This window comes from Rousettus aegyptiacus, unplaced genomic scaffold, assembly GCF_014176215.1.
Source record: "Rousettus aegyptiacus isolate mRouAeg1 unplaced genomic scaffold, mRouAeg1.p scaffold_m13_p_14, whole genome shotgun sequence".
Lineage (NCBI taxonomy): Eukaryota > Metazoa > Chordata > Mammalia > Chiroptera > Pteropodidae > Rousettus > Rousettus aegyptiacus.
The window spans coordinates 7,873,431-8,011,569 of record NW_023416289.1 but is presented as its reverse complement, the minus strand read 5'-3'; the positions used below and the strand labels follow the sequence as shown (position 1 = coordinate 8,011,569).

Genomic DNA, 138,139 nt, shown 5'->3' with positions numbered 1-138,139 from the left:
CAGGTGGTCGGGGAGGTGGGTGGGTGGGTGGATGAGTATAGGGCCGTACGGAAAGATGGGCGACTGAGCAGACAGTGGAAACGTGGGTAGACAACAACTGCATCAGTGGATGGAAGGACAAATGGGCAGGGAAAGAAGGGCAGAAGGATGGGTAGATGGGAAGGTGGGTGTGTCCGGGAGAGAGGAAGGACATGTGGACAGACAGGGTGAGTAGGTGGCTAAACAGGTTAATGAATGGCGAGCGGGGAAGTGGGCATCTCATGGGCAGACGGACAGATCGATAGGGATAAATGCGGATGTGGGTTGATGGATGGATCAGTAGCTTGGGGCATTGGAGGATAGGTAGACTCAGACAGAGGGGCAACAGGGATGGGGAGGAGCTAAGGGATACCTCCCTGGAGGAGCTGGGCCTTGCTCCGGGCCGCAAAGGAGACAGACCGTCCTCTGGGGAGGCCATTCCCACCGAGGAGTGGTGCAAGTGGCTGGCCCTAGGTAGATGGCAGGCCTGGCTGGCCCAGCCCAGCGTGACCCCCATGCTGTTGGCCCTGCTCACCCCGCAGCTGGACGAGGCCCACAACCAAGCACGTAAGCTGCAGCGGTCGCTGGACGAGCAGACGGAGCAGAGTGAGAACCTGCAAGTGCAGCTGGAGCATCTGCAGTCCAGGTGGGCCCCAGTGCGCACCCCAGGTGGGGGGACTGGGGTTCCAGCGGGGAGAGAATTCCTGACCAGGGCACAGAGACAGGGCAGAGAGACTTCCAGCTGATGGCCCAGGCAGGGTCGGAGCCCAGGCTAGAGGGGAAGACAGAAAAGGAAGAGGGCCGGCCACCCTGTGGCCAGAATCCTGTCCCTCTAAGCAGGAAGGGCCAGGTCCAGGAAGCCAGGGAAGGGGAGTACAGGAAACGAGACCAGCTGGGAACCTGGAATTGTCGCCTGTGGCCAGAGGACAGGAAGAGTGGCCAGAGAGGTCAGGGACAAGGTGGGGGCAATGGGAAGGGCCCCCCGGGCCTGGGGAGCCATTGATAAGAAGAATAAGCAGCCTCCAGGGTCCCTGAGCTGGGATGATCCAAGGCCAGCTGGGATCGCAGGAATTGGAGGATTCCTGGCCCCAGTGGCAGGCCAAACCCCTCAGCTGCACTCAGGACCCATCAGCCTCGGTAAGGGAGGACCTCAGGGACCCCGGGGGACCCACCAACACACTCTGCATCTCTCCCCTGCCTCCCCCATCCCAACACCCTGTGAATCGCATGTTCTCCCTGACTCCCCTTAGGGCCATGAGATGTCAGAGAACATCAAATCCAGCCCCCTCCCCATTTCACAAGCCCCCCACCCAAGGGGGGGTCAGCACCGGCTCACTCTTCCTGGGCCAGGCCCTTACTTGCACCCTCCTATTTCATGGAACAGAGGGAGCCTGGGCTCTGCAGCCAGACGGCCTGCGTGGTGGGAATCCTGGCTCTGTGCTTTGCAGCTGTGTGGTCTTGGGGCACTTGCTTAACCTCTCTGTGTCAGAGTTTCCTCATCTGTGAAATAGGGATGATAACAGTTCTTACCTCTTGGTTGTTGTGAGAATTAATTGAGCTGATACATGTTTACAAAAGTACCTGGCACATTATAAACGGTGAATAACCGTTAGCTGCTGCTGCCGCTGTTGGTACAACTACCCCTGGGTGTGTGGGGGGCACTTATATTTGGGGCAGATATTGTGCTTTAAGACCAGTGAGCGCTCCCATGAGAGGAGGGAAGGGAAAGATTTTTTTTTTTTTCTGGGGGACTGGCAGATAAGGAAACTAAGGCACAAAAGGGTAAGTCCTTCCATGGCCGCACAGCTGGTGGGTGGTCAGGCCAGATCGCTCCCCCTCCCAGCCATCTGCCATCCGAGCCCTTATTTACTAAGCACGTACTATGTGCTGCTGTGTGCTGAGTTTCTGTGAGGTGTACAGGCTATGAAGCCAGACCTAAAGCTCTGTGGCATGGCCAGCCGAGCCTCAGTTTCCCCATCTCCCTGGAAGTGTGCGAAGGCCCAGGCATGAGTCTAAGTCAGGCTGTGTCTGGTGGACTCTACCCACTCTGCCCCTCCCCGCAAGCAAGCACACACCCCATAAAAGGCCACCTAGCCCCAGGGCTTTCTTGCCATCGTGGCCACATTCTTTGGTAGCCATAAACTTCCAAAACAGACAGACGGTCTCTGCCCAGCCTCCATCAGAGGGAGCACGGCCAGCCCAGGACGGCTGCCTCGTTTTCTTCTCCAACTTTTTGTGCTTTAATGTTCCGGGGACAGCGCACTAAATCACAGCACAGTAATGGAGGCTCCCGCCCGCGCCCCTCCCCGCCGTGTTAATAATTCATGCTTTCCAGTAAGATGCCGCCAAGCGGCCTCTCTGCTGGGGGATGGGCAGGCGTCGCCTCGGCTCTTCTCGGTGCAAGTTCGCCCTGTATGTGTAGGAACTTTAATGGGGGCAAGGAGGAGCACATAGCATTTTCTCACTGATCCTGTGGATGTAGGGGGCTCGGGCCCACCCACCCCCAAACTCTCTCCCCGTGGTCTTTGGAGCCTGGCTTGGGTTCGAATCCCAGCAGCCGCCCACCTTTCCAAGCCCGCGGCCCACTCTCACGCATCCAGAGCCCCCCTCTACTTCAGTCCAGGCCCAGCCGCACCCACTGCTTTCCATGGGACCTCGAGCAAAGTACTCGGCTGCTTTGTGCTTCGGCTTCCTTGTCGGTTACCCGGGGGGGGGGGTGTGACAGCAGCACCTCCGTCATTTCAGAGGTTTCTGGGAGGAGGAGGTGATGTATGTAAAAGGCCCCACCCAGTGCCGGGCAGTGGGGACGTCCCTGGAAGGCGTCGCCGCTGTTTGTCAGCACCAGGCGATGAGACTCCGGCCCTGACCCTGGCGTCGCCCCACCCCACAGGCTCCGCAGGCAGCAGCAGAACGCCCCCCTCTTCGGGAAGATCCGCGGCGCTCGCTTTGGCACGGAGGAGGCTGGGGATGGAGCCAGCGACCTGGATGAGGACGAGGACCTGCAGATACAGGTGGCCTAGAGGACCTGCAGATACAGGTGGCCTAGAGCCCCCAGGGCTGGCAGGACTGGCCCTCGGCCACAGGCCCCCTGCAGGCCCAGGCCCACCAGCCAGGTGAACTGATGCAGGTGCCTGTGCTTGCTCTGGGAGTAACCCGGCTCCCTGCCGTGGACTATTTCTTTCTTTCGCAGGGTGGGTATCGATGGTCCCCGCCCCCACCAGCACCCTGTGGAAGGGAAGCCATGGCCTATGTTTTATATATATATATATATATATTTTTATATATGCCCATGAACTTTGCACCCGTTTGGTTTTATAAACATAAGACGGCTCCAAGGCCTGGTCCAGGGGTCCCCACCCCCCTCCCCAGGACCTTCGTGCAGAAGGAAGAAGACATCACAAGGAGGCTGTAGGAGCCCCGGCCCAGGCCGCCTCTGAGACTTGGAGGCTGGGAAGGAGCTGTTCACAGGACAGTGTAATAAACCCCATCTTTTGTAATCCACGGAGTCGAAGTCCTCAGCGTGCAGTCCTGAGAGTGGCAGATCTGGGCAGGTGGTGTGGGGGCCGGCATCAGCCTGTACCTGGCACCAAACCCGAGTCAAAAATATCAAGTGACTTAATAAATTAACGAATGGTGAGAAAGAATGAACACGTGAGCACCTGGGCCGCCGAAGGGTCTGGAATCCAGCCCCTGTGAGGGGAGGAGGAAGTGAGCCGCATGTCTGATCTGGAGAAGAGGAGACTTCGGATCCGGCAGCGGGCGGATTCAAATCTCAGCTCTGTCCCTTACTGGCCGTGCAACTCTGGGGAGGTTACTGGCCCTCCCCGAACCTCAGTTTCTCCATCTGTAAACTAGATGTCTCACAGAGCCATCTTGAGAATTAGATGAGTCCGTCTGGACTCAGCTAAGGTTAGTTATTATCGAAATACTTGAAGGTATGCCCAAGAGAGGAGGGACTTGCCGGCCGGGTCCTGCCACAGGGGTGAAGTTCAGGCGACTAGTACATTACCCAGAGGTCGGTGTAAACACAGTAAACAAATCCTTTTATCTTTCCTCTAGCCTTGCTCTTGGTAGTGAAGTAACAGGTAATTTTAATTTTATTTTTGATACTTAATCTCTAAGTTTTCTATAACCAGCAGGTTTATATTAAATCTGATAGAAATGGTTATTAAAAACACAGTAGCATACATTTCTGAATCTTTGCAAGTCGAGTTAGCATTCAAAACTCCTGCCCTAGACGAGACCCTTTAGATGAACTAACTCCTAGCACCAGGGCTTGCCTTCTGCAGGAGGGGGCACTGAATTGTGCTAGTGTGTGTAAGGTGGTGAGTTCCCTGTGTTTGGAGGTGTGCAAGCAGGGGCTGGCACCAAAGAAGAGTTCAATTCAGTTAACAAAGAGGTTCCCTGCCAGGGGTGGGTTGCAGCACTCAAGGACTTTCTTATCGTGGCGCTGTCTGAGGGACCCCTGAAGCCACAGTGCTGGGAAGCCAGAGGTGCCATGAGCCCTGGGGGCAGAGGGGAGGGGAGACAGGCCCAGGAGCCCAGCTGGGAGTAATTAATGTGGGCACCAAACATTTGCCCTTTTGCCACACCTAAACTAACGATGCTGGTGAAGTGGGGTTTGCTGTCACAGCAAGGAGACCCATGTCCCCTCCTGGGCTCCATGGGGTTGGGAGGGGAGGAGGATAAAGTAGGGGAGACCCAGCTATATGGGAGTCCCCCACCCCATGGGTCTTTCCCCACAAACGAGGGGCTGCAGGAAGAAGACCATTTCCCGCCAGGGGTCTTTCTGTTTTCTCTCCCAAACAGGAAGTTGGCTTAGAAGAAGTTGAAAGTGCTGTCCTTTGACCCCTGGGGAGCCAGGAGCCAAGCCCTCACTGACAGCCTGAGAGCCACCTCTCCAGGCCCTTGGGCGGACCTGCCATTCCCAGACACAGAGCAGACCCGTCGGCGGGCTCCCCTAGACTCCCTGGCACCTCCAGCGAGATAGCGTTGAGCAGGGGCCCCATTACAGCCCCTGCCTCTGGGCGGGGCTGCTCCTGAGAATGTCGGTGGAGAGAGAGGGCCCAGCCTCCCACCTCCATTACACAAGGGAAAACCGAAGTCTCAGGAGGGCAGGCCCAGGGCTGGGAGGCTGTCTGGGCCTGGGATGCAGCTGCCTCCCTGCTCACAGCCCTTCATCCCAGTGGTCGCGGTGGTGACATCTGCCAACAGAAGCATCAGCTTTGGCTCACGTGATGCTTTAAAAACTATATTTAATGCATTGCTAATATTAGTAATGGGGTTTTCTCATTAAAAAAAAAAAAGTTTCCTTCTCTTGAGAAATCAGTGCCTTGGACCACCCCGAGCTCGCGGTCCCGCCTGGCCACAGCTGCTGGGTTGAGAGAGAGGCGGTGCTCCCTGGATGGGGCACAGAGGCCCCCCCGTAAGCCGCAGTCCCCACCGCTCCCCGCAGCCTTGCCCTGTACCCCCGCCATTGACATTGCCCGGCCGCTGGAGGCTGCGAGTGTTTTTCCTCTGGCCTAGTCCAGTCCCTGCTTCACCCGGCTATGAGGCGGGCGCTGCTACCACCACCCCACTTCCCACCGAGGATCCGGAGGCTCAGAGGGAGCACGTGACTATCCCAAGGCCACACAGCTGGTTACGGCTCCGGCCAGCGTTCCGGGTCAGGTGGGCTGAGGCCAGACCCACACTCCTGATAGTGATGCCCCTGCACGCCCCATGTGATGTGACCCCTGCCCCCTGCAGCCCCACCCAGATCTACTTCACGGACCCTGTGGCTCCAGCCACTGCAAACGCCCTTACTGCCACCCAGAACTGCTCCTCCCCTGTCAGAGTCCCGACCCGTCCTTCAGAGCTCAGCCTACTCGGTTCGTTCTTAGAATGTTAGTGGGTTGTGTACTTGTCTCCTCCTGCTGCCATACCAGATGCTCCCGGAGGGCAGAAAATCCTCCCAGCAGCCAGCACAGTGCTCTGGGCCTAGTGGGCATCCTTAGAGGAGGGGCAGGATTACGGACAGACGGATGGACAGATGAATGGATGGATGAGTAGATGGATGGAAGGGACGGAGGGAAAAATGGAAGGAGGGGAGGGAAGGGTGGTAGGAGGCTAAAGCCAGAACCACCCCCGCCTCGCCACCCTCACTCCAGCCTGACTGCAAACCTCTAAGACTGGTCCTAGCTGAGTCTTCCTGCTGGTCAGCTAAAAAATCTTCCCCAAAAGCCACAGCAGCCCAGGGGCAGCAGTGCCTGGGCCTCCTGACAGTGCCCAGACAGGCTGGAAAACCGGCTGGGCCAGACACTGCCCCACCCAGCCCCTCCTCCCCCTGCAGCCTGGAGCTGGGGAACCCTGCAGTCTGTCCTCTGAAGGCCGGGCCTCCCCTCGCTCTCCAGCCAAAGTCGTTTTTTGCCCAGCCGGACTCTCCAGGCAGCCCCTGGGGTCCTCTGCCTTGAAGTCCATGCCCAGGAGTGAGCCCCTTCCAGACAAGCCTGGCTTCCAGACCCGGCGGCTTTCTGATTGGCTGTGTGTCTTCTGGCAAGCTCCTGCCCTCTCTCGGCTTTTGTTTCCTGATCTGTAAAACAGAGACCATAGCAACTGGGTTGTCCAGTCCCCCACATGCAATAGCATGATTTTACCATTGGTATTATCTTTCCGGCATTCCTTATTCTCTGCATCCCTTCCAAGACCCCAGTGCCCTGTCTGCCTGGGGGCTCACCGGCCACCCTGGGCACCCCTCTGGGGCAGCGGGTGGGGGGTTAAAGGCAGAGGCAGCACCAGCTGAAGCTCTCAGCCCACACCCCCACCCCCACTCCCCAGCCTCCTCTGCCTGGTAATTGCAGGGTTGCAAGATGCCAGCTGCCTCCCAGGCCCCAGGCGGGCACCTCCCCATGGAGCGGGGCCTCCCTGGAAAGCCTCCCGCTCCTGCCGCCCCACAGACCGAGCTGTGAGCTGCGCTGGGGGTGCTCTCCATGGTGCTCAGACTCCCCCGCCCCTCTCTCCCCAGGGAGGGAGCCTGAAAAGTGTAAACATGAAGCCTCTCCTGGATCTCCCAGGCTTCCCCCACGTCAGAGAAGCATCCTGGCCTCCCCTCCCCCAGTCAGGAACCAGCCACGCTCCCACTGCTGAACAAATAAACCCTCGCTCCACATCCTGGCATCTGGAGTGCTCCAGACTCCCCTCAAGCGCATTCCCCAAGTGGCCTTGGTTTCAGGTCCCTGTTGTTCTAGAATAAAGTCAGACAAGCCCCTTGCAATGGCCTCTCTCCCTCTCTGACTGGCTGGGACGGGCTTTGGGCACTGTGTGTACGTGCCCTCTGCCAGAGCACCAGTGGCCTGCTCAGACGACAGCTTCGCCGTGACTGGGGTGTGCCTCATCGGTGCCCACCTGGACCTCGAGCTCCGATGGCAGGGGTCCTGCCTCTGGGACCCCCGATCTCCCCAGGAAGGGAGAAAGTCCTTTCGAGCACACGCTGCTCCTCCGTGGTGCCCTTTCATTGTAATCTTCACAACACCCCAGGGGTGGACAATAGCAAGAAGAGGAAACAAAGGCCCAGAGAGAGAAGGGACCGGCTGATAAATGACAAGGCCAGCATTCGATTCTGGGCAACTCCAGAGGCCACGGGTTCTCAGCTACAGCCCTCAGCCCAGGTCTGAGCCTGGCTCAGAGCAGGCATGTTCTAAATGTCCATGAGAGAGAAGGAAGAATGAACTAAGGATGGAGAAAACCACCCTCATCACGATCTCTTCCCTTCAGATCAGTCAGCAAGGCCCTTTCACCAGGCCCCCGGCTAATGCTCTAACTCGGGCAGGTCAGAGTTAGTGGCCTCACTACCTAGAGGATGAGTACACTGAGGTCCAGAGAGAAAAAGGACTCACCCAAAGACACCCAGCAACCATGTCCTGGGAACCCCCAGGTCCTATAACGTGAGTCTTAATCCTTCACTCCTTTGACCACCATTATAATAACTCCAGAGAAAGCAGCCAAACAGATGTGGATTGCGCTGAACCCCTAAGCAAGCAGGAAGCTCCACCTCCCTGAGCCCCAGTTTCCTCCTGTGTAACACAAAGTGCCATGGGGATTAGAAAGGACGTTTGTCAAACCCCAGCATGGGGTTTGGCACCCAGCGGTATTGTTATCTGTCCACCTTTGTCCTAAGTCACCTGCCATGTCCGTGTGACAAGCAGGAAAAGTGCACCGTCTATACCAGGGCGGGGATCTAAGTCCAGGATGTAACTCTACCTGCGTGGACCACTCCACGCAGCCACACTCATCTCCCCCTGCCCTCAGTCCAATCTCAGAAACCCCAACTTGATCACTCACCCAGTCACCCTGGTGTCTTTGTGCCAGAATGGAGTGGGGTTTCGAGGTAGCACCGGGAGAGCAAAGGCGTCTTTGTCTGCTCCTGGACCACCACCCCCTCCCCACCAGCCCACCTCACTGGCTGATAAACTGGAGTTAGGTATGTAACAAAATCCCTGGGGAATTTGGCAGAGGAGACTCCTTTATCAGATAAAGTTCATCTAATTGCCCAGTTCCCAGGCGGTAAACTGAGGAAGCTGCCAAGCTGAGGGAGGGTAGGGTCAGAGAGGAGAAAAAAGGCGCCACTTCGGGCAGTCTGCCTCTATCATTTCTTCTGAGGATCGTGACAGCCAGTGAGCTGATCATAATTCTGATCCCACCTACAGGTGAGGAAACCGAGACCCTCGGCAGCGTCCTGAGGTCTCAGGGCAACTGCGAAGCGGGGTGTGGACTGGGGCCACCGCTCTCCACAGCAGACGCTGGGAACCACTGCACAGCAGCTCCTGTACGCAGAATGTCACACACGCCCGTTAACGTCCATCTCGGTCCCTCGACATAGATTTTTCCAAGCGGCTTCTCCTTTTGTAATTCCCGATTTATTCACCTGGCTGGTGCTGGCTTTCCACTCCCTCGCTATAGCCCGTAAATTCCCCGCAGGCTAGAATTTGGTCCTTTTTCATCACCTTGGTGCCCCAAGCGCCTATGCCTGCCATGTAGCAGGAGCTCACTAAGCACTCTGAATAAACGAATGAATGAATGAATGAATGAATGAACGAACGAACAAATGAATCAATGACCTCCTACGCTTCCTCTCAGGTCCCTGTTCTGGGGACTCCAAGGCCAAACCCAGAGACTCGGGTCAGTCAAAGGCAACAAGAGATGAAGTTATAAACCAGGGCAGGCAAATGGACTGTGCAAAGTTTTTTGAGAGGAAACTCAAAGACGCGATGCTATTAAAAATTGATATTTCAGTGAGATAATTCCCTCTCCTAGGCTTTTAATTGATTGTCTAAAAAGCCTTCCTTTGTTGTTATGCCTCTTTATTCGCAGGGACCATTAATTTTTTTATGGACGATCAAACCCAGATAGAGTAGAAGGGCTGCCTCACGGCTGCCTCGAAAACAGTAACCAGGGTGCCGGGGACAAACATCTGGGGGGCAGCCAGGAGAGGTGACAAGGCCATGGAGCTAGTCTTGGCTCTGAGACTGGGAAGAGGGGAAGACCTTGCATGTCCCAGACACACACACGCACACACACACACACACACCTGCCCCCGCCCCCAGCCCCAATGGGCAGGCTTCGTGAAGTTTGGAGCGCCCCGGGACAGCATGGGGCAACTGCTTCTAGGGGGAGCCCCGCTCCGAGAGTCGGGACCCCTGGGTTTCCCCCTGGCCGACAGAATCCAGTTTCCCGCTGCTCGAGGCCTCTGTTTCCCCCATCTCTCCCTTGTGGGGTGGGACAAAAGGTAGACAAGGAAAAGCAGGTGAGTCAGGACCTCTGGGACACCTCTCCTCTCTGGGCCTCTGTCCAGTGAGGGTGACACCGGCGTCCGTCTCAAAGGGCGGCTTTGAGGGCCGTGTGCACAGCAGGAAGGGCCACTGTTGCTCACGCTATTATTAACCTCGCCATCCCTCTCCTGGCTCTTTGGGTGGCCCTCAAATCTACACCCCTGCCCAGGCGACCTTGGCCACCTCTTTTCTCATTCCTCCGGGATGGCTCTGAATCGGCATCCACCCTCCGCTGCGAGGCTTGTGGCCGTGGAGGCGTTCTGTGTACACCTGCCTGCCAGGTCTCCGGCCTTGTCTGCTGCTCCCCCACCCCATCCATCCACTTCGCCAGCCTGACAGGCAGCCTCGGCGAGGCCTCATAGTGTCCCTGGCTGCAGCGGCAGTGGACCGGGGCTGGGCTGGCTGGCTCCTGGCCCTTTCATAACCACCCTGCCCGTGAGCTGGCCTCCCTCACTTCCTCTCTGCCACCCCATGCTTGCTCCTGACACCTCTTTTCTGGAAAGGAGAAACTGGCCAAGAAGAGCTGGGTCCTTGAGCATAGGGCCTGTGCAGTCACACGGGGCCTGTATTTCAAAGGGCTCTGCACTTGGTATAACACACTGTTATTGCTGTCTTGAAATTATCAATTTTTAAAGAGGATCCCACTTTTTCATCTTGTACCAGGCCCCATAAATTACGTAGCCAGTTTTGCTGTCAAGGGACAGACCTGCTTCAGGAAATAGCCACAGGGTGGGTCCCCAGGATAGCACCCTTTCCTTTATCCATTGTCATTCCCCCTAGAAGACTGGCCTCACCCCCACATCTTCCTCTCCCCATCTTACCCAGGTCCCACCAGCTCAGAAGCCCTCTTGGCTCCTATCTCCCCAATTGAGGGGTCCTCCAGGGGATGAGCAGATAGGTGGGGGATGAATTCTCCAGGCATCTCTACATCTCAGACCCTGGGGAGGGGACTCAGTGGAAGGGGGTCCCCAGATCCATAAGTTTCCCCTGGATAGGCATGACTCAGGCTGCAGAGCAGATGAGGTATGACTTCATTTAAACAATCTACGGCATTCATAATAGCTTTCGGTCAACACAGTGTCTTCTTGGGCAATGGATATTCAAGGTACAACTGCTTTGACCTTAGGGGCCTTGGGAAGATTTCATCCATCAAAACACATCCTTGTAGGGCAGAGGGGTAGAAATCCTCCACAGGGTCCCCTGGCAAAATGCAGCAAACACTAACACAGGTCACTCTTTGAAAGCTATCCTAAGGAAGTCTGTAAGCACACGTAATATGTAAGTGTGGATGCAAATATTTAGCCACACAAGTGCTCATTGTGGCATTGCTTACAAAAGCAAAAATAGAGACGGCTAAGTGGCCAGCGGTCAGGGCTGGTTAAATAAATGACAGTGCCTTTCTCCAGGGGGATGCTGGACAGTCAGCAAAATCGACCTTCTTACCGAAGACGGGGAGTGAAAATTCAAGTTTGAATACAGCGTACATCTTGGGTGTGGTTTTCTCAGTTTTCTCTCTATACGTGTGCGAGAGTCAACGCCACAGGGTTAGTCTCAGGGTCATTGCTTTTCTCCTTTCTGATCCCCGACTCTCCTGGCTCCTAGCGGCCAATCATCAAGGAGTCCAGAGCCCCTGACCTTGTGAGGTGCTCTCAGATCTGTCCCCTTGTCACCATCCCTCTCACCATCCAAGCCACATCGCCTCTCTCCTGCAAGGGTTGCCTTCCCTTCCTGTCTTGCTGCCCACGATTCCGTCGAGGCCCTCCATCTATTCTTTAAGGGCAGCCAGAAAGAATTTTGAAAATGTTCATTGGATCTTATCCCCTTTCCTGTTTGAAACCCTTGACTAGCTGCCCATTACTCTTAAGATGGAGACCAAACCCTCCAAAGGGCCTTCGAGACTCTGAGTGGGCAGACTCACAGAGCACCTTGCTTCCCCTCGACCCTCTTCATTCCAGCCACTTTGGCCTCCTCCCACGCTCCTACACCAAGCAAGCTCTCTGCTGCCACAGGGCCTTTGCACATGTCATTCCCCCCAATCAGAACACTCTCCCTCCCCTCTTCACTTGGGTAATTCACCCTTTTGCTTTCACCTTACGAGGCACTTTCTCAGTAAACCCTCCCAGACAGGCCTAGGTCTCCCCGTATCTCTTCCGGAGCCTTATAACCCCTTTCTGTCCTTCTCTGCCCTTCTCACAGTTGCACCTTTGACTGCGAAGTTCTTAGATCAATGCTTGTCACTTTCACTGGACTATGAACTCCTCAAGGGCACAGGCTGCTTTTGTTAACTGCTGTGTCCCCAGTGCCCAGTGCCTGGCATGGAGTGGTGCTCAGATATTTGTTGAATGGATCAATGAATCAGCGAGGGAAGGAAGGCTGGCCCAAGCGCTGGGCCTACCTTCACTGCCGGCTGGCATCCCCATTCTCCAGGGACCATTTGGCAGGCCTGCTTTTAGCATTTCAACTTGTCCCCAGGACAGTAACCCAGAGAGAAGTGCCCGGGGTGAGCCAGGTGCTGGGAAGCGGGGCTGGAATGTGGCCTCCTTCCAGAGAGCCGCTCTCTGCATCCATTGGAAATCTCCCCTCTCCCATCTCCTCTGGAGGAAGCAGAGGGAGCAAGAGGGCCCCATCTCCTTCCTCTCCACCCCCCGGCTCAGGATCAGTCCCTTTGATGTGAAGGTTCCTGGGGAAACTGGTTTGTGTCACTGTTGAGCTAGGGGAGGAAGACAGTTCAGGGCCTCATCTTAACTGGCAGACTGGCCCAGATTGCAGTGTCCCTGTGCAGTGAAGGGACCTGGGCTCTTACAAATGCCAGCCTCTCACCAACAATTGAAAAGAATTCACCAATCCGAAGGCCGTGGTATGGGGGATCCTCTGGCTCTGGCTCAGTCAAGCCTGCCCTTTTCCGACGAGCAGACGGGGCATGTAGGGGTGGGGTGAGGACCTTGTAGGAGGGCCCCTGGGGGACCGATGTGGACTAGAATCCCTGTCCTTCTAGGTCATGTCAAGGACCCAAGAAACAGAGACTGCACCGTTTCCTCTTCGAGTCTGGCATGGCTGTGTCATCTTGGACAGATCCTTCTCCTTACTGGCCTCGGTCTTCCTACCTGTGAAAGGGGGATCGTAATATCTACTCTGGATAGCTACTGTGTGGTGGTTCAGATGGCCAGATGGTGTTTCCCCAAGTATGGACTCATACCACCATGGTTAATAAGATGGATGTGGTCACACTCAAGACAGCCCTAACCGACACGGGGCACACTACAATAAAGTAATTCCCTGCTCAGTTTTCTTTTTGCCTTCTGCCCATTGTCAAGGAGAGAGTCTCAGGTGGCAGTATGGCCTTAGCACCTGTCTAATACTTGCTGAACTTTTTAACAAAACTCTTAGAGCTGTTTAGGCAGGCAATGTTAGCCAGCACAATGTAATGCATTGTTTTATTTTCAAGGTATTTTATGTATGTAGTTTGTTCTTGAGGCAAACAGAAAAATGTGAGGGGATTTAAAGAAAGATAGCAAGCCAATAATAGTACAGGGGATGCTTGGATCTGGCAAAAATCATCACGAAGTGGCTGGAGTGGCCGAGGTTTGGGAAATACTGTTTCAATAGCATGGGTGTCAGAGAAGGTCTAGTGGAGACTCAGAACTTCCACCACCACCCAGCGGCGGTGAGGCCATCCCCATGGTGGAGTCGGCAGAGAACACCCCTGCCCAACAGGACTGAGGAGAACGGCCCTTGCCATGTGTCAACAGAGGACAAGTAGAGAACCTGGATTTCTACCTCCACCTGGCTACAACCAGGTGATGCTTCCCTTCCCCTTCTGGAGCAGTATCAGAGAATGCCCGCTAAAACAGAAGGCTCAGATGAGATCTGAAGTCTCATCACATGCAAATGTCTAGGTTCTAAAAAGGAACTCATATCAAGAATAAGAAAGATCTCAAACAGAACGAGGGGATAAAAAATGACAATCAATAGATTCCAACACTGAAATAACAAAGATGTTAGAATTCTCTGACAAACATTTTAAAGCAGCTGTGATAAAATGCTTCGATGAGCAATTACAAATATGCTGGAAACAAAGAAAAAATAGAAGTTCTTGGCACACAAACAAAAGGTGTAAAGAGAACAAAATAGAAATTTTAGAGCTGAAAAATAGAATAAGTGAAATAAAAAGCTCAGCGGGTGGGCTCAACAGCAAACTAAAGGAGACGAGGATAGAATCAGTGAACTGAAAGAGGAAACAGTAGAAATTGCCCAATTTGAACAATGGAAGGAAAATAAACTGGAAAAAATAACAAGGAACAGAGCCCCAGGGATTCGTGAGACTATAAACTAAAGGTCTAATACTTATGCCATCAGAGGCCCATAAGGAGAGGAAAAAGAGGGCGGAGCTGAAAAAGTACTTGAAAAAAATAGCCGAAAACTTCCCAAATTTGGTCAAGGATGCAAACCTACAGATTTGAGAAACTGAATAAATTCTAAAGAAGACAACCCAAAGAAACCCACTCCAAGACACATCCTAATTAAACTTCTGAGAACTGAAGATAAAGAAAATTATCTTGAAAGCAGCCAGAGAAAAATGACACCTTATGTATAGGAGGAAAATAATTTGAATGATGGTAGACTTCTTATCAGAAACCATGGAGGCCAAAAGGAAGTGAAACAATATTTCTATAATGCTAAAAGAAAAGAACGGTCAACCTGGAATCCTATACCCAGTGAAAATGTTCCTCAGGGACGAAGGGCAGATCTAACATTTGCGGATAAAGGAAAACTAAGAAAATGTCTACCCTAAAATTCCTAAGAGAAATTCTCCAAATGAAACAATAAAAGAAGGAACCCTGGAACATTAGGAGGGAGGAAAGAACACTCTGCCTGAGAAATTGAATTCTTTTTGCCTACGATCAAGCCCAAGGTAAGTATGTTAGTTCTCACAACTCTAATTCGACATAGTGCCAAAGGTTCTAGCTAGTGCAATAAGCCAAGAAAAGGAAATCAAAGACCTACAGATAGGAAATGAAGACAGAAAACTGTCTCTATGTGGTCTTTCTCAGTCTCTCTCATTCTCCCCCTCTGAGAAGAAACCACACTCTGTCCATGGAGCATTATTCCTTCTCTAATAAACTTACCTTCTGACTCTATTTAAAAAAAAAAAAATGTCATAATCATCTACTTAGAAAATCTCAAGTAATCTAACACCCAAACCCCGAACTCTTAGAACAAACGAGTTCAGCAAAGTTACAAAGTACAAGATAAACAAAAGAAAATTATGTCTATATACTAGTAATAAACACATGCATAGCAAAGTTAGAAATATAACAGCATTTTAAATCACCAAAAATAATTACATAAAATACTTAAGTGTAAATTAACGAAACATGTATGGGACTTGCATCAAACTACGTAATGCTGGTCAAAGAAATCAAAGATCTAAGTAAATGGAGAGACACACTGTGTTCTTGGATTGAAAGGCTCACCACAGTAAAAACATCGATTCTCCCCAAACGGAGAAATAGGCTTAATGCAATTTCTAACAGACTCCTAGCAAGATTTTCCATAAGATCATTTGAACATTTATATGGAGAGACAAAGGAACTAAAATAGCTAAAACGACTTTGGGAAAGAATAAGGTAGATAAGATCAGTCTACCTGATTTTCACGACTTGTTATGTAACTACAGTAATCAAGACTGTGTGCTGTTAGCACAGAGATAGACACACAGATCAGTGGAACAGAGCAGAGAACCCAAGATAGCTCCAACTGATTTTTGACAAATTTGCATAAGTGATTCAATGGAAGAAAGAGGGCCTTTTCAATAAATGATGCTGGATCGACTGGATATCCATAGGCAAAAACAAAAACAAAAACAAAAAACCCACAAAACCAAACCAAAACAAAACCGCAGCATCAACTCAAGCCTCACACCTCACACTTGCTACAAAATTTAACTCAAAATGGGTCACAAACATAAAATGTAAAGAGTAAAACTATAGGATTTTTAGAATAATAAAACGAAAGTCTTTAGGGCAGAGGGCAAAGCAGAGAGTTCTCCCAGTTGGCACTGAAAGCACAATCCATCAAAGGAAACACTGATAATTTGGACTTTATTCAAATGAGATGCTTTTGCTTTGTGAAAGACCTTGTGAGGTGGATGAAAAGACAAACTACAGCCCGGGAGGAAATATTTGTAAACTAGTATCTAGAAAATATAAGGAACTCTCAAAACTCAACAATAAAAAAAAAAAAATGGGCAGAGACAAGAAGAAACACTTACCTGAAGAAGATATGCAGATGAAAAATTAGCATATGAAAAGACGCTCAACAAGGTTAGCCATCAGGGAAATGCAAATTAAAGCCGCTATGTGATATCACTACATACTTATCAGAAGGGCGGGGGAAAAAAAAAAAAGTCGTGACAATAACAAATGCTGGAGAGTCTGTGAAGAAACTGGATCACTCATACATTGTTGGTAGGAATGTAAAAAGTACAGTCACTCTGGGAACACAGTTTGGCAGGTTTCTTTTTTGACTAAACATGCAATTATCATGTGACCCAGTAATCATAGTCCTAGGCATTTATCTCAGAGTGGTAAAGACTTGTGTTCACATAAATACCTGTTCACAAATGTTTATAGCAGCTTTACTCATAGTAGCCCCAAACTGGAAACAACCCAGATGCTTTTTCACTGGGCGTATGAATAAACTGGTGCACCCATACTGTGGATACTACTCGGCAAGGAAAGGAATGAACTACTGATACAAGTGACAACTCAGATAAATCTCCAAAGAATTATGCCGAATGGAAAAAAAACAGTCCCCAAAGATCACATACTTATGATTCCAATTTCATAACATTCTGGAGAATTTTATCAGTGACCAAATGAATGTTATAACTAACCAAAGTATAGAAATGGAGAACAGATTAGTGGTTACCAGGAGTTAGGGAGGGGGGAAGGTGGGAGGGAGGTGAGTATGGATGTAAAAGGGCGACAGGAGGGAGCTTTGTGGTAATGGAAATGTTCAGTATCTTGACTGTTTCAATGTCAATATCTGGGCTGTGATATTGTACTTTAGTTTTGCAAGATGTTGCCATTGAAGCAACTAGAAAAGGGTACCTGGACTCGCTCTGTATTATATCTTATAACTGCTTGGGAATCTACAGATATCTCAAAATAAATAGTTTAATTAAAAAAAAAATACTTAGGTGACTATAGCGGAGAGAGGGAGTGGATTGGGCAGTAATACGAGGATGAGAGAATGAAGTTTGGGAAACCCCACTCTAGAGAAGATTCGTTTTTATTGAGAACACGTCTTTTTTGGTTGGTCAAAACTCCTCCAGAGGTTGCTGGTGGTGAAAACAGTTTGCTGTGATGGATCGAGTGCTGGGGGCTTTATGGGCTGTGGTTTGAAGCAAAGCAGGTGGAGTCAAGTTTGGAAGATGCATGGGGAGGTCAGGAGGTCAAGGCCCAGGCCAGCTTAGCCAGCAGGGACCCTGCAGCCACCTCCTCCCCTGGCAGTCTGGGGCTGGTTAGCTCAGGCCTAGGACGGGAGGGCCCCTGGGAGTCCCTGGGCTCCTCTGGAGGTCTCAGGCACCACAGTGACCATCCAGGGAAATATTCAGGGGAAGAGAAGCAGCCCCCTAAGGAGAAGCTCCCTGGGCAAGGGAGGCCATGTCTTGGAGGCAGGGGCCTGGACTCCATGGGTGAATGCTGAGGCCCTTGGACCCTTGGTGCATCAGGCCTCTTCCTCTGAGAAACCTGGATAATATTTGGTCTAAAGCAGTGGTTAGTGGGAATCTTAATCACCCGGTGCTACTTTCTGAGTCTGATTTCATAGGAGGAGGGCAGAGAGTCTGCATTTCTAACAAGTTTCAAGGTGGTGCCCATGCCTCTGCCCCGGGACCACACGTGGAGAGCCACTGTACATGCGGGTGCAGGTGGGAAAACCAGAGGCGGGAGGCAGACTCGCCCCGCAGGCCCCAGGCCTCTTGCCCACCCCTGCCTGGCTCAGCCCAGGAGCCTGTGGTGAGCCATTTCAGCCGGGCCTTGCCCCAGCACGGGCATGAGCCTGAGGATGTGCACTGGGGGCGGCCAAGGGGAATGGGGTTTGGACTTGAGGGCAAAGTCTCAGGCAGACATAGAATGAGAGTTCTGGGTGTTTGGGGGGTGGGGAGGCCAGGGGAGGGAAGGAGAGCCTGGCTGACTGCTAGGGTAGCTGATCTCCGGTATAGAGGCGCTGAGGCGCTGTCACGGTGTGTGGGAGGGGTAGGGGACACTGGGGGTCCCAAAGGCTGGGCCCTGGAGCCCAGGGTGTCAGGGATAGGGCAGCAATGGGTGTGTGTTATTCCTGAATAAGTTGAGGGGGTTGAGAGATGGGGGATCGGGAGCTCATGTGGGGTTCAGCTTTCAGGAGCTGAAGGCGATGTGAGATTGAGATCTGGGGCCCAGGGAGGGACTGTGGGGCTGAGCCGGGGTACCGAGGGCTACCCGAGGGGGCCAGTGAAGCTGTGCAGGGGGGAGGAGGCGGGGCCGGCGGCCGCGTGTGCCCCGCTGCTCGGAGGAATACGGCGGGGGCCGGCCGGCCGCCGGCGGCGCGGGCGGGGCGGAGCCGGGCGGCGCGGGGAGCGCACCCCAGTCCCTGCCGGAGCCCGAGCCCGGCCGCCGCGCCTCCCTCGCGGTCCCCGCCCGGAGCCCGGCGCCGCCGCCGCCCCGCCGCCGTCGCCGGCCGCGCCGTGACGCGGGCATGAGCCTGACCAGCCACCTGCCCACGAGGCGCCCTCGGCCCGGGCCGCGGCGCCCAGGTAACAGGGGGACGCGAGACTGGGAGGGGGCCCTAGGCCGAGCCCGCGAGACCCTTGGCTACCATCACCTGAGAACTCTCCAAGCCTAGAGGCCCTTCCTATTCCAGGGATGGGGAGGCACAGGGACCCGCCCCCACAAAGCCAGCCCGGGGCCCTGAAACCACCCTCGAGTAGGGGAGCCCCGGTTGGGGCCTGACCTCACTCCCGTCCCACATACCCATGGAAGAAGCCCAGGCCCCTGTGCTCCCTGCCCCTGGGCCTGCCATCCCGAAGGGACATAACCCAGTCCATCCCAGCCCCCCACTTTCCTGCACCCCCAAATTCCAAGAGACCATTTTCCCTACTCCAGGTGCCCCCACTGCCCACCCCCAGCTGCAAATGGTTCCCACCCTGCAACTTAAACTCAGGCCAGCTGCTTCCTGCCCTTGAACCTTTCCCTCCCCACCTTGGGTTCCTGTCCACCGTCTCCCCCAGAGTCCCCAAGGCCCTGCTTAAAGTTAAATGCTTTCTGTCACGGCAGAGGGGCAGGAGCGGGGCCTGGGCATCCGACTGAGGCGGGCAGAAGAGGGCCTCTCTGGAGCCTGCCTGTCCCAAACCGTGGGTGCCCGGCGGTTGTCAGGACACTTGGATGGCGGGTTTGGGGTGCAGGGGTCTGAAAGCCAGGGGCAGTGAGGGGCCTGGAAGGATCGCAGCAGCTGTCCGAGGCTGGGCTTGTTTAGCGAAGATTCTTTTCTTGGTCCTTTCAGAGGGACGAGGCTCCAGGGCAGGCCATCGCTCTTCCCGATCCCAGTGGGTCGCGGGAGCTCTGCCCGCTCTGACCCAGTCGCTTGCCTCTGTGTGCCTGGAAGCTGCCTACTTCCAGCCTTTCCCGCCTGGGCAGGGCAGCAGGGCTGGTCATGACCTCACCCAACAACCCCGGCCGAGGTGTGGCCACCCAGTCAGGCCTGGACACAGTGTCAGCAATGCTTGCTCCCCCGAGGTGGCTTTGAACCACACTGCTGGTCTGGTGCTCGGCTGGCTCTCCGGGAACAGCAGTTTGCTGGTTGTGACAGTCAGCGCTGGGAAGGCCCTGGGACCCGGCGAGGTGGGGGTCTGCCACTGCTCACACACCTCTGGAAGGTGAGCTGGGTCGAGCCAGGCGGATGTTGGTGGTGGTGGGAGAAAGGATGAGGAGGACAAATCCTGGAGAGATGTATGATTTCCGCTCCCAAATAGCGAGCATCCACTCTGCTGCACTAGGCACCATTCTAGGTGCTGGGATGGAGCTGTTAGCTAGACAGATGAGGCCTAGCATCAGGGGGCCGACATTCTAGAACATTCTAGGAGACAGCCACCCACCAGACCAGCGCATGAACCGACGAAAGAACAAGAAATTCCATAGCGATGCTCGCGAAGACAGTGAAACTGGACGTCGTGATAGAGGCTGTCTGGTGGGGCTCCTTTGGCCAGGGTGGTCAGGGAAGGCCTCTTTGAGGAGGTGGCCTTTGTGCTGAGACTTGGGCGAAGCTTCAGGATGAACCCTGGCACCATCCGAGGGAGCAGTGTTGTAGGCGTGGCACAGCAGCAGTGGTCCTGCGTGGGAAAGGGTCAGGCACGTTTCGAAAGAATACAGGCCAGCGTGGCAGAGCATACTGAGCAGGGGCAGACGGGCCAGAGGGGCGGGCGGGGACCAGGAGATGGCAGAGTGGCAGTGGTGTGGAGGCACAGTGCCACTTTCCTGACTTAAGGGCTGTGGAGATGTCCCCTCCTCCCGCATGCCCACTTGGGTATTTGATCTCTTTGCCACCCACCTTGGATGAGACCTGCAGGGTTTCAGGTGGTGGCTCCTTGTGGGAATTTGCATGGGAGGAACTGGGGGGGGCAGAGGACCCCCACCTGCTGGCCCCGATGGCAGTCACGCTGGGCCAGAGAGGGGTAGCTGACAGGTGTAGGGAGATGGTCCTGGTGTTGGATCTTTGCTACAGGGTGGAGACAGACAGCAGGGAGCCAGCGTCCAGGTAGGGCTGTCCCTGAAGCCCTGATAAGATCCGATCTGTCATGGGGTGGGGAGGCCCAGCCAGGCAGGCAGGCGCTCCTGCTCAGTCACTGGTTGCCAACAGCAGCAAGCAGTGTGTGTTCTGGAGCCTCCAGGCAGAATCCAGGTGCAGAGAGAGCAGAGCTTAGGGCTGCTGCCCCATGCGGCAGGTGGGCAGGGGGACCCCGCCCCTCCCCTCTGCTGGGCACCAGGGAGTCCCCCTGCTCCATCCCCACAGGACACCTGCCCTTCCTGGGCAGAGGGACGGCTCAGTCCTGTTCCCTCTGTGAAGGTGCCCGTGATGGCCTGGCCCAGGGCTGGTACTGTCTAGTTGAGGAGCCGTGTGGATGTCAGGCTGAGGGGGGAAATGCGGGGGGAGGGGGAGGACCTGGCTCACTGCTGGGCGCCCTGCTTAGCTCCTCTGTGTGCTCAGAGCTGAGCTCACAGGCGTGAGACCTCAGGTCCTTTGAGTTAGTAGGGCCTTCTCCCCTCCTGCAGGCATGTGAGAGGCAGAGTTGGCTTTCCCATGGGGAAAGTGGCCCCAGATAGCAAGGCTGGGCCGGCCTGCTGGGCCCCCATGCTCCATTGGGACTGCACAGGCTCAGCCTGGGGCCATCCCTCAGTGCAGTCCCTCTGGAAGCTGGGTTGGTTCTGGGTCACCCCCCACCCCCACCTAATCCCATTGCCCATCAGATCTGTGGTCCATCTCTTGGCCCTCCCTCCCTCCCCAACTCCTCTTTGCTGTACCTTTGGGTCCCAGGCTTGGCCTTGCTCTCGCAGACCTCTCTGGGACGGTAACTGGTGGAGTTAGGAAGGAGAGGCCTGCACTGGGCAGGGGGGCTGTGGCTGGGCTATGGTGGTTGCACAGCCCTTGTCTGGGCAGCAGCTCCTAAAGTAAAAACAGCCCTTGCTTTTAAGGCAGAAGCTCCAGTTCCGAAGCGGGCAGGCATGGATTTATTTCCTCACTTAAAATAGGTGAATTTATCCTCATGTTTGTACCGATGGGGAAACCGAGGCGTAGAGGCGTTAAGTGGCTTGCCCGAACCATTCGGGCAGCTGGATTCCCATTCCTGGCTGTGCCGCATCCCGGGCTGCCTCGACTGAACCCAGGGCCCTTGCGTTTTCTCACACATGTGGACCCACAGCCAGTGGCCAGCCTGCTGCCCTCTGAGAAAGGAATTTTATGGAGCCGATCCTTGCTGTGGGGACAAGGCAGTCCCAGAGGCTTGCGGTGGAGACAAAGCTAGTAAAATTTACCCATCTCTGACTGCCTGGGTGTTGGGAGTCAGTGCCAGGGAGGGGACCCCAGACCATACTTTACAGGAGGAAAGCAGACCACTTGTATGTCCCACTTGGGAGGGTCTTGGATCCCGGAGCCCTGGGATAGAGGGAGTGCATGGGCAGGGAGGCAGCTGAGGCTTTCGGGGTGCAGGCAGGATAGGGGAGCACTGCCGTCTCTGTCCGTCCCCCCTCCTCGTTTGCATGTGCCACTGGGGCAGGCCCATCTGCTCCTTGTTAGGGACTCCACAGACAGGCCTCCAGGAGACTGATTATGCCAACTGCCGGCAGATCCAGCAGCGTGCTTGCCCTGGGGCTCTGTCCTGGCAGCGCAGACGCCCAGCTGACCCTGGAAATGCTGCTCTGTTCCCACCCAGCGATCCTGGAGACTCGAGGGGGCCGAGTCGCCGGTACAGCCCTGCCCCTGAGCCTGGGTGGCAGAAAGGGCTTAGGAGGTGGCAGCCCGCCAGAGATGGCCACAGGACATTTCACCCCCAGGCCTGCGGCCATTGCCCACTCTGGGACTTCTCATTAGTCCCTGCCTTTGCCCTGGGCTGGCTATCCGACCTCAGCCATGCCTCTCGCGGCAACTTTCTTTTCCCATCTGTATAGAATGGGTGTTGGACTGGATCATCACTGAGACCCCCGCCCTGAGTGTGAGTCTTCATGGTTATCTGTTGATTCATTATCTGATTCTGAGTGGCCCCTGCTGGCAGCCCCATTTACTGGCCCATATTGACTTTCCCTTGGCACAACTCAGTCATCTTAGTCTGTCCTCTGCCCCAGGCCCAGGTAATTGCTAGTTCTCCCAGTAATTAACTCCTGTGGGGGCTTAGGACAAGGGGGCACTGCTTGGCCTGGCCACCTCCTGCCGGCAGGCACATTCCTCAGGCTTATCTGGGGGCCCGCCCCGCTGGACTCTGCCCTCCCACCCAGGAAGCAGCACCCAGAGGAGCTGGTGAAGAGTTCCAGGGGCTGGGAGCAGGGCCCCAGTGGGCTGGAGGTGATGATTCTCAGCTCCCTGCCTGGGGCTGGAGAGAGCCAGGTATAGGATGGGGTGGCGAGAGGGATTTGGGGGTCCGCTGAGACCGACAAGGCACATCAGCCTTTCACCTGGACGAGCATGTGTTTATTCAGACGCCAGGCTCCCGGGGAGCCAGCCCCTCCATCTCTAGGAAGGCGCACCCGTGGGCCTCCTGGGCGTGGAGGGAACAAGTCGCCCTAAGTCTGCCCCAAAGTTGTACCAGGAGGTAGGGCGGGACCGCAGCTCTGGGACCACCTCTTCCTCTGTTTCCACCTCCGCCACGGAGCGGCCGCCAGCCCTCCCAGGAAGGGGTTAACTGCCAGCCCCAGCCTTGAGGGAGGGGACTGGGCTGGACCATTTTCCTTGCCGCTGCCTCCACCTCGGCTTTTCCTGAATGGTTCTGTCGTCCTGGGGTGGGGAGGGAAGGGAAGGAGGAAGGGCGGGCGGAGGGAGGGAGGGAGGGAGGCGTGGGGAAGAGGAAGGAAAAAAGAGCGAGACAGCCAAGGGAAGAGAAAGATGTCACTGTCTAATCCCCTTGTCATTTTTATTTCCAGCAGTTGCCGGGCGAAGGAGCCGCTAGAACAATGCTGAGGCAGGCGAGGTGAGGAGCAGCCGGGCTGTGCGTGGAAACCCAGGAGTGTCTCGAACAGGTGATCGGAGGAGCTGGAAACTGAGGCCAGCCGGGCATCCCTCCCCTCGCCTCAGCCAGGCCCAGTGCCCAAGAGAAGGTGGGGAAACCATGGCGACCAGTTTCAACGACATTGTCAAGCAAGGCTACGTGAAGATGAAGAGCAGGAAGCTTGGGGTGAGCCACCCTCCCGGGGTCCTGCCGAGGGACAGGCTCGGAGGACTTGGTTTGGTACCTGGCGGGCCGAGTATGCGGCTGCCCACCTGGGCCTGGCATCGTGCATTGTGGTCTCGAGGCTTCTGGCCAGCCAGCTGCCCGGTCTGTGCCTGGGCCCCTGCCCCAGTAGGACTGGCCGGCATCCCAGCGGCTGGGCCAACGGTGGCAGCCGATGGACAGGCAGCTCTCGGCTATTGTTGAAGTTGTCACCAGGGCAGCGACAGGAGCCAGGAGCTCTGGAAATGCCCTGCTGAGTCCGAGCTGAGACCAGCGTCTCACGTCCCCTTACCGCCTCCCTGTTTCTCCCCTCCCCTCCCCTGGCCTCTGTTAAGAACCACCTCTCCTCTTTGCTTTCCGTATACAGGTATTTATGTATTTATCTTTGGTTGTTGCTTTTACCGTTAAAGAAGTGTTTGAGAAGGAGAGGAGCGGGCCGTGGGGGCGGGCGGTGGTGTGAGGGGCGCAGACGCTGATGTTTCTGTGGTTCATGAATGAGAACTTGAGGCCCTTGGCTCTGGGATGGGCCACTTCCCTCCAAGTTGCTCCCTCTGTGTTTGGCGCAGAGCTGGTGCTTGGAGGCTCCATGGAGATAAAGCCTCAGACGCCCCTGGCTGTGTGCCCTCCCCCACTGGCGAAGACACCGCTGGAGGCATGGGCAGTGGCCCCGGGGACCAACTTAATGATTCTCGATGGGGTTGTCCAGGAGCTGTCCCTGTTGCTCTGCTGTCCCTCCTCGCCTCCAGTGAGCTGTCTGGTAGCTGGACCCCTCCCCAGTAGGAAGGGAACCCTGGTGACCGAGGTGGCCCAAGTCTAGTGTTTTCCCTAGGTCTCCAGTCCCTCCCGTCCTCACTCCCCCATGGCCTTGACGGAGGTGGGATCAGACTGCTCAAGGCTTCCTGGCTCTCTGCCTGAGTGGCGTGGGGGAGGAGCAGGGCTTCATACCAGCCCCCCTGCCTGGTACCAGACAGAGCAGTGCCGGCCTTGGAGAGGGGTTCCCCGTCCTGCCTCAGGGCCCCATGAAGGCGTCTGTCTAGCCCAGGTCAGCAGCTGAGCTGGTGGGCATGTTTGTAGTCTCATCTGAATTTGGATTTGTGTCCCAGCCCAGGAGACTGAGCCCTGGTGGCCACCAGCCACTCTGCTCTTACCTGAGAGAGGGCTGGGGCCCACTTGGAGTACAGAGCAAGCAGAGAGGCTGAGGCCGAGGTGGGGAGGCCGAGCGGGTAGGGCCCCAGCTTTTCTCGTGGCTCCTCATTCCTATGGGGCCCGACCTAGCAGGTCCTCAGGGGCCAGCTGGGCTAAGGCTGTGTCCGAGACAAATCTTACCTGGAAAGCAAGCCACCTGAGGCGGCCACTGGGCTCAGTATCAGACCTGTTCCAGGAGACTGGGAACCCAAGGTGGGCACAGCCAGGTGGGGGGGTTTGGGAGCTGGCACATGGCCAAGCCCAGTGTGGGGTCCCTTCCCCCCTACTCAGGGAATTCAGCTTCCCTATGCAGACCTGATGTGAGGGGCTGTGCTCACCCCCAGGATAGCCATGCTAGTCTTAGCTCACAGAGCTAAGCGGGGAGGGGCCGAAAGCCATCGGGAGCCCACCGTCCCACCTGCCAGGGCCTTCCTCCCAGGCAGAGCTGTGGCGGAGTGTTTCTGAAGCCTGATCAAAGACCTGTGAGAAGTGGGGAAGGAGGGATTTTGAGCACAGTGGCTCCCTGGAGCCCTGTGTGTGTGTGTGTGTGTGTGTGTGTGTGTCTGTAACCAGGCAACCAGGATGCTCAGGCCCCCAGGCCCTTTGCCCTAGACACTGCAGGCTCCATGGAGCCCAACTTAGTAGAGCATATATGGGTCATCTGTCCATCTATCCGTTCATTCACGGTCCCTTCGTACAGTCATTCAGAGCTCTGTTAATGTGGCTGCCAGGATATGAGTGAGGATTCTGAGAATGAGTACAGTCTTTGGCCGAGAGCGAAGGCCTGCCATGGTTTAGGGGGAAGGCCAGGCCTGAGCTAGCGTCATGCATGCGGGGGCAGCAAGCCTCCTAGGGTTCTCAACAGACAGGAGCTGCAAATGGCACAGCTCTGGGTGGCTTCTTGGGATGGAGGCTGCCTAGGCTCCCTGTACTCTGGGAGTCTGCCTGCCAAGGACCTGGTGTCTGCATGCCAGAACAGGGCCAGGGAGAAGGCAGGGCCTTGGGGCTGTGGCCTAGAGGACCCCTTAACTCCTCTGCTCTGGGCCACCCCTCAGTCTTCCTGTTTGTCTGTGAAAGGAGCATTGGATTCCTGGCGAATGGGGTCTGTGGGCTTCTGGAGTGCCCGCTGAAAGAGTAGGTCCATCTCAGCCAGACTCCGGGCTGGAAGAGAGCCTGAGGCAGGAGGCAGGGGGCTGTGGAAGGAAGAGTCAGCAGCCCAGGCAGGTGGCTGGGGCCACCCCTCAAGGTGTCTGACTTGCCAGTTTACCCCTGTAGCCCCAGAGGATGGTCTGCTCCCTTCGTCCTGGCTCCTTGACCCTTGGGAGGAGTCCAAGAAGCTGTAGAGAATTTGAGTGGTTTTAGGCACAAAGTCATTGGCAGTAGTTGGCAAGGAGAGAACTTTGCCAAGGAAGGCACCGTGCTCTGGGGTAACCCCAAGTTCTTGGCTCTGCCCCTTTACCTCTGAGCGCCTCTGATTTCCCTACTGGAACAGAAAACTAACTCTGCCCCCCAGAGCCGCGGGGTTGGTTAGAGAATGAAATGAGTGGGTCAATGCAAGCCCCTGGAGACAAGGAGGGGCGTTGCCTACATCAAGCCCTCGCCCAACTCTGAGAACAAGGGCCGTGGTGATGTGCAGGCTTGGGGTGGGCAAGGGTCTGACCCCTGTCCCTAGGACACTGCCTCTGTTGTGGCCGGAGATACTAGAGCCCTGGGCAGAACGGCGTGGGCCACGGGCTCGGAGCAGGCAGCTTGTAGTGAATACCAGCTTTGCCATTTAGTAGCTGTTGCTTTTTGGTGCCTCCGTTTCCTTATCTCTAAAGGGGTGGCCTTGAGTGCTAATAACAAAAAGTACAAATTAGCCACACTCACTCAATGTTGGCTGCTTCTATCACAGTTGACCCCTGAACGAGGTGGCGGTTAGGGGCGCCAACCCCCGTCCCCTGCATAGAAAATCTGTATATAATTTTTGACTCCCCAGTTGTCCCTTGGTATCCAGGGGAGATTGGATCCGGCATCTCCGTGGACACCCAGATCCACGATGCTCAAGTCCTTTATTAAAGGTGGCATAGAGCAATGCATGCAGTCGGCCATACACATCCACCAACTCCCAACCACAGATCAAAAACCCTGCAAAACTCAGGGATACAGAAGGTGGACTGTATATTTCTTGGAAAAAATCCGTGTGTAAGTGGACCCACATGCTTCAAACGAGTTTGTTCAAGGGCCAGCTGTGCACTCAGAACTGAGGGTGACTCAGAAGTGTGCCCTTTGTGGAACACCTTTTCAGGAGCCAGCCAAGAAAAGACTGCCTTTTCAGTTTGGGGAGGGGACCTCTACGCCATGGGGGTGTCATGCTGGTATCAGCTGTCCCCAGGTTTCCTTCTGAGCTGGGATCCCAGGCTGTGTGGCACTGCCCCCTGTGGTAGGCAGGGGTAACTACATGGCCATGTTGGGTGGGAATGGTCCAGGGAAGCCTGAAACCCTTGTCATCTTGCCCCACAGATCTACCGCAGGTGCTGGCTGGTGTTCCGGAAATCCTCCAGCAAGGGGCCCCAGCGGCTGGAGAAGTATCCGGATGAGAAGTCAGTGTGCCTCCGAGGCTGCCCCAAGGTTAGGGGGCCTGGGTCCCAGCTCCCCTAACCCATACACAATGATGATGAGTCCTGAGGTTCAGGAGAACCCTCCCAGGGGCGGCAGAACTGTAGGGGATAGAGGGGGGGTGTTCCAACCTGACTCCCTTGTGGATGCTGCCCCAGGTGACCGAGATCAGCAATGTCAAGTGTGTCACGAGGCTCCCCAAGGAGACCAAGAGGCAGGCGGTAGCCATCATATTCACTGATGACTCAGCCCGTACCTTCACCTGTGACTCAGGTGAGGCGCTGGGGCTGCAGACCTCTGGCCAGCTTCCGCTGGGCCAGTTGTGGTGCAGCCGTCCGGTCAGGAGGAGGCAGAGCAGGGCTAGGCCTGGCTGGCTTGATGGTTGGGGATGAGGGTTGGGGGGCGGGGGGTGGGCGGGCAGTGTGCCTTGATGGGAGCAGGTCCCCAGGATGAGGTCGGGCAGGCAGGCGGAATCCGCTGGCCTTGCCCTCCCTGCCTTGCCTGGCGGGATAACTCAGGCTGAAGTGAACGGGGTGGGCTGTTGGCAGACCCCGAGTTGGCAGCATGACGAAGTACCGTTTCCTCCAGAGCTGGAGGCGGAGGAGTGGTACAAGACTCTGTCTGTGGAGTGTCTGGGGTCACGGCTCAACGACATCAGCCTGGGAGAGCCGGACCTCCTGGCCCCAGGCGTGCAGTGTGAGCAGACAGGTGAGGCTTGGGCTGGCAACGGGGGCGGTGGGGGGGGGGGAGGCCCCCCCCCGTGGGAAGCTCCGGGCCCACTCCTCCTCTCCCACTCAGATCGTTTCAATGTCTTCCTGCTGCCCTGCCCCAACCTGGATGTGTATGGCGAGTGCAAGCTGCAGATCACCCATGAGAACATCTACCTCTGGGACATACACAACCCCCGCGTGAAGCTCGTCTCGTGGCCCCTCTGCTCACTGCGCCGTTACGGCCGGGACGCCACACGCTTTACCTTCGAGGCTGGCCGGTAGGACCCTCTCGCCCCCCAACTCGGTCCCACCATGGTTGTCGGGCATCGTACTTGGAGCTTATCAGCATAGCAATCAGAAAGGGAACGTGATGTTCCCATTGTACAGGTGAAGAAATTGAGGCTCACAGAAGGCAGGTCAAGTGAAGCTGTTAACAAAAGTCAAACTGCTTGGGTTCAAATCAGGTGCTGGCACTGGCACTTACTGGCTCTGGACTGTGGGGCCTGAGTCTGTTTCCTCATCCGTTACACAGGGCGTAGGAAAGGCACCTAACCCCATGGAACTATGGTGAAGGTCGAATCAACCATAGCGTGAACACTGGAGCCAGCTCGCCTGGACTCGAGTTCTGTGTAATCCTCTGTGTAACCTCGGTGCAGTTACGTACCTTCTGTATGTCTCAGTTTCCTCATCTGTAAAGTGGTTCGCAAAAGCAAACTAATGATGAGGAAAAGGTACTAGTGCATGGACCAGAGAGAGGAGGGTGGTGGAGAAAATGGAATGGGCCGATTTTTGCAGAGCATTTAGCTCACCACCTGGCATACAGAAAATGCTCAGCGCCTTCGAGCTGTGTGGCCAGACCCCGGGCGACAGTCCGCCTGTTCCCCAGAGGCCCTGCAAGCACATGCATGGATGTGGTGGGGTCCCCAGCCCCTTGCCCTCCACGCCACTTGTGTTCCTAGGATGTGTGACGCCGGGGAAGGGCTCTACACCTTCCAGACGCAGGAAGGGGAACAGATTTACCAGCGGGTCCACAGTGCCACCCTGGCCATCGCCGAGCAGCACAGGCGGGTCCTGCTAGAAATGGAGAAGAATGTGAGGGTGAGGCAGGGGCGGCTCAGCCCCGGGGGCAGGGGCGGCTGTGGGTGGGCAGGCCGAGTGCCTGGACTGTGCCAGGTCTCTCCACTTGGCGTGCACGCAGCAGAGGCAGGCAAGGCCTTGGGCGTCTGCCACTGCCCCCAGGGCTAACGGGAGGGACGTCCTTCTCTGCCTCGCAGCTGCTGAACAAGGGCACGGAGCATTACTCGTACCCCTGCACGCCCACCACCATGCTGCCCCGCAGCGCCTACTGGCACCACATCACGGGCTCCCAGAACATCGCCGAGGCCTCCAGCTACGCCGGTGAGTCCCTGCTGGGCCCCACACTCACCTGCTGACGAGGCCTTCTAGGCAGGGGTCTTAGCTGCGACTCGAGTCCTGAACCTGCCTCTGTGCCCACAGGTGAGGGGTACGGGGCACCCCAGGCCAGCTCAGAAACGGACCTCCTCGACAGATTCATCCTGCTGAAGCCGAAGCCCAGCCAGGGGGACAGCAGCGAGGCCAGGACCCCACCCCAGTGAAGCGCAGGCCTAGTGCGCACCGGTGACAGCAGGGGCTGCCTGCTGCAGAGCTGCCGCGGCGTCTTGTGGCCAGCCTCAAGGGGCTGCCGGCCGAGAGCCCGGAGAAAGGGAGCAGCCATCCCTTCCTGGCCCTCAAGGGTGAGGCTGCACCGAGGCAAAGGGCTGGCCACACCACCTGAGCATGTGTGAGGGGCTAGAGCTACCACGGGACTATATACTGTTAATGATTTTAATATATACAGCTTATGACATATTCTGTATTAATGAATTCCCCCCCGCCCCGTTCTCCCTGCCACCACACGTTTTTTAATCCTGAGACCAGGCCACAGTCAAGGCCAGTTTCGAATGTGAGGGCAGCTGTTTCCTGCCCTCCACGGTACAGCCCTCCTGCTGCCAGGACTGGCTTGAGCTGCCGGGGCCAGACGAGGAAGACAATCAGAACTCAGGGCTGGTGCTCTGACTGCTGGCTTTTCCCAGGCAGCCCAAGGGCTAACGTGGCACGTAGCTTCTCAGTTCCTCTGACCCTAGAGTGGCACAGGATCTGAACTTACTGTACCACTTGGTAGCCTTGCACTTGGGAGTTTTAAGCTGAGGTGACATCTGATTGACACCTCCAGTGAAAATCGAGTTTGAGAAGGCTCCTTCCTGCTTAGTGGGCTGAGACAATACCCTGGGCGTGGGGGTGCTGGTAACCTCGGCCAGGCAGAGGATGGCAGGAGGATCCCAAGCAGTTTCCTGACCCAGGGCCAGGCCAGGAGGGAGGCGGCGGCAGGGCTGCTGTGGGGAGCACCCCTGCCGTGCCCCCTCCCTGGTCTGGGGTACGCAGCGCCCCAGCAGGGGGGGCCCCCCTCTCCTGTTTGGCCGCCCTCTGGCCAGTGGAAAGCACTCAGCAGCACTCAGAAACCGAGCCTTTCCTCCTCCCCACATGGTGCTGAGGCTCCCTGCTGAAATGCAATTAAAGCAATTGATTTTCTAGTGCTGGTATTTATTGACTACCGGGCAGAAGGGCTATCTTTCTATTCACATCAAACCTCTGGTTGCGTTTTTTTCTTAATACTTTAGGGTTCTGATTTGTGGGAACAGACCTCGTTACCTTGTTGTAAATAACCACTATTCCAGTTGTGGCAGGAGGATAAAGCAAGAGGCCCCTCCAGCAGAGCCCTGGAGCCAGGGAGGTGGCCACGGCCAGCTCAGCTCTGAACCTGACCCAGGGAAATGCCCACCCGGGGAGTAAGCAGGCCTCCAGAGAGCCTGGCCTGAGGCCTGGGAGAGGGAGGCAGAGCTGGCTGGCTCAGCTAGTGGCACGATGACGCATGAGAGAGATTATGTTGTGCTCTTTATTGCCAAAAATAAAAACTTTTAAAAAGACGACTACTGTCGATCAATAAATCGCTCTTCCTTTCTGCACTAGGGCCCTGGTTTTCTCCAGGCTCCTCCCGCCAGGCTGCCTGATTCACTGCTTTGGGTATGTTCTTACCTACAGGTCTTAGGCGTCAAGGCCAGACCTTCATTAAAGCCCTTGCCCACCTGCTTCCCTCCCCCAAACTAAATCATCGGGCATTGGCCGTGAAGTTGCAACTGATGGGTAGAGGACGAAATACAAGGTTATGGAGCGGGGGGGTGCCAGGATCGAACACTTCTCAAAGGGTTCTCAAATTAGGGACACGGGAATTTGAAGTGCCAGTAGGCTGGCCCTGGGAGGGACTGGGTTTGTAGGCAGCCTGAATGAGGGGGTCTAGCACTCAATCCTAACACAGGAAACCTAACGCGTAACTGAGAATTCCAACTTTTGGATAAAGTAAAGAGCTGAAATAACCGAAAGTGGAGAGTCCAGCTCAGCAGTTCTCAGCAGAGGAGTTCGGCCCCACAGGCAGACCGGGAAACAGGGCGGGAGGGATGTTCTGGGTTCTGCGAGTGCTACTGGCCATGAGCAGGCAGGGCCAGGGATGCTGAATGTCTGGGAAGAGACGGCCTGCCTCCAACGCTAGCGGCACCCCTGATAGCCTGTGACCGAGCAAGGTAGGGATGACCCACCCTTCCCCACTGCTGCCTTTCTAGCTGGTACTGACGGCTTGCCAAGAAGCCTGAGCAACAGCCGTCTAGACCGCAGAAGCTAGAAGAGTCTCGGGAGAGACCTGGAACCAGCCACTGGCTCGGAGCCCCCTTTTTGCTGAAACCGACGAGCCGCAGCTAGTTTATGGTGAGGACGTCACTCTGGATCTCGTGGCTTAACTGGGTCTGCAAATCGCTCAGCTTCTTCTTCAGGCCAGAGAGGGCAGAGAGGACGATGGTTTCAGGGCGCAGAGAGCCACAGGACTCCACGTTGTAGTAGAACCTGAGAAGTGAAAAGTCTGGTGGGTGCCCCCCCTGGGGCACTGGCAGGCCTGAGCTTCGGCCACAGGCACCTCACTCTCCCTCCCGAGCCGTCATTCCTTTCCCACCATGAACTCGACCTTGCTTCAGGGTCAGCCTCCAGCCTCTTACAGGTCCCAATGCACTTCACAGGACCTCAAAGGGGCGCTAGCTCTCAAAAAGACTGAAAACCTCAAACACTCCCGCCGGGCGCTGCGCACTGAGGAGAAAGCGGTGAAGCCAGCAGGCCGGGGCACGCGCTCCGGCGTCTTCGTGCTCGTCACTAGAAGACTGTGGTCAGCTTCAACCCCCTTCTTCGGAGGTTGAAAACTGAAGTAGGAACCGCTTGGATAACGGTAGGCCCCTCCTTCTCACAGTGACTAAAAGGGGGTAATGACCCGCCCTGGGATGTACATGTACGATGGGTCTGGCAACATTCAGCCGCTCCTCAGTTTACAGGAAGTAGGCTGTGAAGGAAGGGGGCCCCCAGACTCAGGGCCGGCGCTGAGACTGCACGTTCTTACACACTTCACCTTTATGGCCGGACAAGGGTCTTACCTCTCTGGCTTGCCATTGGGGTCGTAGGGAGCCTGTGACTCGTCCTCATCCAACTCTGAGTACTCACTCTTCGGCCTAGTGACAAACACAGGTCAGCGCAGGGTTGCTACTGCTGCTGTCAGGGCACCTGCCACATGTCACTAGAAGCCAAGTCTACCCACACCCACCCTGCCTGCCTTCGCCCCCAGCTGGAACCTACCATTCTTCTGGCTTGGGGTACACCGTGTGCCTCAGGGCATTGTCGGGATCATACTCAAAAGCCACCCCTGCAGTTGGGTTCCACTTGGCATGCTCCTTGCCAAAGCCCTTTTTGGCATAGGCTCGAAGTCTCAGCTCCTGGCCCTTTCTCAGCTTGACGATCAGGATGTCTGTGGAGAGGGAGGGGACTTGGTTAAGGCCAGGAGAGGCATGCCCCTCCAAATTTTAGCTTGAAGTGCCACTGGAAGACCATACACATCTAGCAAAACAGGTTAAAAGCCAGCTGACGAGGAGACCGGGCAGCACAAGCGGCGGCATCCGGCATCCGCCTCCCTGCTGGCAGCAAAGCAGTGGGCTGGGTAGACATCCGCACGGTCCTCCGGCCCCGTACCATCCTGCTCCACGTAGTCATTGGGGTCGTTATCTCGGTTCCGGGACGTCACCTGCAGGAGGCCCAAATGAGAGACAGTTCTTAGCTGTTCACCTCCGCAGTCTCTCCTTCTGGCAACCACCTTCCAGCACCTCTGGATCACCACCTGCCAAACCAGGTCCAGGTGAAGGCAGAGGGCGACACAGGGAAGGTCAGTGTCTTCTGAGAGCCCACCCCAGTCCAGCCCACTTGGAGCCAGAAGAAGAGCAGAGGCCCTGGGCAGGGAGGGAGGGAAGGAGGGTTTGCTCAGGCACTGACCGGGATGACCCGGGGGCTGTTGGAGATGAGGTCTCGAGACGTGACGTGCCGGGTCTGGTCTTCGTTGCACCGCACGTCCAGGGTGAACTCCACCGAGCACTCAGGGCAGAACTCCTCACACGTGCAGTCCTGAGACAGGAGGAGAAACTGGAATGAGGCAGCAAAGCCTGTGCTCCCGCGTCTAGTACCCAGGCCCTCTTCATATGAGAAAGGGCTGGCTGGTCTCCAGGCTCTCGTGAGCTGTGTCGGGCTGGCACACCTTCCCATGGGCTGCTCGAATGCAGGCACTTCCCAGTTTAGCGACAACCTACACACACTGACAGCCACCAGCCGCCAGGCCACCACTGCTAACACCTGACCTGGCCCTCCGAGTGCTCTTTGTCAGAGAACTGTAATAGATTACAAATCGGTGCTAATTTTTTACGGCATAATGATGCGCTTACGTAGGAAAACGTCCTCATTCTTAGGACATGCAGCACTGTAGTCAGGGGAGAGGTGTCATGACACTTGAAACTTTCTTTCAAATGGTTCAGCAAAAACAACATAGATATCAAAAATAAGGCAAATGTAGCAAAATAGTAACAACTGGCAATGAAAGATAAAAAGTAAACGGGTATTTATTATTCTATTGCTTCTACTTTTCTGTAGATTTTTAGAAAAAAATAAAAAGGACCACTGGACCACACCACCTTTCGATAAATATTAATACCAGGAAAAAACTTTAACGGAAGGAACTGCTAGGTAATGCCATGCATGGTGTTACATAAGATATTGCCAAACTCCTCTTCAACTGGTTATACACCTGTCCCCACCAATATCTGTGTTTTACTTCTTAAAAACAAAAATCTTGAGATATGACGCAAACATGGAAAAAGGTTAAAATGTAGCAAGCGGTTCTGTAGGAGCATGAATAACTGTTATGTTAACTCCATATTTTGTTGTGCACTTAAGTATTTTAAAAAAATACATATATATTTACAAGACATATCGAATTAGCAACCCCAAGTGACATGCCCTTGGGAATTAGAAGATGGGTTAATTCAGGATCACCCAAAGCCAGCCAGAGGAACAGTCTCAGCTGTTATCTAGCGTAGTCCTGGTGAAGAGATGCGCTAAACCTGCGTCACTCTCTCCCTAGTCCTAGGCCTCTTAACGTTATCAGCAGAGAGCAAACACGGCCCCAGAAGAGGGAGCCATGTCTTACTAGACCATCTACGGCATGAGTCACAAATCTGGCAGCCGGCAGCACTCCAGTCTCTCAGGCGCTGCTCAGTGGAACACTTCCTGCTTCCTCTCCTTGTCCTTGCCCCGGGCCCCAATCTCCTGTTGACTCCCTTTAGCCTCCCAGGCCTGTGGCTGGTGAGAGATGCTCTGGAAAGCGGAGTCTGAACAGATCAGATTCTGAAAAGGACCGCACGTATCCCCCCACCCACTGCCTGTTTGGTATAAATAGGCATTTGGGTATACACCCCCTCTTGAGTGACCTCTAAGGAGACTCCTTGATACCCTGAGTCTAATCCATTGGCGGCCCATCAAAACCAAGGACCAAGGCCTGCCTTGGGCTCCAGACAACATCTGCATATTGTCTTTCTAAAGGCTAGAAGCAAGATGTCAGGCAAGTCCTTCTGAGAACTGGAGGCCCCACCTCCCCCACCCGCATTCCACCCGATCACACAGCATACCCGGGAGTACTGCAGCTTGTCCACGATGTCATCGCTAGTGAGCGGGATTAATCCTGGAAGACACAGAAAAGCACTCTGAAGAAGGCCGAGTGGCCGAGTCAAAAGCAGAACCTAGAAGCCCCCCGGGGAGTGAGGAGGCTTCCTCTCTGGGTCCAGGCACAGCCCCCTCCCTTTCTCCTTTCAAAACCCAGTACTCACCAAGCCTGTGAGCGATGAACTCGTCGTGAAGGACTGAGGAATTGGCATCAATTTGAACCCAGTCAATAGCTAAAAAAGGAAAGTAGCAGGCACGCAGCTTAGCCACCAAATCCACCTAAAGACAGAGCAGTGGCTCTCAAGAGTTAGGGATCACCTGATGCTTACTGAATTGCAGAGGCCTGGGCCAGGCTGCCAGAGATTCTGATTCACAGGGCTCTAGAGTGGGGTCCAGGAATCTGCGTATTTGCAAGAACCACACACACCAGACACCTCACTACTCAGGCAGGTTTAATGCAGAGGGTTCCCTGTACCACATAGAACAACACTACTCAGAGAATATCACGGGAACAGGAACATGTTTCTTTGAGCTGAATATTTCCGAGAGAAGCACTTAAATCTGTTATTCATGCCAATACCAAATTCCAGAACACCAACTATTTGGGCACTTAAAAGTTAAAGAAAACCTCACAGAGGTATCACAGACTTCTGGTCCATATCTCGTGTTATGATATGATGACCAGATAACTCAATTTAATACTTTATTATCACTCAATCAACCAGTGTCTGCAGAATTCCTTCAGTGGGCAAAGCGTATTAAGTATGAAACCCAATCTTTATCAGCAATGAGCCAACAGGAGGACTCTATGCTCACATACTCTACTTAAACACATTCATTCATTCACAAACAAACATCTGCATGTAAACAAATTCATAAAGCAAATGGCTTTGAAGTCCAACTGCCAAACGACACTAGAAACAGAGGTCAGAGGAGGACCAGACACGGCCAGGCCCCAACCTGCTTTGTTCTATGCTTCCTATTGCTTTCCTGACCCAGGTCAAATAGAACAAGAGCGGAGCTCTTCTGTCTCTGGCCCTTTACTCCCCAAGCTCCTGCCCCTGGCATGCCCTTACCTTCTCCTGTGCAGGTTAGAACCCTCTGAGCCTCCTATAATCTGAGGCTTGCTTGCCCTCCATGGCACAGGTATGATCACTCCCTCCCTGTAAGCTCCTTCCTCACAAAATTCTGTCCCGACTTCTCTTTATACATTTATCATATTTTGCCTGGTGCTACCTTTGTGTATGTCTTGTCTCTATCTCAAGCTTCGAAAATTCCTTGGAACAATCTTTAGATGTCTTAACTTTTGTTTTCCCAGCTGTGACCTGGAATGTAGCAGGTTCTCAATTATTATTTGCAGAACTGGATTTGTAGGAAAAGTGGCATTTGGACTCAGAATGTCAGGGCTGCAACATAAAATATAACTCCCTTATTTCTGATTAGCCGACCAGCATGCCAAGCTCTGAGCTGAAGCGCCTGGGGGTGGTATTGGTGGATAAACTACAATGCCCTCTTGTTGACCAATCATTTGGCCTGCTTATTTCCTTAGGAGTCTACGTACTTGATGCAGCAGCTCTGATGTCCATTTCTTTTTCCTAACCCTAACTCTCTGGGTTGACTTTCAAAAAGTATTTGTAATATATTTGTAATGTACCTGGAGCAGCGTGGCAGAACCAAAGCAGAAACATCCTTCCTCCTGTAAGCGCCACCAGCACTGAAGCTCTGCTTCTCCTGAACTACTGACCCAAAGCTATCGCAGTGCTGTCTGTGGAGTCATCTTTCCCTGCAACTTCACCATGGGCTCCACGAGAGCAAGGACCCTGTACTATACAGCCTTGCCTTCCCAGCGCCCGGCACCAATGCCTGGCATTTATGTTCCGCAAACGCAGTTGAAGGAATACATTCATAAAAAGGCATCCACCAGCTCTGAACACGCACTAAACACAAGGCACTAAAAAGATTATACTTAATCCTTGATATCACGTGATACACACTATTAGTGTCTGAGTGTTGGAGGAAACTGCAGCCCACAGTTTTATAACTGGCCCAAGTTGCAGAGAGAGTGAAAATAGGATTTGAACCCAAATCGGCGGACTCCTGAACCCACGCTCTTCACCAATGCAAATGTAAGAATGGCCCTAAGTGGCTGGTGGGAGCCGGGGACACAGGGTTCGATTAAGTCCCCAGCATCTTCCTCAGCGCCCCAAACCAAGGACTGGAGGCAGGAGCCCCAAGGTCGGGGTGGACGGGAATGGTGGCCCTGGGAACCAGCAGGCGGGGTCGCTTACCTATTATGGGCACCTCAGCGATGAAGACCCTCCGAATAGAATTGGCCACCCTGAGGGATGAAAACCAAGCGGCGTGAGGGCCCCGCAGCCTCGAAAAGCCAGTCCCGCGCCCCACGCTTCCCGAAGTCGAGGCCCTGGTACAGGGGGCCAGCAGACCCCACCCCTCGCCCGCCCGGGCTTGGGCCCCGGCGTGCCAGAGCCGCCAGCCCCCCTCAGCCGACTTACGCCAGGTCCGTATTCTCGATGATAAACTTGACATTCTCGTCGGTGAGCTCCGTGATCCGCACGGTGGGCTGATTGGCGTACGGCATCACGGCCCGCCGTCCGGCTGGCCTCTGGCGTCAGCCCGGGTGCCCGCCGCCGCGCCGGAAGTCGCTCGGCATGGCCCCCGCCGCTTCCGGGAAGACGCGCCCACAGCGCCGCCTGCTGCTCGGAGGCTGGGGCTGCTCCTGGCCCGCCGTTTTCTACCCACTACCTGGTTTAAACGCATCAGTTTCAACCATCTTGGAAGGCTGTTCCGCAAAACACGCATACACCCTTGACCCAAGGATAACACTTCCAGGAATTCATAGTGCAGAAATACTTGGCAGTGGTAAGCAAAGACGCAAGTACAGGGACAATCACTGCAGCGCAGTTTGTAGCAGTGTGTCCATTGACAGAGACCTGGTGAAATACACATTGTTTGTGCATTTATGGAAAAACAGAAGTTTAGTAAAGTGTACTTGAATGATAGGTATGTCTACTCTCTCCTTTCCACCCTCAAGCCTGGATCATGCACTTCTGAACCTGCAGGAAGATACAATGCTCTTTTTTAATGCATCATCTAGCATTGGCGGGGGTGGGGGTGTGGGGGGTGGTAGCTCTTTATCTCTGCATCCCCAGTGCCTGCCAGTGTGTCTGGTTGAGTGAATGAATGCGCAATAAAGAATAACCAAAGTCTTCTAAACAGCCAGCGGAGGTTTGAACAGACCTCCAAAGGTGGCAGCTGCCCGTACACAGAGGCCCTAAAAAAGAAGTTGGGGGGAGGGCTACACTTAGCGGGCAGAAGAAGAGTAATCAGATAGAGTTCGCCTTAGCAAGGAGCGACACCTCTTCCTGAGAGTTAAGGGTTTTGAGAGGGCCCTTGCCTACAGCCTGTGTCATCTCTGTAAATTAAGAATTAAAGTTGTCTGCTGAGTGAGAAAGGGATGTTATGAAAGCTAAAGGAGAGAATGGAATGAAATTTGGAACAGCTACCACAGGGAATCTGACAGGGTGTTGAAACCAAAAGAATTAAAGGTGCAGAAAAGGGGCCGGTGGAAGGCCCACAAGAGACTGGAAATTCCTATTAGCTTGTGACTTCTCCCATCAATATTCAGTCTACTTAGGCGACAACAAAGCAGAAGGCAGATGCCACGGACAACTGTCCGTCCCCAAAATGTGGAAGCCTTAACTCCTAATGTGATGGTATTTGGAGATGGGGACCTTTGAGACCCTCATATTAGTGCCCTTATAAGAACAGGAAGAGATACTAGCGCTTTCTCTGTGTGAGAACATTAAGGAGAAAGCAGCCATCTACAAGCCAGGAAGAAAGCCCTTACCAGGAACCAAATTTGCCAGCATCTTGATCTTGGACTTCCCAGGCTCCAGAACTGTGAGAAATGTCTGCTGTTTAAGCCTCTTGGTCTGTGATATTTTGTTATAGGAGCTTAAGCAGACTAATAAAAGGGTTAACCAGACTTGCAAAGGGAGCCCAGCCAGTGTAGAGGCCAAGAAAATTAAAGCTAAAGAATATATAACTGAAATGGTTAGAAATAGACAAGAGCAGCCAAAGGAGCTAATAGTGGGAGGAAGCCCTGTCACCCACATTTTACCTATAAGAAACCTGGGCCCAGAAAGGCAGAGGTGTCATATTGCCCGGTAATACGAGGCGGCACTAAGACCGGAACCCAGGTCTCCTGGCTGCTCAAGCCTCTTCCACAACACTGCCGTCTGTCTCCCTCCGGCGGCTGGGATACCTGCTGCGGTCCGTATGAAAGCTAACGACACGACAGGAAACTGATTCAAATGTATTTATTATAATTTTACAGACTCTAAGTTCACTAATAATTCTGCATTATACGCTGGTGTAACGCAACACCAGGCCTGGGGTCATCCCTCTGACCAGGCTGTGTACCGCCACCAGCAGGCACCTCTCTCAAGTGAGGCAGCTTTCTGAGTGTTTCCAGGTGCAGTATCTCGGGCTGCTGGAGAAGGCAAGGGTGCAAAGAATGCCTCTGGGTGCCTGTGCTGTGCTGTGCTGTGGATGAGCTGCCACGTTGGGTGGCTTCAGACCCTGACTCTGACTTAGGAGCCCCGGAGAGCATTTCTAAGAAGGTCCCGATGTGATCAAGGTGCCTGTGGGATGATGACAGGGAGGTGCTGGGTTTCTGTGGACTGAATGCCTGGATGACAGTCTCATTTTTCAATCACACAGCTGCAACGCAGAAAGGCATCAGGAGGCCAGGCCTGGTATTCAGAACGGAAGAAGTGGCCCAATCCTGGGCTACAACTGTATCAAGAGCCCTATGGTTTCCAGGTGGTTGTGGTAGTGACACAGGAATCCTTGAGTGTTTTTCCATTAAGACCCTGTTCCATGGATGGCACTTCGTACTTTTCATTGCCCTTGAATATATCCGCAGGTTTTCTTCTGGGCACTCTAGCTTACACCCCTTCTTGCTCACCGGCGCTGGTTTAGACCTGTCAAGTTCTTGAGCTGATAAAGGGATGGAAAGAGTGATGAGGCCTTGCTCTACCTCTAGGACTCCAAGGGGAAAGATCAGGATTTTCAAGGCGGCACGTGCAGCTATAAAACATAGATCTGGCATACCAAGGTCCCGGAGTCAGCCATGTTTCTTGATGCCAATAAAAAATAAAGACGTGGAGTATTTGGAATTAAGAGACTCAGGCTGAACCACTGTCAGTCTCATTAATAGCTTTCCAGTGTAAGGCTATAAAACCACTTGGGGTCAGTGATACACTAAATGAGAAGCACAGGGCCAGAGTGGGATGGGGGAGAGCAGGGACGAGCCGGGCAGTACTCACCGTCACTGCTGCACCCATGAGTCCTTGCACCAGCGCCTCTCCAGTGGACTTTACCTAGGAGTCAGAGTCAGGTTTCCTTAAGCCCCTGCCACAAGCTCAAAGGTGAAAAAGGACAAACCAGCAGGCCTATTAGCCCCAACGGGTAGTCAAGAGGGCCTTGGGTACTAGAGGAAGAGCCTGTGGACAACACAACCATAAATGGGCCAAATGGATGAAGGGCAGAGCTTCAGGAAGGGCTGGTATGAGGGAGAGCCAGCCAGGCTCTCTGGGAAGGCCCTTGGGACTGTCAGCAGAGGCCGAAGGGGAGTAAGAGAAGATATGGGTGTCTAGCTGTGGCTCAAGGAGACAGTGTGCCCAGTGAGGAGGTTTCCCAAATGGCTGGCCCCCTTCTACCTGCTTGGCAGTGTGGCCCATGTTCATCGCGTCATTAATCCGGTTTTCCAAGAAGCGCCAAGTGTCCTCAAAGTCTGGGGAAGAGTCCTGCATCATCACCAGCTCTGTCGTGTTGTAGATGCCAGCCAGCACAGCTCGGCGAGTATACCAGTTGAACTGCGAAGAAACCCACCCAGGAAGGTGGGTCACCACCACCGCTGTGGGCTGGGAGCAGTCGGGGTAGTTTCTACCCAAAGATGCAGGAACTCACAGGCTCCCGCCCGATTTCTTCTTTCCCTCCCAGATACCATGTTCCTCTGGACAACGCTACGATTCCCAAATGTGGCTGGGCATGAGCATTACCTGGGACGTTAAAACGCAAGCTCTTAGCATTTAGGGTCAGTGGGTCTGAAGTAAGCGCCAGGAATCTGGATGTCTACTAAGTATCCCAAGTGACTTTGCTACATCCAGTCCTTTTTGGAACTGCTGGTGAAAAGACTAAGTCTTAAGCCGTGTAAGTTCCAGGGAGGCTCTGTGGTCAGTGTGTTCATCAGGAAAGTGCAAGCTAGGACAGGGTCATGGACAGATTAGAACACCGAGGAGGAGCTGAGAGTTCATGTCCTTCAGCCACTTCTGACTGTCCTGGCAAACTTCTCTTCAGAGCACTAGCTCAGCTGCCTTGTGTTTTATTTCCTTAATTTCTTTGCTTTCTAATTTCATTTTCCTACCACCTCTGTTGGTGGTATATTACCACGGGGGTGGGGGGGGCAGGGAGTTTATTAAAGCTCTCTGTTAGAACTGTGGTGGGAGTATCCCTTTGCTTCTCCATTCTGGATTCCATAAAGTACCGGCACATATTAATTTCTTTTTATGAGGGTATACTTTTGTTTTTTAATTTCCTAACAGAAATATGATAGCATTAGGAAGTTGAGTTCTTTCCTGGTGTCTGTTTAAAGGCTTATTTATCTTTGAGTAAAGCAGGCCAAGAGGAGCTAGGGGTAGTTTAAAAAAAAAAAAACACACACACACACACACACACAAAAAACAATGGCATTAAAAAAAACCAGTCTCATGAAAAACACATACTGAAAAATTCTGCTGCAAAATCTAAATCTCAGAAGAAACGAGGAGAAAAATGATTATAAAATGGCAACCCAATCACATGGCTCCCTGATGTCCTGTGTCACTACTACAGGGCGGAAGGAATAATCACTGGTTGGTGGCTGGAGTCCTAGCCCCTGAATGAAGTGACCTAGATCCCACTGTGGCCTTAGTCTCTCCTTACCAAGATGGCAATGACACTGCAGGCCCCCTGAAGGAATCTGTGATCAAAGAAAGTTCACGCACTTCCTGACGAAATGCTAGACCCAAGCCTTTCCTGGAATCCTGTGGGTTTGCAGAAAGCACTCACGTCAGTGGACTGGTCCCCAGCATAATGCCACATGTCGTCCACCATGCTGGTAAGCAGGTTGAGGCTGGGCGGGATGTTGTGAGGGAGCATGAGGATGCTGAGGGCCTGAAGAGAGAATGACAGCAGAACAGGTACTGCACACGGGTGACAACAGTGATAGGTGGCTGGTGCCTCACCTCCCCACTGAGGTATGTGACGGTTTCTAGGTCCAAATTCCAGGCCGCTGCCGGGACACAGATAAATTCCTCCATTTTGCTTGTTTGTTTAACTCGACTTGATTTCTGTTACCTGAAATCAACTCCTTCAAGTAATACAAGTGATGGCACAACCCGGAGACACCTCCGTTAGCAGACGCCAGCTCCTGAGGTATCCTCACTTTACCAACTCTACAATCCACTGGCTGTGGCCCTGAGGAGCTGGACAGAGAGGTCCTGGATTGGCTAGAAAGTTCTCTCTTAGTGAAGGAGCCCAGAAGGAAATGTGCTGAATGAGGAGGCAGCCAGGGCCTAAGGCACTCACTTCCATCGTTTTAACTGTGAGGTGGAAGGAGCCAGGGCCACGGGTCTGAAAATCAAGTGCGGAGAACATAAGCAGGGGAGAGGACTTGCCTTTCAGCTACACGCCCTTCCCTGCAGGCGTTCAAACGTCTGACGACGGACTGAAATCACACGCTCAACAGTGTCCTGGCTGGGCAGAGGACACTAGGTGATCTCTACGTGCCTATATTTCTGATGTGACTTGACTCTACTTTTTTAACTGAGAGAATAGTCCACACTTTGACATGCTTTGAAACAGAAAAAAAGAAAGCTTCAGAAAAGGGGAGAAAAGCCCTTGGAGAAAATACTCCAATTGTGAGGCATCACACTGATAGTGTGAAAAGAAGTCTTGTCCCCTGAGATCTAGAACACAACAGACCTGTTAATGATGGCCGATAAAATGTGCCAACTTTTCTATTCTCCTTCATGGACTCCTCCTGACTGAAGACCTGCTGGCACACTCGGGCCACTAAGACCCCACCCAGGATGCGATCTAGAACCCAAGCCACTCACACCTCCAGGAACTGAGATACAGACGACCCCGAGTTATGCTCTTGGCACCCTTAAATTTGAAACCTAGTTCTGCCAAGTGCATGGAGTATCCCTGAGTTTGTGGAGACAGTGAGCTGACTTCTGGAGTGTGCAAGTCCCTCTGGGTGAAAGGTGCTGACAATCATAAATGTGAACACATTGTTGGCCTGGGGCCTGGATATGGACTCTGTACCCGGGGCCAGTGCTCAATGTACGGGATCAGCATTCTCAGTCTGGTTTCCACTGCATCCCTCAGGAACTGGTCTGTCTTCCTCTTCCTAGAAGAGGGAAAAGAAAACAGTGTCTCTGGGTCAAAGGCATGGGCTCAGCACTACACTGTTTACTCAGCCTAGAGAGGAGGGTCCCGCCAGCTCCGGATGCTAGCCTGACTATGGCTGTCAGCGCCAGCGTCTGCCTGTTAGTCCCATGAGAGCAGCAGGGCTGCTCAATGTTCTCTTTTGGCTCTGCTTGGATTGGCCTCCCGGGGACAGCTGGTGGGCCCAGAGTTCCTCAATCCTTAGCTGCCACCCTGAGTGATAATGACACGGGACTTACTCTGCCTGGCCCAGCTGTACCAGCTTCTGCTCCTCTTCCAGCACGCGGGTGAGCTGAGCATTGCACTGAGTCACAAAATGCAGGATCAGCTCACTGCCGTCATTCCCAAACATGCTGGCCGCCGCCTTGGAGAGACCCAGAGACTACAAAAGGGACAAGGGGAAACAGAAAAGTGGCCGCAAGTGTCATGGACATATGTTGCCTGTTCATCCCTAGTGCCTCTTCCAGTAACAGCAGCTTAATTTTCAGAAGGCCACCCCACTCTTCATTCTCGGTCCATGCGACTTGGGTGAAGCTGACCACCGGTCCCTCCACACTCCATCGAGCCCCTTGGTGTGTTGCAGAGCATGGGACGCAGGCTTGGGTGATGGGCGTTCAAGCGACTAGGCCAGGGATGTGCACAGACCAAACCCAGGCCCTGCGAGGCCACTCAGGACTCTTGCCAGTGCTGCCTGGAAAGAGGCTCTGGCTGCCCATGGCATGCTGCTGAGCTGTGTCCAGTTCCACGTGGGAGGCCCCATGGAGGACGGAGCTCAGAGAGGAAAGCAAAGCGGATGCTGGAGAGACAGTTCCCAGCAGCACGACCTAAGAATGCTGTGCCAGAGCGACTTCACACCTTGCTGTTACTAAATGAGCCAAAACATTCCCTTCCTTGCTTAAGCCAGTTAGAGCTGAGCTCTGACATTTGTAACCTGGGCGTCCTAATTAAAAAGGGGCTCAGGAAGAGCACTCAGAATTCTCTCCCTCACCCATCCATGTAACCTACATCTCTTGGAAATTAGGCCTTTCCGTTGCTTGAAAAACGAACAAACAAAAAAACATAACATGAGCTGTCAAGGAGTAAACAAGCCACAAAAATCCTTAGCTATCCTAATATACAACAATTACTAAGCATCTTACTGGAGGCAGAACGCTGACAGCTACAGGGGCAGAAGGCAGAAAAAAGAGAAAACAAATTTAACTCCAAATCCCCACCACTGGGAGTGTGGAAAACACCTCCATTTTGGTGGAAGTACCAGCCTGTTCAGAGAGCAATGTGTTAATATTCACATCAACATCAGAGTTGAGCGGCGTCGATAATGAAGGTGACTGCATCCTTGCCATGTGCCAGGCACCCTGCTAAGCACGTTTCATACACAAGCTCACCGTAGCCTCACAGCACCTCTAGCAGGTGGGTACATCATCACCCACATTTTACAGATGAGTAAACTGAGGCTTAAAGCTCTTAACCACCAGGCTATACTGCCTCTAATATGAACGTAACAGAACTTCAAGAATACACAAACTCTGAGATAGTTACTAAATTACTGTCTCTCAGCTCCAAAGCTGCCCTTCCATCTTCAGCTCTGTGATGCAGAGGCTGGGGCTCTGCAGACCACAGTCTGGCCGCACATCGGGGTCTCCAGAGGGTGGGCAGAGGGAGACTGCAAGGCTGGAGGAAGGTGGGACTTGCCCCTTCCTGGTGACTTCTGTCTGCTAGCGGTTTGTGTGTGTACCATCCAGGGGATGGGGGACACCTCTCCATCCCCTGCCTCCTCTCCCTGCCCTCCCAACCGCTCCACCACTCCCTCTCTGTGCCAGCCCCCAGGGACCCTTCCTCCAGACATAGAGACTCCAGTGCCAGCTAAGTAGCGCCTGCTCCTCAGGGGTCTGAGTGTCACCCCCACAGGGACTCTCCTGCAAGTTCCTAATTTTAATAATTCCAACTCCTCCCTTTGTTCCCTAGCCCTGGGGATAGGAGCTTTCTCCCACATCTGCTATCTCCATAATATCTCACTGTTCTTTTTACCGTTGCAGTTACCTGCTCACCTGCTTTACACTGAGTTTATAATTCTTTGTATTAAATTCTCTATTTGAATAACTGGTGTGGTTTGTCACCTGACTGATACACTCTCTCAAAGAGTGACTTCTCTGAATGTGTCCTAAAGAAACCAACCAGAAATGTACTTAAATTTATATTGCACAAATAGGTTTATAATATTGAAAAATTGGAAATAACCCAAATGTTTACCAAGTGAGTTCAAATGAATACAACAGGTATCATGCAGTCGCTAAGAATGGAAACATGCAGAGTGAAAATAGCCAGTCAGAATAATCAGACTTTTCCAAACAATCCTGTTACATTTCTGTCTGCTGGTTCCATAACTTTCTGTAATGATTCTTTCAAACCTCCGCTTCCTTCAAACCTTGGCCTCCTCCCACCCCTTCCTAACTCAGGCTCGTGAGACAAACACGACTACTGCACGGAGAACGTGGAAACCATCCCGAGAACTCCCTTACGTCCCTCCAGAAACCAAACCTGCAGCAGTCTCCAGTCCTGCCCCTGACCATCTAGGGCCGGCCCTTCCCATCTTCTGGATTTCGCAATTCCTGCCTTCAAGGAACTTGTGCTTTTGCCGCTTTCTCTCGTTTCTTCACCTCACCAGTTTCTACATCTCCCATCAGTGTTCAGACTCGCTCGAACGTCCATGCCATTTCCCCCGCTTGGTACACACTAGCTTCCTTCTACCCTGTGCAACCAAATGCCTCTCCGCTTCCTAACCTTCTGTTCGCTCAGTTCCCTCCAGGTACTTCTGACCCAGTACTCACCCCAGGTGGCTGCTGCTGCAGTAACCCATGTCTAGCTGCTTAACCCACTATATACTCCGCTTCGCCTCCATCAGGCTGCTCTACCGCAGGCCTCCTGGCCAGTTCACCCTGTTCCACCCTACCTGGAAGTGTCAGAGTTCCTTGAGGGCCTAGACTCCGCTCTTCTCACCTGACACTCTGGGCACACCGTTACCCTAGGCAACCTCATTCACTTGCATGGGGGGAGTGGGGGCTGGGTGTGGGTGTGTATGTTTTGATAATCCCCAAACACATACTCGAGTCCAGATAGCCCCTCATTTCAGACCTGTATGCTTGAGGTTTCTTACTGGTTTACTGGAAGATGCCTCATACTCAACAAAGCTCAAGACTGTACCCATGCTCCCGCTCCAAACCCGGAACTCTTCCAGTGGCCCTAATCTCAGACAACGGCACCAACATGTACCCACACACGCAAAGTGGCAACTCCGGTGCCATCTCCTATGTCATTCTTTCCTCGAATCTACTCACCTGTCTCTGAGTTTACTGCCATTTCTCTAGACCAGAAAACTCTCATTTCCCCCAATGACTCTCTGTCTCCAATCCATTCTTTTGCTCAGCAGCCAAAATGACAGTTTTGAAATGTCAAACTCAACCTTATATGTTCAATTGTTCTTAGAATAAAAGCCCAACTCCTTAACATGACCTTTAGGACTTGGCCTGGTTTGGCCTCAACTGACCTTTCCCCAGTCTCACTCAGCTCGTCTCTATTCTCACTTTCTGCGGGACAGTTCTCTTTGGTTCTTCCCATGTGGCCAGTCTCTTCCACTTTGCACGTGCTGTTTCTCTGTCTAGACTTGTCCGTCACCCACCCCACCGAACCAGGTAAAGCCTAACTTATTCCACAGCTCTCAGTTCAAAAGCCTTTCCTGACGACATCCTCACCCCATCCCACATTAGATCAGGTCCCACCACTGTATGTCTCAACAGCACCTTTTCCAGATAGCCCTTGTCACATCTTATAAGCATGTATTTGTACATGTATGTTTAATGTCACTAGACTGGAAGCTCAACAATGGAAGAGCTGTGTCCATCTTGGCCATTCTGATGTCTCTAGGAGCTGGCACAGTGACCACTGTACGCTATCTGCTCAATAATTATTTAAAGAATAAATGATTAACAAGTTTTTTAATTTGAAAGAATAGGCATTAAAATGTTGATAATAGGATCACTGGTGTATCATAGTTGATTTTTTTTTTCATTCTTTTGTATACCTATATTGTTCAAAGTTTTCACAATGAACATACACATTTCATTTTTATGACTTCTGTTACCATATGTGCTCTTGGGAGACAGAGAAAGACGACAAGAGGAATAACTTAAATTTAAGTCAAGCAGCGAAGTTGCTCATTGTCCCATTTCGTGAGCAGATGTCCTGCAGCAAGCCTGGGCTGGGAGATCCGGTCTGTAATTCCACCAGTCTCCGTTCTCACATAGCTCTCACAGGACGATGCTGTATAACATGGTCTAAACAGAAGCCTGTTGCTTAACAACGCAGAAGGAAACACTGACTGGTAAGACTTATTGAGAAAAACAAGGTGTGCTGGTCTCCAAAGTGGTGCCTTCTTGAGTTTTCAAACACCACTGTTCATCAATTCTAAAATGCACATTTTTTTTTTCATTTTGAACAATCAGTGCAAATTGTACAATTGATGATACATCATAGTTTAATGGGCAGCGTTTTCCTTTTTTTGATGATGCATAATATAACAGTGTTTCTTACAACTAATGGCATCTTAGAGTCAGTGAAATATAATAGTTTTGATCTATTAGAACCTAACCTTTAGAACCTAACTCCCAAGAACCAATTCTACCTCATATTTCTTTTACATTAAAAAGTAGTTTAAAAATGAAGCTAATTCCACCTCGCTGGGAACCTCCCCCCACTCCACTCCACCCTCCAACAAAAAAGAAAAAGGAAATCCTATAGCGACGATGGGTTTCATGCTGGGCTGGAAGATGCATGAGGTTGGTGTGACTCCCTCCTGGCTGCTCTTGGTCTGGCTGCCCCGCCCTCACCTACACGCACCTGGGCTCCTTCCGCAATTGCCTCTGCTGTCCACCCATGAGCCGGCACGAACTCCAGGGCTGCCGTCAGGATGCGGTGCTGCAGCTGCTCCTCACTCTCGTGGTCCTCCTCCTCCTCGCCACCCTGGTCTGTGTACCTGAGACCCAAATCCAGGAGAGCCATGGGGACAGAACCCAGCACACCTCATCTCGCTGCCTCCTGCTGGCATGCAAAATGAGCCTGACCGGAAACCAGAGGCTCTGTGCCTTCTCTAGGCACGTGCAGAGAGGACACTTACTTTGTGTCAGTGTGTGTTACAATGCCAACGGTTAAGTTATACCGTCCTCTCCCTCCCATAGTCACTGAGAGAAGGGACGCAGCGAGCGAGGAGGTCGTGCGATAGGAAGGCACACACTCCTGCAGCGCCCCAGATTTCCGTTTAGTGCCCTTAGCACAGTTTCTTTATCTGTATCTGCACCAGACTGTAACTTGGTGAGGACGTAAACAAGGGTTATATTATTCACAGGGCCTGGCACAAAGTAGATCCTTAAAAAACACTTAAACTAAAAAGCACTTTAATCAGGAGACCAAAAAAATGAAGTTCGGAGCTAGAGGAACTTCTCCATGGTAGACTTAAGAAGAAAAAAATATCTAATAGAAATGTAAATTATTATTATTACTTCTCTGGAAGGCAATTCGGACCTGCATATGTAACAAAATGTTAGATGCGCATATCCTTTGACTCAGTGCTTCCACTGGTGAGAGAATGGCACATTTTATCATATTGTTTTTCGTACCAATGAAGGAAATCTAAACATTCATCAATAAAAGATGGGTTAAAAAAATTTTGGACTGCCAAATGCTAGAATATTATGCAATCATCAAATCATAAAATAATGACTATGAAAAGACATTAGAAATGTACTGTTGAGTGAAAAAACAGGTTCTGGGAATAGCATGTACTGTCTCCGATTCCAGGGCCGTGGACCAGTACTGGTCTGTAGCCTGTTAGGAACGGGGCCACACAGCAGGAGGTGAGAGGTGGCTAAGCGAGCAGAGCTTCATCTGTATTTGCGGCCACTACCCCAGTGCTAGCATCTCCGCCTCAGCTCCACCTCAGATCATTGGGCATTAGATTCTCATAAAAGCACTGGTCACTGGTGCCAAAAAGGTTAAGAATCGCTCGTAGTGTAATTAATCACTATTATATACATAGATTTATAAATGAAATATGCTTAGAGAAAGAGCTCAAAGGATATTCACAAAAAATGTTAGCAGTTATTTCTAGGTTTGTGAATCCTGGTAAATTTTGCTTTATTTTTTTAAACTTATTTATATTGTTTAGATGTTTTAGAATGTACAGACACCATATTCATGAGAGAAAAGAAAAAAAGGTTCCTAAACTTTCAAAGATAGTCTTGAAAATATTGAAAGGTGAGAAGGGGAATAGAGGAGAGGAAGGAAAAGAATGGCGACACCAAGCACACGAAGTGGCCAGGAACGGGTGGACTGGGTTCTCCTGCTTACCTAGGGGCTGAACGAGGAGCCTCTGGACTGGGTTCTTCTGACCCCTGTGCCTCAGAATGTTGCTGAGAAAAAGAGGGGGGAGGCTGCTGCTTCTGCTCATCTGAAGACCTTAGTCGCAGGGCTGAAGCATGGAAGGCACGCGGCAACGGCGCTGGTCGGCAGCGGGACACTGAAACAGATGCCGAGCTGGTCAGCCGGGGACACTTACCAGAGAAGACCCTTTAAGACCCGTTGAGGGATGGGGAAGAGGAAAAGGAGGGCCACCTACTCCAGAACCACTTATCCAAGTACTGAGTCTCAAGACAAAAATCTTGGGTAAATTGGCAACCTTGAGACACGACATGGAGGTAAAAGTATGAGCTGGGAAACAGAAGCCCTGGTTTCTAGGCCTGTTTCCATCATCTGTTAGCTGAGTGGTAATGGGCAAATCGCTTCATCCCAACAAGCATGACTTCAAAATATGCAAATTAAGAGCAATAATCTCGACTTGCTCTATGGGAGTGAGGCTGAAACAAAAAGTGAAAGTGACTTGAAAATGTTACATATTCATATATCATGGCAAGAGTACTGGACCAGAAATTACAAGGTCAGAATACCAACTATCTGGTGTTTATGAGGTGTCTCTCTGCTTTCTCATCTGCAATACTACAACACCCCATTGACTTCAGAAAAGGGCTTTTAGAAAGTAGTTATTTCCTAAGCACAGGCTCATACTACTCTTTTCTTTCCCAAAATTGTATTATAAAAAAAATTCAAGTTTAGCCATCATATTCTTTATTCATCAATCCAGCTTATTTTCTGATGCATTTGTTGCAGACCTCAGTATTTATCTGTGAACATTTCAGCATGCATATCATTGACTAGAGTTCAATATTTATTTACTGTTTTATTGGGCTGATATTTATATACAATGAAATGCACAAGTCTTCACCGTGTCAATTCTGAGTTTTGACAAATGTATATATACTTCTATGACTCTATCTAGAGATTATCAACACCCCTGAAAGTTTCCTCATGTTCCCTCCCTGTGATTCCCCAAACTTTTGAATTTTTCACTCTAGTTTTGCCTGTCCTAGAATTTCATCCACATAGACTCATGCAGTATGTCCTTTTTGTGTACGACTTTTGTTTAGTATACTTTTTAGATTCATACTTTTGTGTAAATTAGTAGAGTGTTACTTTTTATTGCTTAGTATTCCATTAAGAAATGTTGTTTTGTTGACGGACACCTGGGCTGTGTCAGTTTTGGCTATTATAAGTTGCTATGAATATACTTGTACGAACCTTTTTGTGGACATATGCTTTCATTTTTCCTGGGTAAATACCTAGGAGTGGATTTGCTGGGTCACAGGCATACTTTTACTGAACATATTTACTCTGGAATTTTGTATAAAAACAACAAAAGGGCATGCATTTTTTAAAAAGCCATGGGCTTACTCGGAGAATAATGATTTTAAAAGAAACACACAGATCAAGATTTTAGTATACGTACAGAAAAAATGGAGCAAATAGTCATAAAACTTTGAAAGGGCCAGGAGAAGAAAGACTGAAAAGCCAGAGGTTCACAAGCTTTCAGGTGAAATACAGGAGAATGTTCATTTCATTAGTTATATATATTTATGTTAATGTGTCAATGCATATCGTATTTATGGAAATCGACACTGGTTTTCCATTTATGGTAGTGACATAAACTTTCCTCTTTTAAGTACATGTCTATATTTTTAATAACTCAAATGCATAAACAAAAATACCGACTATCTAGTGGCAAAGATGGTACACGGATATATTGTAGTGGTGGGGAAATGACTGACAGGAAACAGCGGACTAGGCGCTCTGTGTGGCTGTCTCCAACTCATGACCAGGGCCACGCACTTGGCAATGGAGTTAAGAGACTGGGTCCGAGGCTGCCGGTTTTGCAAACGAGTTGTGTGACCTTGGGCATCCACGGCCCTCTCTGGGGCTCTGTTAACTCCATTAAATGAGGGACAGGCCTTGCTCCCCTGCTCTGGCCCCTGACAGCTGGAGACTAGGGGCAGAAGCCAGTCAGGGCCCGTTCCGTCCGAGAGCAGCACGCCGGCGGCTCCGCGCAGGTGCCCTTCACCTCACCTTGCTCGCGGGCCGCCACGACGGCCTTGCCCGCCCCGCCGCCAGCCCAGTAGTCCTCGCGCCCCCTCCCTACACCTCCCCGCTCCCCGGCTGGGCCGCCCCCTCACCGGGTAGACACCGCAGCCGCAGGAACCTCCAGCCCGCTCGGCCGAGGGCTCCAGACACGGCCACCGCTGCCGCCATCTTGGAAGCGGGCACGCCGCCCACGGCGACGCGAGGAGCAGCACTGGGAGCGCGTCGCGGACACTTCCGCCCTCCCAGCGCCGCCGGAGCCGCCTCCTCCTCCTCTCGCGAGAGGCGCGTGGCGCGGAGCCGGCTACAGAAGAGAATCCGGGAGCGAGTTGCGGTTAGCAGGTGAGCGCTGTGTGGGTGGCCCTAGATCCAGATCTCCCCCAACGGTCTCCTCTCAGCCCACCGTCGTCCCGAGATCCTCTCATTTTCTACTCTCAGTCCTGTCCCTCGGTGACAACGTGCCATGGCCACCTCCCTGGCTACCACAGCGGGCTTTTGCCCACGGAAGTCGGTGTGAGGATCCGGGCAGGGCTCTGCTCCGGGCTCCTGGCGCTGTGGCCTCTTTGCCCTTCCTGGGCCGCCTCATCTTTTGTGCTGCGAGCCCGGGTCAGAGGTCCTCGGAACAGCGTGCCGAGGAGGAAGAGCCCCGACCTGGGGTCCGGGATATGTGGATCTGAGACCCGCGGCTGCCAATAGCCAGCTGTTGTGACCCTTGGGCCTCAGTCCCTCAGATACTGGGGGAGCTGGTTTCGGTCTTTGAGAGAGCCCCCGGATTGTAATTTTGAGCCAGTGACTTTCCTGAACCTTCAGGGTGTTGAGTTGCTATAATTAAATATTTCCCAAACTGATCAGATCGGAAGGACCACCTAAAATGCTTGTTAATAAATCAGATACCCAAGTCTTTCTTTTAGAGTTGATTCAGTACGTTTGGGTGTAGTCCAGGGTTTTTTTTTTAACAAATGCCCCTAGGTGATTTGTAGGATCTGCAGGTTTGGGAAGGGCTGGTAGTATGTATTCAGATATTGAGTGCCAGGCTCCCTGGGTGACTCAGGGAAGTCATGGACTAGTCTCTAAATCAAAAATGTAAATGCAGAGCACCTCACTACAAATGTATCTTAAGGCTTCATATTAGTAAAGTAAATGGTTTGGGGAATTAGGAATTAGTGACAACAGGAACTAAACTTGTCATTCTGTAAATTCTGTGTTTGTAGTTAGACCTTGGTCTTTGTTTTGCACACCCCTTACCAACCATAGTCCTTTCAAAATATCTTGCTCTCTGCATAAGTGTGAGGGAAGCCCCCCTAAGCCAAAATGACTCCCCAAATGTTAAAATTTCCTAGCCATATTTCTGGATTTCGGTAAATCTTTCTAGGAAGTTTTTTGTTTTGTTTTTGTTTTGTTTCTGAGTTCCGTCCACTTATCTTCAAATGAGCCTTTCCTGTGGACATTCTAGCACTTGGATATCTGTCTGAAACCCTTAACTCTTTACACACAATTACCTGGAGAGTCTTCCATTTCCTTTCCTTTGATTTTCCTGTTTCCTTGCTGATAATTTTTTATTTTTTTGCATGCACGAGTTTCAGTCAGTTCATTTTAATTAAAATTTTCTGATAGCTCTCAGTATTCTCAGAATTTTTTATTCCCCTGACTTAAAAGGATTCGATTTTTGTTTTAAACTGATACCCAAACTTCAATCTTAGATTTTTTTTTTGCCCCCTTCATCCTTAAGAGAAACCAAATGCCTCAAGATTTGATGTTTACAGGGTACCTTAAAAATAAATAAGTACATCTCCAGAAGTTATTCTCAGACATCTACTGTCACTGCCTGCCAGTGACATTTTAAAAGAGCCATGGACCAGTATGTGTAGCAGTCACAGTTGGAGAGGTGCTTAAGAAGTCCAGTGACGTGACAGTGACTTCTCCTCCACCTCTTTTTAATTGTGAAACTGAGCTCTGAGTCATACGTCTAAGTATGTTGACTTAAATGCCGGACATTTTTTTCCTTATTTTTTTTTTTTTAAAGACAGATTGACAGCAGCACAAAACTCTGGTGATGAAAAGCTCACGCTTTGGCTTTTAGATATTTAAAAGAACATTCTCTCCCATTTTATTTGGAAAATGCCGACCAAAAGTGGTGACTCTGTCTTTTTTGTGGGTTAATGTTTAATAAATGTATTGTATGAGCTCCCTCTTGCCATAGAAGATTAGTTTGGGAGGATGTGGAACACAAAGCATTTTACATTCTTCTAGTTTGCTGACACAGTCCCACTAGAGTACTGTAGAAGATGTCGTAAGTGTAGCTCTTATACTGTGCAAGTCTGACAGTGGCATAGGAGCGTCACATCTCTCCCCGGAGAGTCCTCCCAGTGTGCATGGCTGAGGAGGAAGGCCAAAGTTTTATATAGAACTATTTGAAGCAAAGGCAAGTAAACTGACCACCAAGAAGTGGAGGCTCCCGAGCTCTTTTAGAACATTATTTTATGGAGCTCTATGTACCAAGTTCTACTGAGTGCTTTGCATATTTTTATATTCTCATTTACTTCTTACATCAGCCTTGCAAAATATAAAGTTATTATCCCTCCTGTATTGATGAAAAAAGAGGGGCTAATAATAACTTACCCATGTCTTGTAGCTAAGAACTAGAAGATCTAGTGGTATATAAAACCCACTTCATCTGTATTCAAAACCTGTGTTCTATTAAACTGTCTTCATAAAGGGTGCTGGAAGAGTCTAGACATCTGACTTTTTGTTTTTCTCTAGGTAGTAAGTAACCTTTGTCCCATCGGTTTTTAATGAGAATTTCTCTGTGAATACACTGCAAGGTTATAGTAGTCACTATTGAGCAGGGAGCTTGTCATCTCTCTCTAGTGTCCCAAGGGAGAACCTGTTCCAACATCATTCTAGAAACTTAATGCCCAGCAGTCCACATTCCTGTCTTCCCTGGCTAGCTCTTAAATGTGAGATTCATCCCAAGTCACTCACCTTAAAAGATTTGCGAGGCTTCTTCCTCAACATCCATCATGTGTCAATTAAAAGCTTGAAAGTTTTAGTTTGTGATTGTTTTTAGTGATTCAAAGCCCATAATTCATTGACTGAGGAATCCTGCTTGTCTGATAACATTTGGCATTCTTTTACTGTGACTTGTAGTCAGGTCAGGTCAGGATACTAAAGAGTGCATTCCACATGGAAGGAACTACACAGAAGACAAAGGTCTTCCAATGGAACGAGGAGGGATTCACTTTGGAGAGGTGGGAGATACAGGTGGAGACAGATTATGGAGGACCTGAATCCAGAACACTACTGAGTTTTGACTTTGCGCTAGAAAAGAAACCCTTTAGTAACTGCTTTAGGAAATTAGCAAAAAAATCAAAGTACTGTAGTATTGAAGGATGACTGGCTAACCTGGGCATATTTTGTAGGCAGAAGAGCAAGTCATTTGACGTGAACAATTTTAAAATAGCAACAGTTTAGGGGACATAGCTTAAAATCAGTCTCAGAGTGTCTGTGGTGGCATAGTTGTCACTGAGTTAGCCACCTCTGCAGAAGATAGTGTTCAGCGTAAGACTGATCCATGCTTGAGGTCCCCACCACAGCTCTGACTTTGTCACTTACTAGAGCTGTTTTAAATTGGAAACCCTGTGGCATTAATGTTTAAGACAGAAAGGAGCAACTGAGTCGAGTGCTATCTCCTGGCCGATTCATTGTGAGCACGCTGTGTACTCATCTGGGTATCAAGTGGCAGAGAAAGTTGACCCACTGGTGGGAGTTTCCATATGTTAAAAGCATGAGCTTTAGAGTCGTATGGACCTGGATTCGAACCCCGCTTTTACATGATCCACACAACGCTTACTGGTTGTATGACCTGGGCAAAGTCAATGGCTTCAGATTCTTGGCTGTAAAATGGGAATAATATCTAGTTTAAGGTTGTTCTGAGGTTCAGTTGCGATAATGTATAAAAAGTGCTTTGAATGGTCTAGTTAAATGTTAAAGACATAGTAGATACTGTTGATCACATATACTGATCATATTTTGATGAAAGGGAAAATATTTAATTTGCTAAATTTAATAACGTGTCTCTTTATTTAAAAACATTAAGTTTGTAGTTGGGTTTATGTCTGCCAATTTATTTGCCTTCCTTGCTGAGTCATATTTCTGCCTAATCAATGTCCTGTGTTTTACATTCTGGTCAAGCTGAGTTGTCTCATATCAAAGAGGAAATAATCTTTCTGAGTTCCACCTCCTTACTTGACTGCCAAGTCAGGATTCTCACCAAGAAAGCCGCCTGCCTCGTTTGGGTCTGTTGGGGTTGTGAAACCTTGGGATAATAAGTTTATTTGTTCAGACTCTTATATCGATAGTAAGAAATGCGATCAGCATTTCCTGGTGGGAGGTCAGAATTAGGTTGTGATTCTAATCATACTCGATGGTGCCTTGTGGATTAAATTGCACTTTTGTCTCTGCTCATTTTCGACTTTCCTTTGGCCCATTGTTTTTAGGTCCATCACGCTGCAGGCATGGCAGACTTTGGGATCTCAGCTGGCCAGTTCGTGGCTGTGGTTTGGGATAAGTCCTCCCTGGTGGAGGCTCTGAAACAGCTGGTGGATGAGCTTCAGACATTGACCGGCAGCGAGGGCCAAGTGTCCGTGGAAAACATCAACCAGCTGTTGCAGTGTAGGTATCCACCCAGGTCGCCTTCACAAGGCGGGGGCTCGGGGTGGGGGAGATGGGTCAGTCTCGATGGGTGTGCTGCATTTCCGTTGTTCCTTCATAACTGAATTTTTTGTTTTGAGTGGCACGTGATAGTAGTGGCTGGTCACCCTGTTTTTCAGTTGAGATATAGTGGACTTAGGAATATAGTCAACGATTCCTCTAAGCATGCCCTTGTTTCTTATTAGATATCCCACATTTTTTTTAAAAGTCTGCTCTTCATCCAGCTTCCCCTTGTACTTCTTCCCCTGAGCATATGAAAGGATGTGAAAGTAGACAGGGAGAGCAGGCAGCAGCGTCAGTGGCCCTCTTAGTAATAACATTACGTGCTGTACCAGCGTTTGCTGCACAGGTGGGTGTACGTTCTACAGGGCCAGGCACAGGCCTTTGTGGGACTTGAGAGGGCTGGACATTGCTTCTGGGGTCCAGAGGGTTGCTGATTAGAGTATTCCTTCTTTTCAGCTGCCCACAAAGAATCTAGCTTCGACGTTATTTTGTCGGGTGTAATTCCCGGAAGCACCACTGTGCACAGTGCTGAGATTTTGGCTGAGATGGCCCGGATCCTTCGGCCTGGTGGATGTCTTTTTCTGAAGGAGCCAGTAGAGACAGCTGTAGGTAAGAAAATCTTCATTTGAAAGACTAGAATTTAATGGAATTGAATCAGGTATGTTTGCTGCATCTCTCTGAGCAGTAGGTATCATTTAGAGATCAATATTCCTACAGCCAGACCTTCTCCTAAGGGATAAATTATTGTAAAAATCTGAAACAACATGTCTGAACAGATTGTGATCTTTAACCCATTAGTAGTAAAATATTAGGAAGGTGCCTGTATGAAAATGACTGTGTCCTTTAACAGGCGAATGGTTAAACTGTGGTACATCTATGCCACAGAAAACTATGCAGCAGTAAAAAGGAACAAACTATTGATGTGTGCAACAACTTGGATGGATCTCAAGGGAGTCATGCTGAGCGAAAAAGCCAGTCTCGGATGGTTACATCCTAGTCAATTCTGTTCATTTTTTAAAAAATTTTGTTCCTTTAACACTCTGGAAATAAAGTTATAGTGATGGAGAGCAGACAGGTGGTTGCCAGGAGTCAGGAGTTGGAGGGAGGGAGTGTGTAAGGCTGGAAAGGGGTAGTAGGGGGTTCCCAGTGGTGATGGAACATTCCGTATCTTGATCGTGGTAGTGGTTACACAAATCTACATGTGTGCCATGATTGCATAGAACTACACACAAGTGCATGGAAAACTGGCGAAATATGGATTAGTTCAGTGGAAGGTCTATCAGCTTCCTGGTCTTCATATTGTACTGTAACTGTGTAACACATTACCATGGGAGAAGTGAGGGGAAGAGTCCTCGAGACCTCCCTCGACCTCCTTCTTTTAAACTCCCTGTGCATCCATAGTTATACTTAAGAAATCGTGACTGGAAATCTGGGAGTGATGAGATAATTATTGATTCATGTGAAACTAAGAACAGAATCTAAGAAATAAAAACATTTTTGAAATAAATTAAGAAATAAAAACTTTTTTGATTGAGTGGTAAAGTGTCCAAGAGTTATTCAATTCTGAATTTTTAGCATTTTTTGCTAGACTTTCTATCAAAATGGGATGACTTAGTTCATCAAATAAGGTAATAGACATGAAAGAATTTTGAAATCTATAAAGGTGCTTATATGGAAAAATAAACTTGTGATGTTTATAGCAGATATCAGCATTCTTTGCTGGGAATATAAACCTTGGATAATTAAACAGTATCTTTTGTCAGAACTATAAAGAGAGAAATAACACTTAAAACACTTAAGAACATTGATTGAAAATTTAAATTAAAATATTATCACTAAAGTGTATATACGTTAAACAGAATAGATTATTATTGTTTTAATGCCTGCTGACTCAAATAGGTTAGAACCTTTACTATTTTTCCTGCTTTGACCTATAAAGCTATTGATGTGGGTTTTTCTCTTGGCAGTGAACAACAGCAAAGTGAAGACGGCATCCAAACTCTGTTCAGCCCTGACTCTTTCTGGTCTTGTGGAAGTGAAAGAGGTGCGTTGGTAGATGACCTTCTTTGCTGGGAATTTAAACCTTGGGTCACTAAAGCCAGTATCTCTTTGTCAAACAATACAAAGAGAATCAGGAGGAAATAACAGTCCCGAAGGTGAGGTGATCAGTGTCACCTACACTAAGAAATAAGTTGAGATGTGCTTTGCTTGTGAGATACATAGTACCTTAAAGGACAAAACCTCTGAAATTAATCTCATTTGAAGAGATTAAGCTGGGGGGGCCCATGTGAGTTGGGCATATTCTGGTCTCAGTGCTGGTTTGGTGTCGGTGACAGAGCAGGACACAGATCTCTGGATGGACACGAACCCTAGGCCCATGGGAAAGGCAGGCCCCTAGATCTTCCTCCAATATTTGGTGGGAGGCTGGGGTAGGTTGGAGGGGAAAATCCCATTTCTGACAATTAAGTAGACATATTTAAATCAAATAGAGGTGTTTCTATTCATGCATTCTTCTCTGATGCCTAAATTGTCTTGTGTGAGAGGTAAGAGTTGTGCTGTGAGCGCTGTCACACCGCTCATTTGCTGCGTGGCCAAGGGCCTTATTTTCCTTTTTAGTTTAAGATTTTTCATTTTTTATTCTAAAATAAGGGATGCTCCCCAAAATTGAATTAATACTGAAAAATATTGACTATAAAGTGACATCCCAGTCCTTGCTCACACTTACTTTCCCGAAGGAAGCCACCAATACATTTTGCTGTATGGCTGTTCAGACCTTTTGAAATGTATTTACAAGTACACACACACACACACACACACACACACACATATTTTTAATCTAACCAAGGTTATATGTATATATTGTTCAGTCACTAGCTCTCTGAACATTTGTCCATCTCAGTGTTTGCCCTCATTCTTATTAATGATTTGACAATATTCGGTGCTATAGATGGGCTACGATCCATTTAACCATTCTGTAATTGTTAGGCACAGAAGTCGTGTCCCCGTCTTTTTTTCTACTTTTACTGTCTACTGCTACTTCCCCAGCAACATAGCATTCCCCTCCCCCTGTGGTTCTCTTCCTCTTAGGGTATGAATTGGTGGTGGGCCTGCTTCCCTTATATAGGCTTGGATCCTGTTCAGCAAGCCTATATCTGATTCGTCGTTATGATCATTGGAACCCGCGCAGTGCCTCGCCTCATACCTGCTAGATGGAAACTTAAACACTTTAAAACTTTCCAAAGGGTAGGCTCAAAGTAAACATGTAGACAAAAGTTACATTTTAGGGTTACAGTCAGTGAACAACTGATGTGAGGCGTGAGGTGACATCTGTTAACTCCCACCGCTGAAGTGTGTGTGATAACAGCCCACCATTCAGTGCTTAACACACAGAAATGAGTTTTCGAAGCCTATATAGGTGAGGGTAGTAGAACGTCATTTCGAAGGAGCGTGGCCTAATCCTTTTGACATCTTGAATTCCAGCTTCAGCAGGAGTCCTTGAGCCCCGAGGAGATACAGTCTGTCCAAGAGCACCTGGGTTACCATAGTGACAGCTTGCTCTCTGTGCAGATCACAGGCAAAAAACCCAACTTTGAAGTGGGCTCATCTAGTCAACTTAAGCTTTCCATTGTCAAGAAGACTCCTTTGGGTAAGACCGCACATTCTTCTGTCTGAATGGGCCGGAAGGACATTGGAAATTGAGCCAAACCTGAATGAGGTGGTGATAGTTTTAGAGACTTTGTCCTTCCTTAATATCTGTTGTTTCCAGATGTACTACTGTCCTGGGCGTTTTCAGATCCCAAACTGAAATAACGTGTAGATGTCATTTAATTCAGCCCCTTCTGTACCAGAGGACACTGAGGCTTCCGGGTTCTAGAGGCCTGAGTGACATAGTTTAGTTAATGAAGTCCTTCCAGGCCCCAGAATTTTGACATGTATCCTCCGGAGACTCCATGGTGGTGGTAATGGTAGCTAAGAGTGCCCTGCTCCTCTTCCAATGTGTCCTTTACTTCTGTGCCAGTAAAGTCAGCTTTTCTTACGTTGGGGATCCTAAGTAAGAATATTGTAAAAGTATTTCTTCTGTTCAGAAAATACAGTCTGCCCTCTGCCACCAGTCTCACCTTTCCTATCACTGTTTTTTAATGCCCGAATTGAGAAAATTGTCCCAGCTGTGAGGTGTGCAAAATTTTATGGGTACATTCACACTGCTCTGTTTGACTATCCAGCCTGTCTTCAATAAATCCTTTGGAACCCTACCTGACCTTTAGATTCATAATTCCAGGTTGGGTAAGAACAGCTTAGGTGAGCAGTTTGTCCAAGGATCTGAATATGCAGTTGTGGCAGTGATCACTAGGGGGTGCACTTACCCCCAAGGACGGTCTGAGAACAGGCCACACTGAATCGGGGTCTCAGTCTTTCCTGTGTTCTCCTGGCCTTGACAGAGACTCAGGAGGTGGGAGGTTCCTCAGGAGGTGGGAGGTTCGTGTCTGCCAGCAATTTGTGTTACACGGCCACCATCAGCTCTAGAGCCTTCTTGTATGTTACAGGTTTACGTGAGGCTAAAGCTTTGCTATTCATAATACTTTTTGACACACTTTCTCATTTAATCTCCAGCTCACCTGCAAGAGGTGTAACCAGTACCATTAGCCACATGCTATTGGGATATAAACCAAGATAAGAAGGAGAAATCAATATGAAATGGAAGTTAAAAGCTTTAGACAGACTTGTATTTGTGGTTCTGTGTAACTGACCTAAGTATCTAAACTTGTTGCCTCATCTGTAAAATTAAAATGACAGATAACCTCAACTAAACTAGATGATGTGTGTAAAATGCTTCATATGGTGTCTGGGACAAAAACAAGGTCTTAACATATGGTGGCTTCTGCTACCGTCATAAAGGGATTGGCCCCAGCGCATGCCCTTTATAAGTGGAAGCGCTAGGCCTCAAACCCAGTCTTTTGACTCCCAGTCCAGTGTGTTCTCACAGTGTCTCCATAAAAAGTACCTGTGTTTGCTTGTGGTTTATTTCCGGCTGCCTTATAGAGCTCTTTTCCTTTTGTTGATTGGACGCAGTGAAGCCTGCTGTGGACCCTGCAGCTGCCAAGCTCTGGACCCTCTCAGCCACTGACATGGAGGATGAGAGCATGGTGAGTCGGCACTGTGGTCACTTGGTTGGTTTCTTTTAGGCCCCCTTGGGTATGAATGGTCGTAGTTTGGAGTGGCCTCTCTGGACTCGTACGTTTGGAAGGCTCAGCGTTGTGGCTGTGCCTGTCACTAGCCATTTTTCAGTTAGAAGGAAACTCCACATTTACTTTTAAATTTCTTTTCTCTCATTTCATGCGATAGATTTAAGATTCCTGTGGCGTGTGTAAACCCGAAGAGTTTGTCAGCCAGCGTATATTTATTGGCTTATTTGGGCAAGTCAGCGAGCACTCACTGTCTTTGATCAGCGCTGTCTCTCATATAAAGTTCATTTCTATAGCCATCGAAGTTAAAGCAACAAGCAAAATAGATTCTGCTTTGCTTACAGATTAACTGTCCACACATTTATCACAGAATGGCACAAATATGTGTATCATTATTGTCCTTTTTCTCTGGAATGATCTAGAAATGGTCTCTTTTTTACATGACAGTCTTTTATATGTTCCAATAAATATAGCATTTCTCTCTTTGTTCCTCCTGTCCGCACCCGCCACGTGCACACACACATGTATTCTCTACACACTAGAAGCCAAGCCCCAGTCCCCTCATGACCTAATGCATATTCTGTGCAGACAGCCTCCTTCGCTCTGGTGTCAGCTTGGGCATGACCATCCACCCGGAGTTGGGCGGTGGGTGTCTCCTTTCGCAGATGGCGTAAACCTGCTACCACTGCCTGTAACCGCCTCAGCTTTTCATTGCCGGAAACCATGACCACGTCACTAACGGCTTTGAGCATTCTCTAGGATCTCATTGACTCAGATGAGCTGCTGGATCCAGAAGATTTGAAGAAGCCTGATCCAGCTTCCCTGCGGGCTCCTTCATGTGGAGAAGGGAAAAAGAGGAAGGCCTGCAGGAACTGGTAAGTGCCAGCCCAAGCAGAGTCTGCCATGCTGCTTCCGGTGGCTTCCGATTCCCAAGGAATCACAATACTCTACTGTAATTAAAACATACATTTTATTGTGAAATGCATCATACATACAGAGGAATGTATTAAACAGGTACATTTTAAACAATAATAAAATGAGTACCATATACGGGTCGCCCAGGTTAAGAGTTAGAAACATTACCAGCACCATAGAAGTCACCGCTACACGCCACCTCGGTCGCATCTTGCTCCCTCTTCCCAGCAAGAGGATGCCATTCTCCTAAGTTCTTGTTAACCATTCCTGGCTTTTTTCATAGTTTGCCACTTATGTGTGAATCTCCAAACAGTATGTTATTTAGTCGTGCAGAACTGAGTAGTAAACCCACACCCAACTATGCAAGGAAAGGCCAGTGTTTTGTATCTAGAAGGCTCTCGGGGAAAGATCAGGTCACCAGGGCCTCTGGTGTGGCTTCTCTGAGAAGCTGCAAGACCCCCTCTGGGGAAGCTAATGGGAAGAGTCGCAAGTGAGTGGCGCAGTTAGAACACCCGCAGGCTGCAGGGCGGTACAGGGACTGCACGGCCAGCGGAGGGAGGTCAGAGGGAGCGGGCTGCTCTGTGATCTGCACTCAGCTCACCGCAGCCTAAGCTGTCCTTTCAGCCTGTCAAAGCAGGGCACTTCGCGGGTGAATTGAGTGTCCTCGGCTGATGGTTAGGGTGCGGCGGGGAGAATTAGGTGCCGAGTAGTGGCTGCCCTCTGTAAACAGGGCATTTCCCCGCTGGGTCCCCCATTCCCACCATTCATACTATCTCCCTAAACAGCCTCACGCCTTTATTTCATCTGCTGGCCCTGTAGGCATTTGGGGTAAGACAAATAGGTATAAAGAGAAAAGTCTTATTGCATGTTTTGCCACTGCCAAGGGTTTGGAGTTTCTGGGAGGTGGCAAACCTCACTCATCAGCTCTTGGTTTTCCCCCAGCACTTGTGGCCTTGCCGAAGAACTGGAGAGAGAGAAGTCAAAGGAGCAGATGAGCTCTCAACCCAAGTCGGCTTGTGGAAACGTAAGTATTAGGACCATTACACAATATTCACAAAACTTCTGGGGTATCGGGCATCATCCCAAACTACACAGAGACTGGCTTCAGCTGCAGGAAATATACTGCCTCAATATTTTAATCATAGACAGAAACGTGAGGATAGGTATGTAGGTCGTAATGGGGAATTCAGGCTGTCTCCAGAGAGCGGGTTAGCGTGCTCATGCCCAGAGCAGGGACTCTTGTTTCTTATTTGTGCCCCATTATTCCTCCTTCACAGTGGGCCTGAGGTTCTTCAGACATTTGGCTGAGCTTGGCTATGATTTGAACTGTTAAGAACATAGAAATATGGCCTCCCAAGGAACTTCTCTAGACTGTTATATTAGATCTTAAAAACTTTTGGTGTTAGGGTCCCAGTTGGACCTGCAGATGCTCCTAGCCATTCCCTTTTGGTCGCTGTGGCCATATTATGGAATGGGGGATCCTGTCCTTCTGGTCTGTATCTCTGGGATAAGCCGACACTCGGCTTCTGGGTATGATTGTCTCTTCTCTTAACAGTGCTACCTGGGCGATGCTTTCCGCTGCGCCAGCTGCCCCTACCTTGGGATGCCAGCCTTCAAACCTGGGGAGCAGGTGCTCCTGAGCAATAGCAATCTCAGCGACGCCTAGAAGGGACCCAGCGTGGGACACATCTGCTCCTCTGGCCGAATCCTGTCACTCAAGTCCCACTGCTGAGGTTCCTCCCATCTCCGGATTTGCTCACACCTGTTGGAAATCCATTTGTGGGGAGGGTGCTTAGACAGTGAATCTGGCTGTGGGGTGCAGTGGCGAGTCGCGCTGCTGTGGATCAAAAGACCAGGCATCACAGGGCCCGGTTACCATGAGTGGGGTGTTTCTTCGCCTAGTGTTAGGGTACAAGGGCATGTCCTAAAGAGACCCCTCGTGGTGTCAGCATGCTGACCATAACCCTCTGGGAGCCTAGACATCCTCAAGGTGAACACTGACAACAGGGGCCTCGGCCCCTATTCGAAGCTCCGCAGTTGTGCTGCTGCGAGTCTTCCACAGTTGGTGGGTTTTGTCCACATGAAGTTCCTGGTGACATGGTCAAGTGTCTATGACCTCAGGGCATCAGAGGAATCACTCACTGGTTGCTGTGATCATAGCCAGAATCCCTCTCCCTCCTTCCTTCCCCACCCACCCCTGTTTTAGTGTATTGCATCTGTGTTCTGTTGTCGTTTCTGTTAATCTAGTTATTAAACTTTCCACACATCAGTTATGAAGAGAGGACGTACGTATGTGTCTGACGCAGCCATCTAAGCTCAACTTGGACTGTAGAACTCCTTTTTGAGGAGACTTAGTGGCATATGCAGATGGGGCGGTCCTGCACTTAGGGACCAGGGCCTCTCCGTCTGCTTTGAAGCTTCCAGGTTGATGAGAATTTAGCGGGACAGAAATCTGAAGTGACAGTAAACCTCTCCGAGCAGGACACCCTTAGTTCTTGCCCACCCATGTAGGCTTGGCGTGGATCTGGCCAGATAGCTGGAGAGATTGTGTGAATTTAAGAGACCTGGATTTTTATATGTTACCAATAAACAAGTGTTCATTGGTATTTGCCCTTGAAACTTGACTCTCTAAGTTTGCTTTTGCTTATTCTGGTCTCTGCTGGTGAGTTTTAGTTATGGGTGTGGCAAAATTCTAGTTTGGCAGCCAGGCCCCTGTGGTCGGCGGAGTTCTACGACGACCCTCAGTGTCCTTGCAGAATCCTCTGCCCTTGAGTTTGTGCGGGACCTGTGAACACGATGGGACTTCACTTACTGTGGTTAGGTCACATTATGTGGCACAAGTGAAGCTGGCGTCCCTAGTGGACCTTCCGTGACAGGAGAGATTGTCCTGAGTGGGCCTGACCTAAGAGTCGGTCCTTTGAAAGAACCGGAGAACCAGTTTTTCTTGTTGGCTTTGTCTGGTCGCCCTGTGGTGAGGGGTCCATGGGCCAGGAACTGCAGGCAGCCTCTCGGAGGTGAGAGACCCCGCCAACCATCAAGGAGAGAAGGGGCCTTCAGCCCTACACCCCTGAGAACTGAAATCTGAACTGAAGAACCACATGAGCTCAGGAGCGGCCCGAAGCTCCAGGAGACAGTGTAGCCCCCCGAGACCTTCACTGTGCGCGGACTCCCGGCCCTCAGGATCTGACAGGGTGGATGTCTGGTTTCAAGTTGTTCGTGGCAACTTGGGCAGCAATGGGGAAAGTGTTACAGCCCGAGTAGGTTTAATGGTAACAGGTGTTTATCATGCTGCCCGGCAGCGCTGCCGTGAGTTGCTTCTGCTGCAGCTGCCAAGGTGAAGGGCAAAAATCTCTACCTGCAGGTCGAGGACAGGAAACCCTGAGCCAAAGAGCTTCCTGGGAGGGATTTACGAGAGCGCTGGGCAGATGCCACCCGTCCTTGCTGACCTGATCCTTGTTCTGGTTCCCTGCTGCTGCTGGCAAGAAGGACGATACTACTCCTGTCTGCTACACTTGGCATGGTTAATAGTCCCATGTAGGCGGCTGCTGGTCACGCCACATGAGGGCTCAGAGGGAGGCCAGCCAGCTTGACGTCAGGGCCAGTGTGCTGGGGATGCCTTGCCAGTCAGCAGCAGACACCTGGCCTTGGAGCTCAGCTGTAGCTCAGCGCAGCAAGGACACACGGGAGGGGACTGCCAGTCCTCGCACCTTGTGACTTTGGAAGTCAGCAGTTCTGGGGAGGTTTCAAAGTAAAAACAGTCTCACGTTACATTTGAAGACGCTGGGTGAGACCGAGTGTCCTGCTGCCCTCAGTCACTTGAGGGCCTCTAAGGGTGCAAGTGCCAATGTCCGTGGACATTCTGAGTCAGTGGGCTTGAGGTGGGGCTGGGGAATCTTAATCGTTTTGTAAACTCTCTGTCTCTTGCTTAGAACCTGGCAGCACGCAGTTGGGACATCCCCCTTCTCCCCGAAAGCTCTCCAAAGCCGCACCTAGAGGTTGGGAGGCAGCCCAAATGGAACCACGGGAAAGTTGGAAGAGGGCCAAAAGCAGGGGCTTTGGAGCTGGAGTATGGGAGGGCGAGAAGGGAGGACAAGTGAGGCCACACCTGCTCCAGGCCGAGGGCTCCTCGAGTCCCCAAATCACCCCCACCCCACCCCCATTCCACTGTAGCGGATTCCGAGTGCCGAGGCAGGTGGCGCGGCTGGAGAGAACTGCACAGGAGCCTTGTGTGCCGGCAGCACTGTTGGGCAGGAGCCGCCTCGTGCCCATTCTCCAGCCTGCTGTCTGTCGGGGAGGGGAAGGGACGGCTACACAGGAACCATGACCAGGTAACAGTGAGGATGCGGCCAGGTGGGAACTGTCCCACACTGTTGGGGGTTACTTTGGACAGTTACACCCTATAGTGTCAGTTTATCTCTGGCTGTGTATTAGAATTACCTGAGTAGCTTTCCCCTCTCCCCAAGAAAAACAACAGAAACACCTATGCCTGGGACCCCTCTTCTCCAATGACCAGTTCAGTCAACCTTTGCAATAGAGCCCAGGATGTCAGCATTTTGCAAAGCTTTCCCAGATGATTCTAAAGTACATCCAGGGTTGAGAACCACTGCCCTATGGAGAAATTCTTTTACACATGTACCAGAAGACAAGCTAAAAACTGCCCAAAGCAGCACTATTTGAAATAGCATGAACCTGAAAGTAATCCACGTGGCCCTTTATAAGAGGATGGATAAATGAGTTGTGTCAACACATGGTGAAAAATTATGAGCTGTATCTATGCGTCGATACGGAAGAACCCCACAGAACGTGAAGCCACAAAAGCAAGTCACAGAAGAGCATGTATGAAACGTTACCTTTTATATAAAGTTCGAAAGTTTAAAAATGTAAGACGCATCAATTATTGTTAGAGATATACACGTACACGTATTCATACATACATGTTATGCATGTACATATATGTGTATATGTGTGTGTGTGTATATATATAATATATATACACACATGTGACAAACTAAAGGAAATCAAGAAGAATGATAAGTAAAATTCCAGAACATAGTTTTCTTTGGGGGTTGATGAGGATGACGATAGGGAGGAGAGAATGGGACTTCGGGGCGGCAGGGAGGTCCTAGTTATTAGGCTGGACAGTTTGTATGTGGGTGTGTTTACTACTGTTTGTATTACGTATGTATTATATATTCTGTATTTATAAGGCATTTTATTTTAAAACTAGGAAAACCCACACTAAAACCCTGGGTCTTGAGAAAAATGCCCGCTAGCCCAGAACAAAGCCCTGCACTCCTTTGATGTGAATGAACCTGCAGGAGGGGGTGACGGCTGGTCCCACGTCCGGCATTCTCCTGCCTGTGGCACCCTCCCCCGACACCTGCCCCTAGTGCTCACAGCAGCTCTGCTTATCTGAGTTTACAGTACGGGCTTCTGAGGAAGATTTTAGAGACGAAAAGGGTTTGCTTCTTTTAAGACTTGCAATGCCCTGGATTTAATGCATGTCCTGAGTGTGTCCTGGCTCTGGCCTGCAGGGTGAAGGGCCTGCACCCTGCTTTCCTTTGCTGTCACAGAGGATCCTCGCTGCCTACCCCCACCCCCTTTTTTGAGATTATCCTTCCTGCATCTTGGCCCCCAGGGATCCAGCCAACATTTTTCCCCGAAGAACTCAGACTGAACTGAGGCACTTGTTTGAGGGATATTCCTTGGGATCAGGGTGGGGGAAGAGGCCGCTTGTGCCAGAGGAAACCCCAGGGTCACAGAGAAGCCAGTTCATCATCATCATGGGCCACATTATTATTACTGTTCATTCCTTGCTCCTACTGGAAAGGGCTTGTCCTGCAGTAAGACAACTGGCCACAAGGGGCAGCAGGAGGCAAAAGCTTTGCCTGAAAATGCAGGTCCCTGGATGCAGGTCGCTGAATCCTAGGAAGAGAAGCACCCAAGCCTCTGTCCCCAGACTGCACCCCAAAGAGAAAACCCACGAGCCCACGGCTGGTCAGGAGAGAGAACTAGAATCTGAAGATGGACGTCTCCCGTGCACACTAGGACTCTAGCCCTGAGCTGGGGCCCAGGACAGAGGGGCCCATGGGTGATGGTCCATACCCTCCCTGCCCCCATTCTTCTGAGCATGTGGGCTCTGGAGTCCCCAGGTCTGCTCACAGAGCTCCCAACCTAGCAGAGGAGTCAGGACTGACAGACCTACACAGGAGTCAAGGCGAGAATGGGTTGACACAGGACGGGCTGCCCTGTGGGTCCCTAAGAGGAATCAGCAGAAGAGAGAGTTGGGTGGACACTGTTCTCGGGGCAGGCTTCCTGGAGGCTGGCTCGGGTTATCAATGCGGGGAGGGAGGGGGGCTTGAGCGGAGCGGGGGTTGAGGGCTGGGAGCAGCGGGAGATGAAGCTGGGGCAGGGGTGAGGCTCAGACTGCAGACAGCCCTGAAGCCAGAGGAAGACTCAGGCCCTGGAAGCTGGCCTGGGGTTTACGCTGGGAGAGGGAGCTGGGCCTTGCAGAGCTTCTGCAGGCCGGCTGGATTGCAGCGTGTGCTGGAGACTGGGAGGTGGGCGAGACGGGGAAGGGGCTGCAGGAACCCCCAGGCCAGGGAACCCCTGCAAGGAGAAGGCCCAGAAACATTTGTGGAGCTGGACGTCGCTCCCCTCCTCCCTCCTGTCACCGAGCCTCAGCTCGAACCAGCCTCCAGAAAGCCTGCCCTGGTCTCTTACCAGGACCCCCTTACCCGAGTGTGGCCCTCTAAAGCTCAGTTCCCTTTGAGACCCGGACGGGGCAAGACCAGGTGTTCTGTGAGGGCGCAGTGTGACAGCCGAGGTGGACAGAACACGCTGACCCGGACCGAGGGAGAGAGACTTTATTCTGCACCCTTTCGTGCCATGGTTCCGAGTCAGAAAAGGAGACGAGCATCGTCGTCGTCCTCATAGGGAGGGCCTCCACGGGACCCAAGCAGCTGGGGGTTGGGGTAGCGAGCACCGAGGCCACCGGAAGTTTCCGAATCGTCCAGGGAGAAATCAGGACGCTGGGGCGATGCTTCGGAAGTACTTGAGTGTCTTCTTCACCTTCGTGTTCTTGGGGTCCACACAGATATTCTTGCCCTGGACAGTGACAAACCTGCACAGAGGGAGAGAGCCACCCAGGCTGCCATGGCAGGAAGGGCTTGCAGAGCCCTGGGACCAGCTTCGCCCCACACTGACCAGGACGTGCTGAAGTCACATGGTGTCAGAGGGACATCGGGCTCCGTCCTCTGATTCTTGACCCTCCCAGAGAGCCAGGGCTGCAGGACCGTCTGCCCCCACCTCAGACTGCCCAGCCCGCCCAGGGCCTGGGAGGGGCCTGGCGCTCAGGGCTCTCTCTCCTCGGGCAGCTCAGGTCCAGGCTGGGAGAAGTGACTACATCGGCTGCTACTGCCTGTGTGACGAGGAGCTGTCCCATCTCCCTTAGGGCCTCGGTATCCCCATAAACCAGAGATGGCCTGCGGCCTTTGGGCACTGCAGGAAGTGCCCTAAGGAGCAGGGTCAGGGGACTCCGAAGGCCTTGCTCTTTTCCGCCTCCTCCCAGAGGCCATTGTGGGAACTCCACGGTCCTCCCCCCACACTCAGCTTCCAGGAGCAGGGCGTGGAGGAGGGGCGGGGGGCGGGGGGACTTACACGATGGCTTCCCTGGGACAGTCCTCGGAGGTCTTGTACCACGTCACCAGCTTTTTGACAGGAATGGCTCCTTCAAAGAACGCTGGGCAGCACTCCCGGCCCACGTTGGTCGCTCGAGCTACAGAGAAAGAAACAGGAACAAGCGTGTCTGTGAGTGTCTGTGAGCGTGAGTGTCTGCACGGGGGCCTCTGGGGGCGGGGGTTGTGGCTGTGGGAGGATCTGCGGTCGGTCCGTGTGCACGTATGCGTCTGTGGAGGCGAGTCTTCCTGCGCATATCTTTGTGTGTGTGTCTATGTGTTATAGGGTTGGGTCTGTGTTTGTACGGGGGTTGTGTGTGTGTCCGGGTGTCGTTGGGAGGGTCTGTTATGAGGGCTGTCAGTGTGTTTCCATGTGGGAAGTGTGTGAGGGGCCCGCACATGCGTCTCCGTGTGTGTCAAGTGTGCACGGTTGTGTGTATGAGGCCTCTGTGTGGACTTGGAGAGGCCCCGTGTGTTTGTATATATGCACGTGCATGCATCTGTGTGTGTCTGGGAGGGTGTGTGTATGTTCCCATGAATGTGTGTCTTCATATGTCTGTGCGAGTGCGTATCTGTGTGTGTTTGGGGGAGACACGCACGCTTATTTGCACGTACGTCTCTGTGTGTGCGTCTGTGCGTGCGTCTGTGTGGTCTGTGTGTGCACACCCAATACCAGCCCTGGACCGGCACGTGTTCACTCTGGGCCAGCGCCTGGGCTGAGCCTTTCCCAGCAGCGACTCCTTCGGCCCTCACTGCACCTCTGCAGACAGGCGCTATCACTACCCCATTTTACAGCTGATAAATCGCCAAGCCGGTAACACGTGGCTTTAGATGATACCGTGCCAGCGGGTTTTCTAAGAAGCGCCGACTGCCCTCTGACCACCCCGGTCTGCAACCTGGTCTGACTCGCTCTCAGAGCAGAGTGGACCCAGCGGTTTAAGGTGGCCCACTGAGAAGCTAAGCTCAGACTGCAGCCCTGCGTCCGGGCAGGGCAGTCGCCGGCTTTGTGTCTAGTTTCAGCCTTCCTTTCCTCCCTGAATGTGAAAACCTCTTCGCTCACAGCCTCTGGGAACCAGCTCTCCTGCTCTGAAGACCCATTCATAAAACAGATGCCAACAAATGCTTTTGAGAATCGTTCGCTTTCCACCGTCAAATCACAACCAGTGTCAGCGCCTAAGAACCACTGCGGCGTGAGGTGCACAGGCACTTCGTCCCTCCCCAGGCTGTCCCCAGGCACAGGGGTGCCTTCCCACTGCCCCCCTCACCCTCATCATCAACGTTGTTATTATTTTCCTCTGAATGCCGCCCTTGAAAGCCTCTTGCCACCAGCCTCCCGCATCCTGGTAAGAGTAAATATGGTGCAGAAAACACACAGACACATGTGTGTTGCTGCTGTGGTCTCGGGGTCCCCATCCCTCCTGTCCTCTGCTCTCACCTGCATGGGAGTCCTGCAGACAACTCCCCAGGAGGAGGGTGACCAAGAGCAGCATCTTCAGTGGGGTCATGGTGCCTGGAGCCTAGGAGAGGGTCTCTGCGTGTGGGTACCTCTGCTCACGGGAGACAAGCGTGGGGGTGACCTATTTAACCTCTTTGGGGATCTTGCCCCGCCTCCTACCCCCCACACCCTCCCCGCCGCCCCCATACACATACACCCTTCCCTAGACCAGGGTTGTTTGAAGAATTTGATTCAGTAGAAGGCCAGGTTTGGAATGTTTGTGGCTTTCCAGAGAACGGGCACCCGACTGGGGACAGAGATGGGGTACGTATGTCCGGGGGCCATGACACGGACACACTTCTCTTTTTGCAGAATTTTTGGTTCCTCTATTAAAACAGAAAAGGCTCTATACTTAACTGGGCTTGTCGCTGCTCAGAGCCTGGGGAGCCTCCTTTGTGCCCCATGCCCTAGGCAGGGGGACAAGAGAGGCTGTTTCACCTTGGCCCGGAGGAGTTCAGGGTGCAGGAAGGTCTCCCTGAAGGGAGCGCGGGGGGCTGTCCCGCCACGGGCGTCTCTCTGCAGGGAGGACCACAGCTCCATCTCATTCTGAGAAAGGCTTGAGGCTCAGAAAATTTTGGCTGTGGGTCCTTCCCCAAGTTCAAGTTCAGGGTCTTCCCCTTAACCACAGAAAGCCAGAGGTCAGACAGGTTTAAATCACCCTTTAGTCCAAATTTGTACTTGTGTAGATTGTGACATTTCACTCTAGGTTGTAGAAGGAGATGAAAGGGCCCATGGGTGACAATGCCCCTGGTTCCCAGCAGAGCAAAGTCTGCGTCCGACATGCAGTCAGGCTCCAGCCCGAGCCAGGACCTGAGCAGGCTTTCCACGAACCCACGTATCACTGCGTAGGGATCAGTCCCCTGGCCACCGGAGAAAATAGCCAGCCATCTGAGCCGGAGCATGACAGTCCCTTAACTAGGTGAGAGCCCCGTGCCCACTTCCACGCGGGCAGCATCTCAGCAGGTGGCCCTGGGCTTTGACTCTGACACACGGGACTTAGGCCTGGCTCCACCGCGTCCCTGAGTGACATGGGCAGCTCAAAATGACGCTGCCCCTGCAAAGTGGTATCCGGTCCATCTGCCCTCTCACAGTCAGCTCTGTGCTCATCATCAGGACGTTATTAAATCTCTAGGAGGGAAAGGCCAGGTGCTCCTCTTCCTCCCTCAGGGCCGCCCAGGGAGGCTGGGACTGATGCAGTTTCTGGGGGGCTGGGAGTCCCCCCGTCCATGACAGAACCTCCCTCTGTTACAGTCTCGCTGTGTGACCTCGGACAGCTCACAGACCCTCTCTGGGCCTCAGTTTTATCACCTGGAGAGAGATGTTTGCACTGTCCCAGGGGACCCCACCAAGATGGTAGATCTGAGAAAAATGGGGTCCTCCCTAGAGGACCTCATTTCTCTGCTGCTCATCACCTGCCAGAGACCCCTAACCCTACCCGCTCCTCCAGCCACAGCGTGGATGGGTTCTTTGCCCCCAGCCTGTCTGGCCGGGTCACCCCTCCTGTCCACAGGGCAGACATCCATTTGCAGTGGCGTAAAGAGGAGAGAGCGGAGTCTTCATGTTTGACTCCGGCTTCCTGCAGAAAGGGAGGAGCAACCTCACCTCCAGCAGAGGACCTCCCAGCAGCCCCCAACCCACCGAGTCAGAGGAGACCGGGCTGGGTGGGGGGGGGGGGGGTGGTGCTGGTGCCCTGGGGACCCTGGCTGGGGAGAGGGAAACTCTGGCCTGGAGACAGAGCCTTGGGCCTGGAGGACACACAGGAGCCGGAGGTGCGTGGGGAGGCCGGGGTCCTAGGAGGAGGCAGAGGGCATGTGTCTATGCTTGGGTGGCTTCTCTTGGGTCGAGTGTCTCCTGACTCCCTCTGGCCCCCGTGGCCTGGCTTCTGCCCACTGTCTGCAGCTTCTCCACCTGCCGTGACCACCGTCCCCCCTGCCCCCACCCCTCGCCCCCTGCCCCCTCTCCCCGGCGCCCAGCCCCGCCCCCTGCTGGAATACAGGGGACCGTTACAGCGGTGAGTGAGGCCCCAGCCCCCGCTGCTGGGGAAACTCCCCGAGTGGCTTCGCAGTCCCCCCTGTTCTGCTGCAGACTCAGAACTTTTCTCTGGAAGGACTCAAATTCCCCTGTCCCTTCTGAGGAACAGGTGACAAGAGCAGAAGCAGGGGGTCTGTACTAGCTCCGGGTGGTGCAGGCTGCCTGGGAGGGGGGCAGGGAGAACAGAGAGCAAGGGTGCCAGTGACCGACTACCTGCCGTGTGCCCGGCTGTGCCAGGGGCCAGGGAGCGGGGCAGAGGCCAGACGTGGCCCCTGCCCTTGGGGGAGTCCAGAGTCACGGGGGCTGGAGGAACAAGGACTGGCCCCACACAGGGATGAGTGAGAGAGATAAAGGGCCGTGGGGCCCAGAGTGGGGGAAGAGGTTGCTTCTGGCCAACTTGGAGGGCTGCGTGGAGGCGGAGGCCAGTGCGCTGGGCCTGGTGGGTGGGAAGATTCACGGCGAGAGAACCAGGGGCAGCCATTCCACCTGAGGGAAGCGCTTAGCGAAGGTGCAGAGAAGGGAGTGTGCAGAAATAAACGCGGCAACTCTGGTGCGCAGAGTGGCCACCCGGAGAGAAAGCTCCGGGAGGACGGGGCGTGCCCGCTTTGCCCCCCACCGCGTGTGTCCCCCGCGCCAAGCACAGCGCCTGGCACGCAGTGGGCTTGCCGTGACTGAGGGACTCAGACCCGAAGGACAAGGAGGCGAGCCTGAGCCGGTGCCCGGGGACGCCGTGGAGGGCCTAGCACAACTCTGGGCCTTAGCTGGGAGGTCACAGAGACCGGGGACCTTTCTGAGGTGGTTTCCTCACCCGGGATTAACTGACTTATTCCTCTTTGGTTCGTCCAGCCATGAAACAGATTCCAGGGACCTTCCAAATGGAATGCCCGGGAGTCCGGGCCTGCGATGAGGGCCTCGAGAGACCGTTATGGCGCTATGAGGACCCTCAGACGTGGAGGTCCGTCAGGGGAGTCGGGGATGCTCTCTGGAGGAGGCAGCGCTGAGGCAGAGCTCCGTGGAGGGGTCGCGGGGGACAGGGTACTCCTGCCGGGGAAAGGGCAAGGGCACAGGCTGAGAAGCAGGCCAGACGCGGGCCCGTGAGAATGGAGTCGGAGAGGACTTGGATCTGAGTGGGAGGAGGCAGCGAGGGTGGCTCCCCGTCTCAACGCCTCTGACTCCCAGAGGCCAAGCACACCGCCTGTGCGCCCGCCTCTGCCCCTGCCCCAGCCCCGGGACTGCCGCCCGAGTGGTCCCCCGGGGTAAAACCAGCTGGAGGGGTTCGCCATGCTCACCGCCCACCCGCCTCAGACCCAACGGTTGAACCAGTGAGATTCTGGGTCCTTCGCCCTGAAAGGGAGGGCGGGCGGATCCTGTCCCACCCCTGTCTCCACTATGGGCTGGGCCGGGGCCAGGGATGTTGCTGTCACACGGCCAAGAGCTGAGCCCCAGGCTGCGGAGCAGGGGACGGGTTCCTGGGATGGAAGCTCAAATTGCACATGGCATTTGTCCCTGGGGAGGGGGGAGCAAAAGTCATCACCCCAAGTCCCACGCCAGTGTCAGCTGAGGCTCCAGGAGGGGCAACGACTCGCCCAGGGTCTCTCACGGCATCTTGGGAAGAAGGATCTAGTCTTTTATCCACCCAGCCCCATCCTCTGACAGCTGAAGCGGAGCCGAGAGGTGACGGTCCCAAACGTTATTTTCATCCACCGATCCCAAAATACATCTTTCTCTCCTGTCCCAAGGCCCTGACATGCTCACTGATGAGTCAGTCGTTCCTGACAGGTTGTCGGTCGGTCCACTTGACTTTTGAGGTCAGACTGCAAGGGCCATATCTCTCACCTCCCACGCCCCGTCAGCGAGACCTGTTGTGTCGGCCACCTGGACATGCCTCGAACCCATCTCCTCACCATCCGCACGGCCACCCCCTTCACATCTCTGCTGGACCATGGCCCCGCACTCGCCTCCCTGCTCCAGCCTTGCCCCTCTGGTCTGTCCCCTTCCTTAGAGCCCAGCGATCTTCCCCGAACACAAATCTGAACGAGGCTCCCCCTTCTCAAAACCCTTCGCTGCCTCCCCGTTGCTCTCGGGATAAAGCCTCGACCTCGGCTGGCTCCTCCGGCCTGGGCTTGTGCCGCCGGCCCCGCTGACCTCCACATCACTTTGTTCCAGCCACGTCAGCCTTCTTTCAGTTCCTTGAACATGTCAGGCCCTCGCTACATCCAAGCCTTGCACAGGTTGTTCCTCCTATCTAGAACATTCTCTCCTGTTCCCTCACCCCCTACTTCCTTTCGCTCCTACTTTCCTTCAGATCATCGCTTAAACTTTCACTTCCTTCCTTTCACCCCTACTTCCTTCTGTGTCTTTATAGGTCACTAACTTCCCCATCGGGCTCTCTTCGTATTACATTGTGATTGCTGGTTTCTTGCCGTGAGCCCTTTTGTGTTACGACTTGTACCTCCAGGACGTAGAACCCAGTAGGCATCCAAAGATACGTTTATTAAACGGATAAAGAGGTAGGTGGTTGCAAGAATGAATGCATGGAAGGACGGGTGAATGGCGGGCGGATGGACGGACACTTACACGTCCCTGAACTACGACGTGGACCCACTTCATAGGGTCCAGGGAGGGGCTCCTTCACGCCACAACAAATTATTTTTAATCCAGTGTGTCCACTGGTTCATGCGATATACCTAAATTCCCCTGTCGGGATGCGATAGAGGAACCCCACCAAGGAACTCTTCGACTACTTTTCCATCTGGTTTACAAATTCTTTTCTGAGCCGTGGCCGTTTCCGCCTTCTGCCGAACTTAAATGACTTCACCTAGGGCTTTCGATCTCACTCCTTCTGCATCCCTGGAGGGTCTCTCCCCTCGGTTACATTTCCAGCTCCTGGCTTTTCATGCCCTCCCATCCCGTGGTCCCCTTTCTCTCTGCTGACGACATGATCCAGTCTCTCTGCTCCCGTCAAACCTCGCTGAGCCCGACACCCTCACCTTCTAACGCCCCACACACTGCCTTCCTATTTCTGCTTTCATCCATGACCATGCTTTCCGATATGTGGTTTACACCTCCCACTTCTATTTCCTCCCTGCCCACTTGTGATTTAACTCTTAATAATAAGCTTTTTTGGCCTTGACGCTCTAGGGATACCACTCTCTCTGGGCCTCTCAAATCCCCACCCCCTCACAAAGGGCACCGTGGGGCAGTGTCGATTCTCAAATGCTCAGGAAGCATTGTCTACAGCCCTGGTCCAAGTCCCTCTTCTACCTGTTCCTGGGTGTGTGACCAAGGACAAGTCTAAGAACCTCACTGTCTTCGTCTGTAGAATGGGCATGTTGGCAGACGCCTCTCGTGGTATTGCTGGGAGAATTTACTAAGATGATATCTGTAAATCTTCCAGTCTCCAGCTGGTCCAGTGACTCCCCTGCCGTCACTGGGACCATTCTCCTCCTTGGCTTTCCTCTCCCTGGGATTTGGGACGTGGTTCTTCCCTGAGTGAGTGCTCTACGGGCTTCTCATCTCAGTAACATCCCTGAGCTCTCCCCACGGCTGGGCGGGGAGGCTCAGCAGTTACATCTATGAGTCCACATTGCCCTCACAACAGCCCTAACAGGTAAGAACTGCTATCCACGTTTTACAGATGAAGAAACTGGGGACAAACCACAGTGGTTAAGAAACAGGTCCGAGGACACACATGGCTAACAAGTGGCTGAAGCATGCCTGGGACTCTGTCCTAGGGTTCGTTTATGCCTCAAGCAACCTCCCTGAGGTTGACCTTTGACCCTGAGATGGACGATTCCCAAATCTCTATCCCCAGCCCCAACTAGTAACTGATCAAACACACCCGCCCGGACCCCACCCCGTCCTCAGGTGTCCACTTTCCTGCACTGTCAGAGGCCTCAGCTCTCTCTGCCTTGCTGTCTAGTCCGCTCTGTGGGCTCCTGAGGAGCAGAAATCTGTTCCCTCGTCATTCACTCGGCCCCAAGAATAAGAAAAGCAAGACACCGTTCCCTCTCGGTCAACTTCCCTCTTTTTCTGTTCAGACCAGCGTCATTCCCCTCCTCCTTGTCTGCCCTACTCATCTGGAATTTTTGCCCTTGACTCATCCCTGGCCTCCAGCCCCCACAGGCCATCAGGACCAGAGTGTGCTCAGTGATGTCTGCAGGTGACACTCGGCTTCCTCATTTGCTGCTTCAGACGCACTGGCTCAACCCAAACCCTCCACAGACACACGGTGCCAACGATGGCCAGGCCCATTTCCTCCTCTTTGGTCCCTCCTGGCCTCATCCGGCCTGCCTGCTCGTGTCCAAAGGGGCTTTCTCAAGGGCCGCTCTCAAGACACACAGCCCTTCTTAAGAACCATCGGTGGAGCCCTGTTTCTGCCCCCACACTTGAACTTCTTCAGGCCCTACTGCCAATCTGGTCCATTCGTCCCTATCCAGCCTCATCGTTCCCCCCAAAGTTCAACTTCCATGAGGATCGGGGTGTTCCTTCACCACGTAGCTTGATTTGCTGTCCCTGTCCTCTTCTTTGCTGGATCACCTGCCCCTCGAACCAAACTCTATCCCTGTCTCATACAGGACAGGTCATAAAAAATTAAGCAAGGGGGCCGCTGTGGGTCCGCGGGCCGGGGGCGGACGCTCTGTCAGGTAACCGGCTGTGAACACAGTTCTGCCATCGACGAGTGGTGAGACTTCGAGCAAGTCGCTACTCTCTGAGCCTCAGTTTCCATATCTGGAAGATGACAATAATAGTCGTAACTAGATTCAAAGCCTTTGGTTCAACTGCCCTAGTGCGTATATTTGGCAAGTAGTACGTGTTCCTGACTTTAAATGCCATCTATATGCCAACGGCTCCCAAATTTCTCTCGCCGACGCGAGACTCGTGTATCAGCTGCCTACTCAACATGTTAAACAGGTGTCTCACACCCACCAAATCCGAAGCCGGATCCCTGATTCCCGTCCACCCCTCCTCCAGCTCTCCTCCCCCGTTCTTTGTCAGCCCCTTCCTTCCGGTTACTGGAGCCAGAAACCAGGGTGCCATCCTCGACGCCTCTTTCTCTCACCCCCACTTCCCATCTGTCAGGCAGTCTCCTGGCTCTGCCTTCGGAATTCACCCAGAGCCCATCGTCTCTCTCCCAGATCTCTACGCTGCCTCCTGGTGGGCTCTCTACCTCCATCCTTGCCCCCCGCAATCTCTTCTCAGCATAGCGGCCACAGAGAATGGGGGTCTCCTCTGTTCAGAATGTCCCCGTCGCTCTCCATCACACTCAGAGGGAAAGCCAAAGACCCTACCGCGGCCGCGAGGCCCTGCGTGCCCCGCGCCGCTCTGCCTCCCCTGCTAATGCTGCCCCGGCCACGCTGGCCTCCTCGCTGTGACTCAACCATGCCGGACGCTTTCTCCTGAGGATGTCTGCACAGACCGTCCTTTCAGCCTAGAATGTTCTTTCCCTAGATACCTGCATGCATGACTCACGCCTTTATCTCCTTCAAATTTTTGTTTAAATGTCACCTTTCAGTGAAACCTACCCTACTTAACATTGCTTCCCGCCTCCACCTCTTCCTCTGCTCTAGTTTTCGCTGTAATACTCACCGCTCTCTAACGCACTTATTTATTATGTCTCATGTTCATGGCTCGTCTCCTACCTGCGCTCCACCCCTGTCCCCAAAGGAATGTAAGTCCATGAGACAGAGGCCTTTGTCTCTTTTGTTCAATGAAGTATATCCTTGGCACGTAGTAGGCCCTCAGCGAAGGGATGAATCAGCGGCTGGTATTGTTCCGGAAGCCGAGGTCGTTAAGCTCTTCTCACTGAGTCTCACTCTCACTCACAGACTTGTCTCCATCTCTCTCAAGCGTGGGCGTCAAAATTTCGCCGGGGTTCCCACTCCACCCCAGTAAATCATTTCCTTGAATTCACTGATCGAGTCCAACCCCCTCTTTCCAGGGAGCATTTCTTCTAAGATATTGCACAAGCAGGTCTTCGGTCTCTCGATCGCACTGGGACAACTCAGGGCTGCACTGCCAAGTGGCCGATTCGAGGCTCACCCCTCGGAGTCCAATGACAGATTCTTCCCTTTAGAAGTCGGAAGTCCGCTGCAGCCTGCCTGGGGGGACGTTTCCAGCCAAAGTGGACCCTCTGTTCTCCCGGGGAGGTTTGTTCAGCACCAGGGTCAGCGCTAAGAGCCCAGGCTCCAGAAAGAACCTGACCCGCTTTCTAAGGAGGCTGTGGATCTGGTCCCTTAGAAGGTCTTGGAGACATCCCTGCATTTCTGTCCAACCTCAGCCACTGCAAAGAAAAAAAAGAAAAAAAAAAAAGCCGGCAGGGAAAAGCCCAGTAGCACATGGCGATTTGACATGTGGCACAGTGTCGTGAGGGGGAGAGGGTGCGGAGGGGTGTGACTGCTTCTGAGCAGGGTCCGAATCTGGGAGCATGAGCCCCCAGAAGAGTCTGAGGCCCCGTTCCCTTTCCAGAGACAAGCCGACGCTTCAGCAGCCTCCAGGCCCAGGGCCAGATAGGCTGTGGATTACCCGTCCACACTCGGGGGCTTTCCCCACGACCCTCCTTGTCTAGCCATAGGGTCCTCCGTCCCTCCTTTCCACCTTGCATGGGCTCCTTTTAGCTCTCCCGACTCCTTGCCTTTATTATTATTTTTTTTTTTTCACAAAGCCCAAACAATCTAATCTAGCTCCAAAAATAACTTGGTGTTTTATTGGGATCACACTGAACGTATCGGTTTGCTTAGGGAGCGGTCACCCTTTCCCCTTCACTTCCCATCTTCTCCTCGAAGCCTTTCCCACCCCTGGCCAGCGCCTCCTCGTGCCCGCCCTCCCCGCGGGCTGAAGGCTAGGCGGCAGCATGACTGGCTCTCTCCGTCGTCTCAGCTTGGGTTCGTTAAGGATGTGCTCCCAGGGGAGATGGCAATGCAGGGGGAGCATGAGGGCAGGGCCCCCCCCCCCCCCCCCCGCAAAAATGTGACCTCAGGCAAAGTCCCCAGAGGGTAGCTTCCACCTGACCACAAGGGGGCTCCAGAGGGCGGGTTAGAAGTGACCGCGGCTGAAGGGATTGGGGCTCTGGACGAGGCAGAAACATTGTCAGCCACACTCACGCAGCTGCCATCAGGTTCAGAGGTAAATATGACCACCCACTGAGGCCCCGTGTGCCCCTCGTGGGCTAAAGGAAATTGAACTGGGATCCATGTGTCCTGTGCATTTACTCACAGTGTACTAATGAATGTGCGTGTGTCCTTAAACAACATTCGAAAGCTTCAGAGTAATGCTATCGTACTGCGTCTGTACTTCTACACCTGGCAGCGTTGAACTTGAGAGTTATGTGTGTTGACAGGTGCCAATGTATTTCTTTCTTTTCACTGTTGTAAGCTATTCCATACAAGAACTATTTATTATAGAGTTATAATAATATAATTACAAAATGTGTAACTATATACGTAACTATACCACAATTCACCAAAAAAAAAAAAAAAAAAAAGGTGTCTGGATTCGGACTGTCTGCAGGCTTAGTCACTTACTAGCTATGTGACTTTGGATAAATTCTGTAATCTCTCCATGCTTCGGCACGTCTATCTGGAAAATAGGGCTCATATTAGTAAGACCTAGCTTAGAGCTAGGACTGGGATTAAACGAGAAAACTAATTTGAAGGTTCACAGTGGTGTGTGATGGGGTCAGTGAACTTCATGAGGAGAGGAGTCACCGTCCCAGGGCTGCTAGCTTGCCCCTCCACCTGCTCACTCCTTTGGGGGGATTGGGGGACAATCAGAGCCTTCACTCAGTCCAGGCTTCCTGGGGGTCCTGGCTGGGCCCGGGGAGCAATTGCTTGACCTGGATGTGGCAGTGGAGGGTCGGAAGGGTTCAGGAGTGAGTTCCGCACATCTTTACAGAGACTTCCAGTCTCTGGCATCTCTTGGAGGCGATTAAATACTTCCCACCAGGAAATGCCTTGAAAGGCAGCCCCCTGTATGGATGGTGGGCTCTCCATAGAGGTGAGGGACAGGCACGCAGTCAGATTATTCCAATGGGCACAGACGGCTGTGAGCCCCGGCCCTTCCCTTCTTTCGTTTTTTTTGAGGACTTCTGGCGTTCACAGGGGCACAAAGGAGAAAAGACACATACATGCCTGCTTCATGGATCTTCCAGAAGCACAGTGAAAGAAGCAGGTACAGCCTGGTCGCCTGAGGGTTGTGATGAGCACAGGTTGGGTGAGTCCCCATAGCATGGAACCGTCATCAAGCTAAGAAGTCAGGGAAGACCTCCTGGAGGGAGAGACATCTAAGCTGAGACCAGTTGAGAAGTTGGCCAGGGGAACAGTTATTCCAGCAGGGGGAAAGAGCTAGTAAGATGGCTCAGAGGTGTGAGAGAGAGAAATTGGCTTGAAGATACAAGAAAATATAGAGCCAAAGTTGTTTTGGAGGTGGGGAACTAGCTTCAGGGGAAACGAGGCTGGAGCCAGCAGACCAACTGAAATCCTCCAGGAAAACAAAGACGCAGAGAGCGCACTTGTCAGCAGCTAGAACTATGCTACAACGCCCGATTGCTGTGGGGACCGGCCGAGGTAACCCTGGCTGGGCTTCTGGCCTTAGAAGATACATGAAAGACTGGCTGATCTAGATCGTCTGGTGAATAGCCAGTGCTCAGTTATTAATATTCTTCCTTCTATTTAGTTCCTTGTCTGCCGAAGTGATCAGCAGCACATCTGGGCCCTTAGAACTCCCAAGGGCCAATAATGTACTTCAGAGAAACTACAAAACCCTTCTTCTTTCCAACTCCGGTGAGAATTCCAAAATAAATCCATAGACATCTAGCCAAGCTACGTTTGACCTTTGTCCTGTCTGCAAGGAGAGTGAATGACAAGGGCCAAGCTACGCAATGGAAAGCTTATTTCTCCCAGTTAAGGAACATTTTCAAGTCTTTTAATAGCATCATGCTGGTCACGATAAGTCACTCCTATTGAGTCCAAAGAACAAAGTATTTTTTCTCCCCAGTTGCTCTATCAGGCAGGATAAGCAAGATTATGCTACAATAACAACTAATCGCCAACTCTCAGGGGCTTAAAACCACAAAGGTTTGTTGCTTCCACATAGATTAACTGGGGCTCTTTTCACGGCTAGAGTCCCTGAGTCATCCTCACTCTGGGACCCAAGATAATGATTCCATCATTTTCTGCTATGTGGCCAAGGGCTGGGCCAGTGGAATTAAACGTTTTCTTGCCAGCAATTAAATGTTTGAATCTTGTGACACTAGTCACTTCCACTTCTAGCTCAGGACTAGTCGGTCATTTGGCCCCCACAAACTCCAAGGGGAGCAGCTCTTACATGTGCCTAGGGGGAAGTAAGCTGGAAATATTTGGGGAGACTGACTACTGCAGTCTCCAAGGACCTGAAAACAAAGAAACTTCCCTTTCTGCCCAAGTCTAAGATTCAGACTTCTTGCTAGTCTGGCTTTAATTAGTTGGGTTTCATGAGTTTTGACCTTGCCAAGTTCAAAAGCAATTTAGAGGAGAAAAATTACATTGACTTGAACAGCATCTTTTAGCTGATGGGAAAAAAAAAAAACATGCGAACTATTCTTACCTGCATAATGACACCATGACATTTCTTCACCCTACTTTGCTGAAAACTATGAAGACCGTGGTTTTATTTTTTATATTTATAGAGATCCTATAATTCTGTAGTCTTGTTTGAGCATCCAATAACAAAAACCAATGGAAAATAGGACGTTTCCAGTGCCTGGAAACATCTACTTCATAGTCGCAGGTTCTATTTACCCAGAGCCCCCTAGGAGTATGTCACTTTTCTGAGTGTTTAGCAAGGATTATCTTATGGCACCTCACCCACGAGGGGAGTTGTTATTGTTCCCACTCTACAGAAGAGCAAACTGAGGCCCAGAGAGGTTAAGCAACTTGCCCAAAGTCACACAGCCAGACATGTCCATGTCATATTCCCCTCTTGTATTGCTAAAAAGCAAGATACTTGCTACAAATGATCCTATTCTGTCCTCGGGGAGCAACGGATCCCTTGAAGGTAAGAGAGGGGCCTCTTTTCCAAAGCATGCACTGCTCTGGACTTCTCCTGGGTTCAGAGGCACCCCACCCCACCCCGAGTTTGGCGAGGTTAAGGCCACGCGCGTGGGGCCCGCGGCTTGGGAGAGCCAACCTGGCACTACATGTTTTTTAAATTTCTTTATTCAGGAAAACATGTGACTGAGCAGAAGCGAAAGGGTTCTCCTGCATTCTTTCACACACAGGAGCAACAGGGCATGTGCATACATGTACACACACACACACACACACAGTGGCTCTCAAGCGCCTATTATTCAGTCTTATGCTGGAAATTCCCAGCCATTTATTTCTGTGTTTTTCTGTCTGGCCTCACCCTTTTGGGGAATGTTCGGAGGGCACAGGGCAGGGAAGGGGGACAAGGCACAGGGCGGAGAGTGAGAAGGCAGCAGGTAGCTACTGCCCAAGCTTTGGGTGGGAGCGGGGTGACCGGGTGCAAGGGCCACTAAAACTTTGGCTAGGCGCCAAATCCCCTAATTTGGAGGGCAGTGCAGGACAGAGTGTGGCCAGAGGGTAGGAAAGAGGCGGAGAAGGGGACGATGGCTTGAAGGTACAGATTCCCAGCTCTTCCATCCCTAAATTCTAAAAGCACTAGGTCTGAAGTGGGTCTTCAGGGTCTGTAGTTTTAAGAATTTGTGGAAACAGTGATTAAAGGTCAAGTGCAAGAGAAAGACTTTGGGTCATATCCTAGTTCTGCAACTTACAGGCTGTATGACCTTGGGCAAGTCAGGAATCCTTTGAGAGTCTTACTTTAATCATCGGTAGGATGGGGACCCTCTGACATAAAGAATTTAACACGTTGCCTGGCACGTGGTAAACATTAAATAAGCAATAGCTATTTATTAATATTATTATTATTCTTTCCAGAGCCCTGACTGTCCTCACAGAGATCTCAGAGGCCTCCAAGTCTCCACCAAATTCTGCATTAATTGTGAAATCGCTTCAGCCAAAGTTTAGCTCTGCGACCTAAGAAGAAAGTAAAACACAAACACCCCAGGATCCCTGGGGACCTGCTGCAGACAGAGCCAGGATGCAAGCTCCTTGCTCTCTCCAGCTCTTCCTGAGCAGGAAGGGCTGTACCCTAAGATCATGATCAAAAGACAGATATATATATATACATATATATATGTATATATATATATTTTTAATTTAATTTTATTTTTGCAAGACAACCCTTGGTTGACCTCACAGATTGCAAGGATCTTGGCATCTTACGATCCCTTATTTTTGATGCCTACAGCACCTGGTCCTCCTAGGTGGTTTCCCATCCAAGTACTAACCGGGCCCCAACCCTGCTCGGCTTCCGAAATCAGATGGGATCGGGCTTGTTCAGGGTGGCATGGCCATTGACTCAGATAAATATTTTCATTTCAAAGCCTCTGTTGGTGTTTTATGTTGCTGGAAGGATGAGGTTTGGCAGGTAGTGAAATGAGGTGCGCTAGCCGAACATAAGGGAAATCATGAGCCCATCACGGTCTGTCTTTCCCTGTCCTGCTTCTGACGGAGACTCGGGCTCAGAGAAAAATATCCGTACTATATGGAATCAAGAGAATGGTGCCGATAAATGGCAATCGATATGGGCGCAGTGTCCAGGAGCACTGAGGGGTAGAGGGGACGGGAGAGACCTGGGGTCCCTCCTGGCCTGCCCCATTTCAGGCGGCGGCGGCTGCTCAGGCCCTGCCCATCGTCATCCTGTCATCCTGGGGCTGATGCCACCCAGTTGGGTCACCTGAGACAACATAGAAAAGTGGGTTTATGTTTCCTTATTGTCACACGATGCGTCTATTTTTTTTTTTTTTACAACACCGTGTAAACATAAGATCTAAGACGCCATTGATTGCAAGACATTCTGATATTTAATGAACTAATAAAGAGAAAGAGATCTGTCAATTGAACTATAATAAGCCATTGATCTTGAACCTAATCCTAATTCCAAAGATGTCACGATGCTGAAAAAAGATGTACATCTTACGGTCCATGAAATACGACGTAACAGTAGGAGGGACCTGGCCTGTGGCACCTTGTGCAGGTCCCAACCTACATGATTGTACATAGCAGCTCTTAGGACGCCACCCAGGACACTGGAGGGCTGAGGGGCCACCAGGAGGTTCGTCCTTGGGTAATAGCTATGACTACCCAAGTCCCTTGAGCAGTAATCCCTGTTCGATCTTTATCTGGACCAGGAATGAATCAAGGTAGCGAAGGGGAAGATGTGGCTTGGTTTGCTCCCATGGGACACCAGGTCACTAACGGCGATACCAAGGCCTCCCAGGGTTGGGAGGAGCGGAGCCGGGCCAGGGGCTTGACCCTCTTCACCCCCAACCCCAGGGTCCCTTTTCCTGCTAACGGTACAATTTCCTGCCACTCTGAGCCACAGGATCCAGAGACCAGGGTCTCCAGGGCTGACCCGGGAAGTCCTGTCTCCTGCCTCATTCCATCCCCCCTGAGCCCGCCCTAGAAAAAAAGCACCTTTATTTGATTCACAAGACTTTTCAATTTTATTAGTAAAATACAAAATGGCACAGACATGGGTGATCGGGATGGAAAAGCAAAAGGATCAATCAACTCCTTCCAAAGTCCTCCCCAAAGTGCCCTTGTCCGTGTCCTGTTTGAGGACCTAACAAAGTCTATGGAAAGGGGACTAGCTGCCCCAGCTGCTCTCTCACAAAGGAGGGGTCCCCCATCACGGGCACCCCATTTCTTGAAGGCTCTCTGCAGGGAAGAGCCCCCCCAAAAAGTGCATTCAGACTTGCTGTCTCCTTCTTTGAGCTGTCGGTGTGTCCCCTGCTCAAGCCAGGCGAACAGCGGGGCTTGTGCCCCGCGGAGGGGTGCAGAGGGCCCAGTCTTCCCTCTGTGGACCAGGGCTGTGTTCGCTTCCTCTGAGTATCCATCTGTGAAGGAATACGTCACCCGTACCTGAAGGAAGCCCAGCCCATGGGCGGCTTTTCAGACGGAGGGCAAGGGTCACCCTGGGGACCATCAGAGGGAGGAGGCGAGCTGCCGCTAGGAGCCCTGAGCAGTGAGGCCTGCAAGTCTAGCTCTGACCATCGGGCACTGGTCAGCCTGGTCAGCCTGAGGCCCGCCCAGGCCTGCCCGAGCCCTCTGGAGCCAAAGGGAACCCCCGACTTCATGCCCACAGCTTTCCTTCGGCCGTGGAACCTTCCTCACAGGACTGAGTACCTTTCAGAAATACACCTGGGAGCCTCAGGTTTCAGCAGTAGATTCTGATCTCACCTGGCCCTGCCTGCAGTGGGGGCAAAGGTGAGGGGAGATCTTGTAGCGAAGAGAAGTGGACAAGGGACCCGGGCCACAGGAAAGAAAGAGCAAATGCTGGACTTAAGTCCCTAACGCAGAGGGCGACTGCTTCCTGCAGCCTCTCCTTGGCTCCTTTTGTGAGTGCTTTGGCCTTCTGGGGAGCCGACGGGCTTCCCCTCCTCCTTCAGCCTGTCATATGCCACCCAAGGCTGTCTTAGTGGCCCTGTAAGCCAGGTGGACACAAGGAAGGGCTGTTCTCAAAGTTGGGGAGAGGCCTTCAACAGCAGCCTCTACCCCAGAGGTACCCCAGCCCGGCTGCCACTACAGGGACCCACAGTGCTAACTCCCTCCAACAGGGCGGGGCTGCACTGTGAGACGGCCCCCCTGCAGGCCCCCCGGGTCACAGAGCCCACAGATGTGCCATGGTCATCAATTACTAGAGACTGGCTAAGGGGTCTCTGGACCAACTGGTGATGCCCGTCAGGGGTACAGGTTATTGCCACATATTGGGCGACCCTCTTTCCTTTCACAGATGGGAAGCCAGAGGTACGAATGCCTTGCCAAGTCGGTGGCGGGCCTGGGATGGACCTCCAGCCTTGACGTTCAGAGTCTGTGTTCCTTCACTGCACAGCACAGACAAGGGCGGGGGAAAGTCAAAGCCACTGGGTCACGCCATCTCCCCTTCCCATGACCCCTCGCCGAGGGCAGGGCCTTCACCAGGAGCAGTGCCAGGAAACACCACCCTAGCCTCATGCAAGAAAGGACAGGTCCCCGGCTGGGGGGTGGGCTCTGTACAGGGGACGGAGGAGATAGCACCTCAGGGAGCCGGGGTGACTGGCGACTGCGGCGGGGCCGAGACACAATGAGGTCAGAGGGCGTGGGGCAAAGGGCCTGGCCTGAGGCTCTTCGTGAGATGGGGTGACGGAGGAAAGCACGCGCGTGTGGGCCAGAGGGGCCGGGCATTCAATAAATAAGTGTTCATTGGGGCTAGGACGGTATCCAAGGGAACCTCTAACCAGCCAGCAGCAGAAGAGAGTGAGTTCTGACTCGGGGACGTCGCGGTGAATTGCGGAGGTCACACTCCCTGTCTCCAGCAGGTGGAGGGCGATCGTGGAGTATGCCTAAGAGCTGGGGTCAGTCTCACCTGGAGGGTCCCGCCTCCCTGCTTCGACCATCCCCCCGCTCAGGCCAGGCCCTTGGGGGATGGTAGGAGTGAGGATTGGGGGGCCCCTGGCGGCGGCTGAGTGGAACATTTGCACACAGGTGGGTGGGGAGCTCACACTGGCACCAGGACGTACGAGTTACTGCCACAGCTCCGGGGGACATAGCGAAGCCCCTCCGCCATGTCCCCTGCTATCTTGTGGGGACAGCCCTGCAGGCTCTGGTAGGCAAACATGGCCATCCCCAAGCAGAAGAGGAGCCCGAGGAAGGCCAGCAGCCCCACCGCCTGCCTCCGGGTGGCTGCTGGGGAGTCAGGGACGGGGGTGGAGATGACACCCAGCCTCTGGGTGGCATGGATTATCTCCTGGGAGAATGGGCTGCCTGTGGCCACTGACTCCCTGCCGGGGGCCCCTTCAGAGGAGACAGGGACTGCAGAGGCATGGGGCGTGCTGCTGGGCCCCGTGAGAGCATCCATGTGGGCCGAAATGGGACCCATCTCCCTGGGCCCTATAGAGTTCTCTGGCATGAGATTCTGTCCCTTGGTCCACATAGGCCCAATATTGTCCTCTGGGGTGGTGGGGGCCTGGGTGGAGGGGGCCTGGGTGGGGAGGGTCTGGGTGGAGGGGGCCTGGGTGGAGGGGGTCTGGGTGGAGGCGGCCTGGGTGGAGGGGGCCTGGGTGGGGAGGGCCTGGGTGGAGGAGGCCTGGGTGGAGGGGGCCGGGGCGGAGGGGGCCTCAGAGGCCTTCCCCTCAGCCTGGAGGTCCGATCCGGGTTGGTAGTCAGCAGAGCTCTGCCAAGATGTGGTGCTGGTGACGGCAGCTGAGTTGTAAAGGTCGGTTCTCTCGGGTCCATCGGGAGGTCCTCCATCTGGAGCTTTCGAAACGGTGGGGGACATGGGCCCCCAGGAACCAGGCACTCCTGTTGGCAGCTCCGGGGAAGTCCCCAAGGCCCCATGCACCTCCTGGCTACTGCTTTCCCCGGTGGCTTTGGGCTCTGAGACCGCAGACCTGTCCATTGCCCCGGCAGCCAAGGAGGTGTTCCTGGGCCCGCTCATGCTGATCTGCCTCTGAAATGTGCTGCCATTGTGAACCTCAGTGGCGCCCTTGCGGTCTAAATACTCCATGGCTTTCCGGACCCATTCCGCTTTGGGGTCAGCACAGACTAATCTGTTGTTCTTGGTCTCCAAGCTACAAGGAAGGAAGACAGAGACCCAGTGATGCCCAGATGCCATGTGGAGTAGGGGCACCACCTCTGCAGGGGGACTGACCTGGCCGGGACCCCTGCCCCCGTCACTCACCGGCTATGAGCTGAGCGCTTAGCTGCGGCCGCGCGACCTCTGGAACCTCTGCGTCCTCACCTTAGAGGTAGGGATAAGATGCCTACCCCTCTACAGAAAAACTAGGCCTGATGGGATTCTCGAGGCAGGATTTTTCGTGAAAGTCCTGGCAAACGGGGACAATTTGGTCACCCTACTTCTCCGTGTTATCGTAAAAAATAAAATTGTGTAAAGCACCTGGCTCAGAGTAGAACACCAGTAATAGTCGAAAATAATAATGTTAATATTGTCATTACCATTAAGGCAGGTGTTCTGGTCTGTGAGTCTTCTGATTGGGAGAAGCTACAGGTGTTCTCTGTTACAGGCTGCCCTCTGGACCTCTACCCTTCTCTCCGAGTGTGTGTCCTCGTGTTGAAAAGGCACCTAGTGAGCTACAGCTACGTATATGGTGGCGCCAATGGGCCCCTGAGTGCCACCCGAATCTTGAGCATCCTCTGAAGCCGTGTGAGGCTGGTTCACTATCGAGACCACGGCTCAGAGCTGCCTGGGGCCCTTGGCCGGTGTTTCGCATTTTGCCTGCTTAAACCTCACACCCATCCTGCAAGGTGGCTGTGGCGACCATGAGATCATGAGCATCCCCATTTTGCAGACAAGAAAACCATAGGCTCCGGGAGGGAATGCAAATGCGTCCGGCCCCAGCATGAAGCCACCGGGGCCCAGGAAGCAAGTGCGATTCTGCAGGCCCCGCAGGCGCCAATGCGAGTTCTCCCCCCTCCCCAGCTCATGGGCGGCGCGGGAAGCGAGCCTGGGAGGCTGAGCAGAGAGGTCAGGCAGCAGCACACGTGCCCCTCTTAGTGACTGTGCAGGCCACAGGAAGAAGGCCCACTTCCTGTCACTAAGCTCATACTTCGAAGGCCACTGGCTCAGATCCAGAGGCCTCTGGATTTGGCTGCGGCTGCTTTAGGGCCCAAAGGTGAGTCCTAGAGAAAAGCTCCGCGGCTGGATGATTGGGCAGTACTCAAGCAACGGAGATGGCCAAGGGGCGCCACAGCCAAGGGAAACGGTGGCTGGGCTTGACCCCTGCCCGGTCTCGTAGGGATCCCGTTTCCTCATCTGTCAAATGGAGATGATAATCTCTGCCTCTCCTATTGTCACTGGCTTCTGGGCGCCCTGCCAAGCTCTTTGGCTACATTATCCCCTTTCATTCTCCCAACTACCAATTTTATAAATAAGGAAGGAAACTAAGGCATAGAGGGCAGGCAATGTGACCAGGGCCACCCGGCCTGTACGTGGCCAAGCCTGAATTTTGCACCACATCTGTTGGATTCTGGACCCTGCCTTTTGTGACCACCCTGCTTTTCCACCCCATGACGTCCGGCAGGTTTGAGCGCTGCATAGAACGTGCTTTGGCCCAGGAGAAGTGACCACCCTTGGTGACTGCTTTGAGCCACAGGCCATGCAGGAAGCCTCTCCCCACCTTTGCCCTGTGGTCAGCGGGGGGCCAGCAGGCCAGGAGCCGGATGCCCTTGGCCAGGCACCGAGTGGGAGTGGGAGGACGTGGACATAGGTTAGCAGAGGCCTGGGACCGTCCCCGGGGCCTGACGGGAATGCGGAAGCTGAGAGGGCAGTACCTACATAATGGCGGGTTTGCCGCAGGACCGTCGATTTTGCCGGTAGCTCATTAGAAGATGCTCGGGGATCTCCGCGGAGATCTTGCCGCTGCATGTAATGCTGCATTTCTTCACACCGTGGTGCTGTCCTGAGTCCACAGAGGCCCCCGGTCAGCAGGCCTGTCTGTGGACATCTGGCTTCACAGCCCCATGCCAGCTTGTCCCAGCCACCCCACCCAAGCCAGAACCGAGGCCCTGCACACTCGGCCTTCAAGGCCTTCACCTCAGCCTCCCCCTAGCCCGCCTTCCCTGCCCGGTCCCTGGCCAAACCCGTCTATGCCTCAGTTTCCCCACCTGTGAAATAGGGGCAATGATAGTATCTACCTCATAGGGGGGTTGTCAGGATTCATGAAAATGAATTGTTACTTATAAAGCTCTCATTGCCTGGCATGTGGTATGTGCCCAGTTTGAAAAATTAAGCTGCTGTAGTTGGTCTGCTATAAACAGCGGGGGAAGAGTCTGAGAGGGACAGTGATCCATCTGCCCGAGGTCACACAGCCAGCAAGCGACAGAACAGGCTCCCGAGCCTGGCTCCTGTCATGGCTCTAGGCCTGCGATGCTGCCCATCGCCCCCTCCCGTGCTGCCCTTACCCAGGTCATTCACCTGCTCAATTGTCACCGCCCCCCTAGACACACCTCGCCCTTCCTTCTCAAGCTGATCCCCGTTCATAGATTGCCACAACCTCTGAGACACACACAAACTTCTCTCCATCCAAGCCTCACGTGCCCACCTGTGACACGGACACACTCACACACACACACACACCAACAAACACAATGGAACATATATATACATACCCCCACGCACAAACACGTGAAGGCACGCATCCGACCAGGCGCACGTAGTAGAGAATAAAATTTTTGAAACGATCAAGTATGACCACCTTCTAAAGAAAGTGGTGGTGGAGGGTGTGCTGCGTAGACCACCTTTTGTTCTGCCAGGATGAGTTTGGGGAGAAGTTGCTGAGAGGAATTAACTGAATCGGCCATTTGGAATTCCCAGGGCGAGCTGGCGGAGCAGGAGTAAGGAGGAGGGATGGAGACGGGAGGTGTGCATAGGTCGGGGCGGAGTGGGTGGGCAGGGGCCTGCAGATGGCTGGCTACCACAGGGAGCCAGAGGGATGAGGGTGACTCAACACAGAGTCGACCACTCAAATATTTTCTACAAACATTTGAAGCTGTTTGTATTGCGTTTCTGCCTTCCCCCTTCCCCTAAAATCTCCAGCAAAATTTACTCTGCTCAGTTGAACTGGGAAGGGATACGTAAAAAATGAGGAAGAGTCTGAGTTTCAGTTCTAGGTCAAGGTCACATACAGCAGAAACAAGACCCCAGAGAATTTTGCAAAAATCTAGAGGCTGGGACTTCCAGCACAGTGGAGTCAAGAGAGCAGACTAATCTTGTTCAGCTCCGCGGGACTTTGAGAGGCCCCGGCTGATCCCTACGCTCCACCAAAAGACGCATTGCTCATACACAAATGCTTATATGTATGTGGACATGCAGATATGAATGAGTAGCTCCCCAGAGGGGTGGGAGGTGGGGGAGGAGGCCTCCCAGCAGCCGTTCCCTGAGTCACCGACTGCCTTTCTCTTTTAGGAAGCAGGTTGTGAAAGTCGCTCTGGACCCTCCTCCACTCCAAGTGAGACCTCGGAATGACTCAGCTGCAGCTGCAGCCGCCCCCGGCCCCCCCCCCCCCCCCCCCCCCCCCCCGCCAAGGAGAGCCAGGAGGTGCGACCCTCGACCGGGTCTGGCAGGTGTCTTCCTGGGGACGCTCCAGAGAAACGGAGCCCCTGGGTGACCTAGAACTAGCGGAAGGCTGCCTGGTGGGCGGGCGGGATAAACTAGGTAAGGTCATTGTGCTCTCTGAACCTCGCTGCCCAGGACCAGGGAGGCTACCGCCCACCTCTGGGAGTTAAAGAGCCACAAAGTCAGCCTATCTCCAAAGTCCCCACCCTCAACCAAGGTGCCTGAACGCCCTTGGCCAGGTGGACTCTGTTCTAGGTCCTGTCTGGGGGAACTAACCTAAGAAAGCTTTTCTTCTCGGAAACTGAAGTTTTCTTTCCTGTAATGAAAGATAATGCCTCCCGCCAGCCAGCCATTTATTATCTCCCATATGTGAGTTTCGGGAGGGCAGGGGGTCTCATCTGCCTCGGTGTCACAGTATTTCCCAGCATCCAGCATTAGGTGGATACTCAAAAAATATTCACTGCATGAAATAGCGTCTCAATCTACTATCCCTCCACCCTCCTCCCCATCCACCCTTCCATTCATTTATCTGCCCCTTCTTGTTAATCCTTCACCCATCCCCCACCCACCCACCTCTCTACCTCCCACCCATTCCTACTCACCTTCATCCATTCATCTACCCATCCTCCACTCACCCACCTACCACCTGTTCATCCCCTAGTCATCCTTCACCCCTCTCCTCTATCTACCCATCCATTCCTCACTTCACCCATCCTTGATCCATCATCCATCCATCCATCCATCCATCCATCCATCCATCCATCCATCTATCCATCCATCTATCCATCCATCCATCCATCCATCTATCCATTCATCAAACCACCCACCCAACCATCCATCCAACCATCCAACCATCCATCCATCCATCCATCCATCCATCCATCCATCCAACCATCCAACCATCCAACCATCCATCCATCCATCCATCCATCCATCCATCCATCCATCCAACCGTCCGTCCGTCCGTCCGTCCATCCGTCCGTCCATCCAACCATCCATCCATTCATCAAACCATCCACCCAACCATCCATCCACCATCCATCCATCCATCCATCCATCCATCCAACCATCCAACCATCCATCCATCCATCCATCCATCCATCCATCCATCCATCCATCCGTTGCCCATGCAGGTCCTGATTTAGCCAACACTTGTTTGAATTATTTTGGAGTATCTACAAAGACTCACACTGAACTGCCTCTCCTGCAAGTGCTGATGCAAATGCTGAGCCTCCCTCTTGCCAGGTCCTGTGAGGCATAGTAAGGTGAACGAGGCCGTCTCTGCCCTTGGAAGTTTCCCCACTTGATTGGCAGCTAAGACACACCCACAAAGTATCCGAGCTTTTCTTAGTTGAGCACCCACTATTGGAGGCTGTGCTTAGCATATGCACATCTGCTCTTGTTAATTTCCAACACCCCTGCAAAGCGAGTATTGTTATCCCTGTTTTACAGATGCAGAAGCTGAGAATCAGAGAAGTTAAATGACTTGCTCAAGGTCACACAGTAGCTAAGTGACAGATCTTGTTTTCCTCCCAGCCCCTAGACATCCCACTTTTCTAGGCTGCCTTAAACACCAGGTAGAAACACCATTTTCCAGAACATACCCAAAACATGCTGGGGTTTACATGAGAGAGACCACTCCCAACTTCCCAGTGATCAGGGGAGGCTTTTGGTTGGGATGCCCTTTAGGCTGGACCTCAAGGACCACTAAGAGGCTTTACGGACAGGAAGACACAGGAATGTTCTGGGTCTTTGGGGAAGGCAATAGAGAAAGGGCTCGTGTGTCCTGGGTGATTCACTTAGGCTTTCTGAGCCTTGATTTCCTTGCCTATAAAATGGACCTGATAATACCTGTTTCACAGGGTGGTTGTGAAAATAAAGGTTTTTAAATATCTGGAGCCTTCGAGCAGGGTTTCCTCACCCGCAAACGCCACTGATATTCTGGACCAGATAGTTCTCTGTGGTGGGGGCTGTCCTGTGTGGGATGTTTGGCAGCAGCCCTGGCTTCCACCCATTAGATGCCTGAGCCCCACCCCCGCCCCTCAACGAAAACGGTGGGAGTTTGTAACCACCAAAAATGTCTCCAGAAATTGCCAGATGTCCCCTGGGGGACAAATCTCCCACTGAGGACCACTGCCCTGGAGATCCATGTGGCTTCCTCTGCTGCCCGCCCCAGTGGCCCCCATAAGGAGGTTGCCCTAACCCCTTGCCCAAAATTTAACACCTCCCCCACCACCCCTACCCCCTATTTTTTTAAATCGCAGCATTTTTTTTTTTCCTTCCAACAGACACAATTGTTTACTGATTTTGTGTACTGTCTTCTTCAGTCCAAATTCATCACCCTGAAAGCTGGGATCTTTGGCAGCTTTATTCACTGATAGGGCCCCAGCCCCAAGAACAGTGCCTTGCACATAGTAGGTGCCCAATAAATATTTGTTGAATGAATCAACAAGATGCGCTCAAGTACTTTTTGACATAGAAAATCTTAAGCAATGGAGAAATAGAGGGATTTTTATTTAAATTCGGTAGGGGCCTAGATCTGACACCCTGAATTTATCCTCCTTTGCCTTCCCCGTGCACCCTACCACTAATCGGGGCGGGGGGCAGACTTCAGCAGCTTCACACGGATTTTTTTTTCTCTCTTTCTTGCTGGGGCTTGAGTGGGAGGGAATGCGTCAGTGCTTGGGGAGAATTCTCTGTTCTGACTTGTATCTGCAGGTTTGTTATATAAAGCAGAGGCACCTCCTGCCTGACGCGGCCCCGCACACCCACGTTTGGGGACTGACGCAGCTGGTTTGCACCAGCCGAAGCAGCAGCCGCGAAGCCACCCCTCCCCAATGTGGGCCTCTCGGCCTTGTGGACCACCCCCGAATCCTGCAGGGGCTCTCAGGGGAGTGTCTCAGAGCCACAAACGCCGGTGTGAGTGAAGACCTCCAAGGTGGGCCTAGACAAATGCCCGCGTTTAGAAGACGAGAAACTGAGGTTCAAGAAGATTGAAATAATGTATCTCCCGGTGGTCAGCGACAGAGATTAGGGCAGGAATCTGAGGGTCCTAAAGCCTCGGGCTGCTCGATAGAGCATTCAGAGTCCATTTTATAGGCAAGGCAATCAAGGCAAGGCAATCTACCCTTGCATAGGTGGCCCCACCCCTCCCGCCCCCGCTTAGTATAAATAACCTTCCTCCTCCCACTTCCAAAATGATGTCTCGGGCATGGGAGCCTCAGGACACAGGAAGCGAGAGCTCCATTGAAAGGTGCAGTGGCTGGGACCAAAGAAAGCAAGACCCACTCAGGGCCATGGCCACAGCAAAGCAACCTGCATCTGACTCTCGTCTTCCTGTGCTCACTGTCCCCAAGCACCTCGGGCCTCAGGGTTCAAGCCCAGGAAGCAGGAAGCCAGCAACGCTTGGCCTCTGCCACCTCTGCCACCCCTACCCACCTGCTCCCTGCCCCACTGGCGGCCTTGCCCCACACAGAGAGATTCGGGAGACAGTGTGCTCCGTGGAGGGGTTCAGGAAGCTGGAGACTGGTTCACATTCTCCCAGACTCGCTGTGTGCCCTAAGGCAGGCTGCCACCCTCTCTGAGACTAAATCTGCGTGATGGCCTGGGCACCCCCTGAGGCTGGGGCGGACTCAGGTGGTTCTCGCAAGCTCTGTGGCCCACAGAGAGGGCCCGCATGCGTTCCCGCTCCCTCCTGCGCCCCGCCGCGCCCCTCCCTCTCCTGCCCCACTTGCTGGCTGCGCAGACTCGGGCCCATTTCTAAGCAGCTTTGGGCCTCCATCACGCTCATGACAGGTAGGCTGGACACCCCACCAGGTCTCAGGCTCCAGAAAGCAAGTGACAGGACTTGCGAACATTTTCTAAACTATGCTTGGAGGAGAAAGACAGTTTCATGGGGGAGACACAGAGAGATTGGGTCTACAGACCACAGCAACAGTGATGAGCCATTGACAATGACCTTGACCTCTACTGGTCCTGGGGCTCCGAACTCCTGGGTTGTCTTGGAATCACGTCAGGAGAAAGTCCCAACTGTGGCCCTATAGCCTGGGGCCAGGATGAGGCATCGGGTTACATATTAACTAACCCTGGTAAGGAGGACCAGCCCACTCTCTGCTCCAGGAGCCTTGTCTGGCTGCTTCCAGCCCTGGCCTTCCTGACACCCCCACACCCGGCACCCCTATGCAGCAGCTACCTTGCTCACTGGGCCAGTGAGCCATCTCCAAGATGGGAAGTCTTTTCCGCAGGAGGGGCAGCCCCACATCCCTCCCCGGCACAGCCCTCAGGAGGGGGCCGCCATGGACCCGAGCCTTCCCCAGGCAGGGGCCCTCATGTCAGGCCTGAGGGGTAGAAGTGAGGCTGGGGGCTCCCCCGCCCTGCTCATACCCGGATCCACCCCACTCACCAGCCAGCAGCATGGTCAGATGGCAGATGGCAGCCAAGCGGAGCAGCCAGGAGAGAGGTGGAAGAGCCATGGCTAGGGTAGGCGGGGGTCCAGGCGGGGGTCCAGGCGGGGGTCCAGGCAGGGGTCCAGGCGGGCGTCCAGGGTGGGGTCAAGACAGGGATCCAGGTAAGGCCAGGGCAGGCGGTCAGGGCCAGTGCGGGAGCTCAGCGCGGAGCTCAGCGCGGTCCCCTCGCCGCTGCCTCTGCCCGAGCTCTGGCCGGCTGGTTTTATTCTAAGCTGCTGCCACTGCCCGTGGGCGGGGCGGGGCGTGGGGAGGGGAGGAAAGGCGCTAGTGCGCAGCGGCGGGAGCTGCAGCATTCCTCAGGATGTTGCCAAGGAGCCGGAGCGGAGCCGGGCTCGGCTGGCGCGTGCGGGGCTGTGGGGCTGCCTGCCAAGGTGTCTGGACCAGGGCTGCTAGAGTTCAAAGGGCATCCACTCCTCCCGTGAGCCTTGTTACCTCTTTACTGGGAGCTGGAATATGACCTTGGGTCTGGCCTGGGGCCCCAGCTCCTCAGTGGGCAATAAACAAAGGACAGAGGTGCCGAGGAATAGAGAGTGTGGCTGGGAGCAAACGGAGGGGACTCAGGGCCCTGCCGGCCTGGATGTGACAAGCTCCCATCTGGTCTGGGGGGATCCCTCCCACACCACGAAGGATCTCCAACCTTTAGCCCTTAAAGCTCTAGCTCCTCGGGGACCTCCTCGTTCATCATGCATCCGCCGAGCTCAACCTGGAGCCCGGCAAACGGGTCCAGTACCGTAAATGCTTGCTGAAAGAACAATCCAGCTCAACTTCATAGGGACAGATGGGGAAACTGAGGTCTGGGGTGGCAGGGGCCGGAAACCCCCCAGGGGTGGAGAACTGCCACAGATAAGATGACTAGGCATGGGCAGCCGCCTGGGCAGCTCGAGACACAGAAAAGAGCCCGGCCTCCCTGCCCCCAGCCCTCCTACCTCTCCATTCATCCCTCCTTCACACCAAATCCCATTAATGCCCCTGGCCCCCTGCGAAAAACACAGCTGCCACGTCCCCCAGGCGGCTCAGAGCCTCTCGGCCCATCCTGGACTCCGCAGTGTGTCCTGGAGGGGCCTCGCTTCTCCAGCTGTACAACGAAGGAGTTGGGTTAATCCATCCCAGAGGGCACCTCGAAACAACCCCGCCTTTCCAGGTTCTCTCTCCCTTAGAGAGGGTGACCACAGGACCAGGAGTGACTAGCCAGCAGCTCCTACCGAACTTCCGTGCATGCCTGCAGGTGCTGGGTGCCGGGTGCAGTGCAGCCCCTTGGGTGGCAGAAGCCAGACGGCCTGGGGCTGGGAGCTGTTAACTCTGAACACTCTCCACGGGGCCATCTTTGGGCTGCCAACTGGAGCAACACCAGTTTGTCTGTGAGCCACTGTCCTAGGCTCTGGGGTCAACTGGTGTAGGCTGGGCTGGACAGAGGGGTCACAGTTCCCAAGGCCAGGGGACCTCTTCATCCAAGTACAATATGGCCGGCTGCCTAGGGTGTGGAGCTTGGAGGCTGGACTCTGCTTGATGGGGAGGTGCGTCCCCAGCATGGGCCAATGTCCACTGTTTGTGCCGTGCGTGATTAAATCACACAATCATGCCAACACAGCCCGGGCGTAAGCCGAACACCACTGTCACGGTCCATTTTATGGATGGGGAAACTGAGGCATGCAGAAGTTAAGGAATTTTGGAGGGGATTACCAGCCTGGAAGTCTGAGAGCCTGGATTTGCCCCAGTCGGCTGGCTCTGGGGTCTGAGCTCACGACCACCAGGCTACCCCACCTCCCTCCACCCTCCACTGCAAGGACCGCTATGAGGATTAAGTGAGTCTATGCCCCAGAAGGTGCCAGTTCAGAGCCTGGCATGGAACAGGAGCCAAAACATGCAGAACAGCACTCTTTCTCTTGTTCAGCCCTTGGGGACATCTCCTGCCCTTTTCTGGCCCAATTTTTCCTCTCGTAAAACTGGAATGGTCACCCCCACCTACTCCGTCAGAGCACTAAGGACTGAGTTTGGTTTTGATTCAGACATAGTCACAAGCCCTTCGGGTCAGCCAGACCTGGAGCCAATCGTGACTCTAGCACTTATGAGGGGCATCGCCTTGGGCAAGTGACTTAACCTCTTTGAGCCTCAGCTTCCCCATCTGTAAAATGGGGTGCTAATAGCCACCACACCACATCAGTCACTGGGGGAGTTAAGAAAACTAAGGACTTTTACAGTGGCCGGCACGCCACTAGTGGAAGCCACTAGTGTGTGTTGCAGAGCCTTGGTACGTGCCTGGCCCCGTGGTGGGGTGGGGGGCACAAAGGCAAACCCAGACGCCAAAGTCCTTGCCCCAAGGAGCCCCAGCTCAGGAGGAGAGAGAAAACGCAAGTTCTACCAGAAACTCTAAGGCCGTAGGCCTCGGGGAGGGAGAGAGGCCTCCGTTCTCGTCTGGGAACCAAGGAAGGCCGGAATGAGAGGGAGGCTGTTTCAGTCAGAAGACGGGCGGGGTTTCGCTTCATTTCCTTTATATTGTCGTGTCGAACATTTTTAAACAATAAGGAAGAAGGAATGGTACAAAGAACTTTCATATCTCTGCCACCTAAATTCAGTGATTAGCATTTTTCCATATTTGTTTTATCTTTTTTTTTTTTTTTCCGCCAAGCCATTTCAAAGTAAAGTATGGATGCCTACTACTTTGCCCCAAAATACACTGGCATGCATCTCACAGCATAAAGACATTATCTTACATAGATATAATACCATTATGCCACCTGACAAAATTAACGATAATTTCTGTATGTCATGTAAATAGTCACTTAACATTCAAATTTCTCTAATTGTCCCCAAATCGTATTTCATGGTTTCTTTTTCCTTCCTCTTTTCTTCTTTTTTTTTCCTCCTCCCTCCCTCCCTCGACCCCTTCTTCCCTTCCTTCTTTCTTTCTTTCATTTTTTGAACCAGGATCCAATCTAGTTTCATGTATTGTGGATGGTTATTTCATTTCTTTTTAGTCTTCAACAGATGCCCCCCAACCCCGTACATTTTTCACGACGTTGACTTTTTGAAAAGTCAAGACCATTGTCTTAAACACTGTTTTCATTCTTGATTTATTTAATTACATCCCTGTGATGTTATCTAATTTCTTCCCACATTCTAAGCATTTCCTGTAAACTGGAAGTTACATCTACAGGCTCAATTATATCCCGGACACACATAATTGGCAAGAATCCATTATGAGTAATACTTCACACCACAACAGGTTGTTTCAGTTTTTTTAAATTTTCCATTAGAATTCACATTCAATAGTATGATATTAGTTTCAGGTGTACAGCAGTGTAGTGGTTAGACATTCATGTAATTTACAAAGTGATTTCCCCCTCCCCCCCATTAGGTCGGTACCCACCTGGCATGATACATATTTATTACAGTATTATTGACTATATTCCCTATGCTGTACTTCACATCTCTGTGACTATTTTGTAACTACTAATGCGTATTTCCCTCCACTTTTTTCATGCAGCCCCCCCAAACCTCCTCCCATCTGGCAATCATCAGTTTGTTCTCTGTATCTGAGTCTGTTTCTGTTTTGTTTGTTCGTTTATTTTATTCTTTAGATTCCACATATGAGTGAGATCACGTGGTATTTGTCTTGCTCTGTCTGATTTACTTCACTTAGCATAATACCCTCTAGGTCCATCCAAGTTGTCACAGTCGTTCACTCTTCTTGAAGGATTGATGGACCACTTTTTTTTTTTTTCTTTGCTGGAGATGTGTTAACCCCTTGTGATTCACCTGTAGTCCACAATATGCAGACGGGGTGGGATTTTGATGGACTGTCCAGGCACAGGGGAAAATCTAACCCAGGTGGAAAGTACTGGGTCTAGGCAGGGGATGGGGAATGGTCTGATGCCATTGGCTTTGAGGAAAACGTGGGCAGAGAGCCTGCAGGTGGACACTGGGAAGCTGGAGTGAGGGATGAGGATGCCGTTCAGGGCCAAAGGAGGACTGGGGAGGTTCTGAGCCGAGGAGCAGAGACGCGATCAGAAAGTGCAGGAGCACTGGGCAGTAGGAAAGAGGGTTTCCTCGGGAGTCAGTGGGGTGGGAGTACCACTGCCCGCATCTTCCTGGGTGCCCTCAAGGGCAGGCAGCCTGTGCCGCTCTTGTGGAACATGAGGGGTTTCCCCTGGCTCTGGAAGCAGAACAGAAACAGCTGTGGGGATCAGGGCGGGGAGCCCGGGGCACTCCAGTGGGGTCCCAGGACAACAAGAGGGAAGAGATAGCTAATGAGGTGGCCATCTCCAAGGACCCTGGGGGACAGCCTTGCCAGCTTTTCCCTGCCCCACTCAACTCTGCCCAGTTTACATTTCTAGCCAATAAGGGGGGGGGGCTGTCCACGTGCACTTGGCATTTCCTCTGTCTGTGCGCTTACCCGCCCACAACCCTCTTTATATTATATACATAACATAAAATCTACCATTTTAACCATTTTGAAGATTACAGTTCAGTGGCATTAGGCACACTCACGTTGTTGTCCAAAACTTCTTCATTTTGCAAAACTGAAACTCTGGACCCATTATAGAACGCCCATTCCTTCCTCCCCCGACCCCTGGAAATCACCTTTCTGCTTTCTGTCTCTATGAGTCTGACAGCTCTAAGAGTCATACGGTATTTATCCTTTGTGACTGGCTCATTTCACTTATCATGACATCTTTGGGGTTCATCCATGTTGGAGCAGGTGTCAGAACCTCCTTCCTTTTTACGATTGATACTGTTCCATTGTATGGATGGGACACATTTTGCGTATTTGTTCATCCATTGATGGACGCTTGTGTTGTTTCCTCCTTTTGGCTATTATAGAGAATCCTGCAATGAAGAACCATATACAAATATCTGTTTGAGTCCCTGCTTTCAAATCTTTTGTGTATGTACCCAGAAGTGACATTACTGGACCATATGTCAAGTCTGTTTAATTTTTTCAGGACCCGCCATGCTGTCTTCCACAATGACTGAACCATTTTACATCCCCGCCACCAAATTACAAGGGTTTCAATTTCTCCACACCCTCCCCAACCTTGATTTTGTTTTTTTGGTTTTTTTTTTTTCAATGAGTGTGAAGTGGTACCATGGTTTTATTTGTAGTTCCCTAATGATTTGTGATATCGAGCATCTTTTCATGTGTTTATCGACCATTCGAGTATCTTCTTTGAGGAAAAATCTATTCAAGTCCTTGTCCATTTTGTTATCGGGCTATCTGAACCTTCTTATCTCATTGGAGTCTCACAACCACGTGCGCTGAAGTCTACTTTCATGCCCCTGTTCACAGAGGTAGGAACTAGTATTGGAGGGACAAAGCAACTTGCTCCAGAAACCCAGGCAGTGAGAGTCCCTCCATCTTGTCTGAATCCATGCCATGTGCCCTTCCTGATGCTTCTCCCTGGCCCCCGGACAAGTGCTCTGGGTGGCTGGAGCTACCACCCTGGAAATCCCGCTGTGAGAGCCAGATGTGCAGGGGAGCCAAGGATGTTTGTGTCACATGTCCAGGTGTTTACACTGAGGAAATCATGAGGAAAACCCTGAAGGAGGAAGGGTCCTTTTTTGCTGTTGTTTTGCAGAAGGAGCCGTGTCCCAGAACTCCAGGAAAATGAGCCCATCTGAGGGCCCAGGGGAGCTCAGCGCCGGATGAATTCGGTCATCCCCAAACCCGACTCCCTTTTTTTCCTCCTGGACACACAGCTTGGCTGTACTTTCCAGCATCCCTTGCCATCAGGGCGGCCATGTGACTGAGCTCTGCCAATGGCATGTGGGCAGAAATGCTAAGCCCCACTTCCGGTCCGGCTCAAAAAGCCCTCCCACAAGCCTTTGTTTTTCTTCCTCATCTGCTGGACAATGGAGTGGAGTCCAGGCTCTAAAGGAGAAGGAAGGGGCCCAGGGCTCTGAATAACCGTGTGGAAGGTATCCTGCAGACCAGGAATGCCTGATCAGATTTCATGTGAGAAGAAAAAAACTCCTGTGGAATCGAGCCACCGAGATTTTGGAAAATAGCAGGAAGTAGACTTCCTGGCTAATATACTCTCCTCTCCCTTGGTGTCTACACTTGAAGAGGGAAGGTTGAAGTTGAGTTATTGAATGATTGATGACTGACTAACTGACTGACTGAATATCTGCTTAAAGCTCTAGACATGGGGACTGAATAGATGATTTCATCAGACCCTCCTGACTGATGGTCCCAGAGTGGGCCAGGCCTGGTGGACAAATGTTTGGGCTTCCCCGTTGGCACCTACATTGGAGCTACACACTAGGTCCTCATGTCTAGTCCTGGCTCCCCACCCCTTCACAGGGCGACCTTGGGCAAAGTGACTCACATGTCCATGTCAGGGGCTTCCTCACTGGGAGAGAGGGGCTGTAGTGTCCCCTGCCTTACCCCAGTGGGACAGCAAATGGCAAGGAACGAAGCAAACACTGTTGCAGAAAATTTATTTTCTAGAAGGCCTGAGAAGCAAGGACGAGACAGGAGAGGGAGGAGATCCCGGGACATTCGAGGGCTCTGTCTGTGGGCAGCAGGCAGGTGAACACTTCCGGTGTCCCTGGAGGGTGGACGACCCTGGGCTCAAGACACTGAGTTTATGTCCAGCAAAGTCATTCCCCATGCCTTGGTCGTGGGCCAACCCTCCACTGAGCTGCACCAGGCTCCCTCGGAAAGGAAAGAGCTTGTTTCCTTTACCCGGAGAATCTATTGTCACTAAGGAGGGGCAGATAAGTCCCAAATCCCAATTCTTAGCCTGGCTCCAGCCACCTGAGAACACTACCCACCCAAGGCTCTTTCACCTAACGGTCCACACACTCCCAGGGCCGGAGAAGAGCCATCTTGTCCCACTCCCGCACAGCTCCTAAAATTCTTCCATTCATCCATCTGGCCTCTTAAGCATTTGCCGATGGCATGTGGGCAGAAATGATAACTAGAGGTTCTACAGCCAAGCCGAGGGTAGTCATTCACACCATAGCGTGAATCTAGTTATCAGCTATTTGGGGAAGAGGGAAGGGAAAGTGGGGGACTCTGGAGATGTCGGGTGTTGGAGGTTAGATGAGTAGTAAAACCAAAGGGAAGCGAGAAGGGTAAAGAGACCTAACATGTAGGTAAAATGGGGAAGAATGGTGAACCTGGGCAAATTTGAGGCTCACAATTTGAGGCAAAACTGACCCAGCTGGTTTCTCCCTCGATGACCCGAGTGTCTGTGTTGATGTGCGAGGGCCCTTAGGAGGTGGGGGAGGAGCACTACTTTTATGGATTCTGTCTGCAGCCACTCGCCGAGCCTTGACCCTCAGCTCTGCGTTGGGGGCCAGAAGACAAAAGTAACTCAGGGTACAGACCTTGGTCCTGCCAGTGAGGTTGGAGGACAAGCCCCCCCCCCCCCCCCAGTCCCGAGAACTCTGAGCAGATTGTGATCAGAGCTGTTAAGAGGAGGCAGAAGGCTAGGGGAAGTCTAAAAAACGAAACGCAATTACTGGCTGCTTACACTGAGCAATGGCGTGGAGGGCTGGTGGCATTGGGCATACGCAGGCGACGGGGAGACATTCTGGGTGTCAGGAGCAGCCCGGGCAAAGACCCAGAAATGGAAATATAGGGCATGGTTCAGGAGAACAGGGAGCTGGAGTCCAACATGCAAGAAGGAAAATGAGGCAGGGCTGGAGATGGGGCTGGGACCCGGATCTGGAGGGCAGGGGTTCCAGGCTCAGGAGCTGAGACCTCGGCCTCGGCCAGTGGAGAATCATGGGAGGGTTTTGAGCAGGGGAGTGACTAACCAGGATTGTGGGCCCTCTGGGTGCAATGGGGCAGAGGACGGGTTGGAGGGACAAGAGGGGTGTTGAGAGTGACAGTGTGGAGGGGGTGACAGGGTGGGGGCTCAGGGACTGCAGGCTTGCGTTGGGGAGCAGCTGCATGGCAGAGAGGTAAGTCTTCGTGAGCCTTCCTGGAGGAGCCAAGGCCGCAGTCATCAGGGCAGGATGCTTCCTCACTTGTCCAGCTTCTGGAGAATCTTCTTCACCCAGGGCATTTTGGGGTCAGCGCAGATCTCCCGGCCTCTCCCGGTTAGCAAGCTGGAAGGAGAAGACGTCAGGCAGACAATGAGGAAGCATTAGCATGTAGCCAGAATGTCACATCCCACCCAGGGAGCTTGGCATTTATGAGTCACCTACTGTATGCAGAGATGCCTGCTATGTAGAGTGGCTTGGCATTTATGAGCCGCCTGCTCTATGCAAACACATTTCTTAAGGGAGAAAGGGCGAGATGAGGGGCAGGGCTTCCACGGCCCTCAGCCACTCAGCCCAGGCCTTGAGTGCCAGGTCAGGCCAATGAATAGAATGCCCCAGAGTTCCATAATTATTGCCGGCACTGCCTTGGGAGAGACAGTATGGGGTGGTGGCCAAAACTATGAACTTCAGAGTCAGCTTATCCGGGTTCAAATCCTAGCTATGCCATTTGTTAGCAAGTTCTTAACTTCTCTGAGCCCCAGTTCTGTAAAATGGGGACGATGATCGTGGTCCAACTTCATAGGATTTTGATGCTGTTTGATGAGTTAATATAAACTGAAGTGCTCAGAACAGTGCCCAGAAGATATTAGGTGCTATAGAGTCGTGCAAGGAGCTGGCCTGATCTCTTAACATTAATTTTCTTAGTAAGTCCTTATGTCCTATTATTCTATCCATTTTATAGCTGAGGAAAGTGAGGCCCAAAGAGGTAAAGCAACTTGCCGGAATGCCAGAGCTGGTAAGATCTGACTCTCCGTGCTCAGTGTGAACTGGGCTATTAGGGGCCAGTGTCTTTGGAGAGTGCCCCCATCCAGGCCTCTCTGAGAGGTCTGAAGCACAGAGAGGTGGGCCCTGGCCCAAGCTCACACAGCAGTTGTGGATTAAGGCTCCCACTCTTGCCCAAGCTGCTGCAGACACCAGGCCAGGCCCTTGGGGCCCTCTGTCCCAGCCATTGTTGGCAGGACATCCCACAGTCCCAGACTCCCTTCCTGGCTCTCAAGAGCCTGTCCTTGGGGCCCCGGAGCTCCTGGTTCCCCTTACTTCCCAGACCTGCCTCCACCCCACAGATGGCCCATGACAGAAAGAAAAAAGAGAGCAGCAGTGTTGATCTTGGCTGCATGGGCAGCCTGCCCTGCCTGACCCTGTGTGATGCTGGGCAAGACTCAGGCCCTCTCCAAGCCCCAATCTCCCCATTTGTCAAGCTGCATTCTTTCTAGAGTCCCTTCTGGCTCAAAACCCGATAATCATACTGTGCTGCCTTTTATCGAGCACCTATTATATGCCAGGCATCGAGCATTATACCTTCCACTTACTGTGCCCAGTGATACTCAAGAGGCCCCATAACCGCTCTGTGTAATTTCTCCACCTGTAAAAAGTGGACCGTAACAGCGCCAACGACGTAGGGCTGTTCCAAGGATCGAATGAGTTCATATTCATAAAGAGTCGCTTTGGCAGCACATATACTAAAATTGGAACTTTGAAGTGTTTATAACAGTACCTAGCACTAGCAAGCACTGTCTTCATGTTTGCTAAATAAAATTAAATCACCAGCTATTAGGGAAATGCAAATTCAAACCACAATGAGATGACGCCTCGCACCTGTAAAAATGGCTATTATTGTAAGACAAGTAACAACAAGTATTGGAGAGGTTGCGGGGCCAGGGGAAAAATCCTCATGCACTGCTGGTGGGAATGCAAATTGGTACAACCACTGTGGGAAACAGTAAGGAGAGTTCTCGAAAAATTAAGAATAGAATTACCATTTGACCCAGTAATACCCTCCTCTGGGTATCTACTCCAAAAACTTGAAAACACTTATCTGTAAAGATATATGCACCCCAAATCTCACTGCTGCATTCACGGCGGCCAAGGCATGGAAACTACGAGTGCCCTTTGATAGAGATACTCGAAGAACGTCCCTGTCTGGAACGGCTGCCTCGGGGGAGGTCAAGACGTTTCCGATGGAGCATCCTTGCTGACTTAGCGGCGTACTGCCTGGACCCTGGACCCCGTCTCTGTGGCTCTGTACTGCCTACACTGCCACGTGTGTGGGAGGCACCCTGTTCCTTCAGCTCTGCATCTTCAGGACCTGGCACGCTACCCGGCCCACGGTAGACACCCGATAACATTTCTTGAACGCTCACATGACTTGCTTCTCGGTACATCCAAGCCTATTCCGGCCAAATGCTCCCACTGGGATCCGGAAGCCCAGCGGCATTCCTTCCACCCCTGGGTTCCCTGACCCATCCGCACCTGGGTCCTTCTGGGCCACACCCATCAGGCTCTCCCAGGGTCCGACTTACACTATGCCAGGCCTCCGGCAAGATTCCGAAGTCCAGTAGTAATCTTTCACCACACGCAGGGGCAGGGGGTAACGGATGTAATCCCGGCAACAGATGCTGTCCTCCACATTGGCTCCGTAGGGGCCTGCGGGAGAGGAGTGCTCGGAGGAGTCGCAGGCGAGGCACGGAGTCTCCCTCGGCCCCAACCTCTGACTCCACTTTTCTGTCTTCACGTGGACGGTTGGTATCCAGAGGAGTTGGGGTCCTCAAAGTCCCCACTCTTGGAGCCCCTGAGAAGCCACTGAGGACCCAATGTCTATACTCTGAGTCACTCAGCTCAAAGGACAGGGATTCAGAATGGACTGAGCACCTACGATGCCCTCAATCTCCAGTTGGAACCCAAAGGCTCTGGACGCAAAGGAGCCTTAGAACCTCATCCTTCGAGGTGAGGTCCATGGACCAGCATCATCAGCATCACAAATGCTCAGCGCCTGGCCCCAGCACTGCTGGAACAGATGGGCATCTTGATGAGATCCCCAGGAGTCTGCTTCAACTCACATCCGCTTTCACCCCCTTAGGGGAGCAAATGGCGAGGCCGAGGTGCAGAAAGGGGAAGGACTTGGCCAGTCACATGGTGCGACTCTGGAGAGTCAGGACAAAGGCTCAAGCAGAGTCCAGTCGCCCAGACCTGGGTTCAAGTTCCATTCTGCCCTAAGTTGCTGGGCCACAGTAGGCAAGTCATTTAACATCTCGGAGGCCCAATTTCCTCCTCTGACCAAGGGAATAATAATAATATCTACTCTATGGGAACTTCGATGAAAGGAAAGTGCTCAGAAACCTCAATAACTGAGAAACTATTGGTCCTGGCAGCCCTACCCCCAGTCCAATGCTCCGTCCCGTACCCGACGCAGAGCAGGAGACTTTACGTAGGGGCAGAGAGGAAAAGTTAGGACCCCAGTGTTAAGCGAAAGCTGGGTAGTGGGAGGCAGGACCCCCTTTCCAAGGAAATACCCTTCACCCTAGGTCCAGCCTCCCCCCACCACGAAGGGCCCTATGTTCCAGTTCCCCCAAACAGAGGAGCCTGGGCCATGCCCAGCACGACCCCGACCCCGCCGAGACAGATGCTAGGCTCCAGGCCTTCAAGACGACTCATTGAACAGATGCGTAAACTGAGGCCCAGCGAAGCAATGAGACCAGCTCAAGAGCCAGCAGCAGACTGGGGGATCTACTCTCAGTCCGTCTAGTATGTTCCTCCTAGTATTTGAGGAAGACAGCCCAGGGTCTGAGCCTGGCTTCTGCAGGGAGCCCTCCCTCTTCCCAGCTCACCTGCCTCAGTGGTTTGAAGAGCCACAGCAAGGAGGAGGAGGGCAGCCAGGAGCGGCACCTGCAGGCTGGCCATGCTGCCGTCCTTTGTGCTCCAGCCCAGGTACCTACACTCACTGGAAAACAAGGTCTGATATTTAAGTGTTCGATAACACCCACAAGCCTCGGACGCTCTTAGTCACCGGTGAGCCCAGAATCTCTGGCATTCACATTGTGAAAGAAGAACTTCCTCCTAATTGGAGGAAATTCTATGTGGTGATGAAAAGGGGACCCCCGCGCTCCTCCCTTCTGGGTCTCAGAAGACTTGCAAAATCCCCTGCGAGCTGGGCCTCTTGGCGGCCTGCGCGCTCCAGAGTCCAGGTGCGTGTGGCTGCGGCCACACCGCCGTCCTTACGTCCTTACGTCCTTATGTCTCTGGAAATGAGGAAGGTGACTTCACAGCCCGACCTTTTTGCCTTTAGTGTTTGTTTGTAAACCAAGTGAGAATGTGGACAGGCACTAAACAGCCCCAAAACCCCCACCCAAAACTGAAGCCCATCTAGTACCCTCGGAGGTCATTACCGAGCTCTTCGAGGGGAGAAGTATGAATCCGCTGGGGTGGCCTCTCTGCCCCGTCGCCAGCCTCGCCTAGGGCTTCTCACGGACCCCGGCTTGGGCCAGCTCATGGGCCGCTCGGCGGCTGCAGAGGCCTCCGCTCACATTCCCACCTCGCTTATTCTTCCTTCCCAGCTGCTTCCTCACCCAGCGCCTTCTCCACCTATCGCCATGTCCCACTGAAAGCGACTTCCTAAACCTCTCTCAGATCTGACCTCTCGTCTCCACCAGCCCTGCACCTGCCCAGTCCAGGCCACCTCCGCCTCAGGCCCGGACGCTGGCCCCTCAGCCCCGGACGCTGGCCCCTCGGTCCCGGACGCTGGCCCCTCGGTCCCTTCTCTATCTGGCAGGGAACGGAGTGAGTAGCAGTGATTCAGAGCTGCACATGTCTCTCTCCTGTGGTGGCCCCGTGGTCTGAGGGCAGAGTCCAGGGTGCTGATCGCGGCCGGCAAGATCTCCTTTCCAGACACGTCCCCTGCCTCGCTGGTCTCCGGCCATACTCCTCACAGTTCCTCGTAACGGCCTGTGGCCTGTCCCAGGCGTCGATGCCCTTTCCACTTCTCTACCGCACAAACTCCTACTCATGCATCAAGAGCCATTTGAAATGTCAGCTAGGTAGGCATACCCCTCAGGATTTCGAAATTCTCTGGGGTGGCCTACAATGTGGACATGAGTAAACCATGTCAGGGGTTCCCTTTCTCAGGACCCTCCTCAAAAGCCACCCCCAAGCTCTGGGAAGACAGGAGTCTCTTTTTATTCATCTTGGAATTTCCAGTGTCTGCCAAGAGTGGGGCACATGGTGGGTGCTCAGAACACATCTAAGGAAGAGAAAAACAAAGCTCAGAGAAAGAGGTGACTTGCCTAAGGTCTCACGGCCAGGGCGTGGCTGAGCCAGGCCTGGAACTCAGGATTCAACGCTCCATTTGTAAAGAAACCCATCCATCGTTTATTAGTCATCCAACAAATAGTTACGGAACCCTTTAGTTGGCATAATAATGGTCCCCGCAAAATGTTTATGTTTTAATTCTTGACACCTGTGAATACGTAACCTTACATTTAAAAAGTACTTCGCAGACTCCGTCTTTAAGTTAAATTAAAAAACAGGGAGTTCTCTGGCTTATCTGGATGGGCGCAATGTTATCACAGGGTCATTCTAAGAGGAGAGCTGTGGGTCAGGCTCAGACAAAAGATGGGGTGACAGAAGGAGAAGTCCAAGTGGTGAGAGACCGTGATCCCAGGAGTGCAGGCAGCCTCTAGAAGCTGGAAAAGACAGGACGCGGATTCTTCCCTAAAGCTCCCAGAAGGAGCACAGGCGCCCGACACCTCGATCTTAGCTCACTGAGACTGATTTAGGACTTCTGACTTCCTGAACTGTAAGGTAAGACATTTGTGTTGTTTTTAAGGCACTAAGTTTGTGGTCATTTGTTACAGAAGCAAGAGGAAGCTAATACAAGCACCTGCCCTTGTGCCAGCTGCACTGCCAGGATCTGGGGACACAGCAGTGAACAGGTCCCTACTCTCATGGAGTTAACCCTGGAGAAAGACCATAAACAGGCCAACAAATACCAAACATGGTCATGTCAGGTTATGATGAGTGCCACGAAGAGAACGAGTCAGAGGAAAACAGACGGTGACTACAGGGAAGTGGTTGTGGGTAGCCCGGAAAGCCTCCACGAGAGGGTGATGTTAACGCTGGCATCCGGAAGACACGAAGGAGTCTGCCAGGGAGGACAGGGCATGTGCGAAGGCCCTGCCAGGGTGAGAGGGTGAAGCAGCTGGGGCAGAAGAGGCGAAGGAGCAGCGGGCAGCCCCGTGGGAGAGAGGGGCAGGTGAGCAGGCAGGATGTGCAAGGCCTGCTCGGCCGCGATTCCTGTGAGCCTCCCGATGGGTATGCCCCAGAAGTGCCCGGCGTCACCTGGGAAGGCCTCTTGTCAAAGGCATTACCCGAAGCCAGTAACAGCAGGACAAGCGCTCTATGAGCCACTTCCATGAGGTTCCTAGAGTGGTCAAACCTATAGATACAGAGAGCAGAATGGCGGTTGCCAGGAGCTGGGGAGGAGATGCAAAGGGGAGTTATTATTTAATGGGCACAGAGTTTCAGTTTGGGGAAAGAAAAACGTTCTGGAGACGGATGGTGGTGATGGTTGCGCAGCAGTGTTAATAATGCATTTAATGCCACTGAACTGTCACGTAAAAAATGGTTCACGTGGTAAATTTTATGTAATGTACATGTTACCGATAAAAAAAATGAAGAGCATATGAAAAGATGCTCCATGTCACATGTCGTGAGGGAAATGCGAATCGAGTAACAGTGAGATAACTACATTTTTATTAGAACGGCTGAGGTTGGAACGCCGACGACAGCAAACCCCGGAGCGGATGTGGAGCCACGGGAACTCTCCTCCATCGCTGGGGAGGATGCACAACGGTACAGCCACGTTGGAACGCAGTGTGGCAGTACCTTACAAAATTAAACCTACCCTCACCATACAATTGATCCTATTGTTTAGTGTTTACCCAGGGGAGGTGAAAACTCAGGTCTACACAGAACCCTACATGACAGCAGTTTTATTCGGAATTGTCAAAAACTTAGAAGCACCCGAGATAAACTTCGGTAAGTAAACAGAAAAGCAAAGTGTGGGGCGTGCAGACAATGGGATATTGTTATTATTCAGTGCTAAAAAGAAAAGAACTATCAAGCCACGAAAGACATAAGCGCATATTACTCGGCGCAAGAAGCCGATCTGAAAAGGCTTTATAAGGTACGATTCCAACTATATGACGCTCAGGAAAAGGCGAAGCCATGGAGACATAACCAAGTCGAGCGGGAAGGAAGAAGGAACAGAGCGCAGAGGATTCTTACAGCAGTGAAAACAGTAGGTATGATACCACCATGGTGGATACATGTCGTTACGTTTTTATCCAAACGCACAGAATGTACAGCACCGGGAGTGAACCCTAATGAAACTATGGGCTGGAGAGATTACGATGTGTCATGCAGATTCACTGATTATAACAAACGCACCCCTCTGGCCTATGATGTTAGGAATGGAAGGTGCTATAAACGGGGTGGGGGCGGGGACAAGGAATATACAGGAAATCTCTGACGCTTCTGCTCAATTTTGCCATGAACCTAAAACTGCTCTTAAAAAAAAAAAAAGGCATTACCCACAGAAGAAACCATAGGAACTAAACTCAAGGACCGTGGACTTAAAGAGGATTTTATGAATTTGACCTCAAAGGCAAGGGAAGTAAAAGCTAAAATAAATGAATGGGACTGCATCAAACTAAAAAGCTTCTGCTCAGTAAAAGAAATTGTCAACAAGGCAAAGAGAGAGCCATCTGAATGGGAAAATATATTTGCAAGCAACGTCTCTGATAAGGGCCCAATACCAAAATATACAAAGAACTTATGCAACTAAATAACAACAAGAACAAAACAAATGATCCAATCAAAAAAAGGATCTGAACAGACACTTCTCCCTAGAGGACATACAAATGGCCAACAAATATTTGAACAGATGCTCAACATCGCTAGCTATTAGGGAAATGCAAATCAAAACCACAATGAGATACCATCTCGCGCCTGTTAGAATAGCTATAATCAACAGGACAACTAATAACAAATGTTGGAGAGGATGCAGAGAAAAAGGAACCCTTATACTCTGCTGGTGGGACTGCAAATTGGTACCGCCACTATAGAAAACAGTATGGAGGCTCCTTAAAAAACTAAGAATTGATCTACCATATGATCCAGCAATCCCTCTACTGGGTATTTACCCCAAAGACTTGAAAACTCATATCTATAAAGATATCTGCACACCGATGTTCATGGCAGCATTATTCACAGTGGCCAGGACATGGAAGCAACCAAAGTGTCCTACAATAGATGACTGGCTAAAGAAGCTGTGGTACATATATACGATGGACTTATTACTCAGCGATAAGAAGAAATGAAATACTGCCATTTGCAACAACGTGGATGGACCTCATGCTAAGCGAAATAAGCCAGACAGAAAAAGTTGAAAGCCACATGATATAATTTATATGTGGGATATAAACCTAAAAGCAACAAATGACCAGGACAAACTAACAGAGACTCATGGACTATAGACAAGTGGTTACCAGAGGACTATAGAGTAGTGGTTACTAGTGAGGTGGGGGAAGAGGGGGGAGGTAAATGTAAAGGGGGTCAAAGATAAGGGGGTAAGGGGAGGAGAAAGGGGATCAAATATATGGTAGCTGAAGGAAACTGGACGTTGGGTGGTAAACACACAGTAGAATATACAGATGTCGAATGATAATGTACATCTGAAAATTATATAATTGTATTAACTGATGTTACTCCAATAAACTTTAAAAAAAAAGTAAAAAAGAAAATGTTAAAAAAAAAAAAAAAAAGGCATTACCCAGAATCTAATCAAGCCTCTAGCTCTAACTTTTAGTTTATAAGAAATACAGGACTGAGGAAGAAGACGAATGACCCCACAAGAAAACAACCGGACAATTCTAGAAGATGGTACCTTCCAGCCCATCCACAACTATCCCAGGATCAACAAAAGGTCAACTTTGTTTAAAAAAAAAAAAAAAAAGTGGATAGGAACATTTAAGCTTGAAAGAGATTTAAGCCTAAAAGACATAAAAGCCAAATAAGTACAATATATAGACTTTGAATCCTAGTTTTGAATAATAGCTATAAAAGAGCTTTTTGGGACAAATGGGCAAATTTAAATATTAGACGACATTAGGGCTTTATTGTTGGTTTTCCTAGGTGTAATAAAGTCTTTAAGAGTATGTAGGAGACTGTCTTTGTTCTTAAGAGACACACGCTAAAACATTTAAAGATGTAGTTCATGATGACCTGACTTTCAAAGAGTTCATGTTCAGTTGAAGAGACGGGGAATGTGTGTGTGTGTGTGTGTGTGTGTGTGTGTGTGTGTGTATAAAGATGTGTGTATATGTGTATATATGTATGTGTATGTGCATATGTGTGTATGTATTACATATATGTATAGCACACACATGGGTATGGATGTTTGTGTGTAGTACGCCTGTGTGTGCATGTATGTATGTGCATGTACACATGTATGTATGTGCATGTGTGCACACAAATATTCATATCCTAAAGAGAGAAAGGAAGAGAGCAAGCAAACATGGAACAATGTTAACACAGTGGATATGCCGGTGATCCCTAACAACTTTCCTGGAGGTTTAAAGTGTTTCATAATAAAACTTGGGAGAAAATAAGAAATGTCTTTTAAATGTGGAAGTCATCTTGTGAAAACAGGGCCATGTATGGAAGATTATAAGAGAAAAACAGTGAATTGGTCTGCCGGCTCTTCAACTGAACTCGGGGTTTTCTTACGTGGGGCCCTCCAGGGCTGGGGGCCCTCCACAGGTTGGGCTCAGGGGTTCCCCCTTGGAGAACACCTGTGTCTCTGGGGACTCACAAAGCCCCATGCCCTTCCTGCTGGCTCATCCTCTGCCACCCATTGCCCACTTCTCTGGAGCTTGGAAGAGGGTGAGCTGCACCTGTGACCAGCCCACCTCTACTCACCCAGGGCCCTTGGCCTCCCTGGAGCTAAAGAAAAGGCAGGTACAGTGTTCGGGGAGCCCTGAGTTCCCAGGAAGGGTGCAGGGGACCAGCTTTCAAAGAAAGGAAAGGGGACTTCCTCTTGTACCGAAGGTGGGGAATCACCAGCCGGCATTGATAAGGCAGTGTTTTCTCTCCTCCTGCTGGTGGTGGAAGCTGCCCCTACCTTTCTGTTCTTGCTGCGATGCGCGGAAACTTCCCAGATCAGATCCTCTTTTCCCCAAACCTCCTCCTTCTTTTGTTTAAATTAATTCTTGTTTAATAAAAAAGACATAAAGGGAGGAACAACCCAAATGTCCATCGATGGACGGATAAACAAAATGTGGTATATGCATACAACGGAATATTATTCAGCCAGAAAAAAGGAAGGAAATTCCGACACATGACACATGATAGGACATGGATGAACCTTAAGAAGATTACGCTAAGTGAAATGAGCCAGATGCAAAAAGATAAGTCCGGTATGATCCCACCTGTGTAAGGTACCTAGAAGTAGTCAAATTCATAGACACAGGAAGTGGAATGGTGGTTGCCAGGGGCTGGGGAGGGGGAGGAAATGGGAATTTTGTTTAGTAAAGACAGCTTCAGTTTGGGAGGATGAAAAAGTTCTGGAGATGGATGTGGTGATGGATGTGGTGATTCACACAACAATGTGAATATATTTAATGCCGCTGAACCGTACACTCGAAAATAGTTAAAATGGTCAGTTTTATTTTTATGTTATATATATCTTACCATAATAAAAAAAAATACAGAATTACACATACACATGCATTTGCACAAATGCATAGTGCATACCCGGAAAGATACACAATTGATCAAATTAGTGGCCCCTGAGGAGGGACATGGGGTGGGGGTGGGGTGCAGGAGCTCAGAGAGGAGGCTTACTTTTCACCAAATACTCTTTGGTATAATTTGAATTTTTTTTCCCTCATGTTCACGGTTGACCTATTCAAAAAGATAAAATTTTAAATTTATGCGTTACGAAAAGGGGTTAACTGAAAAGTAGCTCTCTCGTTTCTGACAACCCCTCCCCGCCCATTTCATTTCCCTGCCTCAGAGGCAAACAGGCTTAACGATTTCTTGTTTGTCCTTCAGAAGCAGTCTGTGCAGGCACAAGCACACAGGCAATGTGGATTCTTGAAAAGAGATGGAAGGAAGGAGGGAGGGAGGTCAGCATCTGGTTAATACAAAAATACTATTCTGCACCTTGCTTTTCTCACCTAAAATGCATCTTGGAATCAGTCCCCTAAAGTATATTTAGAGCCATCTTTTTCTTTCCACCAGCTCTTCCCCTACATGGATGCACCAAACGGTATACAGTCAGTCTCCTACTGATGGACATTTTGGGTTTTTCCAGTCTTTTTAGTTATATAGAAATGTGAAAAATAACCTTCCTCGAGTGTGCTCGCCCGGGGGGAATACATCTGGTAGACAGATTCCTAGAAGTAGAGTGGCAGCCTCTGAAAGAGAAAGTCCCTGCCCGGAACAGCTGCCTCAAGTCTTCCTCTTTTCAGCAAAGCCAGGGGGCCCCCAGAGAGGGCTCCCCGCGGGGCTGCGAGGATCACTCCAAGCCTCTGATTTCTGAGTGGCTGTGAGCTCTACCTGGGGGCATCCTGCCATCGCTGGCCTTGGCTGCCCCAGCTTGTCCCAGGTGCTGGAAGGAGGATGACCACATTTATCTGAGGGCCTGGCTCAGGTGACTGGCAAGTTTGGGCAAAGAGAATCAGTCAAAAGCCAGGCCAGGAGGCAGGGCATTTGAAACTGCATCCAGACTACCACTTGGGCCAGACAAGTAGACTGTGAGGCAATTGGCAAATCCTGGGATGGAGAAAGAGTGGTGGAGAGGAAGAAGTAAAAGACTTGGGGCTAAATGGACATAAAGACAATGACCATAATAATAATAATAATAATAATGGTAATTCCAATTGGTATTTACTGAGTGACTGATTTACTGAGTCTTGTATTTTATATTCACTATCTCATCATCTCCCTACAGCAACACTTGGGGGGGCATTATTATTATCCCCATTTCTCAGATAAAGAAACTGAGACTTAGTGGGAGTTCACAGCCAACAAGCGGTGGGTCCCAAATTCAAATCTGACAGCAGAGCCCAGCTGCACTCTGATAGCACACTGCTTGCAGCCATGGTCAAATGTATTTATTTGTTTGTTTGTTTGTTTTTATTAGGCAGGGCAACCCTTGGTTGCCCTCACATATTGCAAGGACCTTGTCAGCTTACAGTCACTTATTTTTAAATTTTTTACACCTACTGCACCTGGTCTTCCTAGGTGGTCTCCCATCCAAGTATCAACCAGGCCCGACCCTGCTTAGCTTCCAAGATCAGACGGGATTGGGCTTGTTAGGGGTGGTATGGCCATAGGCTACGGTCAAATTTAGAATAGAGGCGCCAGTGAGATTAAAAAGCCACGTATGGAGTTCATCTTATCCGGGTGCAGCCTGAGTTCTGGTCCCCAAGGATGAGGAGCCAGAAAATGGAAGCCATCTGCTGTGATGAAGGAGTCTGGATTTGATCCTGGGTTTTTGTTTTTAAATTGAGATGTAGTTCACACGCTATAAAAATCATCCTTTTAAAGGGTATAATTCAGTGGTTTTTAATTTATTCACAGGATATATAACCATCACCACTAATTTCAAAACGCTTTCATCTCCTCAAAAGAAATACTATCTATTAGCAGTCATTCTCCACTTTCTCCTATTTCTAACCCTTGACAACTACTAATCTACGGTTTTTGTGAGTTTGCCTTTTGCGGACATTTCACATAAATGGAATCATTCAATACGTGCTATTTTGTGTCCGACTTCTTTCCCTTAGCCTAAGTTTTCAAGGTCCATCTATATTGTAGCATGTGGCAGTACTTCATTCATTTTTATGGCTGAATATTTTCTTGTGGATAATACCATACTCCCTTTATCCATTCATCAGTTGATGGACGTTTGGATTGTTTCCTCTTTTTGACTATTATAAATAATGCTACTATGGATGTTTGTGGGAAAGCTTCAGTGCAAACATATGTTCTCAACTCTTTGGGGTGTATAAGTAGGAGTGGAATTGCTGGGTTATATGGTAACTTTCCAAGGACCTACCAGACTGTTTCTGGGGAGGCTCTTCCATTTTACATCCCCACCAGCAACGTGTGAGACTTCCAATTTTTCCATTTCCTCATTAGCCCTCGTTACTGTCTGTCTTTTTGATTACAACCATCCTAGTGGGTGTGAAATGGTATGTCACTGTGGTTTTGATTTGCATTTTCCTAATGACAAATGATGTTCAGCATCTTATCTTGTGTGTATTGGCCAGTTGCCTATCCTCTTTGGAAAAATGTCTGTTCGTGTCTCTGGATCATTTTTAAATTGAGTTGTCTTTTTATTATCGAGTTGTAGCATTTCTCTATGAATCTTAATATCAGTTCCTTATTTTCTCCTATTCTTTGACTTGTCTTTTCACTTTATTGATAGTTTCCTTTGGAGCACAAAAGTTTTTTATTTTGATGGTGTTCAATTTAATGTGTTATGTCTTTGGTTACTTGTGCTTGAGGTGTCATATCTAAAAAAACCATTGCTTAATCCAAGAGCTCGAAGATTTATCCTTATGTTTTCTTCTAAGAATTTTATAGTTTTAGTCCTTACATTTCAGTCTTTGGTCCATTTTGAGTCAATTTTTGTATACAATGTTAGGTAAGTGTCAAAATTCATTCTTTTGTATGTGACTCTCCAGTTGTTCCAGAATTGCTGTTGAATCCCTCCTGAATCGTCTCTGCACTTTGTAAAATCCCGGTTGCCTCTGAATGTATACATTCATTTTTGGACTCTTGGTTCTACTCCATTGGTCTATATGTCCAACCTTATGCCAGTATCACACTGTCTTAATTACCATACTTTATAATAATCCACTCCCCAGGTTATCTTTTAAAATTTCAAATGAAATTTTTCGAACATACAAAAAACTAAAATAAATCTTGGGATCCACAACCTAGATTTAACAGAAGTTGATATTTTGCTAGGTTTGGTTCATTTCTCTTTCTTTCTTTTTTTTTTTTTTTTAGAAGTAAAATGTTTTAGATACAACCGAATCTACCTTACCCCTACCCTGGCCTATTTCCCCTTCCTCTTTCTCCATGGGTAACCACAAAACCAACATCCCGAAGCTGCCAGCCCTCTCGAGAATGTCATAGCCTATGAGTGAAACATAGGATTGTCGTGTGGGTCTTAACATTCTACAGAATAGCATCATCCTGAATGTAAGCTTTCGCAACATGCTTAGTTCACTCAAGTTTATGTTTGTTAGCTTTTTTCCCCACCTCGATCCACATGGATCCAGTACCTTCACTTTCACTTTTGTGTGTAGTAAATTCCATCTGGACTAATCTATTATTTATTTATCCATTCTCCTGGCAGTGGACATTTAGGTTATTTCCAGATGCTCGCTATTACTGAGGGTTCTGTAATGAATGGACATCTTCCTCTGAGTCTTCCTGTTCCCTTCACCTTTTTGCTCTAAACTTGGTTCTCCCCTGAGGGCCCTGCTTACCCCGAAGGCTTCTTAGCAGTGGCTAGTCTCTCAACTGCTGTCACATCCCAGGGCCAGGACAAGATAGGCATCCTCCTTGCTCTTCAAAGCTACTTCCATGCCGGCCATTCTTCCTCTCTCGTCCCGAGAACACCCAGATTCCTTAAAGACTTTACCACCCATCGCCCTACTTCAGCCCTCTGCACTCCTCCCCTTCCCTGGACTCTGGTCACTCCCCTCCCTGGTTGACAATTTTAGCTCCCGGCTCATAGTCATTCTCTGCAACGCGATCCTGTCACAATCATGGTGACTTTGGTCACCACCTCTCAGTTCCATGACCTCCTCAGCCCCGGCAAATTTGTCCCCCTCCTACTTCAGCCCCTCACTCCCAAGGTCACACTCTTGACCACATCATTACCAGTAACTACGCTTGCATAATCTCAGATTCTAACACCCACTGTCCAACGACTCCCATTTATCTACCCAGCTCGTGATCTCGAGTACCCGATTCCAACAGTCCTTCCACCCCACCCAGACTGATCCTGTCCCTTGCTCCCCCCGTAGGTCCTTACCTCTCTCCTTCCTCACCTCAATGTCCATGGTCTTTCATTACAAGCACTGTTTACCATACCCTCAACCCTCTTGCCTAAATAACTTCAACTTCCCTGCTTGTGGCTACCTCTTGACAAAACCATGGCATGGGTGAAACCTAGCTCTCAAGTCACTGCGTCTGCACCAGCGCGGCTGAAAATAGCTGGAAGGAAGCGCCAGTCAGGCTACGTGAACATTCAAGATCACTAACCTCCCGTGGTTCTTCCGTGCTGCCCAAAAAGCCCTACTACATTTTCCTGGCTCTTTTGCCCTCCCACAATCCTAGACTAGACTACATCATTCGTCCTCCCCTCAGCTCAAACCTTCAAGCCCTCTTCCCTGATCCTCACTCTGATCTGATGACCCTGATTTCACTCTCCCTTAGATAAGAGAAGTTATCAGCAGAGCACACCCACCGAGGACCACAGCCTCTACCCACGGCATGCCCTTTCTTGGCTCCTGACGAATCCCCTCTTCTACTCAGGGAAATTGCTTCTCGCTTCTCCCATTTCTCTCCTGCATCATCGGTATCTTCTTCCCTACCATGTCATTTTCATCCGCAACATACTGTTATTTCTTCATTCTTAAGAAAACAGTGCCTTGACCCCACGCCTGCCTCCGATACTGCGCCTTTACAGTAAAACCCCCCCAAACTGTGTACACTTGCTGTTTCAAATCCTTCTTCTCCTAGTCTCTCTCTACTCCCATTCTGATTCTAAAGATTCCTTTGGGATTCCCTGTGATGGTAGATTCATGACAGAAACATCCCCGTCAGGGGAAGGAGGAGGGTATGAAACACTGGAGCACGTTGTATTCGAAGGTATCGACGGAGCTGTAAGACAATATTTGTGGTATATTTGAGATGGAAAAACTGTGAAGGATATAAAATGTCTTCGGTAGTTAAAAAAAAACTGTTGGAATCAGGTAAATTAACATGTATTCGATAATGAAACACCACGAGCTATAAGAAACAAGCCCCAAGTCACATAACAACTCAGACATGATAAAAGTTTGTTTTTCACAATGTAAAGTCCACAGTGGATGTTTCTGATTAACGGGTAGCTCTTCTTCAAGTGGTGCTTCGGGGACCCGGCCTCCTCCTATCTGTGGCCCTGCTGTTGGTGACAAGTCACTTCGCTCTTGTACATGGAGCCGAGAAAGAGAAAACGGCACAGGGCAGGGGGCTGGAGAGGCTGGGGAAGCGCGTGCATCCCCAGGTCCGAGGTTCTTTCCATCGCGACTCCTGACCCTCATTTCTAGGGTTCAGGTCTACACATCAGCTGTGCTCGCATTCCATTGACCAGAATACAGACATAAGGCTTCGTCCAACAACAAGAAAGGCTGGGAAACATCTAACGGAGTGTCCAAGAAAAAGAGGAAAGAGGCTTGATCAAGAGCCAGCCAGTCTTTGCAAATAACGGAACTCCTTTGAGGAGCAGCGACCAGGCAAGGAGAAGATGATTAATCCACCAGCACCTTATTCTGAATGAGGAGCTTGTTCTGGCCTGGATTCAGAGAGCGAGTCCCATTGTAAAATCAGAATTGCTTTTTTTTTTTTTTCCAATAAGAAATTCCTTAAAAAAGCAAGAAACTCTGCATAGTCCATTGATCTCTTCTGCCATTTGATATGTTTCATGGGTTTCCAATTTTGTTTTTCAATGTTCCATGAAAATAAGAGGTACCTTAAAGCCTGTAGAGTGTGACTAGTGTGGCTTATGCCAAAGTTTCAGAGGCTGGGGCACTGGCACGGCTCCACCTCCAACCGGCAGCAAGAGCTTGGCTACAAAGGCTCATGCCCCTGGGGATCAGGCTCCAATTCTGTGAAATAGTGATTAGTACTACCTGCCACTACAAGACTATTTGAGGATTAAAGACTTCCTCTTTCTCTGCTCTAAATGGTCCTCACAGCAGTCCTTTGGGGTTGAAATGGCCCAAATGGCCATTGCTCATTTCACAGACAGGGAAAATCTGAACTGGAAAGGTCACATGCCTGGCCCAGGGAAACCCCAATTCACAGTCCCCATACAAGGAGTGCTGGCCGAAACAATGAGAGGAGGTGACATTCCACAGGGAGGGAATCAGAAGAGGGAAGCAGAAAAGGGTGAGAAATGGTGTGGAAGGAGGAGGGAAGAAAGTAGCCCGTGGAAGTACATCCCCAAGGCCAAGGTTCTTTCCATGGTGCCTCCTGCCCCTCATTTTCTTGTGAGCGATCTGCTTCCCCTGATGCCTGGTGATCTGGACGGAGAGAAGTAGAAGGGAGCTAAGAGCACATGGAATTCCTGGGAGCCTTCAGGCAGGAAGATGACCTGGATGAATATTTTTCCCCTCTTTAATTCTCCCCCACCCCCTACTCCCACCCCTCACCTATGGATGTGACCCGGATTAATATTGCTCTTATGGTCAATGATGACCTGCTGAGGAAAGGGACCCTCTCCTTGCCTATTTTACTCTAAGCTCTAGGAAGTGACAGCCCCAGGGATATTGTGTCTGCTGCATGGGCCTGGACCTCTTATCTAGAAAGAAAATGATTTTTTTTTAAGTAAAAAAAAAAAAAGTTAACAATAAATCGGGGTGATGGGAATACAGGAGTTTTACCACATTCGCAAGATTGCCGTAAGTTGGAGATCATTTCAAAACAAAAAGTAAAAAATAAACCAGAAGGTTAGCAGCATCCAGAAGACCCCGCATAACCTCTTTCAATCACCATCCCCTTGAGGAAAGCCACCATTCCGACTCCTAACATCTAGACCAGGTTTGTTTGTTTTTTCCTATTTGGATCATGTAGAGAGCATTCTTATGTGTCTGACTTCTGCCATTCAACGTTGTGTTTGTGAGATTCAACCATGTGGTCGCTTTTGCTTTTAGTTCATTCATTCTCACTTCTGTGGAATATTCCTATGTGATGAAATAAGAATTCATCGTTATTAGGGGTGGGACTTTTAGAGTGACCAAGGAGCTCTGAAAACGCTCCCCACCAAAAACAATGATAAAACTATGCAAAATGATTTTTAAAAATTTGAAAACCGGAAATTGATCAAAAGTTTATGTAGTAGGAGAATAGTCGCCTCCCAAAGGTGTCTTGCATCCTCATCACGGGAATCTGTGATATGTTGTTACCTGGTAAGGAGGAAGTAAGTTTGCAAGATAGAATTAAGCTTGTTAATCAGCCAACCATAAAATAAAGAGATAGCCCTGGGTTAGCGGAGGAGGCCCAGTGTAATCTCAAGGATCCCTTAAATGTGAAGAAGGAGGTAGTGTAAGAAAGATTTGACTGGTCATTGCTGGCTTTGAAGATGGAAAAGGGGCCACAAGCCAAGGAATGTAAGCAGCTTCTAGAAGCTGGAAAAAGCCAAGAAATAGACTCTCCTCTAGAGCTTCTAGAAGGAAAGCAGCCTGCTGACACCTTGATTTTAGCCCAGTGAGCCCTTTCTGGATTTCTAGCCCAAAGGACTGTAAGGTCCTAATTTTTTTGTTATTTTATTTTAAGTCACTAAGTTTGTGATGATTTGTTATAGCAGCAATAGTAAACTAATACAACGCACAAGACATGGAGAAATGTTTGCTCGAGAACATCTGAATCTTAGGAAGAAGAGTGTGAGTCCAAGGTGTTAAGCCTGAGGCTGCATCCATCAGTCTCCTCCCCTCAGCTTCATGGTGCGAAAGTAGTGGGAAAGAGGTGCCTCTATTTGAAGCAGAGTGTGGAAAATTCCATGCCCAGAAGCATTGCCAAAAACAATAGTGAGCTCAGTGCCATTCTATCAGGCAGGCAAATATCACAGCTAATCTGAGGTCTCGGTGCTGGCTGGGAAAAGCAGGAGACCAGTAGGCCAGCCAGAAACGGAACAAGGAGGTCTAGAGATAGTCAAGACAGTCTTAAGAAGATCCTACTTTTCTGTGACAGTCTGACAGGTTATGTAAAAGGATGCACAGATCTCAAGAGATATTAGAGAAGACCTTAATGAGCTACCCAACACAAGTTTACTATGTAACCTTGAAAAGACAAAATTTACAATCGGAAATAGACATGTAAACTAGCTGCACCCTAAACAAATCCCCCCTAAACACAGATCATTGAGCAAAAGGTAGAAGCTTTACTGGCTCAACACATTTAAGCACAACTTCTGACCAATCATTGGCCAACCACTAATGAATGCTAACCCAGAGGCAATTCCTAGCATGAGGTTTAAAAATCAAACAAGAATAAAAAATGACCAAGGAAAGACAGCACTAGCCACCTGGTGAGGGAAACAAGATCCACAGAATTAGTCCAGACAAGTCACCAAACAAAGAAACAAACTAACAAGAAAACAGCAAGCATAAATGCCCCCAGTGGCAGAGAGGAGGGAACAGAATCTAGAGTTGCTACAATATATTATCTAAAATAGCTAGTTATCAACAAAAATTATAAGGCAGGTAAAGTAACAAAAAAAAGTAACCCAACTATGTTTTATCTACAAAAGGCACACTTAAGAGTCAAAGACATATAAGTTGAAAGTAAAAGGACAAAAAGATATATTATGCAAACAGTAATCAAAGAGAGTAACTATATTAATATCACACAAAGTAGACTTAAGGACAAAATTTGTTATTAACGTCAAATAAGGATATTTTATAGTAATAACAAGGTCAATCAATTAAGAAGACATAACCATTATATTAACCATTATATTAACCATTATAAACAGTACCCCCAAAACATACAAGTCAAAAATTGACAGAATTGAAGGGACAATTTGATAACAGTTAAAAGACTTCGATGCCCCATTTTCAATAATTAATATAAATTGGTAGGAGATTAAAAGCAAATAGAAGACCTGAACAACACTGTAAGCTAACTAAACATTACAGACATCTATAGAACAGTTTACCCAACAACAGCAGAATACACATTCTTTTCAAGTGTACATAGAACGTTCATCAGGATATACCATATGTTAAGCCATAAAACAAGGATCGATAAATTGTAAAGAACTAAAATCATCCAAAGTATGTTTTCCAACCATGATAGGATGAAATAACAGAAGGAAATTTGGAAAATTTAGAAATATATGAAAATTAAACAACAAATTTATAAGTAGCCAGTGGGTAAAAAAGAAGTCACAGGGATATTAAAAAATACTTTGAGTTGAATGAAAACAGAAACACAACACATCGTGTGGCTGAAACAGTGCTCAGAGGGAATCAATGACCTAAACTTCCATCACAAGAAACTAATAAAAACAAGCAAACTAAACTCAAAGCAAGCTGAAGAAATGAATTAATGGAGATCAAAGTAGACATAAGTGAAATAGAGAATAGAAAAACAACAGAGAAAATCGATAAAACCAAAGGTTGGTTCTTTGAAAATACTAACGAAACTGACAAGCCTTTAGCTAAGAGAACTACCAAAACAACAACAACAATAAAAACTTTACTAGAAATAATAGTAGTGCAATAAGATTGCAGGGTAAAAGATCAATACACAAAATCAACTGTATTTTAACACACTAGTTATGAACAACACAAAAGTAAAATTAGGAAGCCAATTTCATTCATGACGGTATCAAAAAGAATAAAATACTTTGGAATAAATTTGACAAATATGGTGCAAGATTTGTACAGGGAAAATTATAAATCTTTTGCCAAGAGAAATTAAAGAAATCTAAACACAGAGAGTAACAGTCTATGTCTACAGATCGGAAGACTCATTGTCAATAGGGAATTTCTCCTCTATTTGATCTATAGACCTAACTCAATCTTTATCAAAATCCAAACAGGCCCCTCCCTTTTTATTTTTTGCAGAAATTGACTAGCTGTTTCTAAAATTTATATTAAAAGAGAAAAGGTCTAGAATAGCAAAAACAATCTCGAAAACTAATGACAACGTCAGAGGACACAACTTTCCGATTTCAGGCTTACTATAAATCTATAGTAATAAAGAGTGTGGTAGTGAATAAGAAGAGATACAGAGATCATGGAACATAATTGAGAGCCCAGAAATAAACCCTTACATTTTTGATCAATTGATTTTTTCAACAAAGAAGCTAAGGTAATTCAATGACATAAGAATAGCTTTTCCCCCCAAGAAATGGTGCTGGAACAACTGGATGTCCACATGCAAAAGAATAAATTGGAACCCCGTATATCACGCCATTCACAAATTGAACTCAAAATGGATCAGAGACTCAAATATAAAGTTAAAACTATAAAACTTAGAAAATCTTTGTGACCTCAAGTTACTAGAAGGTTTTTTAGATATGACAGCAAAAATACAATCCACAAAATAAAAAAATTAATTAATTGAATTTTATCAAAATTTACAACTTTGTAAATCTTAATGGTGGTTAAGAGATTTTAACCGGCTCAATCTGTAAAACAAGGAAATAAAGGCTTACTTTTCTTTAAAAAAAAAAAAAAATGAAAGAAAAGAAAAAAGAAGAAAGACAGCAGACTAGTGGTTAACAGAGAGTCGTGGGGAGAGGTGAGGTAGATATGATAAAAGGGGTCAAATACATGGCGACAGAAAGAAATCTAATTATGGGCAGTGAACATACAATGCAATACATATATGACTTAGTGTTGAATTGTACACTTGAAACATCAGATTTTGTTGATCAATGTCACCATAATAAAAAATAAAATTTAAAAATTAAAAAATAAAAAAAGTATAATTACTGGAAGAAAATATTTGAAAATTCTATATCTGCTTAAAGATATGTATCTAAAAATATAGAACACTTTCTAGAACACCTACAACTCAATAACAAGGACATAAATAATCCAATTTGAAAATAGGCTTCTGGGTGAGATGGCGAAGTAGGTAAACTCTGTGTTTTCTTCCTCTCATAACCGTATCATAATTACAACTAAACTACAGAGCAGCCGTAATTGGGAGTCACCTGAAGTCTAGCTAGACAACTGGAGACACACAGAAGAGACCACCTCGAGACTGGTAGGAGGGGCAGAGAGGCAGAGGGCTGGTCCCACACTGGTGTGTGGCAGTGGAGAATTGGGAGGGATATCTTGGCTGTGGAGGTCCCCCCAGAGGAGCATGTGGTCCTGGCCCCTCACCAGGCTCCCCAGCCCAAGTTTCCAGTGCCAGGAAGAGAAGTCCCCACAATTTCTGGCTGTGAAAACCAGCAGAAATTGTGGCCAAGTGAGATGGAGGGCTGCTGGAGTTGCGGACTTTCCTCTTAAGGGCCCCAAGTGCAAACTTACTTGCTGATGGATTTACTCCCTCTGAGCTCCAGTGCTGGGGCAGGAGCTTGAAAGCCTCCAGGGATAGATGGAGAGGAATTGAGTTGTCTGGCTTCGAGGTGAGGGCTGGAGGGGAGGCTTTCTTCCAGACAGAACTGCTAGCAGAAGCCATTGTTCCTTTGTTGAGCCCTCCCTGCCTGGAATTCAGAAGCAGGAAGCCGCCATATCTGATTCTCCCTCAACCTGGCCAATGCCATTTGCCCTGCCCCTGATTCCCTACGACCCCGCCCCTCCCAACATGAGAGTCCACCCAATCCTCTTCCAGTGGATACTCCATATAAATGGCCTGTCTTGGCTCATGCTGCAAACTTTCCAAAAGTCTCTCGAAGGTTCATAAAACCTAAACGAGCAGCATCTGGCCTCCACACGCCCCATACCTCTTGCAGAGCAGCCTCAAGCCCAGTGTGAGTACAGCTGACCTCGGTTTGCGGCTTGACCTCCTGAGGCACATCCAAGCCCAGGGTGTATGGTGGTTATCTGTGAATTGCTTGATGGCTCATGCCAGGTGGCCCCAGGTAGGGCACAGGCTTCATTCAGGTGAACTTGGCCCCAGCCTGCACACCTGGTGGCCAGCTTTGGTTTGATTCGGAGCACAACCTGGGGCCAAATTTGAGGATGATACACTCCAAGGGCAGACTGGGCAGCCACCAAAGCCCTGCTAAAGTGAACCCTGCTCTGTAGGGTCAGCCCCTGTACAACACTGTAGTCAAAGCTAATCCTTATAGCCAGTCAGCCTGAGGGTCAATCTCTCCCACTGGTGTGCAAACAGCAACCAAGGCTCAACTACAACAGGAGGGCACACATAACCCATGTGTCCTTTACGACACACCTGGAGCACCCAGCTCAGGTGACGAGGGAGACTGTGCTACTGGGCCCTACAGGACACCTACTACACAAGGCCACTCTACTAAGACCAGGAGACTTAGGAGCCCTACCTAATACATAGAAACAAATGCAGGGAGGCAGCCAAAACAGGGAGACAAAGAAGAAACATGTCCCAAATGAAAAAACAGAACAAAGCTCCAGAAAAATAAAACTAAACAAAATGCAGACAAGCAACCTACTAGATGCAGAGTTCAAAACACTGGTTATAAAGATGCTCAGTGATCTCAGTGGAAGAGTAGATGAACTCAGTGAGAGCTTTAACAAAGAAATAGAAAACATAAAACTAGATATAGAAAACACAACAAAGAGCCATTCAGAAATGAAGAATACAATAACTGAAATGAAGACAGCCTTAGAAGAAATCAACAGATTAAACGAAGCAGAAGATAGAATCAGCAATTTAGACGATAAGGTAACAGAAAATACTCAATCAGAATGGCAACAAGAAAAAAGAATCCAAAAAAAAAAAATGAAGATAGTTCAAGGGGCCTCTGGCATCAAGCATACCAACACTTGCATCATAGTAATAGCAGAAAGAGAAGAGAGAAAGTAAGGAATTAAAAACCTATTTTGAGAAATAATGGCAGAAAACTTCCCTAATCCAGCACAGATAATAGACATATAAGCCAGGAAGTGTATGATTCCAAACAAATTGAACCCAAAGAGGCCCACACCAAGACACATCGTAATTAAAATGCCAAAGGTTAAAGACAAGAGAGAATCTTAAAAGCAGCAAGAGAAAAGCATTTAGTTACCTACGAGGGATTTCCCGTAAAACTGTCAGCTGATTTCTCACAGAAACTTTGTAGGCCAGAAGGGATTAGTAGGAAATATTCAAAGTGTTGAAAAGGAAGGATCTACAACCAAGATTCCCCCACCCAGCAAAGCTCTCATTTAGAATCGAAGGACATAAAGAGCTTCCCAGACAAGAAAAAGCTAAAGGAACTCATCGCCACCAAGCCAGTATTACAGAATATGTTGGAGGGACTTCTTTAAGAAGAAGAAAAAAGAAAAAAGATTAAAATATGAATAATAAAATGGCAATGACTACATATCTATCAGTAATTACTTTTGATGTAAATGGATTAAATACTCCAATTGACAGATAGGGTGGCTGAATGTATAAAAAAACAAGACCCTCACATATGCTGCCTACAGGAGACTCTCTTCAGATCGAAAGACACACACAGACTGAGTAAAAGGATAAAAAACGATGTTTCATGAAATGGAAACAAACAAACAAAAAGCTGGCGTAGCAATGCTTATACCAGACAAAATAGCTTTTAAAACGAAGGCTATAATAAGAGTCAAAGAAGGACCCAGTTATCCCACTTCTATATATTTATCCAAAGAAACCTAAAACACTACTTCAAAGGGACGTGAGAATCCATATGTTCATAGCAGCGTTGTTTACAGTAGTCAAGATGTGGAGGCCGACCGGGTGTCCATCAAAGGATGAATGGATAAAGAAGAGGTGGTATCTACACACAATGGGATATTACTCAGCCATAAAGAAGAATGAAATCTTCCCATCTGCAACAACATGGATGGACCTAGAGGCCCTCGTGCTGAGTGGAGTAGGTCAGACAGAGAAAGGCAAATGCCACATGATTTCACTTACATGTGGAATCTAAAGAATGAAATAAACAAACAAACCAGAAACAAACTAATAGATACAGAGAACATTTTGCTGGTTGCCAGATGGGAGGGGGTTTGGGAGGAGGTGAAAAAGGAGAAGGGATTAAGAAGCAAAAATTGGTAGTTAAACAGACTAGTCGCGAGGTGTAAAGTACAGCATGGGGCGTATAGTCAATAGCGTTGTAATAACTATGTATAGTGTCAGATGGGTGTGAGATTTATCAGGGTGATCGGTTAGTTATATAAATGTCTAATCACTATTGTACACCTGAAACTAATCTAATATATGCCAACTGTAATTTTTTTTAAAAAAAAAAAGGAAGAAAGAATAAATAGTAAAATTTTTAAAAACAAAAATAGGCAAAATAACTGAATAGCTATATCACCAGAGAAGACATATGAACATCTAATAAGCACATGGTAGAATGTTCAACATCTGTAATCATTAGAGAAATGTAAACCACAATAAAGTACTACTTACACACCACAAAAATGACTATAATCAGAAAAGATGGATAATAACAAGTGTTAGCAAGGATCCCTCATAAATTGATGGTGGAAATGCAAAATGGTACATCATGTCTGGAAAACAGTTTGGCGATTTCTTGAGAAGTAAAACAGAAAATGTTTATATGACTCAGTAATTGCACTCCTAGGAACAGTTACCCAAGAAAAACGAAACCATATGCCTACACAAAGACTTAAAGATGAATATTCGTAGCAGTTTTATTCATAAACGCCTAAAAGCGGAAACAACCCAAATGTCCCTCGATGGACAAATGAATAACAAAATGTAGTAAACACATACAGTGGAATGCAATTCAATCATCAAAAGGAACGAAGTACTGATACACGCTAGAACATGAATGAACCTCAAAAACACAATGCTAAGTGAAAGTAGCTACATCTGGGGTGATTCCATGCATATGTAATGTCTAGAAAAGGCAAATCTATAGAGGCAGTAATTAGATTAGTAGTCGACTGGGGCTGGCAATGGGAAAAGGGGAGAGACTACGAATGAGCACGAGGAATTTTTCTGGGGTAGTGGAATGTCCAAAAATTTAATTGTGGTGGAGGTTGCACAACTCTGTACATTTATACCAAAAATCATTGAACTGTATACTTAAAAATAAAGTGAGACAAAAAGATCTGGCTAAAACAAAAGCAACAAAAAAGAATATCTAATTCATCCGTTCTACTGTTGAAACACATTTGGGTCGTTTCCAGTTTGGAGCTGTTATAAATGCTGCTAACATGGACATTCTCGTATATGTTATTTGGTGGACATATGCACACATTTCTCCTTGTTATATACCTAAGAGTAGAATTCCCGGATCACACATGCATTCTGCTAAAGATGTGAATACTGCCGAAGATTTTCCCGGGGCCTTCTGCCAGTTCACATCTCCGTAGCAGTGCGTGAACTCTCTAGTTGTTCTCCATCCTCCAGACACTTGGCATTGTCTGTCATTTCCTTTTCAGCCCTTCTGCTGAGTGTGTGCAGTGGTACCTCATTATGGTTTTAATGTGCATGTCCCTGATAACGAATACAATTGGACACACTTCCTCATTTGCTTTAATTCGTTTTTCGGCCACTCGAAATCCTCTTTGCAAAACGCCAGTTCAAGTATTAAGTGGTCTGTTGTTTTCGCGTTGATTTTTATAGTCCTTTATATATTTTGGGAAAGGTTTTTTTTTTTTTTTTTTTTTATGCCACACTTTGACTTGACCTGGGGTTAGGATGCTTGCCAAGGTCCACAGGTGTAAGCGAAAGGGCCAGAATGCAAACCTAAGCAGTCCGATTTCAAAATCTAGGCTCTCAACTCGTGCATCTGACTGCCTCTCACAGTTCCTGGGCGAGATCCGCCCCTGAGCTTTTGGCCATGCTGTACCCTCCTATGGGAACATTATTCGTCTCTCCCCACCTGGCAAAAAAGTATCCTTCCAGGCCCAACCGAAGGCTCTCCCTGGTGTGTTCCCCTCCTCCCTGCCAGAGTTTCATAGCATCCTTCTCTCCGCCACCAGGCCGTCTTTGCCCAGTCGTGATCTGACTCCACGCTGAGCCATGAACATTTCCAGGCAGGCCCTGAGCCTGGTCCGTTACGCTGTCACCAGCCTTGAGCTCACAGCAAACCTCTCCATGAGATGCTCAATGCTCCTGATAGGGTTTGCTTTGGCCTCCATCTTTCTGTTGGACTTAGAGAACTCACCATCCCATCTCTGGCCTCGGTTTCTCCAGAGATCTCAGGAGTGAGTGGCTTCCTCCGATTGTTCTTCAGCTGCTGAAAACCCCATCTCTCCCTGCCAGGGGAATCACCTGGTGACTTTCCCTCCACGCCCTGCTCCATGAGAGGGAGACAGAGCTGCTGGTTGGGCCGGCCCAAGGTTCTTGGATCTCGAGCCGGACTTGGACTGTCCTGAAGGGATGTCTGAGTCACCTTCCTGACTACGGAAGGCATTTGACTACTCTGCCTTGGGTGATAAAGGGTGAGGAAAGTCCTGAGCCCTCTGTCCAAACTACTTACTCTCCCTGACCGGCTGGCGGAGGAGGATCCTGCAGTAATCCTAATTGTTATCAGGTATTACATACCGCCAACCACCCCTCCCTCACAGTGCTGCACGTCCCTAAGCCAGGGAGCTGGGCAGCGGGATGGTTAGAACAACAGGCGGGGAGCAGGCTGGAGCCTTCACCTCTCTGAGCGTCATTCCGCCATCTGCAAAATGGGACGACAGTCCTTTTTTTCATGGGTCGCTGTGACAAATATTCGTGTAAGCCACACCGTGCCTGGCACATAGCTATTGGTTTAGACCATCGTACAGATGAGAAGATCCATGAGCAACTATGAGCAAACAGCAGGTATTTTGTTCACCCCGATGTCCCGAGCATCTAGCATGTGATAAATATTCAAAAGACCGAAGGAATGTTCCAGTTTCGGCTCTGACCCCAGTGGCTGTGTGCCTTTAGACAATCCTCTTTCCTTCTCTGCATCCAGCCTCTTTTTCTGGGGGTTGATGAGGAGTTATCTAAGGTCACACTTTAACATCAAGGCCCAAGGGAGCACTAGGTCACATTAGGGACGCAGCGTGCAGGCAGCAGAGCTGGCCTGGTATGGTTTCTTCTCCCACACTAGCGAGCAATGCGACAGAAGGGAAGTTCTTCGCCCTCTCTACACCTCAGTTTCCTTATCTGTAAACCGCGTTCGGAGACTCTCTACCCATCAGTATTGTTTTGAGACTTCTACACATGAGGAATGCTGGGCACAGACCGGGAACATCATACGTGCTCAATTCATGAAAGAATTGGGGGGAGGCGGGGGGCGGGTGGTTGTAAATACTGTGTTGTGGAAACACAAAGAAGGGGCGACGAATTCCAGCTGGAGAGACACAGAGGGGAGTTCCCAGGGGAAGATGGGCCTGGAGGCTCAGCGAGGGGAGGTGACCAGCCGGACGCCACACAGCTGTTGTAGCCGACCTGGTCCCAGTTTGGGCCGGAAGCCTGTGATCTGTGATGGGGGCGGGCTCTGGCCTACAGATGGCCTCTGGGGAAGGGGGGTGCCGCTTTCCAGGGTGTACTTGGGAAGCTCTGATTTCTTCTCCCCCTTCTGAGAAGCCAAGGATTCTTAAACAAACAAATAAATCTTGGTCTGACTTCTATTTCATTTAGAGTTTTTTATTTTTTTTATTTATTTTTTTAAGATAATATGTCTGAGCAGGGACAGTTTATCCCTGCCAATTTCACCGCCCAAGTTGAGAAGCGAGTTAGTTCCAGACTATGAGGCCAAACTGGATTCTAGACCATCATGGACCTCAGTTTCCCCCTCGGTAAAATAAACAGATTCTTCAGGCATTTGTGTACTCTTGTAAATGACCACCAAGATGTAGTGTTACAAGGTGAGTGGGGAGAACAGAGCAGCGTGCATGGGGGACCCCGTCTGCCTGCATATGCAGGAAGCACCCCCGCCGAGGGACCGGAAACAGCAGTCCTGCTGAGGGAGAAAACTGGGGTAAGAGGTGGGAGGAAAGCGTTTCACTTTTAATGCTTTTATACTTTGTAAAGTTGAATTATGTTAAAAGAAAAAAAGTGTTTTAATGTGTGATGTAAAAATTTTTTAATGTATTAAATTCAGCATTTTGGTATTTTTAGAATTATGTAAGTGACTGCAGTTTGGTTTCTTTTTAACACACCCATTCAAAGGGGAAAACCCCCCAATGAGGGGGTTCTGGCCAGAGACTCCCCTATGCCAGCAGGAGGAGGGGGTCGGGGGAGGAAAAAGACATATCTGATTAGAAAAGTCAAACCTTATTTAGCAAGGTAGAAAAAAAGAAACTGAAATCCTTCTTCCTCTCTCCCTCCCCTGAAATAACTTCTTATAACAACTTTTTGTGATTCATTGCCAAGGGGCTGGGACTAGAAAAACAAAACTAAAAGGAAGGAAAAAGAAGGCATGTGAAAGGCAGATTGCCATTTAATTTAACCCTGATGTCTGGTAGGTGCTATTTCTGCCGGTGATTTTGTCCTTTTTCTCTGGGCATTGGGCTGGGCTAGATGCCCCTTGGCCTAGAATGCAAACCAGGGGCCACGTGGGAGCAGCGTCCTGTCCTCTTGAAGTTAGTCAGTGATTTTCTCAGCTGGAGGCCACCCAGAGCCTGCCCAGCCTCAGTCCTGTTCTCCGGTAAATCACCTTGGGGCCCTAGGCTGTGCACCTCATTGTTACCATCAGCAGAACCGTGAGCATCTCCTCGGCCGGCAGACCGAGAAAGGTGGCGAGGGTTTCCAAAGCACAGATGCCTTTTTTTCTATCTTGTTTTAATTATAAAAGTAACGCACGCTCATGATAAGGAATTCCAGGAGCCCAGAGAATGGGAGCTCTCTTCATTCCCTCTCCCCAGAGTGAACTGAGTGACCAGGTTTCCTGGCCTGTGTCCAGGGTCGTCTGCAGGTCAGTCCTGCGAAGCAGTCAGAGGAACGCTGCCATTCTACAGATGAGGAAACCGAGACTTGGGAAGGAGGAGAGACTGCTGAGGCCACACAGCTGAAAACTGGCAGCGTTGGAATTTGAACTCGACTTTCCCACCCTCAAGTCTATCAATTCCGTGAGTCTGCCAGGGGCGTAAGCTCTGAACAGCTCCATCTTAAGTGTACCCTTTGCCTCATCCCTTGTCCCGCGCATAACGCACAAAATATCACACTTGCACATGACACACGTAGAGTGACTAACCCAGCCACACGAGAACGTTCCCCATACACACATACACACCGGCCCAGTGGGGTGCCCTCACCCCCACAGCCACCTCTAAACCAACATGCACAGTTGCACACACTTAATCACACATATGCAATGTGCATAAACAGCCTTCGGACGCACACTTGTCCTTACTCCAAGAGACACAGACGCTGCCACGTGCCCCGTCCCCACAAGCACCCCTCGCTCACGCTTCAGAGAAGCCACATCCGCCTCCTGGCCGAGCTGTCAGGCAGAGGTCCTGCCCTCCTCTCTGGGTGATCCAACTGCTGTCTTCTAGACCAGTTATTGTGTCAGTAGATGCCATTTGTCCCCCAGCCAAATGGCATGAGCCCCTTACCTCTATGCCCTTCCTCTCCTGGCCAAACTCCTAAGGCAGCAAAATTCTCACAGCCCTGACGCCCCGTGGAGTTTTGGTGAAGAACCTCATCATTCACCATCTGCCTCCTGAGCTTCACGTGCACAGATATCTTGAAGGGGAACTTGGCTGGAATGTGAAAACCCCAACTCTGAGGTGGAAGCCAGACCCTAACTCTCCCTCTGGCCCTGGTGACCATCTTATCCCGTTTCTCATCTCCACGGCATGTTTCCAAATCAATGCCTCAGTTTCCCTCCATAGTTCTCAGAGGCTAGAAACCTGCACACTCAGTCTGACTTGAGGATCTCCCATAAATGTGGCTCAGACTTCATGAAAAAGCACACACTCCTCCCCCAGAGCTCCTTGGGGTCCGCTGGGCTGGTGCAGAGTGGGCGCTTGATTGAGTCTCTGAGTAGGTGGGTAAAGGAACATTCTTCGCTTCCATAACCAGATGTTAACTAGGAGAAATGTCATTGCTGGGATTAGAGCACGGGCACTGAGGCCCTTAGTTGGGGGCTATACATATCTGGGGGAAAAGACATTGAATTTGGGGTTTATCCATTCCTTTGCTCAATTAACAAACATTTCCAGAGCAGGTACAAGGTGCCAGGCACTGGGGATGGGTGGAAAGTAAAGAGCTCAGGCAGGCTCTGCCCACATGGATTGCGAGGTCTGCTGCAGATCACCTGACCTAGAAGAGTATTGCATGGGACTGTGTCTTGTTTTATAGGGAGGATGTTCAACCAAGACACTTGCTCTATGTATTTGCTGAAACCTTTGGAGAACAAAGGAGGTGTTTGGTAATGCTTGGGTTTTTATTTTTTAGAATGAAAAAAATTTTTCTTTCTTTTTCTTTTTCTTCTTCTTTTTTTTTTTTTTTTTGTATTGCAAAAGCAGTAAATTTGGGAAACATGGCTCCCCAGGGCATCTTGGGATGGGGAGCAGGGCACCCTGATTTTGTGCTGCTCAGTGATGGCCTACTGGGATGCGAGCCCACCTCTTGCCCACCCAGGCTCCTCCTAGCATGTCCTTTGTTGAGGTCTCTGGGAACACAAAGATAGGTATCTTTTTCAAGATCTAGATCCCCTTGCAAAAACAACAACAAAAAAACCTAATAGAGAATTGCAGGAAACAAGTCTAAAGAAATCAGAAAGCTACCCAAAATTAAACAGGAAACTGGAAGCTGTGCTGATACTGAGCGGCTCTGTGCTGGCGGGAGAGGCTCCCCGTCCCTCTCGGAATTGGGACACTTCTCTCCCTAATGGTGGTTTCCAGCATTTTTGGGGGCCAGAGCAGCTGGGGAGATGACCGCATCAGTTCAGGGTTTTCATTATGTGCACAGAAAACGAGTGACGGCTGAAGGCAAAATGGAATATGTGTCCTGTGTACTGCTCTCTCAAGGTTCCCGGCTTCCCTGGAGAACCTGATGGCCCTTCTGAAACCTCGAGGCTCCTGTAGAGCATCCTCAGTTCTCCTCGGACCCACCTCCTCTCAGTCCCTCCCACTCCCGGGCTTTTGCTCATGCCCTGCCACCTACCTGGAGTGGCTTCTCCTTTCTCTCAACTCTTGCAAATCCCGCCCGTCCTTCGCCCACCTTCTTCAGGAGATCTTCCCTTCTGCAGCATCCTCGGAGGTGGGCTGCATAACTTCCTTGGGTAGGCTCTGATCTCTGGCTTCCCCATGTTTCACGGGCAAGCCACCAAGGTCCATACCATCCAATTGAAAAATAACACAAGGCACACACACACACAATTAAATTTTTCTAGTAGCGACACTGAAAAAGGAAAGGA

General features: G+C 50.8%; 8 protein-coding genes and 2 pseudogenes across 14 annotated transcripts in view; 3 read left to right on the top strand and 7 right to left on the bottom strand.

The window, feature by feature from the left end:
• Positions 1-4,207, top strand: part of CCDC102A (coiled-coil domain containing 102A) — a 19,431-nt gene extending 15,224 nt beyond the window's left edge. For all 3 annotated transcript variants that reach the window (XM_036231309.1, XM_036231310.1, XM_016151488.2), the window contains exons 8-9: positions 561-664; positions 2,909-4,207. In XM_036231309.1, the coding sequence (XP_036087202.1) occupies positions 561-664; positions 2,909-3,038 (234 nt within the window). In that variant the 3' untranslated portion in view covers positions 3,039-4,207. The remainder of the gene's footprint in view (positions 1-560; positions 665-2,908) is intronic.
• Positions 4,208-18,465: 14,258 nt separating this feature from the next.
• Positions 18,466-31,255, top strand: DOK4 (docking protein 4). The gene is made up of 9 exons (XM_016151500.2): positions 18,466-18,621; positions 23,492-23,742; positions 27,466-27,573; positions 27,720-27,834; positions 28,150-28,269; positions 28,360-28,549; positions 29,231-29,369; positions 29,546-29,669; positions 29,769-31,255. Exons 2-9 carry the CDS (start codon positions 23,677-23,679, stop codon positions 29,885-29,887), a joined length of 981 nt encoding a protein of 326 aa, XP_016006986.1. The 5' UTR covers positions 18,466-18,621; positions 23,492-23,676; the 3' UTR covers positions 29,888-31,255.
• POLR2C (RNA polymerase II subunit C) lies at positions 31,211-38,054 on the bottom strand. Its single transcript, XM_016151539.2, has 9 exons — positions 37,913-38,054; positions 37,688-37,737; positions 35,564-35,632; positions 35,366-35,418; positions 33,684-33,812; positions 33,387-33,438; positions 32,997-33,165; positions 32,798-32,872; positions 31,211-32,222 (listed from the first exon to the last, which is right to left on the bottom strand). Exons 1-9 carry the CDS (start codon positions 37,996-37,998, stop codon positions 32,078-32,080), a joined length of 828 nt encoding a protein of 275 aa, XP_016007025.1. The 5' UTR covers positions 37,999-38,054; the 3' UTR covers positions 31,211-32,077.
• A 1,668-nt stretch (positions 38,055-39,722) lies between these two features.
• Positions 39,723-52,652, bottom strand: COQ9 (coenzyme Q9). Its single transcript, XM_016151552.2, has 9 exons — positions 52,529-52,652; positions 50,316-50,484; positions 48,810-48,945; positions 44,156-44,298; positions 43,794-43,878; positions 42,534-42,638; positions 41,144-41,299; positions 40,751-40,804; positions 39,723-40,421 (listed from the first exon to the last, which is right to left on the bottom strand). The coding sequence occupies exons 1-9, from the start codon at positions 52,602-52,604 to the stop codon at positions 40,386-40,388; spliced, it is 960 nt and encodes a 319-aa protein (XP_016007038.1). The 5' UTR covers positions 52,605-52,652; the 3' UTR covers positions 39,723-40,385.
• Positions 52,653-52,670: 18 nt separating this feature from the next.
• On the top strand, positions 52,671-65,863 carry CIAPIN1 (cytokine induced apoptosis inhibitor 1). Its single transcript, XM_016151566.2, has 9 exons — positions 52,671-52,775; positions 56,930-57,104; positions 57,603-57,755; positions 59,114-59,190; positions 60,627-60,792; positions 62,217-62,290; positions 63,089-63,204; positions 64,187-64,268; positions 64,800-65,863. The coding sequence occupies exons 2-9, from the start codon at positions 56,948-56,950 to the stop codon at positions 64,908-64,910; spliced, it is 936 nt and encodes a 311-aa protein (XP_016007052.2). The 5' UTR covers positions 52,671-52,775; positions 56,930-56,947; the 3' UTR covers positions 64,911-65,863.
• Positions 65,864-70,094: 4,231 nt separating this feature from the next.
• Positions 70,095-72,466, bottom strand: CCL17 (C-C motif chemokine ligand 17). Its single transcript, XM_016151605.2, has 3 exons — positions 72,356-72,466; positions 70,904-71,021; positions 70,095-70,367 (listed from the first exon to the last, which is right to left on the bottom strand). Exons 1-3 carry the CDS (start codon positions 72,423-72,425, stop codon positions 70,268-70,270), a joined length of 288 nt encoding a protein of 95 aa, XP_016007091.1. The 5' UTR covers positions 72,426-72,466; the 3' UTR covers positions 70,095-70,267.
• Positions 72,467-85,744: 13,278 nt separating this feature from the next.
• Positions 85,745-85,864, bottom strand: LOC118611676 (annotated as a pseudogene).
• Positions 85,865-86,987: 1,123 nt separating this feature from the next.
• Positions 86,988-98,284, bottom strand: CX3CL1 (C-X3-C motif chemokine ligand 1). Of its 3 annotated transcripts, XM_016151579.2 has the most exons (3): positions 98,022-98,284; positions 91,841-91,964; positions 86,988-90,116 (listed from the first exon to the last, which is right to left on the bottom strand). In XM_016151579.2, the coding sequence occupies exons 1-3, from the start codon at positions 98,089-98,091 to the stop codon at positions 89,045-89,047; spliced, it is 1,266 nt and encodes a 421-aa protein (XP_016007065.2). In that variant the 5' UTR covers positions 98,092-98,284; the 3' UTR covers positions 86,988-89,044. The 3 variants fall into 3 exon arrangements, with proteins under 3 accessions (XP_016007065.2, XP_036087201.1, XP_036087200.1); XM_036231308.1 differs by lacking the exon at positions 91,841-91,964; XM_036231307.1 differs by lacking the exon at positions 98,022-98,284 and having other exon boundaries at positions 91,837-91,955.
• Positions 98,285-104,506: 6,222 nt separating this feature from the next.
• CCL22 (C-C motif chemokine ligand 22) lies at positions 104,507-110,589 on the bottom strand. 3 transcript variants are annotated; one of them, XM_016151626.2, is made up of 4 exons: positions 110,531-110,589; positions 109,683-109,795; positions 108,378-108,501; positions 104,507-106,143 (listed from the first exon to the last, which is right to left on the bottom strand). In XM_016151626.2, the coding sequence occupies exons 2-4, from the start codon at positions 109,753-109,755 to the stop codon at positions 106,059-106,061; spliced, it is 282 nt and encodes a 93-aa protein (XP_016007112.1). In that variant the 5' UTR covers positions 109,756-109,795; positions 110,531-110,589; the 3' UTR covers positions 104,507-106,058. The 3 variants fall into 3 exon arrangements, with proteins under 3 accessions (XP_016007112.1, XP_036087059.1, XP_016007102.1); XM_036231166.1 differs by lacking the exon at positions 110,531-110,589 and adding an exon at positions 110,241-110,329; XM_016151616.2 differs by lacking the exon at positions 110,531-110,589 and having other exon boundaries at positions 109,683-109,872.
• Positions 110,590-118,133: 7,544 nt separating this feature from the next.
• On the bottom strand, positions 118,134-118,252 carry LOC118611632 (annotated as a pseudogene).
• Between the last annotated feature and the right edge of the window lie 19,887 nt (positions 118,253-138,139).

Coding starts and splice junctions, on each gene's coding strand:
- DOK4 (XM_016151500.2), top strand. CDS start 23,677: ATGGCGACCAGTTTCAACGACATTGTCAAGCAAGGCTACGTGAAGATG. Junction 23,743..27,465: donor TGAAGAGCAGGAAGCTTGGG/GTGAGCCACCCT, acceptor CTTGCCCCACAG/ATCTACCGCAGGTGCTGGCT. Junction 27,835..28,149: donor TACCTTCACCTGTGACTCAG/GTGAGGCGCTGG, acceptor CGTTTCCTCCAG/AGCTGGAGGCGGAGGAGTGG.
- POLR2C (XM_016151539.2), bottom strand. CDS start 37,998: ATGCCGTACGCCAATCAGCCCACCGTGCGGATCACGGAGCTCACCGAC. Junction 33,813..35,365: donor ACAAGCTGCAGTACTCCCGG/GTATGCTGTGTG, acceptor CTCCTGTCTCAG/GACTGCACGTGTGAGGAGTT. Junction 33,439..33,683: donor ACAGCCCCCGGGTCATCCCG/GTCAGTGCCTGA, acceptor GGCCTCCTGCAG/GTGACGTCCCGGAACCGAGA.
- COQ9 (XM_016151552.2), bottom strand. CDS start 52,604: ATGGCGGCAGCGGTGGCCGTGTCTGGAGCCCTCGGCCGAGCGGGCTGG. Junction 42,639..43,793: donor ACATTGAGCACTGGCCCCGG/GTACAGAGTCCA, acceptor TTCTCTCTTCAG/GCCCTCAGCATCCTCATGCT. Junction 41,300..42,533: donor CTGGGGACCAGTCCACTGAC/GTGAGTGCTTTC, acceptor GTTTCTTCGCAG/TTCAACTGGTATACTCGCCG.
- CIAPIN1 (XM_016151566.2), top strand. CDS start 56,948: ATGGCAGACTTTGGGATCTCAGCTGGCCAGTTCGTGGCTGTGGTTTGG. Junction 59,191..60,626: donor GTCTTGTGGAAGTGAAAGAG/GTGCGTTGGTAG, acceptor CTTGAATTCCAG/CTTCAGCAGGAGTCCTTGAG. Junction 64,269..64,799: donor CCAAGTCGGCTTGTGGAAAC/GTAAGTATTAGG, acceptor TTCTCTTAACAG/TGCTACCTGGGCGATGCTTT.
- CCL17 (XM_016151605.2), bottom strand. CDS start 72,425: ATGACCCCACTGAAGATGCTGCTCTTGGTCACCCTCCTCCTGGGGAGT. Junction 71,022..72,355: donor TCTGCAGGACTCCCATGCAG/GTGAGAGCAGAG, acceptor CTTTCTCTGTAG/CTCGAGCGACCAACGTGGGC. Junction 70,368..70,903: donor TGTCCCAGGGAAGCCATCGT/GTAAGTCCCCCC, acceptor CCCTCTGTGCAG/GTTTGTCACTGTCCAGGGCA.
- CX3CL1 (XM_016151579.2), bottom strand. CDS start 98,091: ATGGCTCTTCCACCTCTCTCCTGGCTGCTCCGCTTGGCTGCCATCTGC. Junction 91,965..98,021: donor TCTGACCATGCTGCTGGCTG/GTGAGTGGGGTG, acceptor CTGTGGACTCAG/GACAGCACCACGGTGTGAAG. Junction 90,117..91,840: donor TGCGGCAAACCCGCCATTAT/GTAGGTACTGCC, acceptor CCTTCCTTGTAG/CTTGGAGACCAAGAACAACA.
- CCL22 (XM_016151626.2), bottom strand. CDS start 109,755: ATGGCCAGCCTGCAGGTGCCGCTCCTGGCTGCCCTCCTCCTCCTTGCT. Junction 108,502..109,682: donor TCTTCAAACCACTGAGGCAG/GTGAGCTGGGAA, acceptor CCTCTCCCGCAG/GCCCCTACGGAGCCAATGTG. Junction 106,144..108,377: donor TGCCGGAGGCCTGGCATAGT/GTAAGTCGGACC, acceptor TTCTCCTTCCAG/CTTGCTAACCGGGAGAGGCC.